The sequence below is a fragment of the Galendromus occidentalis genome, unplaced genomic scaffold (assembly GCF_000255335.2).
Source record: "Galendromus occidentalis unplaced genomic scaffold, Mocc_1.1 scf7180000077481, whole genome shotgun sequence".
Classification (NCBI taxonomy): Eukaryota; Metazoa; Arthropoda; class Arachnida; order Mesostigmata; family Phytoseiidae; genus Galendromus; species Galendromus occidentalis.
Genome location: NW_003805469.1, coordinates 160,070 through 290,326, shown reverse-complemented (window position 1 = coordinate 290,326; position 130,257 = coordinate 160,070). Strand labels below are relative to the sequence as shown.

The following is a 130,257-nucleotide window of genomic DNA, read 5'->3' as shown; positions in this document are numbered from 1 at the left end:
GCAAATGGGCTGCAAAGTAAGTGAAAATGCATTCTGCCGGCCCACAGTGCAGCATTAGCTGCATGACTGCCAGGCTTATCGTCGGACTGCAGACTCTGAGGTTATGAAGGAGAGATTCCTGCATCGATTCCCCAAGCCCCCCGTGAGGATGTCCACGAGAGACAATCGATGTCGATTCTATTGCGGAAGAGCTGTCGAGTACAGGAATATCCTCCCGCAGAAGAGGAACGGGAAGAAAAGGTGAGAAAAATCAGAGCTGGACTCGCGCGACACGTCGGTAGGGGAACGATTCCTAGGGGGCTGCGAGCACGTCATCGAGGTGAAGCGCTGAGCCGGGGTCTGCGGCTTGCGGGCTCGAATTCCTGGCCTTAGGGAATCCGAATGACCTCCTTCTATATTCAAAGAATTTCTTCCCTGTAGTCGCTCCTGACAGGCGGGAACAAGGATAAAGAACTTGTTCCGATGTCACGGCAATCCTATTACCCAGTTCCTCGTGGGTCGAACACTGCAGACGACTCCCTGCCGCGCTCCAGCAATCTCTCCTCTATCCTCAATCTGTGGCGAATGTTGCTCTGTTGCCACACGGACGTCACGTGACTACCTCCTACACAAGTGCACGAGATGCTGACCACCACAATCACCACTGGCTCCAGCGCCACCATGGCGGCCTCGTCCCAATTACCCCGATGAGAAGCTTCTTAATGACCCGTAATTCTTCGTGAATTGCTCACCTAACGATTTCTGGCCCGAATCGAGGCAGCAACTCGCTACTCTCGCTGCTCCAATCTGGGGGAACGGTCCTCATGGTGGAGATCGACGGCTGCCCACCAGACGCTGCCGTTAGCAGGTCTTTCTCGAGCATTCTCCCGCGAGACGTTTCCGCATTTCACGCAGACCGGAATTTTCGCCTTCTCACGAGCGGAATTAACAGAGTCACCGAGCTTCCCAATGGCTTCGGAGCTCGCGTGAGAAGCCTCCAGGAGTCCGTTGATAGCCTCACCATGGAACGACGGCCATACAGCACCGCCTAAGCACTACGACGATGATAGCACTCCTAAGGCTGGGCTTTGAAGGAGTGTGGTACGCGATCATCGGATCTTTCATCGGACGGAGCTTCGGTGGTGTTCCATCATACGAGCGAAGAGACTTCTTTCAAACACAAATTAGCGCTCGAACGAAGGGTACCAGCCGAACTGACTGGCTGGGCTGCTGCCGCCGACGCGGCAGCGGATACTTGATCCGTCCGCGGGGCGGAAGCATCACGCGGAGGGGATCAGCGACTAGTCCAGTCGACGATGACGACGCCGAGGATAAGCGTGATGAGGATCCAGATCATGATGATGTTCATCCATGAAGGACAGTCAAATGAGGAAAGATCCCCCCGGCGCAACTGATCAATCATTTAACAGGAGGGCAACTCCTCCCGGCCCTGCTCTCGACTCCTCTATCCATTCATGCTTTTGTGCTCTCCGAGGTAGACGGGGGAGTCGGAAAAGAAACGTCGGCTCGAGATACGCCGCAATCTATCTTTCTCATCTCCTCGCTTCCATCCTTTTCCGTACAAAAGACTCACTGTCCTCACAGCCCCGCTGTCCTCCCACACTTGCTAGTGAAACAAATCCGTGGTCACTCATCCGTGGTCAGTGGTCCCTAACCTCTCCACTCCGCGCAATAGATCGGGATCAGAAGTCCGAACTCGGTCGGTATCGAGGCATATTACCTCACGGGGAGGGATTTTCGTGCGTGCAACACAGACTCCTCCCGGTCACGAAATTCGCTAATAGAGGCCAATCGGATACAGAGCTCCACGAGACATCGATAAGGTCGACTTTGGAAAACAGTAATGCGCGCATGTTCATGGAGTTTTCCGGGGAATGGTACTCATCGTAATTGAGAGCGTTGTGAGGGCGTCGTCGACGGCCGAAGGCTCGACGGAGATTCCATCCCAGATCCATGAACTACATAGCTGCTAGCTGTATCTCTATATCTCATATACTTGCTCATATATTTATTCAATACTTCAGAATTGCCAGCCGGGACGAATGTCTTCCTCCTCAATAATAATTACCTAGTATTTTCTTGGATCGCATCGGCACAACCGGTCTACTAGGCGAAACTCTCAAAATTATTTCGAATATCATCCCTTCGTTCCAATCCCTTTCTCATCCAGGATTGTATTCAGCGTCCGCTGCATTGTTCCGAAGCCGGACCGGATCATTCTAAATTCCCGAAAATCCGTTTCCTACTCGCGCCGCGGTTACAAATGGAACCCCGCTTCTAGATCATTCATCGTCGACACACAGATCCACGACGTTTCACGTCTCCTGGAGAAACGGGGTTTGGGGGAGCAAGGTCTGTGGATTTGGAACGGGGCATGCCGGAGAGAGCTCGCATGATAGGAATGACACCACCATGATTCTTGTAAGTGTTTAAACAAGGTTCAAATAGAACGAAAGCAGAATAAATAAATAGATAAGCGTACGTACGAGCTGCGGGCCGATGAAAGTACTACCGAGAAAGAAGAGAATCGAAATGCTTCAAACGGGAAAGTCGGAGCGGGCAAACAAACGAGCGAACGATCGATCGAACGGAGCGACGAAGAGATTGACAAGATGCGATTGGGAAGAAGGAATTCGGATGAGTCGACGCCGAACAGAACGGAAACACAAAAGAAGGAAAAATAATCCAAGAGGCTGAAAACGAAAATTACATCCGTAGGAAAATACAATGGGGCGGGAGAAGTGGGTGACGGGCGGAGGAGGGAGCATTAGGGAGCAGTCCCCCGAATCAGGAAAAAGGGTAGATTGGTCCCAACCTGCATAGGAAAACCCTGGGAAGAATGGAGGGTCAGGAAGCTGAGCAGAGCGAGACCAATCGGAACAAGGGGAGGCGCACACCGCATGAATGAGATCTGTTCCGATCTAGACTTCTGAGAAACAACGGTGAAAAATTCATGATGTGTTGAGCTGAGGCGAAGTCACGCGAAGTTTTTCACGCCGTATCGGCCGTTGTTGCCAATTCTAGAGACGGCAATAAAAACGGATGAAGAGGCTGTAAGTCGAACCTTCCTGATCCACGACCAGAACTGAGAGATCATAATATTATTCAAACCAGGGTCCTTTGCTTAATGTCAGTGCTTCGAGACAAATAAGCTGGTTCCGTTCCGCATTCCGGGAAGGGCTGCTAAGCAAGAGGAGAATAGGCGTGTCTCACGATGACTGGAGTGAACGCATTCTTCAGCAGGTTTGTTCTGAGTCGCTGAGAATATTCTGGGACCTGTGGTCTCCTAAGAGATGGAAGGAGCGAGTCCGGGGGGGAAAAACATGCTAGCGAGGGTGATTTCATCGAAAGATCTCAAGGCTCTAGGTTCCCGAAATGAGCCCAGAGCGCAAGTTTTCTCGACGGAAATCTGAGCTTGTCTATCTCTGTGAATGAGAGAGTTATTCACAACATCCATCTAGAATGACTTCTACGCGTGTCCATAACTTGGCCAAGAAGTGAATTGAGTCGTTCCGTCGGCGAGTCGTGTTGACCGCGAGTAGGCAGAATGCAGTCGATGTCGGATGACCAAAAAAACCGCAAACGATCGTGACGTGTCGACCAGGAGCCGTGGCGCCGTCTGGTGACCGTCATTTTTTCTGTCAGAGCTCTAGACAACGATCGAGTCCGGATGCGTCAAGTCTCTAACTTATGCCGCTCACGCGCTTTGACTATCACCAGAAAATCTCTTCATCAGCTCTCAGCTGCCCCAAGACTCAGAATCCACAGACCGCTCGTGAAATATTTACGAGCATAGTCGTCGATTACGATACGCACTCCTCCGATAGTTTGCTAGGCCGATATCTCGGAGTTCTCTTCGGAGAGAAGACGATAGCGAGGATCCACAGAGAAGCGTGATGCTTGCTGGAAAATCGAATTCGCTTCTAGCCTCAGAAGTCAATTGGGATTTCCTGTAGCCACGATTTTCGTTTCTATCCGTGCGGAGACCTCAATTCAGTACGCTGGGAGCTAGCGGAGAGATGGAAGGCACTTGCGAGTCGCTATCTTTGCGCGGACCTCTTCAGCAGCTTTCGCGTCCTGTTTTCCATCTGATTTTCTGTCAGGTTTTTGTTAGCTCAGGAGCTCGGGAGCTTGAACTCGAGCAAGCGCTAGAACTCATCTGTGCCTGCTTCGATTCGCCCCACCTCGGTTGGGAGCCAGGAACGTTGAGCCTCGATTCCGAAAAAAAAAACGTGTTCTCCATGTGAGATGTAAGTACCTACTTCGAGAGAGTGGGGTGATCGAGGGCGAGAAAAACGACACCCCGGAATGATGAGTGCCACCGATAAATGAACGATTGAGGACATGACAACAGTTGAGATGTCCGGCTTTCTCTGTCAAAGTGCTAGGTGACGTCGCGGGCCGGCGCAGTTACATAGCTTCTCTGGGGACTTCCGAATGAAGATATCGTTGACAGGCTCAAAGAGGAAATGCTTTCAAGAGATTTTTTTCAGAGGCCCGTCCGCTAGCCAGGTTCTTCAGTAAGTGACACGCACACACATACACTGACATGGGCGAACGACGATCATTCGCCCACAGGATAGGGCAGGCTGGATACCCACGGGACAGGCGGGTGGCGGCGGTCGGGTGGTCTGAGTGGCGGGCAGGGGGGCAAGCGCACAAGCATTCAACTCGCCTTCCTGCTTGTGATCTCGCCGGTCCTGTAGGGCGACACAGACAGGATGAGACGACAGGACGACACCGGTCCTTTTTTCGTCTCGATTCAGATCTCTTTTTCGTTCGCGGGTGAAGGACCACAGAAGCCGTCGGCGCAACAAACACTGGCTCGCATTGGCAAATCGTAATTAAAAGATTTCCGCAAGCGAGAATAGTACACGACTGGTTCGCCAGGGGTAGGGCCGAGTAGAAACGGGTACGGCTTGACGGGAATATGGACCGCGGACCGTTGGGAAAAAATCGCAGGGAACGGGAAACCGGGGTGGGGGGGTCGGGGTGGAGAGAGGAAACGGGCGGGAGATGAAGACCGGGAGGCGGTTCAAGTAGCAGAAGAACGGAATTCGAGCCCACATGATACTCGGTGGCGCAAGAAGGAGTGCTGAGAGAAGCCTGACGAACGAAATATAATTGTGCCTCTCAGTGACGGACCCCCTTCTCCGCTCGCTATCGGCCCGCTTCCCCAAAGTTTCTCCCTCTCTCGCCCGGTCGTCCCGAAATATCTCTCTTGCACTGTGGTGACTTCTCTGCGACGAGCGCTCGCTCCCTAGAAAAAGAGCTCTATTTTTAATTAAGAAACGATTTTTAATTCATCCGCCTTGTCGTTCTGCACAGCCGACGGCAAGTGACTGACTCGATGGCCCTCATTCCTCGCATCCCGTCTCCGCTTTTTCCCTCGCTACATCTTTTGAGTAATCGCTAATTAAGTTCGAGTTGACTCCGGAGTCAGAACCCCTGCTGGAACAGCTACGCTTCCGCTCGTCCCGACTAAAAGCGGGAGTGATGCAAAAAATCATCCACATCCTCACTAACCCACTCTCCATGGGCAAGTGATAGCTGAAAATCTTCACTCTTTCGACATCTCGGAATTTCGTCTATCAGCTTCAGTGGGCTTGATCAGTTCCACGCTTTTCTCCATGGGTGGGAAAACCGTGCGCGAGTGAGGATCGCTTCTTCTTTCGATCGGAATAGACAAACTCGATCGGGTAGGGTTCAATGTCAGACGTTCGATGAGCGCTGCTGTCGCGAGCCGCTCCAGAGGCGGCGTGGGCAGGCTCCTCGGAGGAAGGGCAGGGGACGCGGGGTATCCCCCCGTGACCACGTCCTCTAGAGAGCATCCTCCTCGGGGAGCTTACGATCGGGATTCGCCGTTCATAAGCTGCCTGGATGCGCAACTTGTTCGTCGGTTGGCTCACTCAAGTATCGAGGAGCGCTCGTATCGGGAACGGGGCGAGCCGTGAGAGGTGGATTTCGGGATACGAAGAACAAAGTTCATTATGAATCGACGAGTGCGAGTCTTTTGTCGAATTGTCTCTTTGTACTCGACGGCGTCTCCCTAGGCCGAAGCTCTCCATCGCATTCCGTCAGAGAAAAGCTCCGATACGAAGACTTGCCGCTCTCAGAATTTGCATTGTTCGCTCGTCCCGGCACTCCAAGGCCTAATGGCTAAGGAATCTACGGATCGGTGGTCCTCGCATCCTCAAGGAGGATTCGGCCGAATTCCGTTGTCGGAGCAGGAACGTCCACGTGATGATCCAGTCATCCCGTCTGCGCCGCTTTCTACATCAAAACCAGTCCGTCAGCGAGCTCTTTCGTAGATACGGATATTATTCCGTCCCACTGACAGACTGGCAGACGGACGGACTGACTGACGGACAGTCGGTAGAGCGGATGAACGGAGCGGCAGTACGATAGACGCCAGCAACAGTTTCGAAGCAGAATCGGAAAAGTAAGCAAGAAAGCGGGCGAATGTGTGTCCGTTTGTTTGTGTTTCTCTTGGCAAGTCTGCCCACCGGCAGACCGAGCGAGCAAGGGACCGAGCGAGCGACCGAAGGATAGATAGATAGGTTGGCGGACCGGCACACACTCGCGCAAACAGCTCTACTAGCGCGAGGATGCCACAGTCGACCATCCACGCCGGCTCGCTTGGATGCAGGCTGCTGCTATGACATGGTCGTGTTGGCTGTGGTGCGAGCGTGAGTCTGTCTGTGAATGTGTGTGCGGTGTCAAGGATTCAGTCGGTCGGTCAGTCGGCCGCTTGTCGATGGGCTCGAGAGAGGGTGTGACGGAATCGGAGGTGTTGGTCGAAGGAGAAAAGGGTGTAGCGAAACTATGCCCACGTGCGGTTTCCAAAAGCCTGTCGCATGTCCCGGAGCGGCGGAGCGGGATAGCTCGGCGTATCGCTCGTCTTGGTCGTATTGGGAACGCATAAGTCCGAAAAATTAAGATAATGGGGCTGGGCTGTTTTTCATTTCTTTTCGGTCCCGGGGGAAGTGCCTCCGCTTTCCCGCGACTGGAACTAATATCGCAATTCTAGCCAGTCTTCGTAAACATTGAGGAGTCTCCAAGATCGTGATTTTCTATCACAGCGTACTTATGAAACGCTGCGCAGGCAGAAATGTACTCGTATCGATTGAACAAATATTCCCTTTGTCCGATTGTTCTCTCTCTGCCTGCAGGTCGGTGGCGAGAATACACGCTCACTCGCTCGTCTACTTACTCAGTCAGTCGGTCGGCCGGACAGCGTGTTCTTCGTCGATTGAAATAAACCACGAGCGAGTGCGAGCCGCCGGCCCGCTCGCCCGCCGCGTTCGACATCAATCTCAAATCGATTTTCCTCTCCCCCACTCTCCGGTCCCTCATTTTGCTCTTTTTTCGTTGCTCTCTCAGTTTTTGCGGATGGATCGATTCAAAATTTCGACGCTCCTCTCCTGTTGAAGTGAGCGTGTTCCGCTCGAACGAAACACTTGAATCGGTGCTCAATTCCTGCTTTAAAAGAAGAGCAGGATCGGCAAATGATACATTGAGTCATTTTATTCCGTGAATGATCCCCTCGATGCCATGCGCTGCTCTCATCGCGGTTAGGTTCCGCCCCCGCAGCCGTGAAATGTCGAGCCGAGAAAATTCCGGAAGGAGCAACGCAGGTCGTCTCATGTTCGAGAGCAAGATGAAGTCGGGGATGCATCTGGAGTTAATGCTCTTCCGAGAGCAAAGATAACGGTAACCGTTAGCGCTGCGCGTGCACCCACGTGCCTAAAATTCTCGTCTTCTTCAGAGCCCGCTCCGTACTGGTGACTATGGTTCTATCCCTTTCCTGCATATGCAACTCATCTGCTCTCTCCTCCAATTACTTTTTCGCACCCCCCCCCCCTTCGCAAATGCACCGCGGCTTCATGACGGCAAAATGATATTCGGAGACCGAAAGAGCAAACGTAGTGGTCCGAAAGGATCTCCTCCCCGAAGCGGATGAGAGAGCTTCACCAATATTCATTCCTCCTGCTTTGTTCTCCGAAAGCGTCTCCGGCCCTCGGTCTCCAACTGCTTCCGGTCATATATGATTCTTCGTCTTTATTCCTCTCTTTTGTCTGCGTTATTCTTTCTCGGAGCTCGTCTATTTACATAATCCACTTTCGTCAGCCTGTACCCCGGCCGATTATTATCCGCCTGTTGGTCCGACTGCCTGCGCCGCGCTGATCCGGGTTTACATTTCGGTGAATTCTTTCCAGATCCCTAATTTCCTCCTCACGAGGGTTCAATGGAACGGAACCTTGAAATTCCGCAATCGGAGATGGAAATAGTGTGGGACTTCCCACTTCCGATTCCCAGTCTTCAGCCTGAGAAAGCGGTGATGCAATGAGCTCCCGAAAGTTCAACACCTTTGACAACTCTTCTTCCAGTCCGTCTGATCTTCTGTTGTTTACATAACTAGCGTCCCCTTCCCCTATCCATGTCGCGGCCAGGAAGTTGACAAATGCTCGAATCCATCGAGTGGAGCATCATCGTGGTGCTCCACTCGAGGAGTAGATGGCCACTCGGTGGACATTGTCGCCCTGTACATTATATCCTCTCAAGTCTCCTCTCGCCTATAGTCCCGTCTCTCTTATTTTCTCATCCCCCCTCCCCGCGGACGCATATATTTCCATGTTCCTAATACCACTAGTGCCTCCATTGGCACCGCCAAGACGCCGGCGACAGGGCTCGCTGCGATGGCCGTCGGTGCGGAGCTTCCTCCGTGTTTCCCCTGCCCTCCCCCCCCCCCCCGGCCCCCATTGTCCCTTTACCACCCATCCGACTCCCAAGTTTGAGAGTCAGCGAGGGGGACTGGCCGTCGCTGATAGCGGAGCAAGTCGGAATACAAATTAGAATTAGAGGAGGGGACCACCGGACTAAGGGAGGACATCACCGCCACCGCGGGTGACCGAGGCAAAGATGGACATCAAAGCTAAGTGATTTATGTCATACGGCCATCGTCGAATAAACGGCTGGAATTCCCGACACAGCGGCACCAACGGGAGACTCTTTCCAGAAACGAACGGAATGAGCGAGCCACGAATGATTCAAGAATTCGTACCCGCGGAAGGGAGCGGCGACGGATTAGGTAGTATCGGACAGGGGAAGGGGAGCAATCGTCCCCTCTTCAGGAACTCAATCTACCTATGTGGGAGCGAGTGTCAGGTATCTATAATACCCGCCCCCCACTCTTCCAAACATTGACCCCCTCCGAACATTCCTGGATCCGCGACTCACTTCGAAAGTATTCAGAGTTCGAATTAAGAAATATCTGCTCCCAGGACGGGAATTCTCCTGTATGCGACTAATCCTTTACATTCTGTATCCTCGTTGATAGTTCACAGCGACTCTGATTAGAGCTCATCAAAAAACGATCTGTCTCTATTGAGGCGATGCAGAGATTCCGACCAGAATTGTCCGTCCGGCTGATGAATGCCAACGAGAGACGACAGAGCGGTCATAACGACACGGAACCGATATATGGATAAACAAGATCGCTAAACAGCTGCGGTGGCCGTTCCGGGGACTTACGATGCCACCTCGGTGCTCTCGGGCCAAGCAGGGGGAAGCAAACCCGAACCTCGCTCGTTTCGACGGCTGTCCGAGTCGTCGGTTAGCCATCCTAATGCTCGATCTTAAGGGGCCGGAACGCTACGCCATGCCACGCCACCCAAACATAAATCATCATACGCGGAGAGAAACGAGTGTCCTTCATCAACGGCCTCTTTGCTAACCCTCAATTATCTCGTTCGATCCGATTCGATACGACAAGCTCTTATAAGAGAGTTCCCGGTCCCGGAGCGGGTGGCTTGGCCGGCGGCCGGCAACGAGACGAAATGATTTCCTCGTCGTTACCGAAAACGAAAAAGGAAGAGGAACAATCGAAATCCATTCCATCTTCGATAAACGAAGCGACTTCCTTGTAGTAACCGATTAGGAGCGGACTCTGCCCCGTCATCGAATTAAAATGCCGAATCCTCGATTGACGGTCTTGAGCGGAGCTCCTGGTCAGTCACAATTGTTCGGAAGATCTTCGACAGCTGCGACCGACGTAATCAGTGTTTGGCTTTTCCATCTTTTCCCCTCTTCGCTCCACTCGTTCATCTTCTATTCTTCTGGACATTCAGAAGTCTCTGAAGAGCGTCCATCCATCCGTCTGTCTGTCTGGCTGCCTCACTTTCATCCGAAGTCGGCGTGACTCTGTCAAGGACAGAAAAGTTTTTGTCAAAAACTCTTCGACGCTGTGGATGCCGCTGCCCTGGCTCTACGAACAGCGGCGAGTCCCATCGTCTGTCTGTCCAGCTGTCAGAAATTGCTTCAGTTTTCTGCTGTTCAGAACACGCCCGTCTGAAGTCGCGGAACGAAGCTCCACCGTTCCCTCGCTTTGTTCCACGGTTCCAATTTCCTCGGGCGCACGACACGGACTCCGGACGGAAGAATTCCCATCGACATGTTGCGACATGAGAGCCGAACCGCGATCACCGCACGCGATATGCTGATGCCACGGTCTTTGCCGGTCTTGCTGCAAAGTGAACCCCGAAAATCCCCGGCAGGTAACAATCGAAACCCCACCCCTTTCGGCTAGACTGATCTGAGGAGATGTGAATAAAATTTCCTCTTTCATTGTCGGTAGATGCTCTCCCGTCTTCGTTCGTAGGTCGAATATCTCCGAGCAATATGTGGTACTGCCGATGCGACCGTGGCCGCCGCGGCCACGACATTTAAAATTGGCACAGAGCCAAACAAGATAAACACACGAGCTCCGCAGGGCGTCCGTCTCTCTGTTCATGCTTTCGTTCGTCAGCGAAAGGCCGTAGACAAACAAGCGACCGACGGACAGACGGGCCGAACAACCAGCCAACTCAAAAGCATCGAGTTGTTGTGAATGAACATCCAGCCAGCCAGCTAGGCAGCCAGCCTGCCAAAGAGAGACAGGAAAATGAACGGGTGGACAGGCAGGCAAGCAAGCATCGCGAGCGCACGCGCATGGGGGAGTCGAATCCATTGTGAAATGAACAACCGACCAACCAACCACAAAGAATGCGATGCCGCCGCAGCCGTCGCCCAGCTTCCTGGTGACCCGCTCCTTCTCGTTGCGTCGAGAGAAAAAAACCAAGCATAGAAAATGAGATCGTCGGGCTACACGTCGGGCAGCAGCGACCCAACACGTGGGTATCGCCAGGAGATGCGAATGAGAGTCTCCGGAAGAGGTCCGCACATCGACTTCGAAAGTCGAGCTTCGCCCCATGTCTCTCCGCTCGAGCCGAGGGCGGTCTCTCGCCAGCCACCGCTCTGAGGATCCGTCCACGAGTTTCTAGATTATGTATCTGTCGTCGTATCGGGTGATCTCGATGACTCCATCAGCGTCGAGGTCGTTTGCCTACATTCCCGAGATAAGCGCGGAGTCAGCGCAGCGGGTCCGCGATTTTCCGCTCGAGAGGCCACAGGCATGGACGACGACCCCCGCGCTCATTAGAATGCGATATTTTCCCGTATTCCCTGAGCTCGCCCCGATCGGGTTCCTGACTCCGGGGCATTCAGTGGGAACTCGGTGCTCCGTCTCAAAGTGAGCTTCGTTGCGTCGATGCTCGAGGCGTTGAGTATCAGAAACGAAATCAATCGGAATTAATCTTATAGATAGGTGGGGGGAAATAGCCAATGTTGAGCATCTACATGAATGGTTTCTAGACTCGTTGCTGAATTCATGGCCGTCCGCGCATTCGGAGTGTCGATCCGCTCCACGAGAATCAACGTCGAATTATATAAATGATGATGAGGAGAGCTCCGATGCATCTGTCGCGGAGCGTTTGCCCCATCTGCCGGGCGTGAGCGACAAACAGCAGTTCAGCCAGCCAGTAGGGGAAGCCGTAAGCTTTTCGAACGAGCGAGCGATCTGCCAAGCAGTCAGTCAGTCAATCCGACAGTCAGTCAGTCATTCATTCAGGCCATCAGTAAGACAGTCAGCTAGGTAGCAAGGAAGCTATCCAACAGAGCGGAACGGCCACCAGGACACCACGTTTCGGAATTCCATCCGTTTCGCCACCTGAAACTCTCGTTCGGATGACGTCGGACCGAAAGCCTCCAGGCCCGGGGGACCGCATCATGAAGAAATTCCAGCCCATGGCGAAAATCCAAGCGGAGTTTAGGCCACTGAGAAACACTAATCGAATGAGATCCCATCCATCGCAATTCCGAAAGAACTCCAGTGCTCGACAGAAACTCCCCTCGCCGAGAATAAACGAATCAGCCGAAGTGTTTCCGGAAATCAGAGTCTCGATCGTTTGGATCGCGTCAATGAATTCTCGCTCCCATTCACCCACCCATTAGGCGAAGTTCGAGCTGATAGTTAAGCGCTTTCGATGTGACGCTCCAGTGAAATGAAAACCCCAACAACGAGATCGCACCAGCTGCCATCCTTGAGGCCACACGGGGTTCGGCCCCTGATCGCGATCTCAAGGTTCTCGAGGCGCACTTGATTATGAAGTTTGAAGGAGGTCGCCGAACAGTGACGGAGCCTCCCAAGGTTTCGTCACCGGTCGCGGGTGAGAACTCGCAAACAGCTCGAAAAGATTCCTCGGCAGCGGCGGTGGCGACAGGTACTTTTTCTCTCATTTGCGCGAGGCAAGCGGATCTCACGTATCCCCGTCAGGAAACGTTTCTTCTGTCTGTCTCCACCTACAAGGCAAATCAACTCATTCGTCTTTCCGCGCTCGCTGCTTGAATATCACTGGAGAGACTCGTCAGGAACGTTTGAGCGTAACGTATCATTTCCGGCGGTTGCGTTTCTGGAAGAGTGTCAAAAAGTGTGACGCGCCTCTTCGCAGATCGTACCGGCCGCTGTCAACTTGTCAGCCTGCGCCGTATGTCAGTCAGGATCATCAGTCGCGGAGCAACTCTTCGAAGACGGTACACACATCAATCAAGCGGCGCATCACTCCATCAATCACGACGTGTAACTCCCGGGTACACGATGAGCCTTCAATCATCAACAGTTCCATCGACGGGCTCAGTAGCGCTGAAGCGGCACTTAGGGGGGTTCGAGCCTGAGTTGGATGAAAAATGCGCGGCCCGTATATTCCTTCCGCGCTCATCGCAATCCCTTCGATTTCTAGCGATGGAGTTCCTCCCTCACGCATGCTTCAACGCATCGGTCATCAATCAGTCACCGCGACGGCGTTCGGCGGAATCATCCCTCCTCGAAACGATCGGCCGGGGCGATAACACGCGTTCGATGCCGATTCGCTCCCGAAAATGGTCGCTTCACGCCCCCTCAGCTAATCATATGCGGATCGATCTCCATCCAATACGATCCGACACATTACACGCATACGTACGCGGGAGCGACATGTGTCGCGGCGATCATTCCCTCGCGAGAGGACGCGTCCGATCCTAATCGAGTGTTAAAAGATTTTACCTCGCATTCATAGAATGCGCCGATAGTCTGCATTCCGAACGATCGACGTTGTTCCGCCATATCGTGTTCCTAACGAAATCTTCGATCCGACTTGCCGCGATTTCGCTTCGAGCGAACACAATCGAGTTTGAGCTCTCGTCGACGGGAAAAGAATCGTTTGTCAGGCTTGCGCTCGACCAGGACGGTCGAGTTTCCGGGCTCCGTCACGCAACATGGTCGTCGCCGCGGTCGTTCACGTTGTATCCTCGCTCACCGATATCGATTCTCTTTGAGCAGGATCAACGCTAGAGGCAAACTCGGTAAGGGTTCGCGCGATCGGGATTCCGGATTTTCCGGAAACTTCGGCGGATCGCAGCGGCCGCCGAATCGTTTCTCGGTGCTCTTCCCTCGAGACTCTACAGCGTCCGGTCGAGCTCTTCATCGGCGTATCGCGCGTTTGGCGTGAAGCGGGGAGATGCGCCCTGAGTCCTCACGTCGGCGTCGGTCGACGGATTTTCACTCCGTCGATCCTTCGGGGAAACTTTCCTTTCCTTTAGAGGCTTCCGACGTCCTGACCCGACGCCGGGACGGGTCGTTGTCCTGCAAGCAGCTCCTTATCCAGCTCAGCGATCGCCGTTCCACGCAGAGCTCCTGTACAGCGGAGCCGTGTCCGATCGGTTTGTCGCTAGGACAAGGTTCCCGCTCCCTCGCTAGAGCCTAAAACGTGCAGCGATCATCGATAATTATTGTCGATGGCAGATATCGCGATACGAAGGTTACGGTGCAGCTCACAACAAGGCCGCCCTGTCCGGAACGCCAACTGAGGTCCGCTTCGCGTGGTGCGAGGAAGGAGGTTCCCGATTCGTTGAGCGTCCGCTCGAGAAATTGTTCCGTTCACAGCCTAGAAGACTAGGAACACCGAGGACGATTCCACGGCTAGTCATTGCGTCGCGCCGCGCGCCCTGCTGCTGGTTGACACGCGTTCCGCGACTGGGCGCGCGCGCGCATTCTTACCTGGAGCTATTCAGGTCCTTACGCGATCGGGTCCGTAGTTCCCGGAGGAAGCGCGATGGTAAGGCTACCGTATGAATGTCCCGCTTCGGAAGGAACACTGGCCGCTCGTGAGTTCCGGTGATTTTAGGAGCGGTGTCCGTCGTCACGGCAATTGCCACGGCCCGGAGCGATCCAGAGAGCCGGTGGAGCAATTTCTTCACTCCGCGCGATCGGTGTCGTTGACTCCTCTACTCGATTTCATGTTCTGTGGTAGAGCTCACCGATAGAGGATTATGGCTTTCGATTTCAGAATACCAGATAATGGTTGGTTTTTGATGTCGATGTCCCCACTGTCGTTTTTGCGGGGACTCAGTAATCGGTAGAACTCAAGGAATAAACGAAGTTTTCCCTCTGATGGTCCGGGCGCCGCACCATCGTGCGAGAGCATCCACTGTATGTTGCGGATTATGCCGATTATAAATTCCTCGCAAAAAGTTGTTTGTTATTCAGCAACAATTCATTGTGAGGTTGATGAGCGCTATTATGAGGCCCCACCTTTGGGCGGACCAGGCGACTCCGGCGACCGGAGCGCCATCTAATGTGGCCGGCCGCTCGATCGACGACTGCTTCTAACAGCGAGAACGGAGCAAAGTCAAGCTTCGTCCCAGTGTCGACGGAACCATCCTGACGGTTTGAGCTATGTCTTGTGTCGGAAAGTAGCAGGATTTCCGCGATCTCGCCGCTCGGAAGACTTCGTTCGACGTCGGTGATCGTTCCGAGTGCAGTTCGAGAGTGTTGTGTTTGAAAATGCTTCGCAAAACTGTCTAACCTGGATACGTCGATTAGGGCTGAGCCCTGAAAGTGCTCGGGCCCGTAGTTACGATACGTAGAAGTTATTGAACTCTATCCGTATCGATCCCTGGAGCTCCTATGGCCCTCCACAAGGTACGTCGGGGCTGAAATCGCTCAAATTCATTGGAAATCAAGCTGCAATACGACCCAGATGCAGATGTGCTTCGAAAGGGGTGCAGAGGTGAAAATCCAAGATGTCGGCCGTTGCGTCTGCTTCTACGAGCTCCGAGTGACGTTTAGCGTTCGAAACTTGTGAACTTTGTCGATTTCGGTCTTCGGACGCAGGCACGGAACGCTCCAGCTAGCGCTCGAGCTCGAGCCGAGTCGAGTGATCGGGTTCAGCATTCCCAAAGCTTCCGAACTGTCCATAGAATATCGTGAGGGTTCGTTTGCTCGCCACCCTCTCTGAAAATTTTGTCTTGTCGGCTCTTCGACCGCTTCGCCGCTGCTGCCTAGCAGCTAGCTGCCGAGCCGCCTGGTAGACTCTGTCTGTCGGTGGTAGTTCCATGGGGATGATGATGATCCGGAGCGAGAGCCTGTTCGAGGGTTTCACACCGGGTCGCTACTCCAATAATTCATTGCGAACCATTCGACGAACCATAAAACTGGTTTCAGAGAGTGCGAGACTCGATTCTGCTGTAGCCACCGCGAGCATCCCACCGAGCTCATGGACGGGATATCTTTGCTGAGGCTGATCAGCTGATCCACGCTTCGACTGCAAGCGTTGCCCGAACGCTCCGTCCGACCGCACTCGGTCGGAGGGAGCTCTGCGGCGAATGCTATGTTCCTGTGGCGACGGCTCAGTCAGCTGAGCTGTCTCCTCCAGAGCTTTGATCGGGAACGATGAATATTCCGGAGTCCGGACGATTTACTCTGATCGGGAACGATGAATATTCCGGAGTCTGGATAATTCACTCGATATTGAGTGTATTCCTCCTCCGGGAGCGGAGCATCTTCCTTCGGCTTTTGGGCTCGTCGTTTGAGCCCAAGTCGAAGGTGAGGATGACGTGAGCCGCAATTTCGGTAGGAGCGATCTTACGCAAAGCAAAAGGATTTTCCTGGAAGTATTGCTTTGCTTCTCGCGGGTTTCTCTGTCCCTCTTTTCTGGAATTTAAGGAATATCCGACTATGGGAAGCCGCGGAAATCTCTTGCCGGCTGCGCGGTTTGCTCGGGAATATTCGAATCCCCTACAGTGACGTCGCCAGTTACGATCTACCATGGATCTGAGAGTTTGCGTCCCTAGCCCTATATTGGATTTTCCTCTTTTTCCCCGTCCGTTTGAAGTGTTGGCAACCGATGATCCGATTCACTAACGAGGTTATTTTTTCTTCCTTTCAGACGACCGAAGAACGTATCTCTTCGATAAAATAGACGAGGTCGCCGAAGGCTTTGCCACGAGATGGCAGGTCGACCGAAACTCGTTTCGGTAAATTCGGCCATCACTTGTTCGCTATGCAAAGGCTACCTCATCAACGCTATGACACTATGTCGGTGTATGCATACCTTCTGCCGAAGCTGTATACACCGATACCTGGACACGAGTAGCACATGTCCAACGTGTCAGCAGAGGGTTTTCCGGAGCCGGATGGACACACACATGGTACGTGATTTGATCGAGATATTTTCATGATTGTATCGCTATCCCGTAGCGAGAGTTCATTTTCCGGGACATCTCCAACATTCAGAACCCTCGTCATTTGGTCCTGTGGTGTGTACGTGCGCATCGGTCTCCCAAAAGTCGCCGGTCGGAACGAGCGTCGCTCATGAGTTTGTTTCCCGTTGCAGTTGCCCGATCACACGCTGCAGTCGATTGTGTACAGGGTTGTCCCCGGCTTGTACGAGGATGAGATGCGCCGGAGACGACAATTCTACGAGAACACTGATGAAAGAAGTGACGAACGTACTGAGGAGAGGGGCTTCCCGGAACGCGTGATTCTCTCGGACAAGGACAAGGTCTCCGTGGTTCTGGCCTATCGTGAGAACGAAGAATATCCCAAACTGTGAGGAACTTCGAATTTTTTGTTCTCGATCTCCTAAAAATTCAAAAATGATATGTAAACGGTATTTAATCTGACATTCGTCCCGCATACCATATGGACTAACTCCCTGATGTTCTCTTGCAGATATCTCGAATTGGCGGCAGCTATGCCGGTGTCGGTTTTACTGAATTTTCTACGTGACAAATGCAAACCTCTCCCGACGCTTGTTGTTCATCTGATTCTGGAGCAGGGAGGCGTCGGGACGAGGGACGCTCCAGACCGTTTACTGCTGGACCCTGATTTCACAATTTTCGACGTGTGCTATATAGCTAAATACAATCTTCAGGGACCTCTGAAGTTATCATTTACTTTCGTGCAATTCGACCCTGAAAGCTTTAAAGACAGAAGACTCCTCGAATCTTCAACTATGTCGGAGTCGTCGATCCTGAAGAAATCCCTCAACCATCGCTACCGAGACGAGAAGATCAACGGAGACTCCAGAGTCGCGAACAAGGCGGTGAAGAACGTGCAATACACGAAAGTAAAGGTGAGCCTTCAACCCTAGTGGAGGATCCGAGGTATTCCCTGGGCCAGGAATCCGACAATGTCTAGCGGAGTCGAGCGGTTTGGACTCCGAGACTAAAGAGCATCTTCTCTCTTTATCATTCGCAGGCGGATACCAAAAGCATCGTGCTTTCCAAGAATTCTATCCTGGAATCTGCGGTGAACTCGATGAAAACCTACTCCAGGAATGCCGGGAGCAACGGAGGCAACGGAAACCTCTGTCAGTTGGCCGACGGTGTCGTGACCGGGGCGAACGCAAGCGAAGGCGACTCTACCGAGGAAGAGGTCGATAGCTGGGATTCAAACGTGTCTACAACCATCGACAGCCTTACGAACAGTCAGCATAGCTCCCAACAGACGCCCAATAACAGCGCCGGCAGCAGCAGCAACAGCATCGGTGAGTGCTGTCGTCAAGCTTCGGATGTTTACATATACTCTTTCTCTATGGTTCCATCTTTAACCACGAGCACTCGCTCGCTGCTCTTTCAGTCGGAAAGCTCAACAAGACTGCTGCCCTGGTAGCCGCTGCCATCAACAGCAGCGGCTCTCCTTCGGCTTCTAAAACGTCCAAACATTCCAAAAATTCGTCCGGCGTATCGTCAATTCATGCCAACAACAATCCATCTCTGATCGTGGCCCGGCCCCAGAGTCTCCGAATCGACGCCATGCGGGAGAAGTCGGACAAGCCGGCAGGCAAGCAGGCCATCTCTCCTGTCGTTCAACAGAGCGCTCCCGTCGGACATCATAAGCGAGTCAGCCAGGACAAGAAATCCCATCACCACCATCATCACCACCACCACAAAAACCACAATTTTTCTTCACCGTCTACGGCTTCCGCCTCCACGGTAGCGGGCAAGCCTCCGACCGTGCTCAAAATCAAGCTGAACACGAGTCCAACGACGAGCGAAACTCTCACCATCACTTCGCCTCCGATCAGAGAGACTCGGCTGAAGGCGCTGGAGTACCCTGCCGTGACGTCGATCAAAATCAAACCGATCGTTGCTTCACCTTCAACCCCATCTCCACCTTCGAGTTCGAGGGAAACCCGAGCTAGTTCTGTGGAGAGCGGCGGTCGCAAGAAACGTCGGAGCGAAGACAGAGATCGGACGATCAAGGAAAAATCGCCGTCATTCGAAGATGAGCCCGTCGCGCCAAAGAAGAGCAAGAAAGCGAAAACTAAAAAGACTACGAATCAGAATACGCAAGCGGTTATCAATGACACCGCCTACGTGTCTGGTGAGTATTTCGCTCATCTATCGTTATGGAATCGATTCGTAAGCATGGGCTTACCCCATTTTACATTGGATGACGGCTTTCCGTCACCGATCGAGGCCGATAGTATGTATGCCTTCTGAGCCATGGGAGGGGACCTCGAATCACGCATGGGGCTCCTCCAGACTCTCGCAAACCCTTTCGCAACCGTGCTGATAACGAATGTATCATAAAATTTAATTTCTTTCTTCGCTTGCAGATCAACCGAAAGACCTCCTTAGCACCTCGAACTTCGGTTGGGGTGACTCCTCATTATGGGAATCTCAGTTGCGCATCCCAAGTCCATTGACAGTGCCTCTGACAGTGTCGGTAGCCAGGAGAAAAGCTAATCAGGCGAAGAATCGAACCGCGTCCCTTCCCGCACCGCCGGCGACTCCCTCGTCTTTCCTCGAGGAGAACTTCTCTTTGAAAAAGAACCAGGTTGTCGTCAAGCCGGCCAACAATCGCATCTGGCGGAAGCGGCGTCATGTGTCTCCACCTCCGGTTCCTGTAAAATTACCTCCCCCGGATTTCAAGATGTCTTCAACGCTCTCTGCAGTTTTGGAAGCAGTCAAAAACGACAAAGTCTACGAGGTACTGTCATCCCCCCAGCACACGGTCAGCTGTTCTCCTAGTTCTTCGCCTCTTAGAGATTGCTATTTCTCCAAGCCCGCGGACCACAACGACTTTCCGAGTCGTAGGCAGTCCGAAACGGACCACTTTTTAGACTCCGGCGTTAGACCAGGCAGCAGCTCGAGTGGTGATATAAACGCCGACGTATTCCGAATGGAATTCCCCGTGGCCGCAATAAACCCCCTGACACCAGCAGTTTCACCAAAAATGGACCGATCTCAAAGCTACGCGTCCCCCACGGCAGAGTCTCTACGATCGGAGTTCTGCCTAGAGAGCACACGTCGAAAATCTTTCTCGTCGACCACCTCTCCCTCGTCCTGTTCTCCATCATCGTCGTCGATGTCGTGTACCGAAGTCAAGTTCAGCATCCACAACATTCTCTCGAACGAGTCCTCGCCTCCTCAGATCAAGGTCAAGCAACAGGAGGACAACGAATCCAAAGAGCTGAACATCCACGAGTCGATCGAGATGTTCATAACGAATATAAGCAAGTTCTTCTGGGCTCTCGAAGCGAGCAAGGGTCGGGTCAGCAATCGCATGTGGAAAACTTTCTTGGCGAAGAAAGTCGCTCTGGAAAGAATCCTCACGCTGCTGCGAAAACTCACAATCGTCGTTGCACCGAATCAGATCGAGCGCGTGCTGCAACTCGAGAGCGCAATACAGAAGTACTTCAACACAGATCCTTTCATCAGCTTGGCGTCTTCCGCAATCAGTCCCCCCAAAACAAGAACTCCGCTGGAAAGTCTCAAACCAGATACGCTCAAGATGCTTGAACAAAACGACGTGAGAGTGACCCCGATTTATGTGAAAACGACGGCAGCTAAGTCATCGAGTGATACTTTCCATCCAGACCACGGAAACGAGTGTGAACCATCTTTGTCGATCGTTCGCCTGACGCCTCCGTCACACGTCGCCTCAGAGTCGTCGATAGACCTCTCTGGTATCCCTGCGACGCTCATCGCGACCGAGTTCAGTCTTCAGCCTGAGGAAAAGTCCGTTATTCCTTCGAAGATCGATGATGACGGATCCATCCCCCCTCCGTTGGACCCTTGCGGGGAACCGAACCACGAAGTCCGATTGTCGATGCCATCAGATCCCGAGGCTGAGACCTTCAATGGCGAAAATTCCTCGGAGTTCAACAGCACCGCCTGTCCAGAAACGAAGGCACCGGTGATGAATGGAGTCCTGTCGATCGACGAGTCTGATGCAGCTTCCGAGGAGCAAGAAATAACGAGCTCGGAACCGTGTGAAGACGTTAGGTCAGCGCTTGTAGCGGTCCTCGAAGCCGTGGAAAGATCATCAGAAGTGGATCCTCAGAACCCGGAGGTTCCTGTCGCCCCCGGTAATCGGAGATCCGAGAAGGAGACCTCGGAGGTCGAAGGGCCATCTTGTGTTCAAAGCGAGGATCGAGCTCAGGTTCCTGGACAGCTGGAAAACGGGGCAGAATCATCAACTCCGATTGGAGAATCAATGGATGCCGTTGATACCGAGGAGCGTCAAGTCGTTACGACCGATTGCGGTGTACTGCAGATTGGCCAGAACGAATCGATCGATTCCCAAATCGACCACAACGGGTCGGACGACTCCCAAGTCGAAGAAGTCTCTGTTGAGGATTCCGAACCCGAACTCGCTCCGACTCGAGCTTCGTGCGCTGTCGATGAGAGCCATGCCGAAGCTGTAAAAGCTCAGTCGGAAGATGTGATCTCGCCCGCGGAACTTCCGATGGATTCGGTAGACGAATCTGAGTCCACGGAGTCCTCGATGCGAATAGATTCGACAGAGAAGAGTTCGATTTACGCATCGAATATGACGATCGGAGACTTCACGAGTCTCGAGACGGGTACTCAGCCCCAAATCCAAGTAAATGGAATCGACAGCGAGCTCGATGACACTATCGGAGCTGACGACCTTGACCAGAATGAGACTTCCGTCCCTTCCATCGAACTTCTGAAAGGCGATAGCGAAGCTCCATTACTCGATATCGACGAAGATGGGAGCGATGATCTGATGGACGTGATAGGGACTTCGCTTGAGCCGATCGGACTCCCAAGCGAAGTCATCGAATTCGACGCCGCCGACGGAATGGTCGTCGACTGTGCCTTGGATGCGGCGGAAACGAGTGAGCTCAGAGTCGATTCGATCGAGCCTGAGGAGCCTGACGTCGACGGGGTAGTTGGATCACATGTGAACCATCAAGCAGATTTCGAAAATGTCCCCACGGAAAGCGATCCCAAGAAACAAAGCAAGACATTCGCCGTGTCTAGAGGAGCGGCTTACAACGGGAGCTTCGGAGCCCAAAATCAATGCAAGACATTGGTGCCTTACGTGCCTCTGAGACGCGATGATTCGTTCAAGTGGTGAGTTACCTTCTACGTTATTCAACTTGAAGATGCTCCTATCTTTCAGTGAACGTTTGCGGGTGAGGCGAATCAACATGGATCAATAGAGTGATGTGTATCAGCGAGTGAATCCTTCCTCTTTCCAGGGCCTCCGATACTCTCCGATCCGATCTCGGTGAGAGTGCAATCCACGATCTGTTCCGACTACGTATCCCTAGGATTTCCTTCTTCGGAAACGAAGTTTCAACTTGTGATCTTGCTCCGAAAACTCATAAAACGGGTCTGGAACTCGTTCCATACGTTGCCCGTTCGGAAAATCCATTGGAGAATCTCTTCCGCTTGACCGGCCTCATCCCTGAGAGGTGAGGTACCAGATTACAAGATTCCTCGGCTCGTGCAGTACTCTGCTCATCGGTCACCCTATCAACGCGATTCTGAATTCAAAACTCAAGAGATCCTTTCCTCTTTGCAGGGTCCCGATCCCGTCACCAGTCCACGACTACATTATGAAAGGGAGCTCGACAGGAATTCCAAACAGCGAAAAGCAAACCAAAACGCACTCATTGCTGGATTTTCTCAAACTGCAGCAGAAATCACATGTGGTTCAACAGAATACTTCGCCGAATTTCGGCGACATAGATATGGATGTTCATCGCTGGGAGGAAGTCGATGAGCTGGGAGGCGTAGCACCTCCGTCCGGCGTTGCCAACGTTCCCGGGAGCCTTAACGTCCACTGACGTCGATTGTCATCACACGACACGAGGACCATCTCGCTAGAAAAGAAATTTTAGTTTCAAATGAAGAACTTCACTTACATAGCTCGCTGGAGCTAAACCTCTAGTCCACTTGATTCCTAACATTATCGCGTTATCCACGCGTCAAGAACGTTCAAACAAACAGCTGTTTTCAACACAGAGGGGTCGAAGGAAGCACTGATCAAGGAAAGGCGATGAAACGAATCTGAGAAATTTTAGACTTCATCAATGGAACATCGATTTGCAGACCCAGAATAGACTTCACGTCAACCTTTCGGACGATGGAATAATTTATTTAACGACGTATCGCGCACCCATATGCAGTTCTGACCGTGATTCCCCTTTGGGATGCCGGGCCTCTCGACACTAAATTGCTTTCAAGTTTTCAGGTTGTATTCGACGAACTTCGGTGACTCGGAGAATTTATTTATTTTAACGGATTTGTCGTAATATATTCTTAGAAACCTCTAGACTCGACAGCTAGATGATTCCATCACGGTGTCGAGGTAATGGATCAAAGAAGCATGGTGTGGATAAGCATAGAGTAAGATACCAGCTGATATTGTCAAAAAATATTGGGTCGATCTGTGTGGAAATCGCGAGACGAGTGTTTCTGAAAATATGATCGTATAGCTCTGTATCATAGTTGCTGACTGAGTGTAATGGATAGTTAGTTTTGAACACTCTTCCTATTGTGTAAACATTGTAAATAAAACTATTAGTGATTGAAGGCAGGAGAAGAACACGATGAAAGAATAAACAATCATTCTCAAAATGATTTCTAAACTTCGATTCTTCACTCCCGACATCTGGAGCACGCAATCAATTCGAGAGGCACTCTATATTGACGGGCTCCCAGGAATATCTCTCGAGTCCCGGAAAACTCTCCGAGGGCTCCGCACAACCGAAACACCGGTTGGCTACGGGATGCGGACATCCCGCTCGGTACGCGTTGGTAAAGCGAAGCCTCTCTTGAAGCTTCTATCGGAGCGGTGTGGCAGCCCATTACCATCGCTGCTACCGGTGCTCTCTCCTTGCTCGTGTCAGACAGCAGACAGCTAGTGGTCCAGCCCGAGCCGAACGACCGACTGCCGGTGAGTCATTCGTTTTAGGACTTCTCGATCTCTAAGAGTAGGAGAGTACGCTTGATTTCTACCAGACAGTCTCAGCGAAACCCTTTGCCATCGATGGGTACCGTCGAAAGCTGAAACCTCCGTGAACAGCACTTCGGACGGTGAGCGCACGCAGGCTTGACACCTCGGAACAGCTGTGCCGCCACTGAGGGGAAACGCCTAGCTGCGGCCCCTGAATGCCTGCGAGGAGATTCCAGCTACTCGGCATTATTCAAAATAAGCATGGTGTTCCGTGGGTCCCTCGATCCCAAACTGGAAAATTTACGAGAAGATTCGGAGATGAAGAGCGACTGTCGGTCGTGCAGTTCCCGCACGTCACAGAGAGCTGAGCAAGCGCCGGGTAGCGGACTGGCGATACGATTTTTTTCAATTTTCCTCTCGTTGCGACTCTCGAACTGCGAGTAACGGGGAGACATGGAAAACTTTCATCGAGAATCCTGCATCACAGTCCAGAATGTGTCAACACATGGAAATTGAGTAACATGGAAATCGCTGTCGCAATTGGTCAAGTCCATATGTGCCCAGTCCTGCGCTCTCCTTTGTCTCATTTCCCGGTCCGGCCATATCAGTCGAGCGGGAAACAACTCTCCATGCGCCGATTTGCTTCGCTTTCAGTGAAAATGCCGTCCCATTACCCCACGTCCTGTGACACGTTTGTCGTTCTGGCGCCCGCAGCCGCCAAAGACCGAGTTGTTTTTGGCAAGAACTCCGACAGGCCCCAAGGCGAAGTTCAAGAGGTAATTTTCTACAGCCAGAATAGGCTCGAAATGGCAGCCCCTTTTTGCGGAGCGAACATGACAGGAGAATGTTCAACATTTGTCTTTCTCCCTGAAGGTCCAGTATTTTCCTGGTGCGACCCATGAAGCTGGCTCAAAAGTGAAATGTACCTACATCGAAATCGATCAGGCGGAGTCGACGTACGCGGTCGTATTATCGAAGCCCGTCTGGATGTGGGGTGCCGAGATGGGCTCCAACGAGAACGGTGTTGTGATCGGCAACGAGGCTGTCTTCACTAAAGTCAACCCCGGTGGATTGAAGGAGAAGAAGCTCATCGGGATGGATCTGGGTGAGTGTGATCGAGACAGTCCGAGGCAATAATATCGTACCACGAGAGCGAAGGACAAAGTCATCGAAGGACCACGGCAGCGTGCATGACCGAGTGCTCGACTTCCAGTTCGCCTGGGTCTCGAGCGCGGCAAATCAGCCAGGGAGGCCGTAGATGTGATTACGACTTTATTGGAGAAATACGGACAAGGTGGTCCATGCAGCCAGGCAGGAGACTTGTTTTACCACAACAGTTTTATCATCTGTGACAATCAGGTCAGCGTCCGCGATACCTCCCTTCTCAGTTCTTTGACGATTCTCGACTGATCAATGAACTTTTCCACCGAACCCGGAATCCTGAGGTCGGACAGCCCACTTCTAATCGATAATTATTGCGATTGACAGGAAGCGTTCGTGCTCGAAACGGCCGACGCATTTTGGGCAGCTCAGAAAATATCTTCCGGCTACCGGAACATCTCGAATGCACTCACTATAGAGACCAATTTTGATTTGAGCTCCGAAGATCTGAAGGCTAAGGCTCAAGCTGCGGGTTTCTGGGACGGTACTGGAGATTTCAGCTTCGCGTCGGCCTTCAGCGACGGTGACGCTTGTCCCCGGTATGCGGCTGGTAAAAAGCTTCTCGAGGCTAACGCCAGCGGCGAAGGTGAGTTCTCCTGTATTTTCCGATTCCGAATGCTGCACCTCTGTTTTGCATCACCCGCATTCATGTTGTTTTTCCTCTCTGGGAAGACTCCCTTCTCTTTCTTCTCTCCGTTCGCTTGAGGAAGAGCTCGAGCGGGGATTACCTCGGATTGATTCTGAGCGGATAGCCCGGTCTGGGATCAGATCACCTGCTGACTCGTTGAGAAACACTCTGCACCATTTTGCACCTTCCGGCGTGCCCGTTACAGAATTATTCGACTGCGCTACCATGATGTCGATCCTGCGCTCACCTGCGATCTGCATGCCTTGCGGAGGATGTTTCGTCACGCAGGGAGCTCAGGTCGGGTTTCGGCTCCTCAAGGAAGCTGTCTTTCGATTAATTTACGTCTGTTTCTGTTCCGCACCGCCGCACTGCTTTGTCACCCCGACACATAGACATTCAGTTGATCGTATCTCGGAAAAATTATGAGGTCAAGTACCCGAAATTATTGGATCATCTTACTTAGGCAACTTCGGTGTGAACGACATGGTCAGCATCCTCCGAGACAAGGAGAGCGAGATATGCCGCGGTGTCGACGCCAAACACCCCACCCAAGGCTCACAGGTACTTCATGCATCCACGAGGGGCTGACTTCATACAAGTCTCGATGATGTGACGAAGCAGCTGCGGCGGCTCTGCGAACTTCTGTGTTGACCGACGCCTCCTCTCTCCAGGTCTCAGTTCTCAGCAAAAACGGTCATAGCTGTCATTGGTTCACTGGAACACCAGATCCATCGATGTCCGTTTTCAAGCCCTTCATCTTTACCGAGGGCGTGCAGAACTCGAAGCATATCGTGGCGGCAGACGGATCGACTACTCTCTATAATTTCCATCAGAAAGCCAATCATTCTGCTGAACTGAATTCTTTGCTCAGAGACCTGGAACAGCGATGCATTTCGGTAAATTGAGTGGAGAAACGAGCCGTTACTGTCAGAAAAAAATGAGTAGCGAAGGTGGGGATTGAGCTTTTTTTTCCCTTTCTCAGGAGATCGACCAGATCTTGGACTGCGGCGCCAAGCCCGAGGAACTCCGGGAGCTTTTCAAGGACGCCTGCGAGACCGAGTACAAATTCTACAAATAAATGGATCCCATCGGGTGATCACTTTCAGTACCGTTCCAGACCGACGAGAATTCGCACCTGTGCACGTAGGATCAATCAAGGCCTATTTGAGGAAAATCCAGGAAAACTACACTTTGTATCGATCGCTCGATGTTTCTCGGACGAATCGATGGGTCACGAGCACTTCCTCAAAGACTCAAATTCTTGAATGGATTTATGAGGATTTCCATCAGATTTTCCAGGAGCGAACGCCTCCGTTCCTTCTTCTACTCACTTATTTAGCTTAATGGGAAAATCGCGCTGGCCCAAGTAAACAATGCGATGGGGCAATCGAGGCAACGACGGCGAATCATCGATCGTCAATTATTTGCATGAAATGAATTGCTTCAGACCGACTTATTTTGTGATACGGGTGCTGAGGAAACATAAGTTCGCACTTGCCTAGCGGGACGCTCGTTTTCCAGCCGAAGTACCTTTGAGTTGACGGCCGACCGCATACATCACATTTCTCCCGTATCGGCGTCTCGATGGAATAGGATTGGAATCAAGCTTTACTCTGTCTTTATAAGCGATAGCTATAGCCCCGTTGTCGGAAGTCAGAAAGTATCTTTCGCGATGAAAGTCTACTCAATCTGCGAGCGAAACCTCAATAAAATAACTTGCTACCTCGAGGAGCTACCGTTTCTTTTTTCATCCAATCTCATTCTGATGTTCCCCTTCGAGCCGTCTAAGCGGGCGAGCTCGAATACGATATATTGCATGCGAACATTTATTGCTTCAGATGAATATGTACAGTCATGGAGCGCTCTAACCCTAAATGCTTCTCTCGACACAAGACATTTCAACGGGAGCCGAGATTCAACTTGATTTTTCTGTCGAATTGCTCGAGGCAACTTCTGATACGACCGACTCGGATTGCTTCAAACGCTGGAGATCTCCTCGATTCATTTTCAGATCTGCAACTTCGGAGACGTTCTTCAACCTCCGGGGTCCAGCCTCTTTTCCCCTCGAGTCGTCTCGGGTTGTCTCACCCCGAGGAAGATCGGGTCGCTTCCCTCTCCTGTGAAAATTCCTGTAAACGTCAGTTCTCAGTCGGACAGAACTCCGATTCGAAATTTCGCTCGTCTCCGACCCGGAGTTGAATTACCGTTCCACTTCGTTCATGACTTTCTCAATTTGAGAGCGTAGATCATCGGTAGCCTGCGGGGGTGGCGCTGTGCGCGTCTGGTCGATGGCTCCCAGGTACGCAGGATTAGATTCTTTGCGGACCGCTCTATAAGGTTTCGGGTACATCCACGACTCGAAAGCTGCAATGAGGGGCAATAGTCGTCAGCTGAATGTACAGGAAATAGTCGCCGCGACTCTGAAACCCGACTATTCACGTACCCGGATGAGTTTCGACGTTCACATTGGACATTCGGCCGTACGGAAGATACGGATTGAATCTCTGGGCGCCGATGGAGTTCATTCCAATCGGAGCATTCCAGCCCGTCGGGTTCCTCCGTTGACCGCCGAAGCCGAATGAGCTCATCGCTGAGCGGAGAGCTTGCGGCATTCTGCTCATCAAACTTTGCTGCGACGGTGTTTGTGAGATAGAAAATCTCGCGGGCGGTACCGGCATCGGATAGAGTGGCAGCATCGCCGGGCTCGTCTTCGGCTTCGACACGATTGGACTTTCTGTCGCTGCGAAATTAATTCAAACAACATTCTTCAAATTCTCCTCAGAGGACTTCTCGATCCGGCTTCGGAGAAGTCTACCGGAAAACGATCGTCCGCTCCATTACCCTTTATTTCCGAATTGTTGTATGGCCTGCGAGCCTCGGTAAACCTGTCGATGGGCTTCATGATGTTCGAATGGTTCATGTCGTCTTCCTTCGCTCCGTCGGATGAGCCAGCGGCTCCCTTCGGAGCTTCATCCGTTGACCCGGAAGATATCATGAGTTTCATTTGCTCGTCACTGATCTCGTCGATGTCCCCATTGATTTGTTTCATTTTCGCGACTAAGGATTCGAGCTCATCTTCACTCAGAAGCTTCTTCTCCGTTGAGCCTACGGAGTCTCGTTGACTCGAGTCGGACGACATTGTCATCGGTGGAAAGGCGGCAGGGGTCTCGCTCATTGTGCCCATCGAACTTGATTTTCCAACATCTTTCATCATCATCATTGCGGTGGAAGCAGGCGTTTTCATCATGATTGCGGCCAGCTCTTCCTGGGCTAGAAGGGCAAATTTGATCCATGAGGTTCAAACGATTGTTCCCGATCATTTTATATTCATGAGGGACCACTGTACGGATTCTTCACAGGCGGAGTCGGGAATAAGATGTTTCCTGGCACACGCTACATGACAGGGTATTTTCGAAAATTGCGAAAGGATGAAAGTCAGATTCGTATACGGCAGGGCTCTCAAGAGATGCTCTATGCCGTGGGAAGTTCTCAACGGCTTTGACGATGAGATAAGAATACGGCAGAGACTGGGGATCGGGAAAAAGGGAAAAAGGGAGTTCCGTCTGAAGATAGGGCTCGGGTACCGCCGATAGTTCTGATTGCTCACATGGGAAATCGAAATGAGAGTCGTGGTGATGACCATCCACCGGATGGTCATTGAAGTGTCCTGGTCCGTAGAGATGCTCCTGATGCGCGTTGTCTGACTCCATGGATGGGAACATCCTCATTCTCAACGGTAGAACCATTTGAGCGAAATTGTATTCACTTTCGACAAAAAAATGCGATTGATAAAACTCGAGACCATGTTCGACATGCGGTCAGGACTTCTGCAGTCAACTATTATACATCCCGGTATCCGGGCTCTGGTATCCTTCACTAGCTCCTTCAGAAGTCAACAAGTGTTGGACTCACGGTTTCGGAAGCATCGGGTGAGCTGTAATCATAGACATATCAGGATTCTGAGCATTGTTGAGCATCTGAGCCAGCAATCTGGCCTCCAAATACTTCTTCACGAACGCCGCATCAATTGAGGATGAGAGAACGAGCAACGACACCGTGAAATACTTGACGACACTCATGTCTAGCTTCATCGCCGATGCGTGAACTGAGCTAGAATTTATACGTTCACTTGGGTGGACCTCGTTTGGAAATGGAAAATGCACGAGGGAATTCTTGCATGTAGGGTATCTGGTAATGGGGTCGGTGGAAAGATGTCGCACGGCTACGGCGACACGCATCTTCTTCTTTCTGAGAACGGAAGAATCCCTCGCGGGAATCGGACCTCCGGTATGCCACCCGGAGGCGTCTCTCTTGTTTGCCCGGATGATTGGGAGTCCCGAACGAGAAAAACATGGACCTCAGTCTGGGGAATTCCCTGGCCGGAGGGATTCTTGAAGAGCGGGACTCTGTCGTCTCAGAGCGGCGGGTCTCCACGTGCTCCTCGGCTATCTGAGTTCGCCATCGTCCTCTTCGTGGAGCGGCGTAATCCGGCGGAACAATAGCTGAAGTTATTAGCTGTCCTCTCGGAGCAGAGCGAGCTTCCGTTCTTTCCGGGTGTTCGAGGATTACGCCGGAATTCCTATCCCTTCGTGTGTTCCTCTCCCCCTCGGATTTTGAAGTTTCCGTCGGAAGCTCTATCTGGATGTGAGACAGACGCCGACTTGGAATATCAAGAAGCGAGAATTTTCGGTTTTAGTAAACGGTGTCTTCTACGCATATCTGGCTCGCAGACGGAAGTTGTTCCTTTGAGCTCGCCTCCCATCGACGAGCACGTGGTAAGACATTGCGCCGCTTGCCTGTATTTCCGCCAGTCTGTCATCCGACCCAGTTTACCTGGGCAACGATGCGCTGACTTGATTGAGAGCATTGAAAGAAAAAAACATGGAAAGCGAATAACCCATGTCCTTCTCGCTCTCACAGATATTCCTTCCGTCACGTGATCTAGATGTGAATCTGCACGTTCGTTCGAGCTTGAAACAGCAAGTTTCGAAGCCGTTGCTTTCCGAAGTTGTGTCACACAGGCGTGATAAGTCTTGACCACTGCATCGCCAAGAATTTTGGTGAGTATTCCCATGATTTTTCTGAGATCGCTGACAGTCGGGTAAGGATCTGATAATCGACAATCAGATATCCGATCCGGAGGCGAAGTCTCGGAATCACTCTTCGCTCTCGCAATCTGAGGATCTTGAGCCCTCCCAATCATTTGGGAACCCTTCGACTCCGGTTCAGGAAAAAATCAGAGAGAGGGTCGAGCGATGTCCGAGCGGGGAGAGTGGGCGGATGGGAGCTTGGAGGAAATATTTGAGGTCCTTTGAAGACTTTGTTCAGAATAATCGTACGACGAGTTCTAACTCGGAGAGCCATTGCCCGACCGATCTTGAACGCTTTGGGCGGACAGAGTCCAGCGAGTTGTATCGTTGCATCCATCGCCGAAAAACCTTACGCCGACATGCGTTCCTTTATTTGGGAAGGCAAGTCGCACGCGTTTCTGACTGTGCCGATTCCTGGCGATACGGAGATTCTCCGCTTCCTGTGGATGCCGTTCGTTTTCGAATACGGTTCCATCATAGCTGTCGCGTTCTCGCTTTCTCGGTTCATCTTATCTCATGAACAGTGTTCTCTTTCTCCTTGGCGCTGTCGATGCCCATACATACTCATATTGGGCGTGTGTCGAGAGAAGCAGATCTAGTTTGATCGTCGACCTGTTCATTGAGACACACGTCGTGATTTTCGGTGAGTACTTCGTCGAGAAAGGGACGAAATGTAATTTTCAATATCTTGACCTTCCCCATTTCGAGAATGCTTGAAACGTGTCATTCAGACGGTTCACGGAGAGATCTACGTGGATGATTTCACCGAGACGGAACTCGCCGCCAATCTTCTTGCCACCCGATTGGTGCTGGCCGGGAATCTCTACCCGAGAAATGTGCCGAGCTTCGGACTCACAGCTGAGAGACGCTGCAAGAATCTGTTTTCGCAGCCGGCAGCGAGTCGCAAGTTTCCGCCATCATTCGATTCCTACCTCGCATCCTTGTTTCCAATATTAGAGGTCGGAGTTTCGCCAAGGAACGTCCCAAAGCTCCTCTGTCATGCCTTCGAGCTTTCAACCCCGCGATTTCCGGGAGTTACGCAGTTCCGGGAGAAACCCATGCGTAATCTGGATCTATTCCTGCCGCTTAATCGGGATGCATGTATATATAGATATCTATTATATAGAATGTCCCGAGATCCACTCTGTGACTTGTTGGAGGCGTTTACGAGCGCTGCGATCTCTTCCGTAGCTTTCATCCGAATATAATCAAGCGTTTGTGACGATGAATCTTCCAAGGATCCTGTCCAGACAGGCACGAGGCCGTTCAGCCTCTACGCGGTCGGAAAAATAGCCCAATGGGAGCTCTTTTGGTATTTTTTCCTCATTTCCCACATAATGTTGCTCACGGAGATTATGGCGAATACGGGAAACCTCAGTCCTCACCAACAATGAACACCATACCATGGGTTCATTCAGCCTCTGGCGATCTCGCTCGCAAGGATCGGTAGGGTCATTCTCATCATCATCTCCGAGATGAATTCCTCTGTGAGACACCGAGCTGCCGAGCGGATTGTGCTTGCTTTCTCCAAGCACAATCCTTCATTACCTTCCGCCAGCTGTTTCACTTTCCGTCGGCGAAGTTTTCCTCTGAGCAAACACCGGCCGGAACTTTCAGAGTAGGCTGAAACGACTTCGTTTGATATGGCTGGTGCTAAAAACGGTTCGTCTTTGGGAGCCATGGCGCGGAAGACTTTCGATTCCGGCCCGGTTGAGAAGTAAGTGATCAGTGATCAGGTTCTCATCCGAGACGCATTCGCAGTGGCCAGTTTCTCGTTCCGGGAGAATTTACGGCGCACAAAATATGCATCGTCGTATCCTCTTCATCTGACAGCTCGAAGAAACGGAAGCGTTCGGATCCACGGTTTTCTGGGGATTTTCGGCGCTGCAAAGTCGATGAGCAGATTTCATCGGGTGTCGATACTAGCTGTAGCTCCTCAAATATCAAAGATCAGAGGATCACCTCCTGTCGATTTCCTATGTACTCTTCCATGGATTCCGAGGGGGAAAAATCGCAGAATCTACTGGACGTCTCGTGCACTATGGTCGACTGGCGGCATCTTGAGCTGATTCGCTATTTTTGGGACATTACGTTCGTGATTGCGGTAGATAGCGCGTAATCGCAAGCGAATTTACGGCAATATCCGCGTATCATACCGATGAACAGGAATCGTCCGTTAGACTTTGGAGATTGGACTCGTACCGAACAGATTCCAGAGAGCCAGGTGTCTCGAACTTTCTATTGAAGGAATCATTCCCAAATGTCATTGCGCTTCTCGGCATCTATCGAGGACGTAGGCAGGAAACGGCATAAGACAATTGTTGCGAACTGGAAGCTCCACGGTGTCCAACAAGTATCCTGGTCGTTACGGTATTTTCCTTTCTTCTGAACCTTCGCGGACCCTACTCGGGTCAGGCCTCATTTCCCTCCTTCGGATCAAGGGCGGGAGGTCCGAGGGAAACGAGTCGAGCTTGAAGGACATTGCCTCATTCTTTTTTTCGATGACTGTGCGTTGTTGAACCGATCGCAGAAACGTTCAATGAGTCATCCATCCCAAGTCCACGAGTCAATCGCGATGGTTCTCCTCTCCCCTCTCGGTTTAGCTTCTTAAAGCGGCGCGCCATTGTTTCGTGCCATTGAAACACGGAACAGGGAAAACTGTAGGTTTTTTTTCGATTACGTTAATGCTCCTCTGGACTGTACTTCATTGACGTCGATCGAGTGTTCCTCCTAGCGCCATCCGTCAGAGCGCACAGTCGCTGAGATGCAGGTGGAATCGCTCTGCGGAGGTTGCATTCATGGCAACTCCGTTTTCAGAGCGAGAGCTACTATATGTCAGTCCGGCGAGCTTTCTCCAAGTGCTCGTCGTCCATCATGTTTTCCTTTTGCTGTACTACCTCCAAGCCGCGTTCTTACTCAAAGCGTTTTTCTGTTATGTTTCCAGTGGCGGAAAAGTCAACATGGTGGCTGAAAATCAACAAGTTCAGAGTCACTTCGTGACGAGAGTCTCGTCTCTGCCCACGGTAGAGGCCGCTCTCGAGATCGCGATGAGCTCCTACAACAAGCTGAAGAACGCTTCGCCGGCGTCGATTAAGGCAGTGATGGAAGCCGGGGAGAAGACAACCAATATGGCGCTGTCCACTTCGCAACCCATCCTCAATAAGCTGCAAGGTCCGATCCAATTTGTGGACACCTACGCCTGCCAGGGTCTCGACCGCGTCGAGCAGACCGTTCCCGCAGTCAAGGAAACCCCGGACAAAATCTACGCTGACGTGAAGCAGTACGGAGCTGAGAAAGTCAACGCTGTCGTCGGATACGGCAATCAGAAGCTCCAACAGATCGGACTAGGGGCCATGGCTCCCGGGAAGCTCGCGGGCTACGCTTCTACCGCACTGACGGTTGCCGAAGGTGCTCTCGACTCTCATCTCGCTTCGGCTGGAGCCCAAGTCCCGGTTATGGAGAATGCCGACGGTGACATTCGAACTAGGGTCGGGCACGTGACGACGAAAGCTCGACTCTGCGTTTCCCATCACGCCAGCGCTCGTTTTGCGGTTGCCATGAATTACGCCTCCGACGGAGTGGGTCGAGTTCTTGAAGCGTTGCAGGTGATCAGGGCTTTGAAGAGCAACGTTCAAGAAGGAAAATCTGTTCAGGAAATCGCACAGGAGCTCAAGTTCGAGTGGCTTTCGAAACTCCTCGAAGAAGCCAAAGATAAGCCCGCGACCCAACAAGCTCTCTTCGTTGCTCAGGCAGCCGCTCGTGAAGCCCAGGACGCCCTGAACAAGGCCTCGAACGATATGAAGTCGAAGGTGAACGACGCTTTCACCGCCGTGCTCAGCCGTGCCGGAGAACTCAATACTACGCTACATAGTGTTTCGGTGAGCCAGCTGAGCACCTCAGTTTTAACGACGATCCACGATCAAGCGCAACACCTCCAGAACCTGATTCGGCAACTAACGGGTCGGAGCGAGCAGAGTGAATAGGGCAGAGACTGAATTTGATTTCGAAGTGAATGGGATCAAATAATGTCATGAGGACTTAGGTAATACTGTCATTCAGCCGCAAAAACAGCGCTGAGGATTCTGTGAATTTTATCGGCACGAACTCTCTGAGTCTCCCTCACTCAATCGCTCGAATTGTCAAAGTCTCTGCCGCGGGGCGAGTCGTTTTTCGTGGACGAAGATGGATGTCACATGACGCAGGGTTTCGGAGAGTCACCAAATAAATGCTCATTCTTCTGCGATCCGCGTTTTCTTCCTGCCATAATCCATACTGAGGGTCGCCGATGGATCACCGGCTCATTGTTGAAGCCGAGAATTCTACAAACGTCTTTTCCTGTAATTCTCAAGCCGGTAGTCGACGGAATCCCCTCCGTCGGCTACCTCGAAGAATGGATTAGAGATTAGAGCAAAAACTTTGGCTCAAGCACGACCATTTATTCGTCCTCGCCTCGCGCGCTTTCGGCACAGAGTCTCAATGTGCGCCTGGAATATATCGTAGAGTACAAAACAAATCTAGGGAACGTCTCATGACGTTCGGCAGCTTCTAATCAGTCGTTTTGATCACATGTGAAGAAATCTCAGACATTATTGGCATCGGGTCAGCTCAATATCCAAAAACTGCGCCGAGCGCTCAACCATGACTTTTGATTGGTCGCCCTAAAACTCTAGAAAATAATCTACTCCTGCCACAGTTTGAGCAAATTCCTTCGCAAAAATAAAACTCCGAAGAGGGCCCTTTACTGGAGGACCCTATCCGTCAATCGGGAAGGGCCCCTAGCTGTACAAACCGTGTGTTTCCGTCGCAGCGTTAAATATGAATGATGTTTGGTTAATTGATTGCTGCTTCCAATCTTAGCTGATGCCGATCGTTTCAACAGCATAATGATGGCAAACATAACATCCACTGATCCGAGGATAGATCACTCTGTTCGTGCTGATGTTTCCGATGATTCGGTGAATCGTCTTCCAATCACTTATTCAGCATTCGAACCAAATACACATAATGTACCTAATGCAGTTTACCTAACTGACGCTCGTGAGTTCCGCAGATAAGTTGATAGTCTCAGGTCACAATCATCCACTTTTCGTCCGACATGACTCTGACGATTACTGTGTCTTGAAGAGTGCGGTTTCACTCGGAGCCGTATACATTCTAAAACGGGGTAACTTCCAGGACGGCTCCACGCAGGGAACCTTTGAGGAAGACGATTAGGGCATTTGCATTTTTCTGGATTCTTCCAATTACTGACCCCTACATGAAGTACCTGCTTGACCAAGAATTTTTTCTCCCTATACGCCCCGTTCCACGGACGAAATCATTGATGAAATGAATCATCTCTCATGCATTAAGTGACAGTCCAAATTGTCTGTTCCGTAGCGAACCCTCTGAGCACGGATTACCTCAGGTGAGTAGTTCTGGAAACATTCCGAGCAGTTCATTCCTATGTCTCAGTTCTCGTCGCGCGGCACGAGTCCATTTTTGCCATCCGTCTTCCGCTCATTCAATCCGCTAAAGTCGCGATTGAGCGGTGCTCCTCAGGTATCACAAGCGTTCCCGCTAAATTTGCCGACGTTTCGAAGCAGTCTTGAGTGCACTCAGTAATGAGTCGAAGTCGTCGTGTTTTTCAACGAGGTCTTTCGAACCTGTGCTATGGTAAGCGCGTTCCGGATCATTATCGAGGTCAGACCACTTGCGTCCACAAAACTGACGTCTACCGCCGAAACAGAGTTTGAAATCGGGCAATGAGGCGGCGTTCTCCAACGCGAAGTATGCATCCTTCGGTTGATGGAACGTCACGAAAGCGTAGTTTTCCCCCGTTTCTCTGAAGTGGAGAGAAACTTCTGCGATCGGACCGAAGCGGTCGAATTTCTCCCTGATCTGATTGCGTGTCGTGCCTTCCTGGATTTGACCTGTGCGTGGAAGAAAAGGGAATAACGATCTTAGAAGGATGAAGTGATTCCCAACGAAGAGACAAAAAGATGTCGAAGTCCGAGACCCCTAGTTATGTGACGGGGGAAGCGGCATCCATCTCGCTCCGTCGTGATCCTCGGAGACTGTCGACCGCTGTCCAGATTCTTCCATTCGCTCGATCTCCTGCTTATTTCAGAAGGGATATTCACTCACCGACATAGAGAACTTGACGATCGCCACCTCGCTCGATCGTTTCCAATGCTGACTGCATGATCGTTTTCTGACCAGACTTGTTCAGGGGTGGCATGCGCGGATACATTTTCGGCTCTTCTGTCGAAGCCCAGATGTTTTTCCGCTCGCGACGAACGCCTCTATCTCTGTTCCAACTCGTTTCATACGGAGATCTTCTCTCAACGCGTGATCGGTCGTATCGACGGTCTTCAGAACCTTAGGGGAAGCTCATCTCAGTATACAGAATTGATCAGACTCAAAGTACAGACCGAGGGAATGAGGAGGAGGATGCCGAAAGGAATAACGAGGGCCATACCGAAAGGAATAATGAGGAATAAACCGAAAGGAATCACTTGGGTATACTAGAAGGAATAACGAGTGGTGTACCGAAAAGAATAAAGAGGGTATAGCAGAAGGAATAACGAGGGGTATACCGAAAGGAATAACGGGAAGTGTACCGGAAGGAATACCGAGGGGGATATCGAGAAGATACCACGGTCGTGAACTCTGTTCACTTACCGCTGTTGGAGTCAGGGGACGAATCTCGGGAATAAGCTCTCCGTCTCGAGGAGCTGTACGTTCTCCGGAGGCTTGGACTCCGGCTCCGAGAGCCCCTCCGACGGGAAGAACTTTTTCCGCGATTCCTTCGACTTGTACTTCTCCTGCTCCGGACGCTCATGATACTGCTGCAGTCGGATGAGGAGGGCGAAGACCGCCTGGATTTCCGCGACTTGCCATCGGTCCATCCCTTCCGTAAGCTGCCTTCGAAGTCGTCCTCCTCGGTGCGTATGAAACTGTCGATCCCAGAGTCCGACGAAGCGCTCCCCGTTTCGATGGAGGTCACCACTTCTTCGTTGACCACGTTGGCGCACAGTTCGAGTTCTTGTTGCTCTCTGTCGACTTCCACTGGATGATTAACCGAAGTTTGAACTCCGCTGACTTTGACATCGGGGTCGTGCGCAAGTGGTGCCCGATCGACTGGAAGCTCTCTCGCCGCCAAGCTCAAGTCGGGCAGCACTTCAATGCGCGCGACGGCTCTCTCGTCTTCTGGCTCCAGTTCCATCGGCTGCACCTCGAGATCATCTTTCTCACCCTTCGTCATGTCAACACAATAATCGTGATCTAGGGACACGAAGTACCGTTTGGCGGGCTGCTGCGTGACAGGAGTCGAGATCAGGATTGATTGACGTGCCGCCTTCTTTGAGGCAGCTTTCAGTTTGTCCAGCAGCGCCTGAGAAACTATCTTCTGCTTCTTCGAGCTCGCATTACCCCGATTGTGCGAAGAAACTAGCACTCCCTCCAGCCGAACTTTATCGCTCTTTTCCGTCGGACTATCGCTGGTTTTAGGTTTGCTCTTTCCGGGCGATTTGAGACTCGGCCCGGGCTGCTGGTGAGCTCCCATCCACTTTCTCGGTGAGGGAGTCGAGGCTTTCTTCGGCGAAATAATTTTATTGCAACGGCTCACAGGCAGTGAAGGTGACGCGAACGCATTCTGACCGGAATGCACGGGATCAGGAAAAACTAAAGCAGAGACCATCTTTAGAATCCAGCCTAGGCTGCTAAGCGACCCCCTTCGAGGATCTTCATATACCGGGCTCACGGCCCACGATGGGGAGCATCTTGTCTCTCCGCAGATTTCTCGGGGGGGGGGGGTTATCTCGAGAGAAATTAGTTGGGGCCGATAATACCAGGAGAGCATATTCACCATTTTCGCTAACTCTACGACTCGTCTCTTTCGTTCTCCGTTGACGCTGTGTTCCGATTTCAGGAACTCTCACTGAAGTGGTATCATGGGGGACTGAGCTTTGGGAAAGTTGCTCCGCTTCCACCGTCTCGATGTCGACTGGTTCGACAGCATCGAACTCGGAGAAGGCACATTCCGGAATGAAATGCGAGAGCTGCAAAAGTTTCAATGGATCCCATCGTACACTTGGCTCTATCGATACACTTCTGAAGTTTCTACGGTCGAGATATTCGGATGATGTTCGGACGGGATCTACTATCGGACAGCTTTCACCCAAGGAGAGAACACACAATGACAAACGTCGTTTTACCGTCGATGATACGAATGAGATTCAAGCCTGGTATGAACTCTGGAACTCATTCGGAGTCCTGAGATTCATCCAGAGCGATCGGACATTCTCATTCCGCTTCCGGAGATACCCAAGCGCAAAAAGCGCCGGAATTTCTCTCCGACAATCATTCTCAGAAAATCTTTTGCGCACACCGCGCACATCGGGTCAAAGGTCAGCGTTGCACCGGGCTTGAGAACTCGATCCTTCAACACTGCCTCGCCGATTTCCAACCCACCGCTGATTGGAGATCATCATCGTCTGCGAAAGGCGCGAGCAGATTCACTCCGCCGCTCCTCAGGTCTAGCAGATCGTCGGTGTCCAGCCCGTCGGCGTTGAGGTAGTCGTCGATCCAGACCGAGCTCTCCGAATGGCTCCGTTCGTGGTTCGACCGCCGGAAATCTGTGCTCGCCGTCATGCTCGCCATAGTCGTATGCTCACAGGTTCAAACTCCGTGGTAGATGGTTCTATTTGAACAGCCGCCTGTCTTCCTTGAACGCTCGAAGGTTTTTCACAGGTACGAGGTGTTCGACACGATGGAGAGACTCTGCAAGGTGAGAAGTATGGGACCTTCTGAGAAGATGAGGCTGAATCTACATACGGGTAATATGATGGCGAGCGCGATAATAGACAGGATGGTATCCTCGATCTCCGAGCGAGCGAATAGCCCTCTAAAAAATTTCATCGAAATCGGGGGGCTCTCGAATCTTTTCTCCCTGAATCTGGGTGCATTTCCAGGAGCGAGTGATCGCGCGCTATCCTTCGATCTTCAAGGCAAACCTAGGCTGGTTAGACAAGTCTGGACGAGCGCTGTCCCCAAGGGAACATGAGTACGGCACAATAAATTTGCGACGGCTAACTCGGTATCACCTGCGCAAGACTCGCAAGTTCCCCGATTCGAAGACGCGATACCATGGCGAGCGCTCAAGCTCAAGTCCCTCGGTAAATGTCCCGCATCTCCGGCGTGTTTTTCGAGTCAGCCGAATTCGCATCGTTGATGCCTGAACTTCCTCCCCGTCCAGCATGAGCACCGCGGGCTGTTATCACTTCTTATTACAAACACATGCCCAACCCAAGTCAGCATCTGAAACATCGAACGCTGGAAGCCGGTTTGTGGATCGCTTCTAAATCCATCATGTTACGACGAGCGACAATAGAAACACGCGCCTTCCTATTTCAGGGCTACGGTACAATCGTCGCGAGAATTGTTCGATCAGAGATTGAAGAGAAAGAAGCATCAAGTTTCTCAGATCGAGACTGTCACGCCTAGACCCGGCACGTCGTCGCCTGCTGTAACTTACGTGCTTGCAGCAGGGGAGTACGGTCAAATACTTATTTTCTTTCCAATCACTCAAAGCGCCGCCGAGTCTCTGCAGGGTGGGACTCGAACCCCGCTACATATCACCGCGCAGCATGAGTCTCCGAGTCCGCGATACAGCAAATGATGGCCCCGCTGGCTGACGGCACCGCAGCAAGGTCGTTGGTTTCTGGGAATTTCTCGAGGCTTCTCCGGATGACTTTCGCTCTCGAAGCGAACCCCATGCCCTGAGCTAACACCGAGACTTGGCGTGTGCGGCTTGCGTTCTCCGTCATCATTGAACCTGGTGTGATTGCGCTTCCATGGTCGATGAACACATGATCCGGTCTTAAGGCGAGTGGGCTTGCCCTGAGGGATCTTGCATCGCTCCGCGTCAACCCTCGCTAAGCGCGACCTCTGATGGTCCACGGAACCTGAACTTCAGGAAAAGCACCACGAGGGTTTCCTCATCGAATGGCAGAAACTTTCATGTTCTGGAAGTTGTCGGAATTCAAATCCGCGAGAGATAGTGGAGCGTGGGGCATCGCGCACTGTTTGAATTCTCTCTCCAGCATCGTGTATCTCCGGACTCGATCCCCCCGCTTCCTGAGCGAGCATATCGGCGCCGCGTGCATCTCGACGAGAGGCGCGCCGCGAACGAAAGGTGGCCGGATTCCGCCCCTCAAGACGATACAGTCTCTCAGTCGCTAATCTCGACACACTTGGAAACTGACGAACGGAAAAAATTGTCGCGGGCTGCGAACTTTCTCAAGACGCGCGGCGAGCGAAAACACTCGTGTCCGGAGAGAAACATTTCGAATCGATAAAAATCCCTCATTCGTGAGATTCGGCCCCGCCGGAGAAACGGGTACGCCGTACGAGGTTCATCCGTCGGTTCATCATCCAGCACAGGAGTAGTTTGGACGACATTCGATCGAACCGAAGCCGCAATATGTTTCAACCGGTTTTGAAACCTGTTGGCGTGCCGGGTGCCGGAGGCGTCAGGTCGTCCGGAATTCCCGAAGATTTCATACACGGAGCCGAATACTTAGACGATAGCTTGAGTTCCATGCAAACATACGCGGCGACCGAGCGCGTGTTCCATACTCTGGAGCACGTGTCGTCTTTCGAATCCGCCGGGCTTTAGGCGGCATTTAAGGCACGAGCGTATTTTCCAACATTTACAGCCGGAATGCCTACTTAATGAGAGGGCCTCGGTCACTTACGCCGATTGCAGCGGTTACAGGTTGTATCTCTTTCAAACAGATGGCGACATTGGATACTATCGAAGGCAAGTAACAGATTGATCTGCAGCACACACATCACCAAACAGACTCTCCACGTGTGAGAACACGATATACCCTGCTAGTAGGCGCCAACCCGGGACGCTTCAACCAGCCACCTACAACACGCCATCGGCGACTTATTCGTACGAGGGAGAAGAGGGCGGTACACGCGAGCGCCGGCATCCCCATGAGAAACGGATCGGGAGAAAAGCGTGGCCCTCGTCGCCGGAGTGATCACGGATCCCTAGCTCAGGGGCGGGGAGTTCATCCTGTTCCGTAGATTCTGGGGCAAAGCGATCTTCCTCGATGAGTTGTATCCTTAGCCAGTCCCCATCGCGCATCCAAGTTTGGCGCGGATACGGGACACCCTCTCCCTCTAGTTTCGGTCGTCGACGACCGGTTCTCCGTCGGATAAAGTATACGACCCGTCGCTTAAGCGGGAGCAAAATAAAAGCAGATGAAGGATGTTGTCGGCTAGCGTGCGCGGTGCGAGTTTATCGCAACTTGTATGCAAATTCGGCAAAGTTCAAATAGGAGATGGATCCAGGAATGCTGCTACCATGTTCGGAGGTGCTATGAATAATCGGCACCGGGACCCGAAATGGAAAAAACATCGTGCCAACAAAGTTTTCAAAGTCAAACTGCCGGACTTCGAAAAATTTCGCGATGTGGCCGATGGGAAAATCGCTCGCAATGAGGTGAATATCGACAGAGAGGTTCGAAGGGGTTCTTAGCGGGAGGCAGCAGCTGTTTATATCTCGCCCTAAATTACAGGTGCGAAGGGAAATGAAGAAGAGAGGTATAGCTCCGTGCAGAAAATGGGACGAAAAACCCATTTTCTTCTCCACCTTGACCGGCGTCATCGAACCCTACGTGCCACCCGAAGGTCTGACTCCTAATCAAGTCGTCACAGCGGAATTTGAACGCTCTCTCTCTCTCTGAACCTGCATTCAGAACTTTGCAGTTTAGATCATAACCTCGGATGACAGATTCCATCGAAAGCCGTCGCTCTCGCGGCTGTCTCTCGGTCGTCTAATGAGCGGATCAATCTTGCAGGTGACGGCAAAGCTTCACTGCTAAGCAAGAGCGGAGCGTTGCAGAAGATGGAACAGCTACAGAAGAAATCAGTTTTCACCTGGCACCTCCGGAAACTGAAGCAGTTTGAAACTGATTTCAGCATCGCGGATTTCGCGAGTGAGGCAAACGACCTCTACATCAAAGCCCACGAGGCTCTTGCCGAGCAGGACCAGGATAAACTTTTCAGTCTAGTGAGTTTCCGCATCGAACGATGGAGTCTTGCCAGCTCTTGCTCAGGTTTTCAGCTCTGAATCTTACCGGAGTCTCCGGTAGTTCTGTTCTCGGTCAAAATCGAATTACAATCTGAATCGATCTGGCTCTAGCTACGACAGAATGCGATCGATCCACAGGTCACGGAGGCCGCGTATCCCGAGATGATGGCGAACGTTGAGCACAAGACCCTACGGTGGCAGATGCTCGGGAGCCTCGAGCCTGCCCGGGTCGTTCATATACGAACCCAGAGTTTGTTGACGAACGATAATACTTTTGCCCAGGTGGGTCGATTCGGTTCCCGCGCTCATGGGAAACCCGAATTAGGCAAATTCTCCCGGAGTCCCAGCCTCTACTCGGGGAAACAACGTGCCCGTTCCGAGCGTTTTCCAATTTCAGGTGACGGTTCGATTGCACACCCAGCAAACCCTGGCCGTATACGATCGCTTCGGGCGGTTATTGCACGGCTCAGAGGTTCTGGTGAAAGACGTGCTGGAATACGTCGTTTTTGAAAAACACATCGCTAATCTATACGGACAATGGAGACTTCATGCGAAGATCATTCCCGATTGGAAGGCTTCTAAGGAGCCCTCGAAGCGAACATTTGTTGAGCCTGAGGTTGAAGCGCCGGAAGAAACTTCCGAATCGACCGAGACTACAACGCCGGGCGCGGAAGAACCAAAAGCTGCTCAGGGAGAAGCGCGAACATGATCGCTTCCATAGTGTTCCATTGATTCGACAGGTGCCGCGACGAATAAAATAACATAGTTGTGCCCAATTCGAGAGCCCTCTCTTTCTGTAATTGCGGTTCGAGGGACCGCCATAGCGGCATTACCATCAGTAGTTCAGTTGTGAGGGGCGTGCGAGCTGCCGTCAGTTGTTCATGAGCAAGGCGTCGCTCCGAAGTTCAATCATGGAACGACAGGCCGAAGACTGTTCGATCAGTACGGGAATATTCCAATCCGAATGGGGAATGTTACATCATATGATTGAGAGAGACCCTAATTAATAGGATGGATTTTTTTCTGACCGGGCTCGTCGAAAGAAAGTCACGATTCTTTCCTGCTCGCAAGGGAACACCTGATAGATATATCTCCATACCTTCCTTGCGGGTATGAAATCGAGTCTCGTAGCACGAAAATCGATACATCAAACGGAATCTTCATCCGCTAATCCCTTGGACGGATTGAGGGAACTTGAAGGAACAATGATGAAGTCCCCGGTGAGGTGATTGAGAACACTCTAGATCAGCGGTTCTCAAACTTTCCTCCCCCACGTCTCCCCTAAGCCTTATACGGGGCACTCGCGTCTCCCAAGGAGATCACCGTTCATCTGAGAATGCAAAGTTTCGACCTGAACATGTCACAGTGCCTGTTTCTCCATGGGATATGGCTTCTTCGACCAATCTTACAAGGATTAATGACTTATTGCAGACTAGCCATGAGCTGGGTGACCTCTTTGAGTGAGACGAGAAATCAGTCGGTTTGGAATTCCAGAGATCCTCCGCGTCTCCCCTGAATTTCTCCCGCTTCCCCCCTGGTGGAAGAAACGCTGCTGTAGATTGCTGATCCTCGCGCTAGAGCCCCCACCCCTCTCCCCACTAACGAATTGTTATCCCCTAATTAGTTGTTCGATCCAGAGCCGGTGAGGAAAACTCATGGGAAACGGCCATGATCTCGATGAAGATATCAGTCTCTGCTGCATTCGGAAGCAGCAACACGTCTCGATGCCAGGCTCTGCTCCAAAACCCCGAGAAGCAACGCCGAGAATTCAGGGTAGGTCCGAGGTCTCGGCCCGACTCGCAACGAGCGCTCTCTCAGGGGTACTCAATTATTTCGGCATCCGCCTTTAGCGGGCGATTGGAAAATTGTAGGTATTGTCAACATTCGGGTTGGCATCCGAATACGTCCGGAAGCGACGCTATCGTCAGTGAGCAAGTATAAAGCCTTCAGATGCAGATGGCATTTACGGGCCGAGCCAGTGACCGTACCTCCATCGAGAGCCGAACCGACTTCACCAGGCTCCCGGCTCTGAAAGAATGGCTACTGACTACGGCTCCTGATTACTTGCAGACCAACTTCGTCGAGTTTCTCCTCCGGGAAATCGTTAGCGATGTTACAAGCATAGTGACCGGTGCGAAGAATAAATCCATCGGGATTCTCCAAACGAGTCAGGCATGACTCGTGACCTCCGGCTGAAACATCGTAGTCGACGCCGCATTCGAACAATAAGTAGCAGCTTCTCGTTCGCATCGATTCCAGCTGTCAAAGAACAATGGGTTTTCCTGAATCTCGGAAGTCTCGGGTGCGCTGAGAGGAGCAGTCAGCTCTATTCCGGCTCGCATCATTTCCTGAGCGATGGCTTCGGTTCCTATGAATGGAGCGACATCAAGGCATGGGATGAACACATCGAGTCCATTCAGTGGCAGCAATAAAGAACGAGGCGACAAGAAGCTGCGACTCTTCTTCCTTTGAGGAGATTTTCATGGTTGCCTCAGTCAGTCGAGGATCGTGGTCTCCGACCTGAAGGCGCGTGTCGCGCCAAGCATTCGGCTCCTGATTCCCGATCTCAACCAATGAGATGCCGCTGTGGTGAGGGAGAGGGCTACGTCAGCTGATCTCTCCCAGATGATGAAACCTTGGCTCCTCGCGAAGCAATGAGTCGCACCGCCAGAACAACAATCACTGTCCCATAATGGAGGAGGATACGGCCCAAGGTGCGTTACTGGACTAAGTTTCTTCAATTATTAGTGATCTCCGTGGTGCTTTCTTCCCCGTGGCGTTCCCTGGAGTACCTGCCTTCGTCGCGTGAAAAACCTGCGGGACAAATCTCTCTAGATGTTCCACGACGACCTCTCCGAGTACTTCCCCAGGAAGGGTGCATACACGAAAGATGCGCTCTTCTGCGATTAGATTTCACTAAGCGAGTCCTCCACTTCGATTTTTCGCTCTTCGGGCTAGGGAGACGAACAGCAACAGCCTCAGTGAGACCCGTGCCGATCGAACAGCTCGCAAAGGATCGAATCGGGGCGGGGTTCATGGGGTTTATCCGAAAGGTCTTCAGATGATCACCTGTTCAGGCTAAGTCGCTCCCGGGGCAACGTCGAACGGACTAGTATCATGTGCTCGGGACTCTCCGAGAAGCTTTCGGTGTCCCATCGGAATCGATGCGCAATCAGAGCGATAAACAGATTGTCGCAGCTATCGCTTTCTCCTCGTTACCGAGCAAGCTGTCACAGAGGAAATGATTCTTTAATTGTCAGATAGACTCTTGATATGATCCGGCGGAGTGGATAAGGAAGCTCCGAGGTTGATCCGGAAGATTCTCATCAGAATTTCTCTCTTCTGTTCCTTCCGGAATTCACCCCGGAAAAGTCACCTCACAGCCAGGGAAACGAGAGGGAGATTCTGGATTCGGGAATTTCTCGAGCCGCTGGGGAGGGAGTGATTCATGAATTGTTAGGCCGAGATTCAATTCACTTGAAGAGCGTGAGGCGACGTGAAATATTTCCCTTGCAGACATCTGTCGGGTGTGCCGCACCGAGGCGGCCGCCGACCGGCCACTCTACTACCCCTGCATCTGCACAGGCTCCATAAAATTTATCCACCAGGATTGTCTGCTACAATGGCTTCGCTACTCGAAAAAGGAATACTGCGAACTATGCAATCACAAGTTCTCGTTCATGCCGATATACTCCCCAGACATGCCGAAACGGCTGCCCACGAAAGATATCGTACACGGTCTGCTCGGAAGTGTGGGAACGGCGCTTAGATGCTGGCTGCATTACACTCTCGTAAATATCGGATTTCCGCCGCTGATGATTGATATGTAGTAGACGATGAGAATTACGACGTCGATGATGACGGCTCCGGCTTCTACATTGCGAATCTCATTCCCGACTCTAAAATTACCCTTTTGTGCAGGTGTGGATCGCTTGGCTCCTGGTAGTTCCTCTGATAGCGGCTCGGATCTACAAGTGCATTTTTGCGTTGTCGTTCTCTTCTTTGTTGACTCTGCCGCTCGACATCCTGTCGACGGAAAACGTTCTCGAGGACGGACTCAACGGTTCCGTCATTGTTATATCATCGCTGTGTTTCTTTATCGCGATTGTCTGGCTCCGAGAGCAGATAATACATGGGGGTGCACCGGAATGGCTCGAGCCGGCACCCCGCGGCCAAGAGGAGCGCGAAGCCGCCGAAGCGAGAGACGAAGGTCTCATGATCGAAGTTAACGGGAACGACATCCCGCCTCTGCCGGGAAACGAAAACGAGATCGATGCCAACGGGCAGCACCCCCCTCACGTGGAGGTACGCAGACCCTCCATTTGTGTCTCATGCCGAGATATTTTTAAATATGTTCGATAATAATGATCCTCCCGGTTTCGAATGTCCTCCTGATTGACCTTTTCGATTCTGACCCACCTCCAGGCGGAACAGCAGCAGGCAGCGCTGCATCAGCCACAGAACGTCCCGCCGGGAGCCGCAGCCGCAGAGCCGCAACACAGGGCGTGGGACGAACCGTTTTTTATCAACGTAAATGTGAGAGGGCTTGAAGTCCAAGCTGTCGCCCGTCCTGTGGCGTTCGCCAATAATGCTGAAGTCGATGATCAAGTGGGTTGATGTTTATCAAGCTCTCGGATGGGATTGAGAGTCGTAATGGACTCATTGCGGTTGGAAATTTGTTCCAGATGTTATGATCTAATCGAGATTGTTTTCAGGGCAACTGGAATCAAGATTGGGAACGGGGTGAAGACATCACTTGGCAACGTCTACTGGGACTAGATGGGTCGCTAGTATTTTTGGAGCACATGTTTTGGGTATTGTCTCTGAACACACTCTTCATGGTGGCGTTCGCCCTCATTCCGTACTCGATCGGCGAGAGTTTCGAAAGTTTGCTCGGTCTCACGAAATCACTGGAGAATTTTGTTTTCCGCGGTTTTCTCCTCGCAATCATCGGGTGAGTCGGAGAGCACTGGTGGTCGTAGAGCGAGAGAGTGATCCCTCTCGTCCGAGCCCCTCGTCGCGGACATTCGCGCAGAAGACGTCCACCTTCGGCTCTAATGTGAATTCTCTTCCCCGCCTCCGAAATTCCAGATACGTCGTTTTCGCCTTCTTCCTGATGTTGGTGTACATGCTCTTCCAAGGAACTCGGTTCCGAAAAGCGCGACGCATAATCGGTCTTTGCTACCTCATCATCAAGGTGTCTCTGCTCACAATCGCTGAAGTCGGCTTTTTTCCGGTCATGTGTGGAGCATGGCTGAACATCTGCTCCATGGAACTGTTCGGGAACTCCCTTCCATCGATGCAGAGTCAAATCAGAGCCACTCCTTTCGCCAACGTGTTCTTGCATTGGTTGATCGGCATGATCTTCATTTATTACTTCGCGTTCTTCGGCTTTATGTTGCGTGAAGTTGTGCGGCCGGGTGTTCTGTGGTTCCACCAAAATATCAATGATCCCGATTTCCACCCGATCCAGGTAAGAGCGTCGACTCCGGGTTCATATTGTTCTTTTCCCGGATTGTCTCTCCCCAGTGCGAATGAGTTCTGATTAGATTCATCCGAGTCGACCTCGAGCCACGAGGACTCATCTTGTGTTTGTTTACGCAGGAAATGATCCAGATGACTGTCTTGGTTCACGCGAGAAGATCGCTCATTTCGCTGGTTGTCTTCGGTACCGCGATTCTTCTCATGGTCTGGGTACCGCTGCGTATCATGAAGCGGATGGTCCCTTCGCTGATCCCGTACAACATCTCAATGCAGACCGCCGACATGCCGACGACCGAGATTTCAATGGAGCTGATGATTCTCCAAGTTGTTCTCCCAGCGCTCCTCGAGCAGGGACACACAAAACAATTCGTCAAATGGTACGTAGAGCTCATGCCTAAAGAAGAGAAAGTTACTCTATTTTTCCCGGCTCGCCCCGGAACGTAACGTCTCGTCCTAAGTCGACCCCCATTCCAGGTGCGTGAAGCATTGGTGTCGAGCCGTGGCCTCGGTCCTCGGCATTCGGAGCTATCTGCTCGGGGATAAGCCCGACGACGAAGAATACGTCGAGCCCCAGGAGCAGCCGCGTGAGTTGGCGGCGGCGCATCAGGCAATGGCACACGCCCAGGTCATTCCCCCTCATCAGCCGTATGTGAGGACTTCGTATTTCCCCTTGAGAATCGCGGCACTGCTCGTGTGCGTCTGCATCACGCTGACGCTCGTGAGCCTCATCGTTCTCACGGTTCCGGTGTCAATCGGGAAGTGGGTCTTGAAAATCGTCATACCGAAGGCCAAGCTCCACGAGTTCTACACAGTCGGAGTCGGACTTTATGTTTGTTGGCTCTGCATCCGAGGAATCTCACTCGCAAGGAGCTGGCTCCCGAAAGGGTGGAATACGATTTACCAATCGCTCTACGATTCGCTCGTCATCGGACTCAAGGCGGTTGTAGTGTGTACCATGCTACTCGGAGTCGTCCCTCTGCTCATCGGTAAGCCTCGAGCGCCCCGGTTCCTCCGGGAAGCCCTCTCGAAAACGAAGGGCAGTAGAAACCCTCCCGGACACGAAACATTAATATCCCACTGAGAACGAGCCATTCGATGGATATGACGTGGGACGGGCCGAGCTCGCTGCTGCTAATTGAGATTCGAATTCCAGGTATCCATTTCGATTTGATTGTCATGATTCCGCTTCGTGTACCCGTGGATGCGAATCCCGTTATGTATCTATCACAGGATTGGGTCTTAGGGGTTTTCCATACGAAGATCATTGGCGCTCTAACCTTGATGGGACCCAACTGGTGGCTCAAAAATTCCCTGGAACAGGTCAGTTCCCCACCGCAGCTCAGGAGAACTTTCCGATTAAGAGAGGAATCTTCAATCAATATTCGTCCATTCCCGTTTCATCTGTTCCGATTCACTCCGCCCCCGAGCATCGCATCGAATTCAGGTCTTTCGTCTTATTTCAGGTTTACCAGGAGGGATTCAGGAACATGAGCCTGGTACGGATCTTCCGTGACATTGTCCTACCGTGCGTGGCCGTTCTGGGGCTTTCGCTCTGTGTACCGTATATCTTCGTACATTCGGTTCTGGCGCGCTTCGTCACGGTTGAGACGGTCCATCTGGCTCAACGCAGAATCTATCCGTCTCTTCTGATCGTGAGCTTCTTCAGCTTCTACGCTGTATTCCAGTGGAGGCAGTTCCGAAGACTCTACGAGCATATTCGCAACGACAAGTACCTCGTCGGGAGACGTCTCGTCAATTACGAGAGACAGCAGAGAGAGCAACAACGGCATACAGAACAGCGACAGATGCAGATGGCCCAATAGTGAATTCGAGGCGATCGTCGCGTCCGTCTCGCCGACGGATGAAATTCGCCGTGTGATATGGAAGGATGGGACCTTAGCACGAGAGGGTGGCCGATTGTATGGTGGATTGATTTTTCATATTCCCGGAAACGCTGCGTGAACAAACGCTCTCCCGATGCTCGAATTCTTCTTCCTCCGTACGAGGGAAAAATCCCACTGCTACTCTCGGTCCGCATTTTTTTTCTCCCGGAACGCTCCCTCAACGGGGAATCATATGATTCATCTCGTCTAGTCGGTGGTGGCCTTGCATCGGGATTGCCCGAGTGAGAGCCTCGCAATTAGAATCCGCTGAAATTTCCTGAGGTTCACAAAACGATTCGAATCGGAACAATCCCTCGTTTCGGACCCCATCCCCCGGTTCCTTTATTTGCGCTCAAAGCTGTCTACTCGAAAACCCGGATCTGTGCCGTTTCGCCACCTACGCCCCACGGGTAGAATTTTCAAGATGTGAAGTCAATCCTTCCTATTTGACGTTGCCGATGCCAATGGAAGCCTTCTGGTCTCGCGGGAGACATTGTTTTTTTTTGAATGGCAGACCAAGTATCCGGCGTCTTCTCTGCCGATCGGGACTGATCACGCAGAGTATAATCAACACGGGGGAGAAACTTCCGCAGTGAATAACTCAAACCGGCGAATTGGTTCTTCCCGGAAAACATATGTACATATATTGAGAACGATGTTCCCTTCCAGCCATTTCCCCACCTCATGTGGGAGGAGAGTTTGTCTGAATAAATGAGCGCGTCGTGAGATGAGAAAAAAATTCCCGAAGGCTTTCTTCTGTCTCGAGGAGCATTTCGGTGGCGCGAAACCTTCCGAATCCCGTGAGACAGACACCGAGTATACAAAGATGACTCCCATAGATATATCGCATTCTCAGCGCAGACCATCGATGCAATATTTGACTTCTCCCCCTCGCTCGAGGTTCAAGTCGCCGGAGAGCTTCTGGCCGAGCTCTCCCGACAGCCCGCCAGCAAGCTCCGCGACTCGGGCGGCTCGCTCGTCGAGGGGTCAAGAACATGGTCGGAATGTTCGCAGTCGGAGGAAGCAACGAAAAATTTTCAACAATGACACTCGCTCGTTCCATTCTCGGAGGCGACTCAATTGAGCGACTTTATTTTTCATAATTTGCCTAACTCCTGAAAGGTCGAGCATCCTCATCCGCAGAGCCTCAGCAGGCCATTCACTCGACCGGCTTGTCCATGAAAGCTAGAGCGATCACAGCTTTCGTGTGACCGGTGTATTCCCTGACAACCTCGCCAGACTTCAGATTCCAGAGACGGACCATGTTATCCGAGGAAGCCGTGAAAAGGTTTTCCGAGTCCATCGTGAAGGCGAGGTCCCATACCCACCGCTGCACGTTTTCACGTTTCAGTACCTGGATCAAAGAGGTCATGTCAATAAGCGAAGCTCCGAGAAGGGGAAGAAACAATCGGTTCCGCAGAACACCTAGCACCAACCATCTTTGGTTCCATGGAGGCTTCCTTGAACTCCATCTCGTCGACATTAAGGCTGCATTGCTCATCGAGCCGCCGCTCCAGTTCGAGCACATCCCAGACCTGAATAGGGAGATCAGAAAATCAGCAACAGACCGGATAACACGCAGATATCCGAAACGGACTGAAAGATCCGCGAGCAAGCCCCCTGCTCCTAGAAATTCGGTATTGGGCGTATTGAGGGCAACGTCGTCAGCAAATCTTACCTTGGCAGTCGTGTCGGCCGATGTCGTGACGACACTCTGTCCGTCGGGGCTGAATTTACATTTGAGTCCGTACTTTGAGTGAGCGGCTATCTTCAAAGAGGTTCGGAACTCGTTGAAAAATGGAGACTTTTCGCCAACCGGCTCATCCAGTCGCATGAAGTACATGAACCCCTGGAGCAAACGTATGGAGCGCTTAAATATCTAATAATTCCCTCCGTATGGGGCTACGCAAATAATTGCACATCAGAAACTGTCATACCTTGTTATCGACGGCACAGGCGTATCTAGCCTGGGCGTCGATGTCCACGCATTGTATAGAGCTTTCTTTATTCAGAACTATGGTGTCGTTATAATTATTTCTCAGGTCCCACATATATATAGAGCCTTGCTGATCACTGACGAACAGGCACGTTTGATTTGGGTGCAATACACCGAAGTTCAAAGGAGCTTTCGCTTCGAACATTCGATGGCATTGACTTCCCCCTGAGGATCGTAAGTAGTTCAAGTTAAATACTCGTGTCGTAGAACCCACGAGATGAGCACGAGACTCCTGGACCACCCATGTCTCAAATTCCCGCGGTACTATTCGATGAGATGTGCCCCGAACCTACCTCTTGAATCTTTAGGATCCCATATTCTGGCGGAGCCGTCTTCCCCGGTTGTGAACATGAATGAGAAGTCTTCATGGCTCCCCAAAGATGTGACGTTCTTCAGGATTCCGTCGTACGTGACGGTGGGATTATTGTTCTTTGAGTTTATATCGTATAACCTAACGCATTGGTATCCTCCGGCGACGAAATAGGATCTGCAATCATTTCGCAGTGAGGGAATCAATGAGACGCTGTCGAGTGCACCCCTGAGTGGATCGCCCTGGATATGCTACAATCATTCTAATTCGGGTCTAGCGCGTTTCCTCACCTGTCAGGTGTGATGTGTAAACAGTTCACCTGGCTTTCTGTGTGCGAGAGAGATCTCTGGTGGCAGGTGCCGGAGTAAGCGCTCCAAACTTTTATAACATTGTCGTAGCCTCCGGAGCAGAGCAGCACTCCTTCGTCCAGTACCTCGGACGGCCGAGGACCCGACCTCACTGAATCCGCGTGCATTTCAGTCTTGAGTTAAACTAATGAATTTTTCAGACTACACCGGAAGATAGCGCCGATGAATTCCGGGAAGCGATTGAGCGATGAGCGAGCGTTCGAATCCGCAGCAGTGAGGAACATTGATCGAAATTCAGAAGTTTTCCGCGGCTACCGACTCCATCACGGGCCCAGGCTGAGCATCACGGGATCTCAGGAACGGCACTCGAACATTTTCCACTCATCAATCAAAACATAACAGTTCCCGTTGTTCTCACACCGAACTCGCTTTCAGATGTTCGAAGCGTGAGCGGACTTCCGTCGCTTAGCCTAGCGGACGGGACTCTTTCCGAACCGGTGTCTAGATGAAGATATCGTTAGATTGTTATCGTATGAACGCGGAAAAAAATTGGCAATCCACTCTCGATGAACATTCGAGCGGCTTGGCGAAGATCAGAGTTCAGCGCTCCCGTCTATGATGACGATTTCCCGGCCTCCCGCATTTTCGGAGCTTGTAAACACGAACAGCTGAAAGCAGACGCGAATCTTTTTGAATCACAAGTCGATCTTTGGCGGTTTTCACGCGTAGAATTCGCGGAAGAAACCGAGCAAATTCTCCTCGCGGATTTCCGTTCCGATTTTCGAGGGACCTCGTGCCGGAGGGGAGCTCCATCTTACACTCGAGACGAATGCATTGGTGGTAACTGTTTCTGGGGAGGCCAAGATTTCTCAAATTGTGAGTCCCTCTTTTCACACCCGGCAGTCGGAAATTGTTCCAAGTTTCTACCCGCTGTCGAAAGCTCGTCACCGATCAGAGATTCTCACCCGGACTCCATTCATAGAGTCTCCTGGAGCTTATATGACGAAGACTCCGCGTTCGGCGTTTTTGATAGCGAAGAGACTTCTCACTGCAGACGTTCCTTATTGAGTACTCTTCTGCTCCCAGGAGATGGGAGACCCGAAGCGGGACGTGCAATTCTCGCATACACTCCAAGATGCGGCGGCGATCGCTGCGGAGTCCTGGTCGATAACAGAGCTGCTACAAAAAGTTAGGAATTTCGAAGCTCAAGTGAACGATCAGCTGAACCGTGCGAAGGCTTTCAATGACAGAGCCCGGCAGATGAAGGAATGTTTACGCCGAGAGATCCCGAAAATTCTCGAGCTCTGCCGCGAGGATCCCTTCGAGGATTTGTTGCCTAAGGCAAAGAGTCGAGTCGACACGGAAGCGGGTCTCTGGACGCCGTCGAAGGGAACGCCGCAACTTCGTCGCCGAGGTGTCAGCATCACTGCCGGAAGGGGCATCGCAACTCCGAGACGGCATACCCCGGTTTCGATGGCGAAAGTCTTGCTCAAGAATAAATTCATAGCTCATTGTAGCCCCGTTGTAATCTCGAAGATTAGTGCCAGGAAGCTTCCTGCAGGAAGACCGCTCGCGTCTCCAAAATGCACGCCTCAGATGCCAAAAAGGATTGTGAAGTTCAGGGAGGCTGTTTCTCAGGCGGTCTCGATTCCTCCTCGAATTCCTCCTCCTGTCCGAACAGAGGAGAAGTCCCAGACCATCCGATTACCTGTACCGCAAATGAGAACCCGGGACACGACGCCCGAAATGAAGGAACGAGTCTCGTTCTTTATGAACCCAAACGCCGGGAACATCCACAAGCGCTACGTCGCTATCCAGGATCAAGACGCGGATGAATCAACATGCCTGCTGAGCACGAAAGTCATCTCAAAACCGAGCACAACGCCGGAACTGCCAATGTCATGCCAGAAAAAGCCTCGTTTCAAGACGCCGTCCCGTGAAAAAGGTGTGACTCCCCCACTCCCTTTTTCTAGCTCGAAAAAAGCCAACGACGCTCTACGCCGACACTGACCTCGGTCAATTCGGAGAAAAAATCCGCTCGAACACCTCCTCCACCGGGGGTCACGGCGCACAAGAGTCGCTTATGTCTTGAAACAAGAATCAACGATATGCAGTCAGAGAGTCGAGGGACCCAAGGGAAAAAACCAGAGTCTCATCCGATCGCGCCCGATAGAACACCAGAGCTCGTACGGAAATTCGAAGCGCGAGCGAAGACCCTCCCTCTGTCCGAGATGAATGTCCAAGCGAGTCGAACGGAACCTCTGAAGCTGCCCGGAGGCGTCCCGAAAACTCCTGCTGCCCGAACTCCTGGTCCGCATAAAACTCCCGTCGGCGATTCGAGTAAGGGTCCAATGTCGAGAGCTTTCCAGAGCTCCGCCGTCAAGGAGAACTTGAACTCCATAAGAAAAAAGCGCCTACTTTCGGCCATCGCGGAAACACCGAAAGCGCAGCCTTCGGGGAAGGTCAAAGCGACCCCGAAACTGAAGTTCCCCATGCCGCGCGCTTTGACGATGCCGACTAATACTGAGAACACTACTTTGCCTTTGAGACCATCGAAAATGTTGCGCAATAGAACAGCGGTGTTATGATAGGAGTTCTGGTAGCTCTTTCAGTGTAAATATAGTCTCTTATGCGGCCGCCACCGGGTGATTGTGAAGGGGCTGTTTCCACTTCTCTAATCGTCCACGGAAAAACGTCAATCCGCCTCATAGAAAAATAAAATTCTATCCCATTTGTTTTCTGTACATTGTCCATCCCTCCTGATTAGGGCTCTCGATACGTCAGGATTAGGGGTTCCATTGGTGGTATTCTCTCGTATTACCACCGGCGAGCGTCGAGGGGAACTCAATCCGGACGGAATTCTGATGGGATCGACGCGCGTCGTATTGAAAACAATCAAGAATTCTCAAGATCCTCGGAAATTCGCCTCTCTCCATTATATTCCGTAACGATAAAATGATATGAAGCTTTGGGTTCACTAAAAAGTCGCATGAGACAGGTCAGGCTAGGAGATCCCCGATCTGCACGAGCCCAACGAGAAAGTCCACTCCGTAATTCATTTTCCTTGGACAGAATTTAAAGTAGATATTAGGGGTAGAATCATTCTTCGTTGCTATCTTGTCCCGAGAAAAGTCCCTCCAGTAGTCCAGCCGTTTTGAAGAGAGTCGAAGCCCTGAAGAACTTTTCGCTCGAGAATTTCTTCACCGTGGTTTTCAGATTGTTATTCTTGTCGGCCTTAACTGCCGTCTCGGCGAGCTTCAGAGCAACATCTTTCAAATCTCCGATCCCGTATCTACTGTAAAACCGCATGGTCTTGTCCCACGTCATTTGCTGAGTAACCCTGCCTGCGACGTATAGCGCCGCTGCGGCGATCAGCGAGGGGAGACAGTCCACGAGGTCGTACCGATACAGCGATAATTCAATCAGGTACTTGGCCACCGTGTGCAGTTTGAAGTCTCCGCCGGCGGCTTTCGAGAACCGTCGAAGAAAGTGGCAGCTCAGCGGTTTCGAAAATTCGAAGTCCAGCGCCGTGAGGACACGGACCTCCATGATCTGAACGTCCCGACGGTCGTAGGCGCCTGCGCACATGTACACGAAGTCGTTCACTGACGGCATGTACATCTCCTCGTACTTTGAGGCCGTCCATAGACACGTCACGCCTGGAATTCAGACGTAGAGCTCAGAGAGACACATCTTCACATCCGTTCGTAATATCTCTCGAGATCGGGGGCGTCGAACCAACATCGAGGCTGATCCGTTCGACTCACCCAACAGTTGGAAATTTGAGCGGTTGACCCTTATCTTCGACGTCGAGAGCACTCGATCCAGGATGGAAACACAGAGTAGGAGTGTGTCCTGCAGGAGTTTGAAGCGATTTGTGAGCGACACGAGCCATTCTATAAGTATCATCCTCATATTCGGCCGCAACTCTGGGTGTTCTTTGAGGAAGTCGGCTTTCACCGGATGCTTGAGCTCGTGATCGAACAGATAATCATAGATTCGTTTCACGTAGTCAGGACAGAATTCCGGGTAGTCATCATCGCCTGCATCGATGTCCTCAATATCGATGGGTCGAGATGCGAACTCGCTTTTGTTCTTTGGCCGCGTCGTCTCAACCGCTTGTTTGAGGGCTTTCTCCGAGCACGATTCGACTTTCTCGGACGTTTCTCGGATCGCGGGATTCCCAGCATTTTCATTAGAGATAACTGCCGGTCTGCCCAGAACGGCGTTCTTCAGCGGTGCCGCTGCACGGTTCTCCTTCGTTGTCCGACGATCGAGCACAGCGTTCTCGTTCTGTAACTGTTTGAGTCCCATCTTGAGAACGGAGATAACTCCTTAGAGAGCGAGAACACCCGAATCGACACGAACGATTCCGAATCAGAGGGGGAGCGACTCCACTTCTTCAGACGATTCCAAACATTCGCGACCTGTCAGATGTCGTCGTACGCGCAAGTGAAACGCGCATGGACGACACTCGGGCACTCATGTCGAGCCGAGCCTCGCGGAGCGAAATACGAATTTCGCATGATGAAGTCCTCACTTAACAAGACTGGAGCCTCCTGAGCGTTCTCTGAGCTCCATGAATGGAGCGACGAGGAATCTCACGCCCGACGAGCTCATCGTCTCTGGTCACCATAGAATGGAGCCTCTGCACAAGATCCGGGGACCCCAAGGACCCCACCTGTTGAACTGCACGAAGGCCCGAACATCGCCTCTTAAGGGTCCACTCAGACCGCATGAGAATCCCTGCCGTAGAGGAGCAAGATCGAAAGGTGAGTCGAAAAGGATTGCCGTCGTGTAATTGAGCATTTCTCAAACTAGAGGGACGCGTCTACCAGGGCAGACGCGAGAGGAATTTAGGGAAGACGCGGAGGATTCCTGGAGTTTCCGACTGCCCGGTTTGTATGTCTCAGGAAGGATACCACCAGAAAACGGCCCTGTGCCGTGCTCTGGTCGATACTCTACATTCTCAGATATTCGATGATCTTGTGTTCAGACGCGAGCGCTCCCTGGCGGAGAGCCGTGGGAGAGAGGATCGATGAGCGCCGGTATAACTTATTCTCAGCATCCTGGTGGTCCCCCATACCGACGATTGATTCTGTGTCGAACATCCAAGGTTCAGGGAGAGCGGTACCGCTCGTGGAATTCCGTATCGCATTCCGAAATGCATCATTGTTGATGAATGGATCAGCGTGCTATCCAATCATCCGTGTCGGTTTTCGCGACATGTCAAAGCTGCTGTCATCACTAATCGCAGTACGCGCAGCAGTGATTCCATTGATGATCCAACAGCCACCGTAATTACCCGAAACATCATCTCTGCCTCATGTCCCTTCCGATCGGAAGCTCAACTCGGTGCGTGTGGCTCGGAAACCGGAGTAGCCTCGGGCTCCCGATGGTGGGAATCCACAATATTATCATGTTAGCCCATCTGACAGAATTCGGTGGAATGGCATGAATGCATCCCTGAAGACATCCAGATCCAGACCAGGTCTCCGAACTCGGCGAATGATGTTGCTCACCAATCAAGGCAGGTGATGATGCGCTCTCGGATTGAAGGAATATTCAGGAACTTCAATAAAAGCTCTCGAATCGACTTATTCAAGTCCGAACTCTCATAGTAATATTTATTGTACACTGAGATATAAATAGCGTCGATTGCATTTCACAATAGCCGTCACTTAAGGTCGAAATAACGTCACGTGGAAGCATAAAGTTCTCATAGAAATTTGAACAGTTTAAAACAGAGTGGTCGATTCTCCTCGAACTCTCCCGACCACTGACTCACGCCTCACGCTACACATGACGGCGTTCACAGTGTACCGATGTCGGCTCCTGCGCGAAACTTTCCTCCACGGGAAATTCCGCTCCCGAAAAACCTTAGGAACTATTCTAGCGGCTGCGCGGCGGAATGTTTGAATTGAAGGCTATCTGTACCTTCTTGAGTTCTCACTGCCGGGCGAGTTTGAGCTCGATTATCATATCGTCGCCAAACGAAGTCCACGTCTTCTTCTTGTGCGGGTTATCCAGCACGTCCCTGTGCAAGGATAATGAGTCTCCATCGATGAACGATGTGTGGAACCAGAAGAAGAAAGCACAGTTCTCGTATCCCTTCGGTACAGATAGACTGTTGGAATAGAAACGGAATTTGACATCTCCCTTGACTACGGGGAAATTGACTGCGGAAACCGTCAAACTGTTGGCTTCCGGATCGTGGATCACGCGGCAGTTCCTGCACTCTCCGAAGTTCATGTCGAAGACCTGGGAATCGAATACACCGTCTCATGTGAATTGCTTCAGAATGGAGCGATTCCGTACACTCGCGTGCACTTCTCTGGACCAAAGATTTAAGGGCAGCAAATGAATACAACAAATGCAGGATGAATAAATAGGTAAGTATGCAAGAGCGGGCATGAGACGTTGAACGTACCTGTGACCGTCCTTCGAAAACTTCGCATCTCAGATCGGAGCCGTTGCCTTTGCCAAGTCCGCCGATTCCCCAAATTTTTATGTGGGTCACCTTCATTGTCACCGGTGCAGGCATTTGCATTGAGAAGTTATTCTTGATCTGCTCGAAGTATTCAACATATCTGTTCTGAGATGGCGTCTCAACGCCCTGGAACTTCGTTCCCACAGTGAGATCGGTACGCACTTCGCCGAAGTACTGAAGAGATTCCTAGAAGCGAATTCGGAAATGTCTGAGATTCGGTGGACTCCGTTCTTCACTCACCCGCCCCTTCCATGTACTTCTCAGCGACGGCAGAAGATCCGGAAATATGGATAAGGCAAGATAGAAACTCACTTTCGCTGATTCGAATACGTTGTTGTTTATAAGGAGCATACAGATGAGAGTTCCAGTACGGCCTTTGCCTCCCTTGCAGTGGATGGCGATAACGTTGTCTGGATCTTCGTCAAGGAAGGCTTGCGCTTTGTTGATGAAGCTCAGAGCCTCCCTGTGAATTCGGTAAAAAAAAAATACGATTCCTGCTCAGTTCTAGTTCTCAACGTGCCGTCAATTAGACCCGTTCGCGAATCCACGATTCGATGCCCACCAATGGGTTCCACCTCCTGGGGAGGGGATTCTTGAGAGCGATCAACTTACGCGAGCAGCGGGACGTTGTGGTCGTCGATGGATAACCTGAGGATTCTTCCCTCGAAGTGAGAATCGTCGTAGGTACGTTCGCTACACATATTGCATACCATATAATGCTTCGGGTGCTTCGTCCGGAAGAATCGCTCAACATCCTGAATCGAGAAACATCCGTCAAACCTCCTTAATGTACCAATAAGCTACTAAAGAGAAGTAAACAAATTCCTGTCCCGGGACAGAGAGCTCGAATCGATCCGAAAGAGCTTCTTTGATGGAGTAGGAACAATAGGAGAGGGAGAGGAACTCTCGGAAAACTCTCCGCTCTGAGAAAATTCTGGAACGGTTTACCTGAATCGGGTTGCGGTACCACGACATCTTCCCGGAGCTCGGGTAACTCATCGCGACGATCCGTGATGTCACGTAGACAAGATCCAGATCAAAGCCGTCTTGTTGGAAGCGTCGTTTATTCTCAGAAATAACGTGTCGAGCCCCTTTGGTTAGATTTTTTTTCTCGGTGTAGAACCGCATGAAACGAACAAAGCCAACAATGCGGACGAGTCGACCCAAAACAACGGCTCTGCAAAAGAAGATTTTGCTTCCCGTAACTTCAGATCCCCGGCTGAACTCGATTAATGGAATCTTGTTCGTGGAAAACTCTTCGCGGCACCAGAGCGGTGAGGATGATCTTGGTGAATCTCCTCTGATTCCGAGGAGTAAAGCTCCAATCTCCGAGGTATGCAAGCGATTCATCCGCTGCATACCGGTGAGTACGTCGGCTGTCTGAGTGAAGGCGCGGACCTTATCGGAGCATTCGATGCGACCATGTCTGACCACTTTACTCACTTTTGGAAACGATGGATTGGCTTTAAGTCCGTAATCAGGAGCACCGAGACCGAACCCACGAACGTGAGTGCGATGATGCAGAAATCCACTTTATTGTACCATTTTGAGAAAAAATCCGATGTGCTGAAAGACGAGCGAAATAATATTTAGAGGTTGGGACAAGTTTCTTTGAGCGCCCTTGTCCCAACCGCATCTAGAGCGCCCCGCGAAAGCTGTCTCCCGACGAATCCAATGCAGTGAGCCAGCCTGAACTCAGAATTCCGTGGAAGGCGCCTCAAGCGCCAATTACTCTTTTGGCTCTGGAACTGTCATCGGACTTTTTTTCGCGCTGCTCCACTTCGCAATAGATTCAAGAGAAACTGACAATAAACAGCAAAAGCACACTTCCTCCTCCAGAAAAGGTCACTGTCCTGTCGACCTCCGCTAGCCGGTAGGGGTGTTTCTCCCCGTGATTGAGAGAAGCACTTCTCTTCTAGAAACTTAGTCTTCCGCCTAGTTGTGTGCTTTCAGATGGGCAGCGTGTCTGAGCACCTTGCAGAGCGCTATCAAGGGTTTCCTGAATAATTACGGCCCTCCTCCGTCATCGTCTCCGCAGAGAATGACAGGAGCGTCGGGTACCCCATACAGGCCTCATTCCCGGATCGAGGGAGCGCCGGAGCCGTAAGAATTCCAATGGGGGTTCCGATTCGCTCCTCCCGCGAAAATCACGGTGGGCGGCCCGATGGAGTCTCGCTCGCACCAATTTCGTCATGACACCGTAAGGACCCATTTTCTCGTGTTTTCTCCCGGTCGGTGACCAAAGTAAGCACGATTCGATCGTGAACTAGGGCTTCGAAAAATCTATAATTCGATTCAAAAGCTCACCCTTGCGTATAAACCCGGAGACAGAGCTCCGCGATGAAAACGACGGAGAACGCCATCGCAATGTAGTTGTAGGTCCGTTGCACATCTCCTTCAGGATTTTCCCTGAGGGATGCAATCAGGATCGCGATGTCGATGAGTATGAGAATTAATGATAAGAGTCTGAAAGCGAGGTGATGAACTATCCGTCGCAATATATGGTGTTCTAGCGGCGTTTGGTTGAGGGCGTCTGTGTTGAGTTTATGACCTCCATCGTCGGCGGTTTTGTCGTAGTCACCAACACCCATGCTCAGGCGAGTTTCGGCGACCGACGAAATATTGTTATTGAGTTTATCCTTTCCACCATCGCTGCCGGCCGTGTGGTCATCGCTGTCATCGTTACCAGCTCTGTTTCTTTTGTTGTTTATGTCGTTGTTGCTGCTGACATTGTTACTATCATTGTTGAAACGGTCGTACGACGGCATGGTTTCGGATCCGGTCACTGGAAGAGTAGAGGAGGAGGAATTACGCAACATTCAAACGCGGGAGCGAAGTTCGTAACTTTCCTTCATTCTGGAAGCCCAGAAGCTTCTCTGATTTCGCCAGAAGTGTTGACTACTGAGCGGGCCTGACCAGAATCTGGCACTCGCTCTTGGCTCCTCACGCGTTTGAGGGGAGAGTACCCGAGAATTCTTTCATCAGACTCGGAGACATCATAATTCACAATTTGAATTTTCACGGAATTTTCGACAGGAACGTTTCTTCCCGGATTCGTGCTCATCTCCAGTAGTGGAGTCTTGGTCCGATTTCTCAGCGAAATCCATCGTCTTTCCGAAAGCTTATCACATCAAATTGATCGATTTCGAAAAACTCCTCCTGCATCGATCCGTGCAATCCTGGAGCGTTGAAGGAGCTCAAGGATGAAGGACTTGAGACCCCATCTCTCGAGGATTGATCTTATTTTTCGCTTCAAAGTCAGAGGCTAAGCGTTTTTTTCTCCGATATACTCAGGTAGACAGCTCGCGGGTCGATACGACTCTTGGATTCTCGGTCTAGACACAGCTGTGCCTCCTCCTCTAACCATCGAACGCCCATTCAAAGGAATCAGTCCTGTACGGCTTGAGTCGAAAAGTGAATCCACGCGAATTTCTTTCAGTGACGTTCGTGAAAAGAATATTCGAGTCTTTCGGTTGATGTTCCAGCCAGTGATGCACATCGGGAATCCCCATCAGGACGTCAGATCTGACGTCTGCTCACTGTCATGTCAGCTTTCCCAAGAGGGAGAAGCTTCCTGGACCCTGGTGCCCCTTAGCTTTCACGGGGAGAGAAAAATCCGAGCTCCAGTCATGACAGTTTTTCGATTGGCCAAAGTTGGAGCGAGACCGTGATAAAACCGATATAGTCTGTCAGGTTCCGACCACACCGTTACAGAGCCATGTTCCCCGTAAAGTCATTTCATAGTGGGTGTGACACTCCACGAACGGGCAGAAGGGTGGATAGGTGAACAGAGTGAGCTTCGTCCGTCAGGGAAATCCGGATGCTCAACGCCGATCGCATGAATGAATCGCACCGCAGAGAATTTCATTTCAAAACTTCAGAAAGCCTTTCGTAGACGCGGCGAGTAATGACGGGACCAGCCCGTTGACATCGGAGAAGAATGAGACGTGCTGCAGGGGACCATCACCGCCATCCGCACATTATCATCGAAAATCTCCATTACTATGCGGAACAATCGCAGTGATCTGATCGACGACGAAAACACCGATACTTGACTCCAAGCTCCGAGAGAGCGCGATGGAGCTCTCTGAGATACATCTATCAACGAACAAGTCTCAAATTTATTCCCTCTCGCAAATAATTCGCGAGAGTTGAAATTCTTCGTCTTTCGGAGAGCTCCCGCCGTCACTTCCGGATCCCCAAATTGGACCGAAAGAAAAATGACGTGATCTCCGCTTCCCGCAGGCAACATCGAACGAGCGATTCGAAAATCGGCCAAACAGTCATCAACTCTCGCATGACTATCGAGAGCAATTTTCGATCGAGCGGAGGGAACGACGACGCACCCTGTGGATTAGAGGTCCGTGAAAAGTAGAGGATGTCAACGGGCCAGTCGTGGTGGGACGAGTGCGAGAGCGATTCGATTCAGCGAGATTCCGCTCGCGGGTACATTCAAACGCACTCACCTTACGCTCAAGAGAGCACATGGAACGATTTCTCCTCAGCACCGCCTCCACTGGTACCTTCACCAGCAGCTGTAGCTTCCGTTGGTCGCTTCCCTAGCGACAAGTTCCACTTCTCACTACCGCTAGCGGACTGACTGACGGCAGATTGTCTTCCACAGAACGCACGGCATCGACGCTTCTGCCCGTCGACGTCAGAGGGCGCTGTTCCGCTTCTTGAATCAACAAGTTTTCACCGCTACGCTTGGCGATGAATCTCCTCATCGAATGCATTCCATCGATTGTGCATGTCCGATATTCATCACATTCGGATCGGAGTGGAATTCGCGCTCGAAAGGAGCTCGTTTCGTAACTTCTCCCCTCGGGGATCCCGAGTCTTCCAGGAATAATAAGGGGAGCTCCTCGCACTTCCTGGGGCGTTGTAGGGTCTTCACGTTTTTTCCCGGGCACTCAGCTCAACTACGAATACTTCCGTGGGGATCGAGAGCATTTCTGGCATCGATCGTGAGGGCTAGGGGTCCTTGTCTCGGGCGAGTCGCTGAATTATCCGTCACATCATGTCCGAGCTCGTGAACCGAGGTCGTGTACGGAGCTTCAATCCACGTGGAAAGGGTTCCCTGAAGGGGAAACTATGATCTTTCGAGAAATGAGCGAATCAAATCCATCTCGACTAGTTTCAGCCATCGTGACCGGTGCTGGTCGCCTGTGAGACATTGGAGCCCCTGTTCCTGATACTGGAAGCCGGTTTGGGCTCCGGTCTCGCCGATAACTGGACCCGACTCGCGTGGAGAAACAGTGAAGAATCGGCAGGACGGTGCTGGCAAAGACACTGTCGAAAAAAGTTTCTGGCCGGCAGGTTCGGCGCTTTCTTCGCCGTCCCGCACAAACTAGAAAACCGTTACTTTCGGGAACTCCTCGGAAAGTACTCATTTGCGAGACGGGCATAGCATTCGCGTGCGGGCGAAGGGTAATATATCGATTGTGAAGACACGAAGGTTTTTCCCGTTCTCCAGGACGGGCTCGTATCGATACGATAATTTCGGCTTATGCCAGATACTTCTCGTCCCCACCGCGTCCACTCAGTCGTCGGGAAAACTTCCGTGAAACACCGCGGAGAAAAGTTGATGGATGGAAAGCTGATGGCTCGGGTCAAGGTCCATCTCATCGATTGAGAGCTCGTCGAGCGCATTGATTCAGGGAAACGCGGAGCTCACCCGCTAGGATGCAGTAGATCTCATCGGGGGAACGTGAATCACGTCAATCCGCGGGACGCAGATCCCATCTTTGACATTCTGGGTCCCACCTGAAGAGAGAAGGCAGCCGCAATAGAGTCAGTAGCTTAGGGAATCCGCAGAGTCCATCGAGGCGGAGAATACGTACCCCGTCGGCCTAGGAAAGGACGAGGCTCTCAATCAGGAGAACGCAAACCTTGTCATGAGGGGGGGAACAGCTCATCAATCAGAGAATTCCGGCTCAGACCAATCAGGCGGACGCAGATTCTCTCGATCAGATCTCTTCTATTGGGAGCAATAGGACTTCTTCAACGAGGAGAGCGCGGAATTCCCACAATCCTGAGCGTTCAGATTTAATCCAGCAAGGGGCGGTGGTGTGCATCAATCAGGATTACAGAAGGTCCGACAATGGGAGCCCGCAGATTCATCCGATCGGCAGACCGCAAAGCCTCATCGGGTCCTATCCATGATGGATCGCGCACGTCCAACTAGTCGTGAGACCAGGAACTCCAGGAAAGGAGGCGGGAGGGTGAAAGGGGTCTTGGTTCGCCCAGGATCACACAGGACCGGAGTGCTGTCCAAAACCGGCAGCCAGAAATTGTTGGAGCGCACGAAATCGAGCCTGGGTCTGCTTGAAATCTTTTGCGAGGGCTCCGCGAGCAGGGGAGGTCGAAAAGCCCGTGCTCAACGGTATAGGGCAGCGCCCCCTGCGAAACGATTCGATTCCGCATGATTGGGGCCTGGCTTCGGCAGGGGTTCTCCCCGAGTTTAGGCAAGAGGAAAGCCCTTGATCTCTGAGGCAGTCACGACCGACTTCTCCGAGTTTTGAGCTCCCGGAGCCTCAGAGCAGTCACGCATCCCGAGAGCACTGGAAACTTCTAAACATGGCAGACAGCCTTCGCGCTTATCGATTCTTATCATGATCCATCGAGACTATCGGATCTTCTGGAGTCAGTGCGTCGGGATATCTGTCAGAAATCGACGAACTTTCGATGCTGCGCGAGCTTCTCGTGCACCGACTGCTGATAAGCGTCCGAATGGCAGAACGACGAGCAATGCTGTCATGCCACAGAATTTGAGGCGAGGGGCCACAGCGGTTCGCAGTTTGCCTCACGTTCCGCCAGATGGGGCGCTGTTTCTCCAATCCGGCGTGGTAAGAAAACACAGTTGTTCTCTCCCATCCGAAACGACAGCGCACACACCGACACTGCTATGCGGAAAATCGAGGGACTTCGGTTTGCGCAAGTGTAGCAAAATGATGTGTTCTATCGAAAAGATCAGCCTGATCTGATGTGCGCCTATCTGAGGAGTTGAGTGGAGCACCGTTGCTGTGTGCGCTCGGTAACATGTTATCCCTGTTTGGACTGATCCAAGCAGGAGTTTTGGAACCTGTTATCGAGAACTTATCGACTCGATCATTTGTGGAAGTTGCGACAGACTGGGCTCAACAAGCCTCCGAATACCTACAGAAAGAAGAAGGAGCCCCGCTGGCTGAGTTCTGTGAGTGATTCCCGCTTGTATCCTACTTCAGCCGACTGGGACTACGTCATCGGCGAGACGACAGCAGCCGGACCTTTGACTTTCAGCTAGACTCCGTTTTGGCAAATCTCCCAAAAGCGCGACTATACCGCTCTGCACGAGCCCCTGATGCTGATCAGGTGTCAGCGCTCGGAACCTCCGATGGAGAGCGCGAGGAGCGAATCCAGGGCCAAGGCTCCAACGATCTTGACATCTCAGTCGCCGAGCGACTCCCAAAAATCACGATTCGTCAAGACGTCGGCGAATGGAAAACTTTCTATTGGTTCCCGATCGGGAGCTAAGTGACCGAAAGTTCGGATGACCAAGGAACCAGCGGGCAAAAACTTGAAATGCCGACCGTCAATATCGGCGCTTCCGCTTGCTTTGTGTGGGTTGCGTAACCGTGTCTCGTAGCTGAACCGTTCGCGAACGTCGGCCGCAACATTGGTCGGGTGGATTTGCCCCACTCGGCTTTCGATAGCGTTTTATTTTTATCTTCTATGCTGTTGCTTCTATTCTTCGCGTTCCCTTCGTGTTTCGCACTTTTTTCATCCTCAAAAACCGGGCAGACCTCTTGGCGTTTCGTCAATTGTCGGCTCTAAGGCGTACGATTCGACTGAGCCATGCTGTGAGTCCCGATGCTCTTCCATCCAATCCTTGTTGTGAAAAGGAAACTGCTAGAGATGCGCTTACCGTTTACGAAAAATCGAAATTCAAGGAACGGAGAATCGAAAATTGGAATCCAAACTCAATTACTCGCAAACTTTCTCGTGCTGCGGTCCACTGGCTGCCTCGGTCGCCCTGAGAACAAGGAAAACTGTCCGGTCGGACTCCGATTTTTTCACCGCGCGACACACCTTCACATCGTAGAAAAACGAGTATTTCTCTTGCAGTGCTTGTTGTTGTCTGTTCTTTGATCGCCTCAACTCTAGCCTTAACCCACAAGCGAATCTCCCAAAGTCGGTCTGTCGACACAGATGATTGCTACGTCGAGTTCTTATGGACGGACTTCGATTCTGTTCCTCGAGTCGGCGAACAATATGGATACATCATTCACGTAAGATCGAATTTCGACTCTCTTCATCCGCCGGTTTGGGAATGGCCTCACTGTGGAAGGCGTATTGCTTCATGAATGATGATTGCGCGGCTTCCAATGAGTTCTTCCCGAATCATCGGAGTGATGAGGAATCGCTCCCGCTCCAACGAAGAAATATCCCACGCTCACATCGATGACGATCCTAAAACGACTCATGTTCCCTCAGTACCCACCATCGAAAGCAGAGCGAGGTCCGCCAGAAATAAGCATATCCATGCACAATGGGGACATAGCGATCCCGTTCACCGTCGACCACGACCCTCTCAACGGGCAAGCAACGGTCAGTTCACAGAGCTTTCGCCTTGCTGTCGACTCCCAGTCTGTTTTGACGGTTCCATTAAAGTTCAGTGTGCCACTTCGGAATAATTAAGGGACTCTGAAGGGAGTCACGAATTTTGACTTGAGACAATGACACCTTCAGGTACAATTCACTCCACGAGTTTCGGGCTACTACAACTTCAGATTGGCAATCGAACAAGTTCCGGTCGCGGGTAGTCCCTTCCTCAAACGATTCGATCCCGGTAAGTTAAGAGTTTCGAGGAGCATTTTTCGACAACCAGGGGAAGAATGCCGAGCTCCTCTACGAGGATCCCGAGCTTCCAATGGTCTGACTTTTCCGGGTCTGTTTGGATCGAAAGACTCCCAAAGTAGGATATGCGATGGTGGGGGAGGGAAGAAGTGAAAACATAAATTCAGAAGCCGTCGTTTAATGTGTGTTACCGCGCAGGTCGCTTCACTTACTCAGATACATGACGCTTTCACCCAATTCTGATAGCCAACGTCTGTTACAGGGGAGCCTACAGCATCGCATATCAGCGTGTCAAACGCTCAAGCGGTCATGGTCACTGGCGATCAGACGCCGCTACAGCTGAAGCTTCGGCTGAAAGACCGATACGGAAACGAAACCTTCATTGATGAACCGAACGCTAGACGTTTGGAGCAGATGTTCAGGCTCTCCGTGTATAGGGTAATTATGATTCTTCCCCATCTATATGCCACCGCTCTCTTATGACATCGAAAACTCTTGTGCAACGATGTCGTCAATGCCCCGCGACGTCTTTTCTCATATTTCTTCACGAAACTCTCAGCTTCGGATGCTGAATGAATTCCAGCGGAATCACCAGCCTCGTTGCATCGTCCGAGAGATCACTGACCTCAGTGCCTCATCTCGGAGCAGAAGGCCGGCATTTGTTACGCAATTGAGGCTTCGATTATCCGCAGCGGAATACATGATGGGAAGGATGAGCGGTGGAAACAGAAGGCAGACCCAGAAAAGTGTATTCAGCGCGAGCTTATCTCACGTTGGAAATAAGACCGACATGAAACGCATGCCGCACGTACATTTGTCGATAATTTAGAAAAATTCGCTTTCAGTACGACGGACAAGAATGCTCGGTGAAGTATTCCGTCTGGCGGGATGAAGTTCTCAACTTCGCGACGGTGTCCATTCAGTTCCCTATATCCGGAATTTATAAACTACAGCTCTTCTACGACGAGAGCCCCATCAAGAAATCGCAAATCGATGTTGTCGTCATCTGCGGTGAGTTTGCCATTGGTCCTTACGTTAGCTCGTTTGTATACCAGACGCCTGAAGTTGCCGCTCTTTGGGAAGTCCGTTAGGAAACTTCCAGCTTCGTTCGCGAAGCGAACTGGCGAAAACAGTAGCGTGGGAAGAAACTTTAGGCTCCCCGATGAAAATTCGAAGCTTCGGGGAAGAAATTCCCGATAATCGTCTTTCGATCGTCTCATCGGCTCCAAACGGGGTTCTTCTCTTTCTCGATTGTTTTGTTCGGATTCGAGTGAAAATGTATTCTTTCCGTTTATGTATGTTTGCTTCTGTCTTATTTTTTCACTCGGTCGATCCGTTCCGACGCAATCGTCCGCATAAACGATGTCAAGGGCTTACATCACAGCGGATAGATCGGCACGAAGGGTACTGCTGCTTATCTGTTGGCTACGTGGTTTTTCATGACCGAGCGCCGAGAGAAAATGGCAAGATCTTCTCGGAGGCTAAAAATAGTTTCCGTCCTTACTTTGTGGAACCCTGTCTCAACTTCCCGGTGTAACTCATCGTGTCCCATCATCTCGGAGATTCTACGAGAACGAACGAGCTGGACACGGAGCAATAGACTTCCGGCTCGCTATGGTCGCGAAACAGGGATGTTTTTATCTCGCTCTGGAGTCGTGGCAGAAATTCTGCAGAGAACCGAGGAAACAGTCTTCTGTGGCTCGAATGCGAAAATGAGCGGGACATGAGGCCGGTGCGTACGGCGAGCGTCCACGTCGAAGCTGATCTGGCGAGTTGCGTAACCGCTATGTGAGATTAACCCCGGAGACGCATGATCAGACGGCATCCCGAACGCTCCTTCCAGAGACGTCACGAGCTCGTTCCAGACGCTTTTGGGCACGCATCAATAACCGATGACTGAGAGATGACCCATTTTCGGACAACACGGATGGAGGTTGGATCGACGATGTCTCGAAAGGAGTAGAATTTGGCTACAATTTGGAGACGATCTTCGGCTAGCTGCGGGAGGTCGATTGGCCGATCTGATCTTCTGGAAGTAAATTGCGGCTTCCATCGATGGAGGAACTCGGTCTCTCCTCGGCCAATGTCATAGAGCGCAATATTTTACCGAAGGAAAGAGGAATGCCGAGTCAACGATCTTCCAGGCCCCGCAGAATATGTCTAGCCCCACGGATCCCGCGAAAATTTCCTCCGATACGCGACAGGCGGGAAGAATGAGCAGCGATCGGAGCTGGCCACTGAATCTTTGATTTATTCAATCGAGTCTCTGTCGGGTTGAGATCACGGAATTCCGTACGCTCGCTCGGGGAGCAACCCGAGAGGCTCAAGACAGAGAAGAGTGGGAAGAGGCTACAACCTGACGATACACCTCTCCTTCCAGACTCACGTTTCCATACTTTGTTGAACTTCAACTCTGAAGATACTTCAGCCCGACTCAGTTTAGGGGAATCGGCGATTCTCAAGAACGACCACGAAGAAATACGGTGCGACTTCCATCACGATTCAATTCAATACGATGCTACATACAAATGGAGGTCTTCTCCATAACATCGTCAATGGGACGGTGGGGAAAATACCGATGCCTGTGAGAAGAGTGCTCGAGATGATAAGGGAACGATTTCTTCAGGTGCTCGATATGGGTACAGCCGGGACATTCCCCTAATTCGAGTCGACTACATTTTTCCGCCAAAGACGACACTGAGACTAGTCTTGCCATCACCAACGGGTTGAAGGTCAGCTGCCGGAAACAGATTATCGTACATGGTGCTAGGGAGATGAGATCCCTCACACCTCGAGCATCCCACATGTGATATTTCAGGTGACATTGAAGGATAAAACAGTACTGCTAGAGGACGAGCTGGGATTCCTGAAGCTGTCCATTTCGTCAGCTTCATACTTGTTCATATACGCCAGTCTTCTGCACTTAACGAAGTTCAGCGGTGATCGCGGCAAGGCCTTCGAAGAGCGACGGGAGCTCTTGGTCAGACGGGTGAGTCTCTCGTCAGATGAACGATTATCATGGGAGGCTCATGCATCTGAGAAGATACCACGAGAATCTAATCAGCATGCGTGTTGATCGGAAGTCGAAATTAGAAGGAGGCCAAGCCGTTCGGTTCGTGAAGTCCCCGCTGCGTTCCCAAAGCATCGGCACACCAGAAGACCAAACTCAGAAATCCGTTTTTGTCGTGGGGAGTCACCCAAACTCAATGCTTTTGTCCATTCATCCAAAGGTGCGCGGTCAGAACGGTGAAGTCACTTCGCTCCAGAGGGACCTCGAGGGACCGGGCAGGCTGATCGTGTGCAGATCTGATCCCGTAGGCACGGTGAGTTCTCTTCTCCATCAGGGAGCTTTTTGAGAATTCGACACAGCGGAAGTTTCCGAAAAAGATGTCCGAACACAATTTTCCAGACGATGAAAGCCACAGAATGTTTCGACAAAGAGGATTGGCAAAGGAAATTCCAAATCAATATCAAGTACGAGATCGCGGCCGACATGGGGGGACTCAGTCGGGAATGGTTCGAAATTCTCTGCATCAAACTGTTTGATCCGAAAGAAGGTGAGCTTCCGTGGTGTGAGAATACGAGATCTGTGAGAAGTACCGGTGGAAGGGCGAACATCTCGAGACGGTGCACTGTGATTACAATTTCGATTATTCCGGAAGGTCTCTTCTTCTCTTACGGTGGACCCCAGGGCCTCGTTCTACCTAATTCGTCAAAACCAGCAGTAGGTTCAACTTTGAAGAAGCTCGAGTTCGCTGGTAGCGTCGTCGCCAAATGTGTCTACGAATCAGCCCTTGGCAACCAGCATCGCTTGACAGTGAAAGCCAACTTTGCCCGGTAATTTCTAGTCTCGTTCTTCACGGATTCGGTATGAGATTTCTTTTTCGAGCGAGAATTTTCCTGTAATTTGTTCTGTTCCATCCTCAGGTCGTTTTTGGCCCAGATGCTTGGTCGACCAGTCACGTATCGCCACTTCAAAACGGACGATCCAGAATTATATCACGGGAAAATCAGGTTGGCAGTGTTTGAGTCATGTTCATACTGGGTTATTCCCCTACCAGCCCTAGCTGAACACTGAGGGTTGCCTTCATCGGGATGTCCACAGATATGTCCTTGAGAATGACGTTGGAGAGCTCGACTTGAAGTTCGTCGATGAAGAATACTCCGAAGATGGAAAACTGATTCAGGTATGTCTGAATTTCGCTAGAGGTCGATGAGCTCCGCGGAAGCAGTGTCGATCAAGGCTTCACATCTGACCGCCAGAGATGACGTCAATGCGCCTTCACTTCGCGTGAAAGAGAAGAGCGACTTTTTCCATGATAAATCATCGCTGATGTCATTCCCCGTTTCATCCCAAAGGAAATCGAACTTGTCCCCAATGGAGCGTCGAGAGCCGTGACAGAAGTAAATAAATTCCAGTACTTGAACGCTCTGGCAGAGTTTCGACTCGCTCGAAAAGTTCGCAAACAAGTAAAAAGTTTCATGAGGGTGAGTAGATCCAGTCGAGAAATTCCGTGATAGTTTTGTCGTATGATCTCGGTCCCGTACTTGAAAGCTCGAAAATCACGCATAGTGTTGTGTCTCATGAATTCGTGTGGCCTCGAAAATCCGGTACTTCGCTGAGTTCGGGGCAAGACAAGTTCCTCGAGCCCTACGACGAGTATGAGAGTCGTCGAGGGGGCGATTCGTCATTCTTGAGGCCTCGACTTGGCTCTCCAATGAACAAAACGCCCAGTTGAGCGGTGCAGCCTCGTTCCGAAGCATAGCAATGAACAATAATTAATCATCAAGAGGATATGGGATCCATTACAGGGTTTCAATACTGTCTCGAACATAAACTTGCTGCGCGATTTCGACGAAGAAGAGCTCGAGTTGGTCCTGTGCGGAAGTCCCTCATATTCGGTGGACGACCTCCGGAACAATCATCACGCGCTCGGCTGGACAGACACTAACAAGCATGTTCTCCAATGGTTTTGGAAGGTGAGTTTCTAATCACCCTAAGCCGTCGACAGCTATTCGAGCAGAATCCCCTGGTCGCGGGACTCCGATTCCGGCTATCCATTCATTCCAGATCGTTGGCTTGTTCTCCGAAGAAGAGCTTTCGCAGCTAGTGCAATTCATCACAGGTCAGTCCTCCGGTTTATGAAAATCAGAAAGAGACTCCCATTCGACTCCTGTCCTCATGGGCGCGTTATACTTACGCACGCCCACTTCAGGGAAACTCCAGATTCCAGTCATTTCGAAAATCGCTCTGGCGTATTACAGGCAGTAGCCGCTTGCCGCTTGGAGGTTTTGCTCAACTCGATCCATGGGTACACCTGGTCTATGTAGAGGCTCTGAATACGTTGCCTTCGGCTCACACTTGGTGAGAAGACCCGCATTGCTGAAGAACGAGCTCATCGCCGATCTGTACCCTTGCGACCGCTCATCGATAATTTTTTTCCAGCTTCAACTATCTGTGTCTGCCATCCTACGAATCCTGCGAGCGGATGGAGCGTCAACTCCGGACGGCTCTTCAGGAGGGAAGCCAGGGCTTCGGCTTCGTTTGACAATTGATGATCAATGGATCCATAAGGAAACATTAAATCAGTATTTGAGCGAACGATATAAGATATTATCGGTAGTACGGATAGAGTTCGCTCAGAGCGTTCTAGCCTCAGTGTCGGGACTGTGATAAGAGGAGATCGACTCAACGGGTCAGGGATTTCAGACCGCGGCGGATTTCCTGAGCCGCCTCCCTACTCATGTACAGTTAACTCCAGAAATGCTATTTCCGTTTGAGATGGAATGACGAAGAGTAGACCTAAGCGGATATATCTCACCGTGCCATTGGTATAGGACTCCTCTGTAGAAAATATGCGAAATAAAAGTGAAATACATACAATGGTGCCTGACAGCCGTCTGATTAATCAGATACTGTGGAAGCTTCTTAAAATGAGACCAGTCATGAGGGACCCTCGATTACAAGCGACGGATTGCTCGGTTCCGGACAAGCCCATGGGATCTCCAATGATGAGTGACGCGCCTATGGCAGACCTCCTCGAAAAACTGACTGGTTCCATCTCCCTAATGAAATCGGTCAGAGATGCCATATGAGCGGTCGGATCCTTGTCCGGTTTTCTGCTGCAACGGGAAGAAAAACGGCTTTCACGAGCTTCCTCCAAACGGTTTTCCGGTTTCAGGGAATCATCATGTGAGGGGAGTAGAATCCATCGAGCGAGGGAGTTCAGACCGAGCTCTCAAGGCGAAGCAGCGACCGACGCCATACACCAGAGGAGCTCGAAGCTTTTCTTGAACCCGACCCCAGTCTCGGTTGTTATTGCAAGATAGCGTTTTTGGAGTCCTTGTGCGCCAGTAATGAGCTCATCAGGCACATCAAGGAGGCTGAACACCGAAGAGAGGATATAAAACCAGGGTGAACGTGTCCGGCTCCGAAGTCCGTTTCTCGCAATATTGTCCGAACACTGTTCGGTTTTGGCAAAGAAATGTCCGGTCCTATAGCATTCCAAGTCATAACCGAACCAACCAGGATTTCGGAAGCGATAGTTTATTGGATGATTCGCCGGGTTCCTCGCAACTATGCACGTCGTGAGGTTGGCTGCAGCGGTGTCTCCGATAATTTCTACTTTCCAATCCGATTTAGAACCCACCTTCGGATTAAACGGACTTCGGATATTGCGTTTCGGCTTGTCCCTCCAAGCTCAATATGCGGGGGTTCCACGGTGTATAGAACCCAAGCGAGCACAAGGTGCTGTGCAGGCTGCGAAATCTTCGGGAATGGAAAACACTGAATCGTGGTGTAATTGAATGGTCTCCTTCTTTTTATTTCCCCTCTGATACTCTCATCATCGTTATCACCTTTCCCTCGATGAACATCATCACCATCATCATCATTTTAGATAACTATCGATAAAACTGACTTGAGAGTAAATGCGCATCATTGAATAGGTATATATAATTGTAGTTGTTGTTGTTGTACAATATGGTATGTATATATATTATGTATATAGTCGACCGACACGCAGTCGAGCCATCGATTGGGTTTTTTTGAGGATGAGAGAGCATCCGCCACATAATTATCAACCGTTGAATTGATCAAGAAATAATAAACAACGTAATAAACATCGACAAATATTACCTAAGTATTGGGAAAATCGATCCTACTCCGAAAGCCACGGCTCAACATCCCGATTTACTCTTTCTGAATTCTTGTCGATTGATGGACGCACAGATCGCGATCTCACAAGGAACCTAAGGAGCGACCAATCTTCAGATCACCCTACTGGAAGATCAATCTGATGATCGGAGGATTCGCTTGCTCGAAGCAACACCGATCTGTTGCTCGGACATCTGAATAACTGCCTATCCATGATAGTCTAGAGCCGGCCAATCGGCATATATCTATATCGATCCCTATATAAATTTATCGTACGTTCCCATAGGTATTCCGGAATGATGTGAACGGACTCAAATTATACGAGAAGCCCCCGACCCGATTCAATTTCGTCTTCTTGCATCTAACGCTTGTCGACAGTGTGGATTGTCTCGGGACAAGGGTCACTACGCTTACTCAGGCGAGCTCTCGCGCCACCCTCCGTTCCCTACTATTCTGCTAGTTGAACATGAACATTTAGAAATTGAGTTCAAGTACCCAGATGCTTGATTCGGAAAGAAAATCCAGAGATTTCGACTCGTTCACACTGACACTCGATTGTGTTCATATTCTTCCAAGAACCGAAGGGCTCGCTGGCAGTGAAAACGGCGGCCCTTCCGACTGAGAGAATGAGTGAAATATTGAGTTAGTGCGAAAGGCTAGAAAAATACCAAAGACAGTTTGAAACAATAGTGGTCGAGAGGACTGTTTTCGTCTGACGAGACATACGAGACGATACGTATACGCGAGGTAGACCACATGTTGTTGAAAGCCTTGAAGACATACGTCAAAGTCCGAGTCTTCCGACAGGAAGCTTCATAATTAGTGAAAATATTGAGCATTGGAAGAGACGTGAGGACGAAATGCGCCAGTCGTCCTCCACCAAAATGCGGGACCGACACTGGCGCTCTAAGGGGTTTGCATTGCTCGAACTCGGATGGTTCACCGCGCTGCATGGAACTGCCGGTTCCTCGGGGGAGCCTCGAACTACTCGGAGTTGATTGCACGATTGCACAGACATCGCGCGTGAGCACCAGGGCTCTCGGAGATCTGGCTCGCTCCGCTCGACGAACAAGAAGAGTACAAGTAGAAAAATAACACACTAACTTAGCACTCCACGGAATCTCATCCATTGATTCCCCCGAATCATTCAGCTATTTGAGAAATTTCGATACTTTTGAGCTCTAATCGTCATATAGATATTCGTCTCCGTCCGTGACGATCCATTGCGCCCCGAAATAACCGCACCTCAAAGTAATCGGATATCACTTCCACGTGCTTTGGAGCTCGCATGGATCAGCCGGGCGAGTCAAAAGTTCTGATTTCGGCTTTTGATTTTGGTCCAGCACCTGTATGGGGAACTCTTCCGTCCGCGGTAGCTGTGCATCCCGTGACGACAAGCTATTTCCCTGCAGTGAGTGTGGATACACTGACATCTTTCTTAGCACTGATTCGAAAGGAGCCGAGAGTTTCTCTCGACCATAGAAAACTTCCCTCGACGGTGAAATACAGAGCTCATTGGAAGGAACTCTGCATTTTTGATTGCACGGCAACTCTCCGACTCCACTACTGTTTCACTTAATATCATCATCGAATAGCGGGATAGATTCAGTGAGGATTCGGTTTCGGCAAAACGATATGTCGAAGTCAGCCAGCTTTCTCGAGACTTCCGAACATGTCCAGCTGGACTACCGGGCTATTCACAGATTTATGTACAGAAAGACCTCGAGCGTCGAGGTCAATGATACACTCCAAGAGTGCCATTCTTGGTCCGCTAAATCAACTTGGGAAAAAGACACGACCTCCGCAGCCAATGTGTCCACGGGTGGATTCCGGCCGAACCTCTCGAGAGCGAGATCCACCCCTCTATCTTTGGTTATCGTCGAACCAGGATAACGTACCCCTTCGAAACAACGGACGGTTTCCGCTCTCGGATTTCGAGACGCGCCGATCTTGGGATTGATTCGGGATTCCGCGGGGATTCTCCGCCTTCTACTCTGGACTCCACAACCAGTATCTGATCCTCAGGAGGGAGTTTCATGGACGGCTCCGGCGCTTCCACCTTCTACTCAGGTGCGTCCGAGTCATTAGTACCGAGAAGTCGAATTCGTCATGCTCAATAACGGAATCGCTGGTCGATGCACAACCTCAAATGTCAAGACCAACAATGATTTTTGGTTTCTCAATCACAGGGCGGATAGACTAGGTTTGTGGAACTGATAGATTTGAAGCATTTGAAGTCATGGAACTAGTTCTGTGGTCGTCGACGAAGCGACCGTCGATTTCACCGTAGCCAGGTCGTTCGTCTCCTGAGAGAACGGTATAGGCCGACAGGCCGGCTGGTCAGTGGAAATGTCCTGCGGTCGGCTCGCGAGCGTACTAACATTATTTCACCGCGACCGCAACGCTATTTCAGCTTGACGCTTCCTCTCTGAGGTACGTCGTCGTGAAGTCAGCCGTTGACCCGAGTTGCTCGGGCGACGCGCGGAGCAATATAGAAAGGACTAGAATCGATCAGATTTTCGCAGGAATCCGCTCATTCCACTACCATCTCCTCGGGAACTTCTGCGATTTTCAGAGCGGGTGATGAGCCGGCGTCCGAATCGTCGTTTCCTAATTCTTCGGATTTCTCTCGCATGCCACACTTGATCAGCTGTTCCAGAACGCTGACACCATGCTTCCCGTTGTCTTCGTCGGTGCCGAGCGGGCTCTGGAAGAGATGTCGAGCATTATTCGAGGAGCGCGCACAGGGAAAGCAGAGGAATAACCGAATCCTGGGAGTTTGCGTAAGGATGATGAGCTTGCGATATTTACTATTGCACCCACCTTTCTCTCGGCGCAACAGTCCGAGTCGTCATCTTTGTCAGTTATGTCTTTTATCACATGCGGAGTGAAGAAAGGTCCCGACGGGACTCTATTGTCTCCCAGAGCTGTTCCCAGAGGCGACACAGCGATTGCCGGAGCCCACGGATAGGGTCGAGCGTCCATAGTTGAGACTGTCAATGAAGGCGGAACGGGACTCGGTGAAGTCGGTACGGACGACGTCTGAGGTTTCTGAGCTCGCTTCTTGGGACGGAGAAGATGTCGTTCTTTGACCTGCAGTAGGCAGCGGCAGAATTGAGAAAGAGATGCTTGATTCCGGTCCGCAGCTGTTCGCGTTTCTTGAGCATTTTCCCGCCGGGAGCTGCGCACTGAACGAAAGGCTCGAGACTCACTTTATACTCAAGAGTGGAGTGCGGCACTCCGTAAAAAGTTCCTGCGCGATGAACGCTCATCTCTCCACGTTGAACAGCGTGAACAGCCTGCAGCAAATTATCGCGGTTGTAATTCCGGTAGCGGCCCCGCTTAGGTCGCACAACCTTACCATCGGCGGACACTGCAAAAGTCAAATCACGATTGAAACCGCACTCTCCGATCTGGCATATCGTTGAGTCTTCTCTGAATGCAAAACAATTATCATTCCTCATCTACGAGCCTCGTTCATTTGAGGAGAATCTTCAGCGAGAAGGCGATCGCCGGTACTCACTCTGCGGTGCTTTCTTCTGGTTGTTCACTGCGTCCAGGTGCTTGTCGGATTTGACAACATTCTTCGAATTGAGCTGCTCACCAACTCCTGGCTGAACGCTACTGTGGAGTTTACTTTCTAAACCCTCCATTCCGAGACCGAGCCCGACTCCCAGACCTCGGAGGCCACCTAAGACGCCTCCAATCGCCATCAAGTTTGAGTTTTTCGCGGACAGATTCGCTGGATCCTCCAGAACTCGCTCGTGACCTCCAGGAGAAAGTGGAAATTAATCGGGAGGATCTAGGAGCTCCGTCGAAGAAAAATGTCCGTGCAACCCCAGACGAGGCGAGGAATTTCCTGTCTGCTGCGGAAGGCTTGTGCTGGGAGCTTCTTCGAGATTCTTACCGGGAAACTGCTTGAAGAGCTCGGGCATCATGTTCTCCGACGGCAACATCCCACTCATGGCCATGTGTTGAATCGAAGTCAGAAAATGCTGAAGCATCTGCACGGTATCTTGCGCGGGCACCGGGGGAGCGACTCCGAGCAGTGATCCGAGACCCAGAGGGGGCGAACAAGATTCGCCGCTCGAGCTGGGTGCGGGCGACGGTAACGTCCCCTTCTGCGCGATCGTCGACTTCAGGAGCTGTCGAAGACTCTCAGATGCAGCACCGTTGTTGGTTTTGACGGCCTGTGGCAAGAACCAGAAACGTGCGTGATGTTGTGCAGCAAGGCGACAATGTGTCCGGGCCGCCAGGCCCTCTATATTTTCATGCCAAAATGCGATAACCATTACTGGCTGACCGGCTGGCGATCGTCCGCTACCCTGATCGTTGGATCGATGTTCAGATTCGAAATCGAGCGCCAAGAACGCGATCGCATTTCGCCACCGCAGGTTTTTTCGCATCAACTTCTTCTTCTGTCTCTAGCCGCAGGAGAAGGCCAAACAACCTTGATTCGTCCGTGAAATCAATCAAATCGGAGCAGATCTTCATCGAATCGACTCTGGCCTCACTATATTTTCTTCACTTCTCCACATTCTCTCATTTACCTCTGGCTCTGGGACTACATTCAGGAGATAGGTATAGAACCTGAGATCGTCGGCTCAGGGTTCTTCGTTGACAACGCCGGGTTCCGGGGTCTGAGCCGGGTCGCTTATGGACAAGAGACATCTGAAACCTACTGACGAAGTCAGAGGCCGGGATGTCGTCACGGAAACACCGGACCGGCACAAGAAGTCGAAGTCCGAACACATTAAGGATTCTTCAGCTAGAGACGAAGTGCTCCAGAAGTCCATTCGCGATGATTCCAGCGAGGCAATTCTACGCTTCGAGGTTGATTAGGCCGACTGGTCGACCATGAGCGTTGCGAAGACTCATCTCAAATCGATAGCGAATTCGATATCGCGGCAAGATGCTTCCGATGCTGCGCTAAGTGTCAAACTTCGACGACGGATTGCTTATCACGCTAATTCACAATCCAATCAATTGGCGAACAGGGCCGTGTATGAATCACGTCGTCAGCGCAGCAGCGATTGGATTTCATGATTCCTGAACGTTTTTTCTAAAATAACCCACTAATCGATGATTATCGTCCCCAATAGCCTGGTGCCGTACTGGATTTATTCTGCCCAAGTGGGATCATTGCAGAAGCTGTCTCCTGTATAGCCGACTTTCGATCGGCGGCAGCCGTAGTTGATCTACCGATTTTCCGTCAGGGACAGGAGACGAGAGGGGCTTTGTCCTGGATGCACAGGGGCCACCCGGGCCGGGTTTCAGATAGTTTTTACGGCCCATATATTCGTCGCAAGGCTTTGTGACAGGGGTTCACAGTCTGATGGTAGCACGTAGTCGAGGTATTCTGCCATTCGCCGGGAGACTCTGCCTCGTCATCCGCGGAGAGGTTTTCGGCATGACACTGCTTTCTTGTGGCAAGAATTTGATTTGGGGTCGGATTCTCCGGCTCCTGGGGCGAATACCCCAATTGTCTCGTTACCAGCGGGCGATTTCTTGCAGGCTTCGGGAATTGTACCTATCGACTGCATACCGGAAAAAAACTTTCCGAATTTCTCTCTTCTGCAGTCCGGCGCACTCACCTCTGGCGTAGGATCGAAGTCGTTCTGTGAAGCTCTGAGTCGACTTTCGGCCTGCTCGATCTTGCGTTTATCGTTGGCCAGTTTGTATACCTTGTTCCTCAAAGTGGATCTCGGAATCCCGTAGATTACCGCTGCTCTCCGCGTGCCCAACTTCCCGGCCTGGATGTCCCGTAGAGCGGCCTGGAGTTCCTCTTCCGTGTAGGTTCGCTTCTGGGGAACACCGGTCAAGAGGGTGGGCAACGCATGCAGCTGACTTTGAACAGGAACTGTCGGCACGGGGGTGGCAGGAGGCGTGGTCGTCCTTAGCGGCGAAGACACCCCCGACGTAGTCGACGTAACGCTATCCGAAGATTTTCTCTTAATCCTGCAAGCGATCACATCATTCCATCGAGTGCACTCAAGATCGAATCACGAACAATCGTCGGGACCGGGGCCGTGGGACAACTCCCGATTCGGTCCAGAGAATAATATGTTGAACTCACGAAATCGAGCCCCCGCTAGTTGTAGAATGTCCACTGCTATCGGGGGATGATCGGTTCAAGCTCAAATCCAAAGGCTGGTCCTCGCTCCCGCTGTCGGTTCCGTCGAAATTGCTAATATCGGTATTGGGCCAGTTTGATCCTACAACTGAGAAAGATCGTGGTTGAATCCGAGCTCGAGACAGGTGCGGTACGAGATACTCTTATGCACGCAGACAATCAGCGTACCCATCGCGATCTGAGGGACGATTCCGTCGACGTCCATCTTGTCGTCTTTCGAACTGGTCTGACTACTTTTACAGGTGGCTACCGGCGTGCGGAGATGCAGTTGTTGAATATAGCTATCAAGAGAGAAAGGCGATCGCGTCAAGCTTGCCTCGTTCACTCCAGCCTCTCCTAACTGGGAGCTCTCGGACGGACTCCAGTCTTCGAGAGATTCGCGCCGATCTAGAGCTGAAAATTGGAGGGAAGAAGAGGATCAATTAATCAATCAATTCGCCTCTCATCCCCATATTCATCATGGTATCAGCATCTGCGCGCAGTGATTTCACTCTAGATAGGAAAAAACATTCAGACATCAGAAAACGATGGAGAGGGTGTCTCTATGTGTCATAAGACGCTTGTGCTGTTAATTTTTTGAAAACGAATGTTCTCAAATTTCAAAGGCCACGTCCGGCGCTTAGATTCCCTCCCTCATGAGGAACCAGTCCCTCTTAATGGAATCTCCCGCTGGGAGTCGCTCGCGACCGAGACACACGGTCAAGGAGTCGCGGGAGAAAATGTATTTTGTAAATATTTCCCTCGACTTTTCTAGTTTATCTGTTCGAAAAAATCTAATTGATCACATCTCTTTCCTTCCGCACAAGGCTTCCCGAATCATGCTGCTTGATCAATGTTCGTGCCGTTCAGCAAAACCGCCCTTTTCACGAAATTCGGCGGTGGTCAAGCACAAGCGGTAACCCGACACGAGCGCTGATATAATATACATCAATACGCGCTATTCGCGGAAATAATCTCCCAAATCTCTGAAGTCTCACTTCGTATACCGAATGCATGCATCGCCGTCGAGTTCTCGGAACGAGCGCCGCGTTGCTCGGCAGCGACACTTCCTCGCAGGCGATAAGACGGCACTCGTCGGGAAGTATTTGGACCGGAATCTTCAGGGGAACGCTTAACTATTCTCAAGCGGGGCCACAAGGTCGCTCGAGACATTTTTCATCAATAAGGGGAATCTTGAATAAGCGTTGTCTTGTCGTACATATTGTTTCCGAAGGCGACGTGAAAGGTGTTGTTCTCGGACGCGGCCGATCGTGAACAACCGTTCTTTGAAACTCCAGTCAAGACAGCAATAACAACAGGAACAACAAACAATGCAGATCCGCCCCTATTTCCAAGACGAAAGTCGAGAACCGAGGAACTGATAAGCCGATGTAAGAATTCGTGTCGAGTCCGATCCCAAGCAGGAGCGCTGGTCGCAGATTCACGGGGATATACTCTGGGGGCGACCAGGTGCGTACCCGGGGAGCTCGAGACATTCATTCGAATCTGCTCTAACGGCAGAGCGGAGGAAGCGCCCTCGTTTTCCAACTATTCAGTCTATATTATCAGATTGCCTACGGAAGCGGGCGGGTAGACTCAGATGGAGAAATTTTAGAGGAGAGACTGCCAGAAACCGTAACGCCCAAACAGTCGATCCGCAAAAGTCGTCCTTAAATGTGGGGATAGTAGGAAAGTGCTCATGATTCCTATTCGCGGAAAAAAATTATTAATGTTGCGTAACCCTAGAATGGATTCGATCCTGAACGGTCTCTCCTTGAAAGAAAAAGCGCCGGGCCATTGAATGCCAAGAATGTACCTCGGCCGTACAGTGCTGTCGTCGTCCGACGAAACACGCGTTGCAACGCAGATTCAGAGCTTGAAACAACCAACAAACTATCCAAACTATTCCAGAAGCAGTCAGCCAGAAAAAAACCAGCCGACAGTCCTTTGCTCCAGGAAGTGGTTTGCTGGTCTTGGTGGCGGCAGCAACAGCAGCAGCCAGGTCAGAATATCTGTTGCGTCGATCCAGAGCAAGCCCAGTCAATGCATAGAGAGAAAACAAAAGACGTTATCAGAGTCCCCGCATTGTCTCCGTTAATGTTCGCTTAGACTTCGAAAAATGTATTCCTTCGGATCCTCACATGAATGACTCGCATGAGAGCAGCTTCCATCAAAGTTTAGCACTCTCGTTCGGACAGAAGATTTTCAATGTTTCGATCGCGACGGCATCAGGCGATCCGCTGATCGATTTGTTTGCGCATGCATGTGATTTTGTACGACAATCGAAGAAGCGAGGTGGACGCAGAAGGCCAGAAAAAAAAGCCTTAGCGAGTGCTTCCGATATCGCGTCCAGGAAGGCCTAGGACGCGGTCGAATCTATAAAACACAATAATAATGTCAATGTTTTTCGATATCGATTCATTGTGTTATGCGAACTTTCTGGCGCCAATGTCAAGACGGTTCGAATGTCACCATCCGAGAAGGCTTTGAATGAGATTGATATATTCATGCCTGGAATCTGATGGCCAGCGCCGTGCCCGATCTCAGAATACCAGGAAGCGATACTCATGCTCGAAGAATGAAAATCCGGAATGTCTTCTCGAGCTTCGATTCCCCATCCGATTGATTCGCTCAGGTACAGTGATCCGGACGGGAGAACTTGCTATGATATTCCGGGCACATGGATTCGTGATTCTAAAATAACGCTCGTGGTTTTCCGCACGATCATTCTCGGTCAAAAAATCAAATGGGGAAACAGCGTTAACGTCGAGGAGAGCTCGTGCCCCAAATGCTGTCTGGAGTCACGTGTTTGGCGACACCATCGCCGCTTGGTCGGTCAGTGTTCGAAAAAATGCAATTAGATGAACGATAGAAGAATTAGGTGAATCAGACGAAACAGCAATGATCCGGAGGTGAACGGCAGGGCGTGCGCTGAACCAGCGGTTTCGATGGGAAAGTGGTGATGATCATCGACTCGCTGCAATGTTTTGTTTTAGGGCCAAGGATGAACCGGGAGGCGTGGGTTCTCGCGTTGGTTAACTTTGGTTAGAACGACGTTTGCCGAACGGAGGAATAGCTAACGCCATCGCGAAGGCTGCTCGCGGCTCGTTAGGAACGGCCGCGCCGTCGTCGCTTGACTTGAATTGGTCGGAAACAAACCGACTCGCCGCGTACGTTAAGCAAGGTGAAACAAATTTGCTTAATCGACGCACGATGTACGGCCGGTGTACATTTCAATTTGGCGAGGACACCGCTCTTCTGTGACACCCGGAAAGGATCTTCTTCTTTTTTGTTGTGACAACCGTCTAAGACACTACTTTTTGCTTCTTTATGTACATCGAGATACATCTCCATTTGCGAAAAATGTCGATTTATCAGCGATCGGGCCTGATCGAGAGCAAAGATCTGTGTGAGACTAGCTCGATCCTGCTTCGATTAGTGGCAGCAGTGCAAGCTTTCGAGTTGTCGACCGATGCGGAAAAGGACGCTCCTCTATCATGGTCGCCATAAATCTTCTTTCGTCCGTGAACATCTGGTCGAGTGCGATCCCTTAATTGAAGAAATTTCCATCTCTTTCCCACACGAATTTGTGAAGCATTCATGTGGTACCATGACTTGGAAAAGTATGCAAATTTATATGCAAGGACAGATATCCGCTATAGGCGACCTCAACAGAGATAATTGCTAAGAAATCGGTTCCAAATAGAGTAATTTGCTGCCTCCCACAAGTGCTCTCATGTTTACCGTTAACTATGCATATATTGTACAACAAGCGAAGAGCGTGTGTGCGAGTGTTAACCAATATGGATACTCCTGTCCGAATTTCCGTCCGACTCGCATACTCGCCATTTGTGTGGGAAGGACACCTCAAATGGGGAGGTGGGGCATGAAATCTCAAAATGTGATGATGAAGGCGGGGCGCTTCAAGCGACCAAAATATGACTTCTCCTGCGGACCAGTTTCCTCATTCCGTGGAAGCCCATCGAATCACCGGGGATCCATTGATGGATCGCATATTCCAGAAACGGATCAAGTTTTTCTAGTCTATGTTCGAGACAAAAGGTGACGCCCCCCACGATGTCTAGTCTCAGCCGGCGCGCCCGACGCGCCTGAAGACCACGAACTCCGGGTTCGAGCTCTCCGAACTAGGGGAAGGGTCCAAGATTTTGAAATCTCTAGCGATGTAACCGGAAGTGATCGCAATCCGGAAGGAGTTGCTCCGGCTGAGCGAAGGTTGTACCACCGAGGAAATTTTTGGTCGACTACGTCCAGAGGAAAGTCGGACAGAGCGAACGAGGCAGCGACAAGGCTCAGTTGGGCAGCGGAAAAACCAGCGAAACATTATTGACACGCTGGCTCAACATTCCATTTCATAATCGATTCTGTGTTTACAGACACAACTCTATACGTTTTTTTCCTGTACCCATGATAGTTTGTGGATCGTTAGCGTTCTTGTGGATGATCGTTTCGATTTCGTTAAGGGAAGATCGGGATTCATTCGAAGTTCACCGATTCTTCATCTCGGTGGATCGTCTTGTCGGCAATACATACTGGTATGACTGTAATTATGGGCGAGATCCTCGGATCTCCTCACACACCCGAAATCGCCGGAGCCGTGGCGACCTTCTCGGAAAGTCCGCTTGAGCTTATCTTCCTTGGGGGTGCAATCAACTATTCTGAGCACTCGCTGTGCAGCGGACGAAGATCGAGAGAAATCCGAAACGCAGTGGTAGAAACATGAAACTGGGCAGTAATGACAGCGAAACAAGAAATAAACGACTGCGATTCGCACTCTGCTCAATAGTCCCTCAGGCACTCTTCCGAGTCGACATGTCAGACAATGAGTTTCAGGATATTTTGGGTTCGGGAAACTCAAATCCGAACATTCTGGAATTCTTCAGCTTGCGAGGAGCTATCGCTGACTCTCGAATCTATTCGACGGGAACGCGAGCTATGCGAGTTAGGTATTTATTTTTCTTCCTACGGCCATGAGAATTCATCGAAGTCTACGAACGAATCTCAGTGCCACCTGTAAGTCTGGCAAATTCACGACGTCCTGCTCGGATCGGAGAATCGTGATCCAGGAGCAGGGGCCGCATCATTTACGATGGAACACTTTTCCACCCTGGCGAACGTGCGAAGACGAATGATCATGGCAGTCGAGCGGCTTCATTTCGAGTGTTCGGTACTTTCGCATTGAGGCTGTCGCGCTAAGCTCTCAGAGCTCCCGTCGAAAACCTCGACCGAATTTCCGTGAGAATGATCCGGTCCCGGCTCCCGGATTAGTAAGCACATTCTGGCCCGGATGACTCACTCTCGGGAAGCTCCCGCCGGACATATGGCTCTCCGACGACACTCTGGACGTCACCGCTCGGCTGACAGGCTCAGATCACAATGAGAATCGCCATGCGGTATGCGAAATGTATATTCGACCGAACGTCCAAGCCTAGCGATATGCAACCTCAGCGCGCAACTCGTCACGAGCTCGGCGATTTCCCGAGCAGAAGAGACACCGCCAGAGATAGGAGTCCTCTGTCAATGCAGCGGCTCCATTCGATTGGCTTGTTTATTGTGGGGTTTTCCTGAATCCAATCGTATGAGTTTCTGTATCCGACCAGATTCTCACACGCTTTTTCTAATTATGATTCGTCTTCCATCACCTTTGTCACTTCTAGCGGCTCACAGGCTGAATCACGGACCAACAGAACCTCGTCGGAGTTTGAGGTTCGAATTACCCGAGGCGAGAATAAAGCCACGTTTTGACAACGAGCTTCTCTGGATCAACAACAAGGCTGCTTCTGTGCGACCCGCTCAATTCGCGTTTTGAGCAATATCAGAATGTCCATTCGATCGTGTTTAGCTTTTGAGCAATGGTTCGAAACATTGCCATGTACCGCGTTTTTGTTTCCGAAACACATTGAACAAACGAGTCGATTAAAAGTTTCCTCCAGCTTTTTCATAGCCTCCTGTATCGGGTTCCTCGTTAGTGAACTCGCACCGACCAGAAGGGACGCTCGTATAAAGGCTCCTAATCTGAGCCTCTCGAATTTCAGGCTAATCATCGAGTACCAATCATTTCCTGAATCGGTCCACAGCATCTGAATAGCGACTTAGTCCTTTCTTTGGCGAAGGGAGGACGGCAGAAGTTACAGCCAATGACACGACTTACACAAGTTACAGTCCCAGCCATTTCAGCGCTGTCCGGATTCGTATTCGCAGCGACGTCGATCACTTTGGGAAGCTCGAGACCCCTCCTCTGGTCGAGCTGATTAAAAGCATCTCACTCAATCTTGGACTTTCGATACGGTCTCGGATGCGACACACTCGGAGAGACACCTAAGCCGTATGAATCGGTCGGATATTACAAGGGTTGGATGCAAACACGGACCCTTTAGATTCGCCCTCGCATCCTCGGATCGGTTAGCATTAAGGAATGGAATGTCTTGAAGAGCACGCTCCCAAATTCGAGCATTGCTCTGAGCTCCTATTACCCAAGTGAGCTCCTAAAAGAATTCCCCATGTGACCTTTAGATTACAGCGAAATATCTACCATCGTTGGTTTGTTGGATGAGCCGCCCGCTCGCTACGGCATGCTCCGTCGCTCGACGCTTCTTCCATTGTTTTTTATTTCCGCTTCTCGGATCCCCGCTACGGGGGAGCGGATAGAAACAATGTAGCTGAACTTGAGCGCTCTCGCTCCCGAGCCCGTCGTCGGATCTGAGCAGTGAGCCGCATATTTTATGATTCCACTTTCAGTGGATTGGAGATATTTCTGGAGAGGGGAGGGCAGAACACATTCCGTTTTCCCCGGAGATACGCATTCCCCTATCTTTCTGCATTTCATCCACGGTCCGGAGGACGGAAGACCTACACAAACCGGAATGCTGTCCCGAGTGAGCCTTGGCTGTTCGAAAGTGTGTCAATCTTTCTCTCTCTCTGTCAAGCTCCCAATCTTACCTCGATCGATTAGCAGCACGGCACAGCACGTCATTCTGTGATTGTGAAGCGAAATCACTTTCGAGATGCGAAGCGACCTAGAGCGCCAACGGCTCTATTTACGGAGAAGATGAATTCCCAGGTCGAGAACACAGACCCGACAATAATTGAGTCCGCTACTCTGAGCTCCGAGATGAGTGCATTTACGAGTTTTGTGGGAAGTAGTTAAGTGGAATCGGTTTTCTTTTCCCCGGCGAGGCTGTTAGTTCTCTCGGTGACAGTCAAGGCCTCTCGACGGCCTTCACCTTGTATGATAAAGCGTCGGCGCGCTATCTCAACAACAGTCCTCTCCGGATTACACAGCGGCGGGTCGCAACCAAATAACGCCAGGAAGGCATTGCAGCGGAGAGCGCCTCTATTCACCAGCCAGGGTCGCCGGCATCACCGAAAAACACGTGGCGGAAAAATTTCCCGCTCGAGTGCATCGAGATCAACAGATCTAAATCTTTGCCTGTCGGTGGATGCGATTCGTCGGGGAGGTGTCTCAATTTGGGAAGATTTCATTCAAACGGCCGCCCTTGATCCCCTTTGTCACTCGTCCCCCCTAATACGAATCCATTGTACGCTTGAAAGAGAGGAAATCCGCGTGAAGCAGGGGCACGCTTGTCCGAAGCTCCGTGCGAGGTATTCGAGTTCTTCATCGTAGCGCTCCATTCGACTGAGTTCCACCTGCCTGCTTTGAATTCCAATACCCCGACTATCTCAATGGGGAAAACAGCGTTCGGGACCGATTTCGACAACTTCATGTAAAATGCGAAGGACGTTTGCACTCCGTATAGAGTGAAGAAGAACAATCGGAGTGCGGTGTCGTGAGTCGCCATGAGTTGATTTCTCTCAAAATATACCTGGTTGACTGCCTTTTTTCATGAACTAGCTGTTGGTGGTACCTCGGAAGGATTCGGGCCATGAGATTCGTAGAGCGGTCGGTCACCCATACGTAAGTACGGAAGGGGTTCCCTCCCCGGTTCGCCGTCCTAGCGACGGCGAAGATACGGCGCTCTTCGGACCCTCCCGCCAGTTCGCTGTTGTTATCAAGTTAGATGATGTTTATTCAAGGTCGACGAATATCGAGCGTTTTCCATGGTTTGCTTGATTAACTGTTCGGTCGGCTCCTTGGTAAGCCGCTCATGTCGAGCGAAAGATGCGAACAGACGAACGCTCCTAATTCACGGTACGATAGCACGATGGCTCAAGGTAATATGGACAACGGTGTCGGATCGCGTCGTCGTCTTCCAGTATTCGGCCCGCCAGTAAACAGGCTCCACATTGTGCCGTTTGAGCCTTGATAGATAGATGGATAGTCAGATAGTCAGATAGTTATAGAAGTGCTTTGTTGCTTGACTAGTCAGCTCGTGATCTTCGAGTGATCGCCGGAATGCTCTCGCCAGACGATTGCCGGGATCGCTGGCAGAAAAAGCCAAGGATTGAGCGTCCCACTGGAAGAGTGACATTCTCACTCTGCTGGTAAGGCGCCTTCCACGACTCGTCCAGTCTTCCGGGGCGTTCCCAGCCCAATCCTCGAGGAACGCCTAATCCACAATTCTACATAGATAGGTCCTAAGAAGGTAGAACCACCGAGATCGAACGAGCACAATCGAACCTCGACGGTTCTGATTCACAAGCTCTATGCCGCCAGATTCCGCATGGATTAGTTCCCGTTAGTTGGCGTTGACAGTCAGAAAGTAGTAGTGACTCATGAAATTATCCCGTACGATTCGATCGCGTCACGATTCACTCTAGAAGAAGACAGCGATTCGCGCGAGTGACGCATATGCTGATCTTTATTCAATTCATGACGGGAGCATCGATTGCCGCCGGAACGGCCCCCTTCCCGTTCCCGGGCTCGCTCGCCGTAATAACGCCACGTGTTATTATTGATGCAACAGATAGGACGATTATTTTGGTTATGTTCCCAGAGAGTCAATTCATGAGAGCGGTCATCATGCTCACAGAATACTCGCTGCGCCGAGGTGTCCTTTGATAAGAGCACGCAAGGATGCTCCGTCGAGTGCCTTCCGGAATATTGTGAGGTGAAACATCGCGTAGATGAATTCGACTCTCCTTGAAGAGTCGACGGAGCCGCGATGGATTGCCTGGTCGCGACAAGTTCAGCAGGTTTGTCGAACGACAGACCGAAAGTCCATTTTCAGCAAAACCGTCTCACCGTTCGCACAGTTCGGAAGGCGAGCGAACCAGAAGCGTGCAGCGGCTGCTTTGAACCGGAGTAACTATTCTTGAAACGACTCAAGGTCGCTTCACCGTTGGTTATCAAGCGGCGGCGGCGATAGGCGAAAGCTGTAAGGCCCGATATCGACGGGCACAGGGACCGAGCGACACACAGACGGACGGTCAACCGGCCGGCCAGTTTGGAAACCAGATTTCGGATTCTCGTTGGAAACACGAGAAAAAATCACCGAATACCGGCCGCCTCAGCGAACAATACGCTGCACTCAGATCGAGCCGTGGCTTTTATCTGTTATTCAATCTTTCTCTGTACACATCCTTCTCTCCGCGCGGATGTGCGTTCAGGACTGCTAGGAATTTCCGGATCGTATTCGACTACCAGGATAACGACGACCGTTAGCGAGCCGATTTGTCAGAGCGATCTGCACATCACACGCAGATTCGCATGGGACTCGGCGAGAACATTGTATCGAACGTGAGGCCGGTGTTCGGCCGGCCAGAAATCCTCCTCCATCGTGTAGATAACACGGACCCTCCAGTTATGGCCGAGTGAACTCTATTGCCGCGCCCCCGAGCCAGAAGCCCGACGGGACGTCTTTTCTGGGAAAAAGTGTCAAAAGCGGAAAAACCTTTAACCCTCACGCGTAGCTTCCTCGAACTTTCATGCCGAAGCCGTACTGGATTCCACCCCACAATAATCAGGGAATCGAGCGAACTCCCTCCCAGAGTTTTTATCATCAAAAACAATTTCGCAAAATAATCGAGCATCATTCACAGAACGCCAATCTTCGGTAATACTTTCCGAAATATTGTCAGCTGTTGTCTATTTTCGAAGAACAATAGCACGAATTCTGTCTCTCATTCCGACAGGGAACTTCCGTGTTACGCTCCGGAGTGATATTCGAGCTCTCGAATCTTCTTCTCTCAAATACCGCTCAGCGACGGGCTGGGGGCTGTCGGCAAGGGCCGGCAGACGGGGAGCGTGATCGACATCGCCGAAGTGAAAGCTTGCTTTCAACAAAAGACGGAATTGTCCCGGGTCTCATGTAATCAATCTCAACGCGCGCCCTCTAAGCAATAGCGGCGGACAAGCAATACTCAGAGAGTGCATTAAGTCTCACGAGTCGTGTGACAATTACTGTAATAGCCGGCCGGGAGTTCAAGAAGCAACACGATCGCTGCCACCGTTGTTCGCCCGCTTCTCACTCGAAAAAATCGATCAGTCGATCCGTGAATTCGTTTATTTCGCTCGAGTCGAATGCGTGCGCGACGATACCGACTTCTATAGAGAGCGAATAACTCTAGATAGTATGACCTGAAAGGCGCTTCAAACCGCAACGGAAAGTCAAAAGAAGTGGATCGTAGCGTTGAGTGGGGTTTGAGCTCCAGCCTAGCGACAAGGAATCGAGGCGATAGGGCGGAGACGAACGATTGTGAGGAGAGCAAAGCCAGGAGAGCAGGAGATCGGCTGGCGCAGACGCGGGAACATAAAAAGACTCAGTGAATTTATTTTATTGAGTCGCATTTCTACCCACGCACTGAGCTGAACTTGTTCTTGAGAGCCGACACAAGCACCATTAGAGATCGAACAGAGACCTGTGCATTCTCCAGGCTGTGCAACCGTATGCGGAAATCGGAGAGTGAATAATTGGGTGTAATATTAATGATAATGAATCCTCTAGGTCCGACCGAGTTCGGCCCCTTCAAGAGAACGTCGATTTTTCGAATCCGCTGGTAAAGAAGAAAGATTAGTCAGTCATCTGAATGATTCGGATTCCAGAGACTCCGCTCCATCCGAATGATTTTCCGACTGCGGCTTCGTATTTTCGTTTTTACTTGACCGCAGGCATGCTCCACCTAATACCGATACTTTCCCGCTCCCCGATTATTCTGTCAGCGTCTGTCGAGTCCTGATGACAACAGAATTCCTTCTCGAGGTCTTTCCCGTCTACCCCTAGAGATCCCTGATCCTCGGAGGGCTCAGCTTCATACTAAGGACCTTTGGCTACGAAAATGAAGTACGATATCAATTCTGGATTCCGTCCCCCGATTTCTGTGCTTAATTCAACGCGAATTCTGCGGTGCTCGTTTGTAGTTTAGCTATCGCACGAACGCGGTGCGAGAAAACAGAACAAGTGGGAAGACGACGAATCTGATCAATTTGTAGACATTGCCCCGATTTTTTCTCTTCGCAATGCTATACCGTCGGGGTGCCCGACGATTCCGCGTGCCAGTCGGTCCGGTTGCTTGGACTGCGAGATGACTGCTACATTCGGGTAATTAAGGGCACGCAAAACCAAGTTAACCAGTGCGAAGGTTCGCTCCAGTACAAGGTAAACTACAAACCAAACTGGACGTCGTCGGCACACACATCTTCGCCGGCGAGCTGTAGGGGCAAGGCTGTCCGCACGAACCGGCGATCGGACTAGCGAAACATTCGGCGGTCACATGCAATAGCCCCGTCTCGCTTAATGAACAATGATGGCTGATCGACCGTTCTGAGCTCCCGGCTGATCGAGAGGAGCAGGCTACACCACAGAACTCGTACGAGCATTCGGAAAATCTATCAACGCTTCGTCACGTGTCCAGAGGACGGACCACGAGATGACGAGGCGTAGGTCTGACGATGAATGGATCTCATTTCGTTCCCAGGGAATAATGCCGTCACCTCTCCAAGATCCACAACGGGAAAGATTCTGATTCCGAAGTCCTTCCTCGTAATCAAATCAGGAACCATCGCTCCTCGAAATATCCTCTTCACCACGAGTCATTGCCATCGTGGCTGCCGAATCGCTTCGTCCACCTAACACCTAATGACTAGTCCGGATATTGACCCTATTTCGCCTATGATGGACTTTCTGTTATTGACGGCTCACGGCTTAAGGTCTTCCGTTCGTCGTCCTAATATTGTTTCTGTAGCTGCCCCTTTTGATCTAAATCGATGTCCATTGGTCACATCTCCGTGAATCGTCGCCAACGTCTTTTATCGACTCGGAGCATTTCGCCTGAACGTCGCATTTTGGGTCTCGACGATGCTCGCTTTCCATCTTCTTCTGACGGACGTCGGATGGTGCGAGCGCAACAATGTTTTTCCGAGCCCTCCGCCAAGAAGTATGGATTTCGTCAACGAAATTCAACAATTCCTCTGATAGAATCATAGCGTGATGCGCCAGTTAACCTTGGTTTCCCCAAAGTAGGAACTTTTGAAAGTTTTTCTCTCTTATTCGCTCCACGATGGCCTCAGAAAATAAATTCAGAAATTCTTCCTCGGTGCTGTTACATAAGTGCCCAATGGGTACCACGAAAAAAAAATCTTCTAGCGCTCCGAGAAACTTTCGATGCATCATGAACTTCAAATGACTTTCCCTCGAAGTAACACCGTCCGTAGGTGTGTAGGGCGTTTTCCCATCTTCGAGTCTCCCGATAGACTTCTTTCTCATGACTTCTCCCCCATCCGCTCAGCCCGCCTCGAAAAGCTGATGTTCCCCGTCAGATGTCACCCCGAGAGTTCGCATGGGTCTCGAACGAGCTTTTCCGTAAATATCTCGGAACAGCAGTGCGATTGATCGATCAATGAATGGATTGATTATTCGCTAACCCTGTCTCTCTATTCCCCATCACCCAATCAATCGATCGATCAATCAATGAGCTGACTCATCGCCATTCCGAGGATTTTGGACCTCTAATCACGCCGCGAGATTGGGCTCCCCTCAAAGGCCTCCCGAACGGATAATGAATGATGTGAGGAGCCGCTTATTCATCTAGTAGGGAGCCACCATCTTCTCGGGAACGAATGCTGGTCAAAGGCCGTAGGAAGCCCAGCCTCTCTCCAATCCTGACGATATTGGTCAAAACGTACAGAGATAACGGCGGCTGCACCTTCACTAGCGGCTCTTGTTTCCAAAAAGCGTTCCCCTAAGCCCCCGACTCGATTTCTAATGAAAGTCGAATCGAGATCCGCAAACGGTCTCGAGGAGCTGCATTGAATCATTGCGCGGTTTGGGAGCTTCGCGGGTCGTCAGTCGAATTTCTTGAGCGAATCTGATGTCTCGGAACGAACCTCCAAGGTACCCGGCTTGCCGGGAGGGAAAAACAGAGAACGTCGTCTCGGTGAGACCCAGCCGAGATCGATCGCGCGAAGAGATGAAAACAGAAGCGCTTAATTCATCCAAAGGTCGCGGATTTCTCGGCGGGCCGAATTTTCAATTTGCGGTTCCCGTTATCGCTACTAATCCAGCTTTCCCTGTCGCCGAATTTGATTCAATGGGATCGCTAATCGAAGACGCCACGATCAATTAGGCTCAACTAATCCACCATAGACGACAATAGTTTAAGGTCGGATCGAACTATCGAGAGGGGACCAAGGACGACGGGAAGAACGAGACATTTGAAAACACTTACTATGATTTAGCGGATTGGAGAAGAGCGCCCAATGCTTGGGCCCCATGAGTTCTTCAGCCAGACGCTCCAGACCTGGAACAGAATACCTGTGTGAAAATAGGAGCTTCATTCCAGTGGAAACCGACCCGAGCTAGAGTCCGGCCTTCTATTCGCTCGACATCCCCGAGCTCGGATCCTCAGGTATAACGGATGGAATTCCGGGAGTACATCGTCGGGCATTCCGCTACGATCGAGAACTTGCGGTCATTTCTCCGGGATCGGTCGCGTGAGCTCTTCGATTCCTTCTGCCTTCGGAACGATGCTCCTTTCCGCGCTCAAAAATCGGCAATACGGGACCGTACTCACTGAACCAAAAGATGAAACAATTCGATGAGACGGGACGTATTTTCGACGCGAACTTTGGCTTCTCGAGTTCCGGTCCGCTCTTCCCGACCTGAACACCACTGAAAAGCATCGCAGTGGACGATACGAGTTTCGGTCGGATCTCCCCCCGAGGTCGTCCGCGCAGTAACCAACTGACCAGACCTCGCTCCGCTGGAATTCCGGCCGGAGTTTCCGCTGCACATGTGAAACTAGAGTGTTTTCAAGAGCACATACATAGTTGTTCTATTAGGACGTTCGGTCGATCGAGTGAAGTTTTGACGTTCCATTCAAGTTCGGAGGCGTTGCGCACCACCTCGAGCAAACCGGCTCAACTGACGTGCTCAGGAGTCCGTGCTCGGTTTGTTGGTTGCTTGTCTGCCTACCGGCCGGCCGGCCCGACGGAAAGGGCAGCAAGCATGCATTCTATCCTGTGTTTTGTTGTGACTGTCCTAATGCTAACCGCATCGCCCTGCCGGACTAGCGTCGTCCTCTGGAAGAGTGACACGACTAATCTCTCGGCGCTTCCCCGAAAATTCAAAGCGCTTGAGAGATAGCAAGGGCGATGCGGCGATTCCCGGGCGAAATTCAGACGAGCTTCTCCCGCATAATTCGTAGAGCAGAACGCGAACCCCAGGGGCGCGTCGGTGATATCCGATGACCGGAGGCCGAATCGAGCCGTAGAAACCGGTTCATTCGGGTTTGCGCGTCACTCTCTAAAGGGTTTTGCATTCCGAGAGTGTGCTCAAACGCTCTCCGGCGGCGTGGACAGCCAAACAGAAACAACGGAGACGGCCGCGCCAGCGACGGCGGCGGCGGAACGTTAGACATTGGATACAGCGGCTCAGAAGCCGCCGCTGTCGTCGTCGTATATAGAAATTTGAGACAGCGACTACAATTTTGATTCTGGAGGGCTCGCTGGAAAGGGTACTCGGTCACTCCGAATATTTCCAAATGCTTCCGAGTTGCGAGGCGTTGTCCGTACGGAGTCTTTCGGACTCCCCCCTATTCGCCGACTTGAGCCGCTCCGACGCTCAAAGGGCAACGCTCAATTGCGGATGTTCGGAGAGACTTCAATCGAGCAGCACAGTGTTCTGATAGGTATGTAGGCCACCGCTCGAAGTTTTTCCCCCTCGGTCCATCTCGCAAAGGAGTTCCGATGTCCGCTGAATGTCATGATTTTCTATCTATGTATTGATCAACTGATCATAACCAAACTGATCATAACGTCCGATGCTTTGAGTCGAGGTTCAGAATTCTGAATCTCGGCTCGAAACCGGCCGGTACAAAAAATACCTGGGTAATACCGGCTTCCCTACGTGGTCCGGAATTCACCACCTTACCATCGGAAGTGAAAATGGATTCCTACTCCTCTCCAACGGAAATTCTCTCTGCTCTGACCGTCTTAATGACTGTCCTTAGAATATTTCCTGCAGCCGCGACAGGGTAGAAAAGCATTTGTGAATGTCTCGATCTCGTCTACTTTCGTCAGCTTTCCAATGCATTGCAGAGAAAGCCATTGACAACTGCCCATAGGAAACTCATCTGAGCTCAGAAAATGCTATGGGGGAAATCGCGGAACAGTGTGAATGCGGTTCGAATTCTCGATGCATCGATCAGCACTCCGCTGTTTTCGGCGGACGAACCGAGAATAAGATAGACTTCGAATTTTCGCCATTTTCTGTAGGACTCAAGCATGTGTAGTCCAAATGGATTTTCTAGCTACAGAAGTTTTCAAGAATGAGACATGCAGCGATAGAAGAGGGAGGAGGACCGAGCACCAAAACGACTGCACCGGTGACAGAGAACAATCGACCGGCAAAAGTTGTTTTTTCTGTCCTAAGGTTGAAGGGTTATTCCGCCGATTCGGAATCATTCTGCGATGAGGAACACGAGCCGATGACGGCGACGAATTCAGCGGCAACGACAGGAGCAGGAGCGAATCAGAAAAAGCTCAGAAGGCGAAATTGATAATCGAACGACATGAAGAACGGGACACAAGGAAGCTAAGCCGTATGTTGAAACAATGACTCGACTGGACTTACGAGCAAGGACCCTGACTATGATATTCCTTCGCTTTCGATTGAACGCGGACATACATAGATAAACCCACAATGGGCGAACAAATTGCTGAGATGGACCTTCGTGTCGAGACCTTCGAGTTGTCTCCATTCATGAGCATGCATGTGTACTGACTACCGCGTGGAGTTGCCGCTATCGAAGGAGTTTCGAATAGCGACCACATGGTGTCATGAATCATGCCGTTTACTTGCCGCGAAGATCCCCAAGAGAAGGTCGAATCGTCTATGAAAAAATCGACTTCCATCGCCTTCGCTCAGAGTATGGAAAAACTTGAATTTATTTCCCTTCGGCTCCGCGTCGAATACGGGAAACACCACACCTGAACGAGGACCGAATTCTCGAATCGAGAGAGACATGAGCCAAGGCTGCTCAGATAGACGGAATCGGTACATGAAACCATTAATCGGGGATTATCTCGGAACAACTTCGGCTCCGACCAGATGTTTCAGTCGGTCAATTTGTATTTTTTTCACGTAACGAACAGAGAATTATCATTCCAGCAACATAGTAACTCGAAGACCCGACGTTTCGGAGATCCCGCTCGCTCCACTTATCTCGTGCTCAGACACGCGAAGTACGCGAGACGCGAGATCCTTCTCCACAGCGCTCCGCCCGCTTCCGGGTATAGGGGACGAGGGGTAGGGCTCTTCCGGTAAACCGCGGGGGTCCACGAGTTTCTCCTTCGAAAATGCGTGGCTGATACATCTCCGCGGATTCATCATTGATTAGTATTTTTAAGTATCGCACCGAAGCCGCGGGAGCGTCCGTCATCTCGACCGGACCACCGGAAACCCACGTGCCGATGCCTGATGAACCCTCCGCCGTCGATGGGCCTACCAACAGTCGAGGAACCGGTCTCCCTAGACATTCCGAGCGCTCATATTTCAACGAACTCCGCCTACACATGCCCCCATGCCGGCCAAAAAAATTCGATGATGACAACCGAACGAGTCCTCGAGCTCCTCACGGAGACTCCGACGGACAAGGACACGGGACCCTCATCGTCAGCATTTTTTTCGGATATTCTTGCAACCAGAGGAGGTAAAATTCCGGAATTCCGAATAGGTACATCCTGAAGGCGAGGCCCGGACCCTGATTGAGGCTCAGCTAATCTACATGAAACGGAAGCGCGCACTCACTTGCAGAGGACTCGGGCTCCGACTCACAGTACTCCAGTACCGAGTGCACGATGAGAGACTTGACGATTGTCCCTGTCGTGTCGCGGGACTTCACAGAGTCTCCATGGGATTCCGATTTCAGGCGCGCGGATCCGAGCCCAGGCTCAGGCCAAGTGCTGAACGGTTGTGCGGAATCGTGCACTAGCAGCCGCTTCAGCGATGGCGAGGCTGGTTGAAGTAGTTGGCGGAGTCGAAGGAACTCGAGTAGGAGTCGCACGCTCAAAAGATCGAAGCAGCTCCGCTATTGCGGGCGAGAGAAAGGCGCATTCATAGTGCGCGGTCGATTTAATCTGCGACTTTCTAAACACAATGCACTAAGGTGCGCGTCGGAGGAACGCTCGCTCGCTCGGTGGCACGACGAGACAGATGGACGGTCGGGCCACGGGTTGGTCGTCGTCACAGGGGGAACCAATCACGGGCTGTAATCAGCTGATCGACCTCGGCTTCGATTTGTCCCTTAGGAGGACACCTTAAGGCCACCGAGATGAGGCCAACATTGTCGACGGCGAGACCATTGACGCAGCCGCCGCGGCCTCTTTCATAAGAAACATTGGCACCGGACGAGCGAGCGTCGACAACTGTCCACGCACGACGGGCGTGGCAGGAGTCCTGATGAAGATATTCAGTTCACTTATTGTCAGGCAATCGATGTCAAGACGCATCTTCGAGAAACATAACACCCCAGATGACGGCTCACACCAATCTCGTCGGACGAGACAATACCCCGGCGACCGGCACGTTGGCTGGCGTGCCGCTTGATGAACGAGTCGATTGTCTGAAGTCGAAAAGGACTCTTTTGTGAACTCACCTTTTTTTCTCGTTCGTGTCCGTCTCTTTCTGTCCCCGCGACGTAGTATGTACGTACGCTCACAATTGCCGACATACGCTCCGCGCACGGGCAAGACTTGCTGTCAACAGGTGCTGAACTTTGTGGACCTCGCGATAGACTGCCGATTGGAGATTGTGGCGTTCCCTTTCTTAGGCGGCCGCCCCCCCTCCAGATCGAAAGCAATCCTTCTACGTGCTCGAGTTCTTCGCGGACCGCTTCAACCTCGACAACGACCATCCAAGATCGCGCCGATACCTCAGCGATGCTCATCTCACGGATCGGCGGAAAACGTCGAAGGGGACACGTCCCTCAACGGTGGGCTCAGACGACCGGGTCCGGTCGGCGGGAGTCCCCGCCAAGAACGGAGCCGCTCGACCACCTGTCCTGCCTCAACAGAAACTTCTCAAAAATTCACAGCCCTCGGGGTTTTGAGGGAACTCGAAACGCCCCTCGGAGTCGAATGGTCTCTTGGCGTGCGAACAGAGAAGAGAACTCGGCCGAGCCATTGATCTGATTGAGGTAACCGAACAATTTGTTGATCTCGGACCGGGGCGCGACGTGATGGAGTGCCGCGTGAATGCATTGCCGAGTCTCTGCTTCCCTGACGCGGATCGAACATGACGAGGGCTCGCCCGTAAGGAGCGCGTGCTCCTCTTCACGTCGATGACTCCGCGGGCGCACTTTCGGTATAGCGTACGGCTCCGGTGAGGCGACCACGACGTCAACCTTCTACCTAACTAGGTGAGCAAGCTTCCGCTAGGCCCGCACCTGCGGTCGAATATGTGCGGCGGATATTCCTCGCTCGTGAAGGCCTTGACGCAAAGGACAATCTAGTGCACAGGTGCTACGATGGTTGCGCGTAGTAATAATAATGTCAGCTCGAGATTCTATCGGACACACGACTTGTGGAATCGCAACGGTGCTAATAAGACTGGCGCACCGCTTTGATATGAATGAGGGGACAGTGGCGTGGATCATCTTTGCTCTCCTTCTTTTGAATTTCAACCCAATTTATCGCGACGCCGGTGTTCACTATGATGCCGGTAGTGACGTAATTAGCTCGGTAACTTGCTCGACGACGGTGCTTCCTCAACTTCACTGGCTAGCGGGAAATTTAATAAGCAGTCCCGTTATGCAACGGGGAACGAACCAGACCGAGAGGGGCAAGACTCAACGAAACGTTAATTTCAAGTTTTTTCAGAATTCTCGAGCAGTGTTTCCGAGCCCCTTCGCGAGACAGCTTGACGAAAGTCGAGAAGCAAAAAGATTCTGTCAATGAACTCTTCCATGAACCGGAGCACGGAAACAGCCGAGAAAGAGCCGTCGCGGTCGTCTCTCGAGCGAGCGAATGTACTCGGATGAACGAGAGAAAGTGTCGAGAAGCTCCGACCTCTTCACGGTAGGGCCTCGCCAGAAAGTCAGAACCGAGGGACGAAGATCGAGGTGCTCCCAGGCCCGCCATTCGAAATTCCAGCTCAGAATACTTGCGGCTCCAATCGGGGAATAACTTACGTGCGACGCCGACCATCTCTCGCACTCTGGGTGAAACACCAAAATAACACTCGAGGCTATCGTACAAGAAAGAAAAACTTATTCCGGACGGTATGAAGAGCCTCAATTCAGGTCGCTGACATTGTCGCAACGACTGAATGCAGCGTCAGTGATGGCCACAGGGTCTAAAAGTCGGCAGCGACTGCTGGGCACACACAGAACTCCATCAGTCGGGTGCTCTCGGAGCGTTCCGAGCATCGGTCTCTTATGATAGATTGGGGATGCGATCCCGTATTGACTAATTTCCTAACGGAGCACAGATAGTCGACCCAAACTTTTTCTCTCTTTTTTCGACTGCGTGCTCGCTCGGTCATTCACACGCTAGTTTCGATCAGCCCGCTCATTCGCGACAAAATTTGTTTCAACAGGTCCGCTCGATGATCCGGACGTTTGCAATATGTAGCGACTTTCTCCGTTATCCCGTTGCCACAGCCAAGGAGTGTGCCGCAAAGGTCATCCGGAGATGACAAGCGAATCGGGAAATTAGTCGAATTCAAGTCTGATAGGGGGCACAGACCTAATTGATTCCAAATCGAATCGATAGGATTCGGCGGAATTCCTTCTCCTTAATCCACATGAACTCGATTCTTGAAAACAGAGAGGAGTTCCGAGGTCGTCCCAATAGCAGGAAGTGCGCTCCAATCGCCGAATTATCCGACGACATCAACGAAAGTGTTTTTCTCGGGTCTCGGAAGCTATCGGCAGAGTAGGCGGGAATCGGGGAAGTCGAAACTCGTTCCTGATGAGCTCGGCGGATTACCTCAGGTCGATAGAAAGTGTTTCAGTAGTCACATCGAAACTATGCCGACATGGCAGAAGTCGTTCCGACCAAAAGTAAAGGTCTCTGATTCGGAAACGCGCATAAATATTTGAGAGACCTGCTCAGCACTAATATTCAGCCTGAAACGCAACAAATTACGTGTTCCGTACACGAATCGCGGCTGGTAGGTACTTCTGAATTACAAACCAAAAATTCGCTCAAAACTATTGCCCCCGTTCCTCTCGAGCCTCATCAATCTATCTCATTGAGCAGCATCCTTCATCTCGAGGTATGACCATCGAGACCCAATGAGGGTAAAGCTCAAATGACTCGGTTCAGGGACTGTTATCCCACGGATAGATTGGTTAGAGCAGTGGTTCCCAACCTTTTTCTTTCGCGGAACCCGTAGGGGTTCCGCAGGGGTTCCGTAGCGGTTCCGCAGGTAGACTTTGGGGTTCCGCGCAATCCGCCACGGAACCCAAGGGCTCCGTGGAGCCCCGGTTGGGAACCTCTGGATTAGAGGGCACCCTCGGAAAAAAAATCAAGTGCAAGGCTACGTATCTGGGCATCATTCGGGAATCCTGCCAAACTCACACTGATGTCCCCGAGGGACGGAGCTCCAAATGAGAATCAGCTGATTGACTGACTGACTGACTAACGTATTGATTGATCGATCAAGAGATGAAGAAGCTGAGGGATAGATGGACACCGGCCACGAACGGGTTATGCTACTCATTGAGCAGTCGTTGTTTGACCACAGTGTATCCACGGTCTGCACTTCTGTCGAGTCGCGAACCTAATTGGCTTATTCGGGGAAGTTCTGCAAAGAGACGTTGCAGGCTCTCTGCGTCCTCCACCAGATAGAAAAGGGAGAAACCGAACAATGTCTATCTCGGAAGCTCCAGCGAAGCAAAGACACCCGGGAAGTATCCGTGGATCCGATTACGGGCAAGGTCGCTCTTCCTCCGGAGCAACTGTTCGCACAGAACGCTTCTTGAGTGATTTGGACTTGTCATGTGCGTCCGCGATGGCGCGCGCGTTTCAAGGGATTCCTCGACATCGAGTCATGTGATGCAAAGAATGACTTGTCCTTAATTGTGAGAGTGGCAAGACATGTAGATTCTGCGCATGAATTCCCTACGCGGCAGGACTCGATCGCTTCCAGCCTCCACTGCGGTGAACGGGGAAGCATAACACCACTCTCTGATGAGATAACGATCGCTGAATATGCGATCGGAAGATCGAAGTTCGCGCGGAAGATCGATGATGCGAATGGAAGAAAGCAAAAAAGGGAGGAGAGATGCAATTCTTCCGGGCTTTTCCGGGAGGAACTGAGCTTTTGGTCTGCCGTATAAAAACGAACTAACAGTCCTTATGTTTAGCGATTGTTGTATCGTAGTGCAAAGAGGAGGAAATTTCGCCCGCAACTAGCACTGTTTGTATTCGTTAGACTATTCCAGAAAACGGGAGCCTTCGCTAGTCGGTGGGATTTCACGTTCCTGAGGGGTAGGTCCTTTGGCGTGGCTATCGCATTTTGGCTTGGTGTCGAGAACTTCCATTCTTTCGGCGCACTTATTTTTATACGATTCCCCCACCCGACATATAGCAAGCAGCGAACCTACGCAGCCGCAGCTCGCGAGGGGTTTCTTCGCGAAGCAATACTCGGGTCATGCATTTATCAATTCACGAGGACGCTATCACGAACAAGGATGGTACCAGTTTTTGAATATCGATTTGAAATATTGTTGATACGGCTACCGCGTGTCGACCTTCACCGCTGACAAACATTATCGAAGAAGACGGTGGAGAAAAAACCCGCGAGTAATAGAAGATGGAAAAGGACCGGCGGCACCGAGAAAAATAATAACTAATTCTAATAATCAACGCCTTCGGTATCTCATCGCGTTAAAATAATGATTGCACCAGCCGCCGTGCGGCCGGCTGAGTCGATAGGGTTCAAAGTTCCAGGCGCGTGGTTAATTTCAGAAATTTCTGCCGCGCTAGATCACCACTTGCTTCTAGGCCGTCGCGAATAGTGAGCAGCGGTTCTCGATCAGTCGGGAAGTCCGCGCTGAAATATTTTCCTATAGAATGAAATTTCGGAGGTACGTATGCTCATATGTGTTATTGAGACACGATCTGTCGCTGCTACCGTGGTCGTCGATGATCATAGTCTTGGAGGAGTTTCCATACCCGTATTCCATCGGGCTAGTCTTGTTGATAGCTGGCTGCTAGAAAAGCTTTCACCACCACCGCTGGGTCAATCGGGTGTCAAGGATGAATAGTCCGCCTTTCGAGTATTGGTACCACGAGTCGGGCTTAGCGTAGGGCTTATCGAGAGCGAGGAGAGGATCCAATAAAATTAAAAACTCCGAGAGAATCGAATGCCGACGTTGAACCGACCGACGGGCCCGGAATGAAAATCGGAGCATCGAGTCCGCAGTGAAAGACAGCTCCCCGTTGTTTCCGCGCCGCCGTTGCGAAAACAATCTACGCCCCAGTGGAGCTCGAACGAGGCTCTCTCAAAACATTGGAGTTAAGGAACGAATCGAGAGAAGAGCAGCCCGATATCGGTACAAAGTGGTTCGTCTTCCTCGTTTGTTGCTCCATGTTCGTGTATCTTTTTCTGAGCTTTCTGTTTCGCCTCTTTGTTGCCATCGCTAAGTTTCGGATGAAAGTTCCCGACGGTCTGACGAAGCGGCGTATCGATTCGTTTGCGAAATAAGTTTCCACTCACTTAAAACGAGGTTATGAGCATCCAGAATTACCGTTCCTATTTCTTTCAGTCTTCTGGGACGACCGACATCGACGTTAAGTGGAAGATCCGAGCCGCACGACGACGACGGAAATCGAGATCGAAGCGAAGTCCATCTCATTCGAGCCATCGACTTCTTTTCTCGAGGATGGGAATTCGTTTTATTGCTAGACCTGGCCAGAATGAGAGCTCGAGCTCAGAGAGCCTCCAGGCTGAATTACTGCTCGATACCGAGTCGCCTGGACACAGGGGGCGATTCGTGTCCCGTCACGTACGCAATAACCGGTCCTAACTCTTCTCTGCCGAAGGTGTCGGTGCCGCATATCAAGTCATACCGGATATCATCATAAGCAATGCGAGCCCACCAATATTGTTTACACCAATATTGTTCAAGCCCATCGAAGACGGTGTCATATTGCCTAATCTTCATCGATATTGACTCGAATACAGTCGCAACCCGACAAATTCCCCGGGTGGACGTCCGAGCGTCGACGGGGAATCCAGACACTCCGCGTGAATTCAATGTATCTGACTTAATTAAAGAAATTCCAATACGAGGGGGACTCGATCGAAGAGTCTCGTCCGTTAGGTCTCTGTACTCACAGGTCAACAGGCAGGCCAGCGTCGAGTTGTAGCCTGCTTTTGGAATGCGGATAGCAACAATGTAGACCGCTGCGCTACCAACGATTGCGATTGGCTGGTGAGACGAAAAAAAAAGAGGAACGCTTCAAAACCGCAGTCTGGCGTGTCCGTCGAATTTGGTCGAATTTTTTCGGATCGCACCTTCACGCAAAGTGGTACCACTTCATCGAACGCCGATCGATTCGAGGGAGTCCGTTCGAGGCGACGACGGCGAAAAAAAACTTAAAAGCTCCACTCGAAATCTCCCGATAGACGATAGACTCCTCTTTCGAAGAGGGCTTTTGTGAAGCACGCGAAGTTTCGACACGGAACCAGCTCGGCAACAGCCTCTGCCTCTGGCTACGGGGCGCAGACAATACTCCGAAGCGGAGCTCTAGCCCTCTGACGCGCGAAATTCGCAGCCCGAAGATATCCATCGAATATCAGTCCGGATTTCGAAAGAAGTAATATACAATCAGTCAGATGAGGAGGGAGAAACGTCTTGGATCCTTCATCGATTTGTCTCTGATTCGAAATTCCTGAGATGAGAATCGGCTCTCTAAGGCGGAAGCAACGACTTCGACCGAGTAATTCAACCGAAGAGAAGGAACTCATGGGTTTCTATTCATTCAAAACACTCCTCAACTGCCGAGATGAAAGCGGAGGAAATCAAAGCTCGCGTCGTGGTTTCTCCTCTCTGAAGTCTACTTCGAAACGCGATCAATTCGAGTATATACGCGGAGTGTGCTCAGTATCGATAATGGGCCCGGTCCGCGGAGTTCGAGAGCTCCATGTATTCCTGGCCTATAGAATTCACAGCCTAGAGGCTTCGCTTTCCTTCAGAAGATTCTGATCCCCGTCCTCGGACACGAAGGGCCTCCGGACCCAAGTCGGAGACCGAATGTAAATGCATCGAAGTGTCCGCCGTGTTGTCACGCGACATACAATATGGGAGATGAAAAACTGCGCGACGAGCAAGTCTGGAATGTATTCGTAACATTCTGACATCATGACAAACACCGTAATAGCCAGCTATCCTGTCATCTATCCCGACGGCTGTTCTTGTCTCTCTTGCCCGGGACTTACGTAAAACAAGTGAAAACTTGATCATGATCTAGCGGAGCAAGCAGGTCGACTTCGCAGACCGGTAGACTATACCTAAGGCGACGACCTAAGCAGGCGGTCGGGGAGACTGGCAGGTGGACCGGCAGTCGGAGGATCCTCCGACGAAAGCCGACGACGACGACGGCGGCAGCAGCAGGATACACTGCTCCGCCAGGCTGACAGCCACGCACGATGTCGGAACGAAGACAATCCGTGCCTTGAGGCGATCGTACATAATTCGCTAAGCAGGTCGAAACGAATTCCGTTCCGTGGTTGACTGCTGCAGTCGAACACAGAGTTTCTGACGCTGTCGTTCCTCTTATGATTGAGCGAGATTCGAGGGAACGTCAGAGAAACATCGGAACGATCTTTGCGAGATAGGATCGAATAGCGAACGCATGATAGCGTCAATTTGAACGAAGTAGCCGGGGCCCGATCCCCTACATTCATTGTGGGCGAACAAAGCTTTTTCACGATAGACGACAAAAATCGCTGGTCGACGACAAGAGGAATTCGTGGAAATGCCGGAGTCCGTTCCAGAAAGATTCCTATTCCCGAATGATCCTATGCAGGGACGAGCGAGGGAGCGACCTCCGAAGGGGCTCTTCCGATTGAAATTTACTCTCAGTCAGTGACGTTGTCTTCTAGTCAGAGGGTCGACTTACGTACATCACTTGTCATGGAGACGAATTCAAACGAACGTCTTTAGACATTCTAGTTGGGTATCCGGGACTGCACTATTTTGATGAAGAACTCCTCCAGTTACACTGTACACACACGGCGTTCAAAAATTCAGAGCGGCCGTCGGCGGGAACGCGAGCGACTGGGTCGCTTTCCTGAAGTACGGCGTCCCGTTTCGGGTCGTTTGTCTCTTGGAAACTACAATCAACACTGAACAACAAAAACCAACCACAACCAGTACTTCAAGGAAGTGTGATCTACAGAAATCGTGTAGCGACTGAACTACATGCACGGGATAAGCGGCGTTTGACAGACGTTCTTTGACGGACGACGGCACTGACTGTTTGCTGCCGGTTCGCGCGCATGTGCTCGCTCCGTCTGCCCCATCCAAACAACGGCACGGATAGACTTTCGGTCGGTCGCTCCGACAGACGCACGAACGAACGGACAAACGGGCGGGCGGGCAGGCGAACGGGTGCGCTGCTTGCGAGCTGACGGACGGTCGCGCGCACTTGCCCCGCCGCCGTTGTCGTCGTTGTTACCGCCACCGTAAGATCCGCCGTCCCTCGCACACTGTGTACTACTCACCCACTGCCATCAGCGCTGCGCGATTCCACTTCTGAAGCTCCTTGCGGAGGGCCCGACGTTCGACATCGGCGACGACGACGACCGTTGAAGTCAGAGCGGGCACCGAGTTCGTCGGTGAGTGATTGGCGTTTTTGACTGCGGTTGCACCAGCTGCGCTAGCAGCAGTACCTCCACCGGTAGCATCTACAGCAGCGGCAGCAGCTACGGCGATACTAGTGGGCATCATTTGCGACAATCGGGGCTCATATCGCCGGACATTTCTGGTTAGCGACAAAAGACGTCGTCGTATCACGTCGGGACGAATTTTCGTATGGGGGGGACCTTCGAGGGGATCGACTCAATATCGGGAGTGAGTTCGACGAGTGAAGGCGACGTCGAACAGACTCAGAATCCTAAAATCAGGCGATTCCAGAGACTCGGGTCAGAGCTTTTGGACCAACGAGTCGATTTTTCTAGACTGAGAGGCAACCCCCAGCTCGGAACCAGCGAGTTTGAGGCTCGCGACGGGAATTATCCTGCTTCTGAGTTTTCGGTTCGGGAGAACCTCGATCCGTATAGATTATCTCCGAGGAGGAATTCGGAGCTTGCAGGTGGCCCCGGCTGCGATTCGTTGGAGTACGAACAGATTCGACAGCCCGAGATCAACGAAAAATCACGACGCTCAAACGGCTGGATGAAGTAGACGGGTCCACGAAAAACCCTCCATGGATATTCGACCGATCTCTCGGGGGTGCTGAGAATGATCTCGCCGCTAGTGCTGTTGATGTTTCTACCGGAGACGGAGGAATAAACTGCGAGACTGTCTGTCGCGGCTAACCTGCTTCTGCTGCTGCTACCAATGTGGATGATACGGGTCCTCGTTGCGGTCGTATTCGCAGGAAGTTCGGAACCGACGGCGTCGTCGTCGTCGTCGACGACGACCTAGCGAAGGAAACTGAAGTCTCACTCGTAGTGGTCGTAAGCGGCAGGAGAGAGAGGTCCTGCAGAGGAGCGAAGCCTTTCACAGTGCTAGCAAAGCACATGGCCATCGTCGGCCACCTGTAGAGTCCTGCGGAGTTCGGTCGACGTCGGAAAGAGGAACGGGAGAGTAAGGGAGGCATCCAACCGGCCGGCTGGCTGGCTGGCGGGCGGGCTGACAGCGGGTCGGCAAGCTCTCTACTTGTGGCCTCTCCGTCCGTCTGCTCGCCTTAACTGGCGTGGTGGCAGGCTAGTGGGTAACTTGGTAGGCTTGTCGCCGCCACCGCTGCCGACGCCGCCAACGTACGAACGTATCATACGGAGCAAGTAGGAGCAGCAAAGCTAAGTTGTGCGTCTCCCTCTCGCCCTCCTGGCGTGCCATTCTGCTGAGCGCGCTTTGATCGAGGAGAACCCCGAGGAAGAGAGTATCTGCGAGTGTGTGTCTCCAGGTGTGCGTCCATAAGACGAGAAGGCTGAGAGTGGGGGCCATAAGAAGCTCACGAAACCGGAAAGGAGAGTCAGGACAAGCGGTTGGGAAGATACGATCGATAGAAGGAAGGGAGCTGGAAGCAGGGGTGGGCCAAGGAAGAGGGGGGAGGGGGAGGGGGGTGCGCTCCAGAGGAATACGGCGCGGCGCAAGGGAACGGGAGGGGAGACGGGGAGGCGTATTAGCCGGAGTCGAGCGGGCCGATCGGGCGCGCCACCGAACCGAGAGCTACTTCCGTGTGTCCTCAAGAAGAGAGGGTTGCCTCCTTCCTGCAGGAGAGCAGACAGGACGGCAGAAGCCACTGACGGTGTTCCTGCGACCAAAGGAAAACTTGGGAAAGAGACATAAGCAAGCCAAACTGGCGGGCGGAACAGTCACACAGCCGAGCGACCCACAAAGCGATCAACCTACGATTCCCGGCTGACAAGAAAGGGAGAACAAGCTGAGATCCTCACAGAGGGGGGCGCGATCGAGCGCACTTGTTGCTTTTGTGAAGCTTCCCGTCTCGAGCTCTCTCTTCGCATTCGTTCGCTCCGCCAGCCCCCCTGAATTCCCGGCTGCTCGGCCATCGATTCCGCGGAACTTATCCGCCTTCAAACTGAGCTCGGACCCTCTCCCCCTCCCCAACCCCCGAGCGATACTTCCCATCTGACTCCTGTCCTTTGTCTCCCATTCCGTCTGCCGCCCAAGGCCTCGCGAGAGGGTGGACCCGAGTTCTCCGAGTCAAAAACAAAACCGGGACTCGATCCCGAAAACTCCATCCCAAATCCTATTTCCTGTTCCGGGGTCCAAGGAGCGAGTCGGCAGTCAAAGACCATGCTATGGACATCTGTGGGAAATTTCTCAGCTGACCGAGCCACGGAGGGTCGGAAGTACCGACCTATCGGCAGACAGCCAGACAGTCAGTCAGTCAGTCCATTCGACCGAGCTCCCGTCGCGAGCACGACAACGAATCTCGAGGAAAAAGGATGTTGGACACGAGAGGATCGCAAATCCGACTCCGACTCTTCAACCTTCGAATCGCAGCGCCCCAACAACACCGAATTGACCGACACGACGATCGACTGAAATCCGTAGAGGATTCGACGATAGAATTCGATTCAATCAGAGGGATCCTGGCGCCGTCATCGTCACCGTTGCTTCTTTTCCATGGCGGTCGTCGGCGGACGACGTTTCGAAAAGAAGCCAGGCCTAGCGAGTCCTGCCGAGGAGCCACAGAAGAACGCTCCGGGCGTCAGCGCACACACAAGAGGGTTTCGTCAATTCCTAGAGATCCTTTTATCTGGTGGCCCCGAGGCGAGTGCACACACCTTCCACCAGACGTGGAGACAGCTCACACTATACACTAGAAAGCGGAACGTTTCGCAGCAATGGACACAACCAATAAGTGTGGGCAAATGGACACACAGACTGACAGGTGGACGAAGCCGTCGGATGACCAAAAAGCAAACCCGAGTAACAAACAAACCCGCTACAGTGGTATAGCCTCGAGACCTCAAAATGTCAGGCGGCGAGCAAAAAAGAAACATCTCATGTTGACTCGACAATTCAGTCCGATCCGAGGCCCAGGGCGCACACTTGGCTCTGACGTCGAGCTGCTCCTATCGAGTCTCGGATATAGCTTTGGAAAGCATGCGGGGAATATACATCTCGAGGTGCGTTGTCAGACCTACGCTATCGGTGACGCATTCGTTTCGGGGATCTCCCTTTGTTTCGACCGTCGCGTCGTCCGATCTGCTCCGGATTAATATTCTCCTCTATCTGCCTTGACAGCGTCCGGAAGACTGGGAAAACGTAGGGGGAACGTGATTGACTCCGGAGGACGCTCGTGACCCTCGACGTTGAATACTTTTGTATAAATTTCGCAGTCGCGACCACCCCTTGAGTGGATGACGTGGTCTTTCGACCAGGAGGCCGAATGTGATTTCCCCGTTCTCAGACCCGAGGAGCTGACCGAAGAAGTTGAACACTATTTCCATGCGTGTCAAAAGGACCGATCGAAGTCCTATGAAATCCGAGGAGCTCCTCGGCAATCCACGAGTCGCTCTCATTCGGATTGTCAAATCAGAGTGCCCGGTGCATTTTTTGTACTCGCCGTGATGCGTTCCGGACCTCTGAGAACCGTTAAGAGAAGTCGTCCCAGACTCGATTCGGCGGCGAGATAGGCCGCCTGCTCGCGAGAAGTATGTTTCTATCGATCGGAGAGCGCTTTGAGACGACACAAAACTGTTCCAATTCCGACGATAGCTTCGGTCGCCGGCGGATTTCCTTCTTTTCGTCACTTTGTTGATTTCGCGAATCGAAAAGAGAATGGCTGCTCGAAAATTCATTTTCTTTCTGCATATGAGATTCATAGTCGCCGCTCATTCCAACACTCGCAATTTGAAATAATAAGATCTATTTCCTGGAGACGGATAGAGATCTCGCGAGCTCGCTGATGAGACAGCCCGACGCGTCTTTTCGGGAACGCTCTTATGTCCTTGTGCTATCTAAATTAGATCGCTGCTTCCATATAGAACGAGAAGCGCGGAGTCCCCCCTTGTTTGGCGCTTGATTTCAAAGCGATTCCGAGTCTCTCACGGATCGTCAAGGGTGTTATTTTCCTCGCAGAATGGGATCGATTTCGAGGAGGGGAGGGCTCTGCACCCGCGCGTGTGAGGTCGTCCCTGTTTACGCTGCACAGAGTCTCCGTAAATCTCGAAGAAGGCTGCCCGAGTAGGTCAGGTACTTTTAGTCTAATTTCTTCTTTCATCTCAGCGTTTCCGCTGAGCTTTGCATTCAGGAAACTTATCGATTGATTACGTGGAAAGCGAATGATTCCGCTCTCGAGTATGGGCCGACGTCGCTGCAGCTTTGGATACGTCCCGATCACGGGAATCAGAAGAATGTCGTAGCAAAAAGATGCGACGGTCCCGTTTCGAGAAGCCTGAACTCGAAGATATCGGTGACGAAGATGACACCAGGGCCTCCGGTCGTCAGCATCGGCGTCGGGCAGATTCGACAGCTCACGTAGGACGGAATTCATAAGCCTGGAAGACGCTGTACGGAGCAAGGACGGGGTCCAGCCATCGTCTTTTGTCAGATGCTCGGAGGAACGAACTCACAAGCTGTCGGGGAGCTTTGCAGATCAAAAAGAGAATAGATAAGTAGAATATACATGTAATTATTCGACCAGTTCTGCTGCGAACTCCCATCAACGGCGTTTTTGATTCCGTGACGAAAGAATTGGAGCGCTTTCTGGGTCGAAGACTCATTCGGAAGCGGGAGCACGTCGCTCACATGCAGATGCCCTGTCGATTTCGATGGAGACGGCTCAAGCTCGAGCCCACTAAGATTTCATGGCAAGGCCCCTCGGGGTCTCGGATGAGAACGGAAATTTCAGGAGTCTTCATGGAGAATTCGACCACAGGTCTTGTTGAGATTGTGTCGTACAACGGAGATGCAACAAGAGAAAATCTTGTTGAGAATGTGTCGTTCTTTTCAAATACACGGTAATCGACCCTCACGACAGATTTCAGAAGGCGAATATCATTTATACATCTCCTCGCTATCATGACCGATTCCCAGAAATAGTTACTACCGATAAACAACGGCAATTTCGGATTCTGTGTTGGCGGATACCATTGTCGTCAGAGCCGTAGCTCGATGAGCAAAGCTCGTTTGCATCATGGCAAACTCGGCATGACACTTCGAATCAGCTCTGTCACGGGTCCCAAAAGACCGAACACTAGAAGTTCTCCGGCAGCGATCGAGAATACCATGCATACGGTATCTGGAAAGCCGAGAAGAGGCGATGAAATGCAAGGAATGACTTTTGTGGACCATGAATGGAATCCGAATAAAGGGAGTCACAGAAATCGATGAAGTTCCGCAAGTTTATTGGTTTCGGAAGCCGCTTCTTCCGAAGCTCGGGCATGCATTTGGATTCTGTTCGGCCGACACTGTACAGAATCACAATGGATTCCTACCGAATGGCTTTTGTCTTTTTCCTCGGTTCGTTGCTTCTTTTGCTCCGACTTGACGTCGATGACATCGACATAAGTGACGAGAGGGACGAGAATCACGAGTCGGAATGACACTTTTGGCCTTCAAATCAGATCGTTCATAGAAAACCCGGATGGTAACAACTTTCCCGAAGTGAGCCCTTTTCGGAATTGTTCACTTCTTGATCTCTTTCCTTCGCTTCTGCTTGGACGACTTATTCCGGTCCAAGCACGTGCGTTCGTGAAAAATAAAATTTACGCAGATCACGTCCCGAGTAGTAGAGTGGGAGCTGAGACCGCGGGTCCTACACAATCTATGGTGTGGTTTACGGGCCATGTCTCTTTTGGCAAGGCCGAAGATGTTCCTCGGTCACGTTCCGCAGAGGTGCGGCTACAAAGGTGTGCATGCGCAGGGGATATTTGAGACTCTGAGGTTGGTCTTCTCCTTTTGACGCATTAGCTTCACTCGGTCCACACTCGACGAATGCCTGTCAGAGGGTCAGAAGCGAATGCCATGAGCTCCTCCGACCGGAATTCTTCGAGTTTAAAAGGAACAAGAGCACCAGGTAGAAACTCACGCTTTCGGATCAACTGAGGACTCCAGCTCATACATCCTCTCGACCGAAGGCATTCATGATTAGCATCGTATGATTAGCACCCGGTCGACCTTGAGATCCGCATCATGAGGAATCATTCACAGGATGACCGAGAAAGTTTCGGGAGAAACGCACTCTTCTCCAAGGGCGTCACCTTTCGAGATCAAATATCGAATTGAGACTTACCTTGAAGTGTTCCTCACATCCAAAGCTTGAACTATCCCTGAGCGATTCCCTGTGACATTGGTCAGCAGTGGAACATGATGATGGTCCTGATGATGGTTCTACGTGACGCGCACTCTTTGCCGAATGGTCGAAAGGCCAGTTTGACGGCTGACGAATTCACCGGCCGCAGCAGCAGCAGCAGCAGAAAACCACTTGTCGATGATGTTGAGCTAGACACGCGATCACATTCGGTCATATGACTCCGAAAAGAAATTCAACTCAGCCACGAAGCTCTGGTCCGCTCGGCCCAGCTCGATCGCTGGTGGCAGAGGCGACGCAAGAGTCGACAATTCAAAGGAAGACTAACTCGATGTCGTGGGCAGCGTGCTTTTTCCCGGTAAAGTTCCTGCCGTCAGGTAGGCGGAGAATGGAGACGATTATACAATATTTGGATGCATCTTCATTGGCCCAAGTGCGCGGAGGACCTCAAGCGAGGAACATAGCAATGCGGTGGAGCGGCTTCCGCAAGTTTCCGTGACCAAGCACCGACAAACCGCTGGCCGGTTGGCCAGCCGGCAAGTCCTTCGAGCTGGCTAGCTCGCTAGCGAGCGACTAAGTTCATCTTCGTAACAACTGTCGTCGTCGTGGTGGTGGTGGTGGTCGTCGTCGTCGTCGTCGTCGAGACCGGCAAACAGCGATTTAATAACTCTGACATCATCAGAATGTTCGGCAGGAGCGGGCTGGAGAAGGAGCGTCGTCATTGTCACATAAGAAGGAATGTTCGCATAACATGTCAAAATTGAGTTTTGATAAGAGTCTCATCGTTACGTAATCTGCTGCGCCCTCTCGGACGCGGACGGGGAACTATCCTTGAGAGAACAACAAATTCAATGAAGCCTGAAACTCCACTACTGGGCTGGGCTGGGCTTGGCTTGGCTTCAGAGTTCGGCACGGCACGAAACGCACAAACACACACCGCGCCACTCATCCAGTGGAAGCTTTGCACGTCTTCATCTAAGGGCGATGCTCAGCTTTCTTGTTCTTCCCTTTTCGTCTCAGAACAGAAAATCGATGGGAAGAAAATCAAAGACTGTTGCCACGTCTGAAGTTCTCTCGGCTCTCGAAACTTCCATGAATTCTTCCACCTGGAGCGATGCGCTCCGCGGGTATAGAAAAACTCCCGCTGGCGGCGAAGCTGTACTGTTCTCTTCTCGGTGCAGCGGTAGGGTGGGTCCTGGCACTGGTCCTGCCGGAGTCTGCCGAGATCGATGAATCCTTTTCAAGCTTATTGGCGAGAGGATCTCTGACCTTGATCTGGGCATATCCTTTTCGAGTTTTCACCGCCAGTGGCGCAGAGGAGATGATACATGAACTTCGAGTCTGTTTCACACGAGAGGTGCCTCCGGATTCTCGATGATCACTGCAATGAAAAGTCGTTTGCACAGATTCGAACACTCGACCATAGGCCCTCTCGAACTCAAGAAGTCGACGCCCTCCATAGCGCCACCCCCCCCCCTTCCCATCAGCCTCAAATATTTGCCCGCGTTTGTGACGAGCTTGAGCCCTCAAGCGTCGGAAGGGGCCCATAGGGGACTGAGACCCTCGCTGCTATATCGATATGACCTGCGATCTAGCGGATGATGCGCCTGTCGAAATCGGAGCCATTCTTTCGCGTCATGAAATTCTGTCTCCCATCAAATCCGCGGGCGCTGTAGATGCAGTAGCGGGAATCCATGTTTTCTCGATGTCCCGAACATAATCCGTCCACGAAATCGGCTGTCGATTGAGGGAAGAACTCCAGAACCTTCCAAGGCAGCGACATTGCCCTGACACTGACCAATCCGCCGCATGAAGTCGTCTAAACCAAAGCGAAGGCATCGGTTCTTGACTATCGAACTAAAAATAGAAAAGCCATCGGGGGATGCAGGGCGAAGGGACAGATGGACGAATGAACGAACGAAAGGAGGAACGCTCTGTCAGCTTCAGGAGGGTTACTAACTACACTGGGGTCAACCGATTAAAATCTGTTTTGCTCCATCCTTTCGGAAACATCATTAAGACTTCATGATGCACATGACGCCCTGTATAGAATCAAGGCAACGAAAGGCATCTGAAGCGCTCGTGCGCGAGAAATGAAGTCATGTGCTTTTTCTCCACTGTCATGTTTTTCTGAACTTCCACAATTCATGTAGTTTTCTGACGGATGGGCTCAGGAGGGTTTCTCGAAATCTCTGAAACCGCCTATTGCAACCTAGGAAGCTTTGGAGCGACCTTGAAATTCTCTCGTAGATGCGAAAACCAAGCAGGAGCCTTCGGGCTGTTCCCGAGATCGTCGGTGTTTTCGCCCGCTTCGGGACACTTGTGTGCACGAGATGATGTGGAGCTAGAGTTTTTGTGAATCATACGCGTCGTGGACATAGTTCTGTGGACACTCTCGACTGGACTATCCAACGCAAGAAGACACAACGTTACCATTCGGGAATATTTGTTTTTCTCTTGACTTATCGTCAACATCTTCATACGGACGATGATGATTCGCGACGATTCAGCCCGCCACTCAGAATCCCGTATCCCCTTCGTTAGCTGGCGTGCAGCGAGTCGCTAGACTCCGACGGTCCGCATCTCCCCTCGCCGTACGCTCTGAGCGACCTTGATCACGTTTAATCGGATAATAATTGTTCTCAGTGGTCTACATAGGGGGCCTTTTCTACATGTGTCGATTGCGTTCCATCTCGGCGACGGTGCCATAATAGTTATCTCTCTGTACACCGATTCAACGAAATTCATGGAAGTTCCGCTCCCCACGAGCAAGGATTGGACATGGACGAGTCGAAGAACGAGGCGATCAGGTGCGTTCGCTCGGAGCAGCTCGCAAAAACTTCTTCGAAAAATATCGCACGCTTGAGACTTTCGAGGTATTTTAGAAGAATTTTCGATGGCCGAAAAGTTGTCGCCGACGCCGCCGACGCTGGTGATGGTGGTAAGTGACAACGCGCTTCAACTTGTTGTTTGTTGATCGCGGTCGAGTGCTATTTCAGAGGTGAGAAAAAGTTTCATTTCGGGCTCCGTGTGCGTGTGATCCGCAGACTGTCGAGGGGCAGCGTGGAACGCTTTTTAGCGGAGGCTACGATAGCTCCTATCCAGCACCGCCGCCACCAACGCCGGAGCCGCCGTCGCCACCGAAAAAGCAACAACGAGCAGCACGAGCAAAACAACAATCACTCAATGCAAACAGTAGTCGCGATGGTAACACGCTGTTAGTGGATTTGGTTTGAGAATTTCTGCTCCGTTTTGAATCCAGCAAAGCGATCGGAATTTGTGGGATTTCATGGTGTTGCTATTGTTCGGTACTTCCAGAAGTTTCGCTGTACTTCCGGTGACAACCAGTTTTCGACGCCGAGCGCTACGATCGCGAGTCGCTCACATATGATGGCGATGGAAAGTTATCCATAGGGCAGCACAATTGAACTTGACGATGGAATCGGAGGGCCTGGACCGCTAATCAATCCGTTTCCAAAGGGAGCCGTCGGAAGACATGCTCATGCTTGTCGGTCCGCGAAAACGGCAGCGGGTCCCGGATCTTGACGCAAATTCACGGGGCTGCGGTGTCGACAACTTCCATGCATCGATTCTCCGTTTCATGCCGGGTCCTTGTTGTTCCTTGACCTTGAACTTCTGAGACAGTTGATGGTTTCCCTCAATAGCTAACCCGCTGACTGGACGGCTAGCCGCCCATGTAGCTAAGAGTGGCGCCGGGCAACGATCGCCGATCGCTCTACATTTTCTCGGTCGAATTCAATGCGCCAAAATTGCCAGACATGAAAAAACACTTTTGTTTGCATTGATATATTAGGGCGAGACAGGTTTCTGGGGGCCTCGTCGCGCGTGAAGGGAGCCTTCGTTCGAGAAGAGAATAACTTGAATGAAACCAAAACATGAATGGTAATATGATAATGACTCTCCATGTCCGTCGCCGTTGTTGTTGCTGTTGTCGTTGATGTGGTCGCCGAATGGCTCCGAAATGTTCATGAACAACACAACAATCCTATTGAACTCCCTCAAAAGACAAAGCTCGATGGAGCCGAATGGCGGCCGCGATTGTCGACGGGAGAAGTTGGAAATCCATCGACAAAACTTGACATGGCTCCACCTCCTCGGATTCGGAGAAAGAAAGTCCATGGCGACGACTTGAGGAAATCTCATTTAAATGGAACCGAAACTGGAGTTCGGATATCATCGTCCGCTCGTAGAAGGAGCTCCAACGCTTACGCACATTAATCCTCCCGCGAAATACTGATCATACGGATGAGTCTGTCATGGGAAGCCGTTCACCGTTATAACGACCGGTGAATCCTGTTAATGAGCGCTTCATGTAGCGGCGTGGCCGGCAACGGCTGTCAAGACTTCTGTGGTTGTTCTGACAAATAATACCGCGATGAAGGGGCCATCAGCGGTAGCGCGAAGTCTTCGCTTCTCTTCTTGCGGTGCCAACCGTGGTAGTACCATGTGTACAGCAGCTCGTCTCGACGCCTCCTCATCCATCAGCGGAATCACCATAACTTTCCGGGGCTTGAGTATACTATAGTATTCGCAATGCGACACAGATGTTCAACGTGATCGCTCATGGACGATCCTCTTTCGAGTTCCTTCCTATGAGCAGGACCCAATTGAAAAAATCTCCACGCGATCAGATCGGAGAACAACGGAATGATTCTCGGGAATCCTATCAATGGCGGAAAATAAAACTATTCGATTTTATCTCTCGCATCTCGCGTCGGAATAGTCATATGTGCGCGGTATGTCGACGGGGGTCCAGCGGACTATTGCAAAATAGCGTTCGCGAAAGTATCGAGTGGTTGTCGGGCTGTATTCTTGTTGGTTGAACTCGTAGACTTCAATACGGAGAGAATAGATGATCAATGTAGAAGGAGTCATTTCGGAAAATACCGATTCCGAACGCTTATGAACCTATCTCCTCTTTCTGTGAAATCCATGGCTCGCCTTGAACGATGAATTCAGCATCTTGTTGCACACATGATGCTTGAAGAGTCCGTGAGGCACGGTGCCCTTGCATGCATGGCTTCCCGGAGCTCATAATTTTACGGAAACGCAGGAGTCATCTTCGTAAAGAATTCCGGGACTCAAGAGCCTAGCTCGCGAATTTGATCGTCCGGTTGCAGCCTATCCTACACACCGACGTCTCATGATACATGATCGGAAGTTAGTAAACTTCTCTGGATCTTCCTATCCGCACTACGTTCGGCTCCCCAAATCTCTTCTCTTAATTATCCTGCTCTCACAGAGTTTCCGCGAATCCGATGCGCCGACATCGAGGTTGCTCTATAATGAATTATGTCACCATTTAGAGAGAGTGCGGCTGACAGAAAGCACCAAGCGGCGTTCTTGTTCCAGAATCCAATGTCCTTGTGCTAACATTACAGATCGTCAGCGCTAATCAGACCCAAACCCCATTGAACCGGCAGCAAATGGGATGCTGGAGCGATAAGCTAACTTTATCTAGGAGAGCAGGAACGAGATTTCGCTGTTGTGATACCTGTGTTGAATTGGACTAGACCCGAGAAATCGGATATTCTCGAATGAGAATATCCGATTGAAGGCACGCTAATTCGCAGGATTGGTTTGAGGGAGCAGAAGAAGGCGAAGTATCTACATATTCGATTTTCGAAACAGTGTGTACCGAAAGTTCAAAGAATGAATCACCGTATGCGCTGCCGACATCGGGCTTCAGATCCGAAAAAGAACAACGGATGAGAGTGAATTTGTCTTGTGCACCGGACACAAGGTGAACGCTATGTCACGACTCCAATCATGTTGTATGCCAATGCGATTGATCGACAGGACGAAAGCGAAATGCAACGGAGGGGCTAATATGGGTTTCGAAAAACAATCATCATCGACAACGATTCGACAGTGAATGCCTAATTCTATCCGCCGAATCGAGCCGCTCTATGTCCTTCCGAATTCGTGGATTAAACACGAACCGCAATCCGAAGCTGCAATCAGAGATGTTTGCTTGCTCGAGCTCTTCTCTGAACTTGGCCGATTCGGCATGTCATCCATGAATATTTAACGCCCGATACCCACAAACATGCACGAAAACGCAATGACGCCGCATGTGGGGCGCACTTAACAAACATTCAGTGTTTGTTCCCAAGGAGTTGTCCGAAGCATGGATAGCCGTCGATCTTGTTGTGGCTTGTGTTGTTATTGTTGTTGCGACGGCGGCCACTGAAGTTGTGGTGGTGGCATCGATGGTGTTGGCGGCGGCAGCGCCGTATTGAAGAGCTCGCGGCCCACAGATTTTGCAAGCGGCGTTGTACTTCTAGTCCGGGTCATCCCTGGATCATTATAGTCTTGGCTTCTCCGGCTAGCCGACCAACTAGCCGCTTGTACAAATGGAAGACAGAGGGAGAGGACTATGGTTGTGAGCCACGAATTCATCCATACAGCATAGTTCGCAACGCCCATCGTTGCGATGGCCTAACTACGAGTTGCTGATGTTGTCGACGTGTAATGAGTCTGTCGTGAGCATTTGAATATTTTAATAGACGATCCCGACTGGAACTCTGGCCCTGGCCGGGAAGCCCACGGGCTTTCGTAATGAACCCGTTAACACCCCCAATCGTAACCGCATTGTTTTCGGAGACTATCAAATATTTCACGCACGCTAGTGATCAAATGAGTCCGCAACACGTGTCGAAGTGTCGGACTTTCCACCGCTTAGCGGCTCCTGAGTTCGAGCTCTGTCTCGGCAGCCCGCACAGATTGGTGCGAGCTGTCGCAAAGCATCCACGAGTCCCGAAAGCTCAACTCGAGGACAAATTGACGGTGTGGAATCTTTTAGCTCCTGGCTTATGCAACGCATGGAAGTACTCGAAGTCGAATGTTACGCTAATCATTCGTAAGTCTTCCTTGTCTGGATCGCTCGATAACTCGCCCACTTCGTGTTCGCCTGACGATAGAGAGCGATAAGGAATCATTCTCTATTCATCCGAATTTCTCGATTAGTTCATGCGTGTCGACAGGGGGAACAAATTTATATCGCCTGATGTCGGATTCCAGTGTACTGATCTGAAGACACGCGCAGGCAGGAGATATCGCTCGAGCAATTCGTAGTTTATCAGATATCACCTGGTTATGCTCGGTAAAAGAGGTTTCGCCCAACTTTCTCGAATATATACCGTACAAATTCGCTTTACTGCTTCCCCGAGCCTTTCGTAATGATTCGGCAATATGCGCACAAACGCAATGAAATCCCCGAGCCCGCTCGGAGCATGCCAAAACTTCTGTCAGATGGACTGTAACTATCTTTGAGACGTTCGCTCCCTTCGCATTGCGAAGCGGCAAACTAACCGACTTTCTGGTTTGTTTTTCGTATCTTCGGACCGATTGAGCAAGCTACATCTGCAACCGAATATCTTCTGATCGGGCTGCATCCAGAACCTGGGAGATCCCTGATTACACATCGGGAAATCCAGGTCGCCCCTGTAAGCCAAGTCTTCAATGCCAACAGCGGGGGGATAGGCTGCAGGTGGCACATCGTGAATAGGATCTTCCGAGATCAAGATTCACTTCTGGACGCAATGACTCGCTGAATGACATCCCACCTACATTACGGTAGCAGCTCGCATTTTCGCTCCATGCGGGAAGTGCGGATGACCATCGGTGACCATTTGGAGTGTTTTTTTCTGAGCTGTCTTATGGACGTTTCCTCGTCTCTACGTATCGATAAAGCTGCAATTTTTTAATAGCTAAGCGAATGAGGAAGGTTCTCGCTTCGGATTCCCTCCATCTATCGCAACGCGCGTCGTCGATACGCTGCGAACAAATGTGAAATCGATGTAATAGTTTTTATTTCGATACGGCGGCCATGAAGAATATATTCGTCAGTGATTTCCGAAGTCGACTGATGTATTTTCGATTGTGAGAGATTCCAGCTATCGACTCGAGCGTACAATAAACGATCAACGAAAATGACCAAAGACAAGAGCGCGAAGGAACTGCATGGATGTTCGAGACTGATTGACTCGATGAGGAAGACGCTTGTACGTCGTCGCCATGTCCGTCCATGTCGCAATACTTTCGTAGGACAGCTCGGAATTGTCCAAAAGTAGTCTGTTAGAGGAAATCGTCCTCGAAACGCTTCACTCGATTGTCTGCTGCAAGTCTCGCGTCGGAAAATCCATCCGTCGCATCACACGGCTGATTCATGCCGCATGTCGTTTGAGCGACGGGTGACTCTCCAAGCAAAGACACCACTGATCGATTGCGCGCTGGGATGAATCGACCAGTTTATGAAGGAAACGATCGGATTGGGGAGTGAAAACAGGATCCGTGACAAAAAGAATCGTTACCGTTCAGGATTCATGGTCGGAGAGAAGCCATTGGACCGAATGAGGCTCCTCGAGCAGGTACGGCGAGCGGATATGTATTTTTTCAGAAACAATCCCTAGGTTCGAGCGCGTCGATCAGCTGCATTCTTTTCTTAGATTAGCTTAATTCAATCGCGAGGGAATCCTGCGGACTCTGACTCTGCTTAGATAGAAGTAGAATCGGAATGCGACTGCAGAGAGGTATGCGGGTGAGATCATCATCTGTCCGAGAACGAGGAACAATCGCGCGTGGGGAAGCCGGAGTTCCGGGGGGAATCCAATTGACTCTGCGAGGGAGAGGCGTTGCAGAAACATACATAGACGTCTAGGATTGTAGAGTGAGTCCATGAGAGCATAGCCTCTGCCCATTATATATTTCTGACACTCTCTGATGAAACGAACCGATTTGAGTCGAGTTTGACGTGATTTCCCTCGTATTCGAAAATTTCCTCCTGGGACGACAGATTTTCGCGCATCTTGATGGAGGTAATGATGACGACCACTGTGCTGATGATGATTGTTCTGGTGATGGCGGCGTCCGTCCGATTATCTGTTCGGATCTCGCGAGCGTTTCGATGATTCAATTGAACGCACACCAAGGACGAATGGAGGAGTTTCCATATCTGGTCAACTCGAGGAACGAAAGCGTTCCTTTCCGACTTCGCTCCCTCAAGGATAACGTCCGCCGATCTCGAATTGCCTCTCGGTTAATGCGTCAGCGTCTTCGCATAGGGCCTCGATGAGCACTCTCCGCCAGAATCTTCGATTACTGCGGCCTCCTGCGTTCATCTTCCGGATGCTTCTCGCTGGGAGAGAGGAATAAGGGATACGTATTGAACAGATTCCCAGCGTTCGTTTCTTTACAGGGGTCTAAGTCGACACGAGGTAGTCGAGTGTGCTAGGAGGCGGAAGCACCGCGGCTCCTCTATGGCTGTCGCTTCTCCATGGAGCTTTTCGCTATTCTCGGAGGAATTCGTAGTCCATGTCTGATGACCGTCTCGGGATCCCGACTTGCAATCGTCTCCTATCGAAAATATTCGAGGCCTCGTCTTCATTCTCATGACCACTGTGTCGGCTCGCTCTCGAGAGCTTCATCCTCTGCTTATCGATATTCATTCCCTAAGCACACAGAAATCGATCGCAGGGAGCGATTCTGCGGATAAGAAAGAAGCTTTCCCAACGGATGATCATTGAGGATTGGACATCCCTGGGGAACATTGAACGAAATCGAAATCATAGATGAACCTTTCCCCATCCGCGATGCTGCAGTCGGATAATCGAGTGCAGCAGATATGACTTCCGAAATTCGCAACTTGAGGTCCGAGGGGGAGGCGGAACTCGCGTCGTTTCCCTGACGCTGAATCATATCGTTCGGAAGTCATCCGATGTACACAACCGCAGATTCCATCCTGCTCGGGGAAATTATGTTTTGGTTTGTGTTGGGGGTCTGACCGGCATCTGGTGTCGTTTCCTGGGACTTTCCTTCATTGGACTCGACCGTAAACCGCTTCCCTCTTTGCGTTATTCAGCTCGATTGTCAACAACCGCCAGTGATCGCACACGATTGTTGTCTGACCGGGCACAATCATCGATAGACAGCCGGAAAGAAACTCTTTTCCAGTGTCCAACAACAGACCCCAACTGGATGCCGTTGACTGTATTAGCTCACAATACGAGCGACTGAATCGCTGACTGGCCGAGTGACTGACTGACCAGCCGCCCCACTCAATGATACGAGCAAGAAAAACTGGTCAACCGCCCGAGGAATCCCGAAAACAGACCGCGGGGTCTCTCGGAAGATAACAGTGAAAGTGAAGTTGCCGAGGCCGGCGAGCCCGAAGGACCGCGATTTCTGGCGACCGCCGATCATAGACCATCTCCTCCTGCAGGTTCCGAATCCCTGTTTTTGGCATTTGTTTACTTGTGCATCGTCATCCAGTCTAAACCTCGCCTCGTCACACAATCCGATCCACGGCCCATCGAGTAGCTTGCGGAACTCAAATAGATCTTTCGGTACTCCGGCAAGTTCACCATTTCCACGCGAAAACGATATTCTATAGCAGAGACCCTGCGCGGGGGAGTCACTTCGGGATCTGAATGTCTTCACGAGCCGATCGGGACCGGGCGTGGTTCGCTGCTCAGAAGTGATGCCATGCTGTTTAGATTTCCACAATATGGATGTATTTTTTTTGCCTCAAAACTCGACTGGTTACTCGATCATCACAGGATGTGCGCTCGGTTCGTCCGTTCCCATCATCCAAAATCAAGATCTGAAGCCGTCTCTCTCTGAAAGTCGGATTCGCCTGGCGAACTTCTGAAACGTTTACCCCAGACCAACCGAAGTCTGTCCGATATCTGTCTGACGTGACCGCCGGTGGCCGAGCCAAGTTCTGTAAGTTGCTGCTGGCCGGCGCTGAGCAGCAGGAATCGTTCAAATCCAATCGAAATTCTGATACTTCGTTTTTTCTCTGAATCTCTCAGTAGTGCGCTGCTACTTTTTTCTGTGGTCCATGCGGCTCTTCGGTGTCACGCGAGCCGGGGTCCCCAGGCGTGACAAGCAGCGACGCTAGTGCTTCAGTGGCTGGTCTCCGGCGACTGGACTCACTGAGTAGCAGGAACGGCCGCTGTAACGTCGTCGAGACACGTACCGATGACGACAACGAGGAAAGAAAATTTTCAGCCGAGTTGAACCGCACTGAAAATTCACAATAATTCGTTCTTTCCAGCTCGCTCAGCTTGCTCGCTTCCTTCCTGTCATCTGTGTTCGTTCGTGTATGTGTCCATTGGTGACGACTCGCTCGATTGCTGAGGCTTACGTAATCTTTTGTTTCCGACTAGAAACATGGAGAATAAACGATAGGATATGAGAACGAGGAAAACGACTGAGAATGTTCCTCTTGGATCCATCAAATAATCGTTGACGCGCATGATCTGCGCAGGCTCCTCGGGTTCCATCCGATCGAGCCGACGAGTGCAAGACATCCCATTTCAGAAAAAAATGGGACTGTCTGGCTTCATCCCGAACCCTTCGTGGTGGAAGTTGAAAACTGGGCTGGGCCTGAGCCTGGAGCAGATTTCGGAGCAAATGAATGGGACGAAGGCAGGCAGGGGTGCGGGAGAGCATCGCCGAAGTGTATGACGCGATCACGACCGAGATTCAACGCTTGCCTCCGAAAGGTCTCGCCACCGTCAAGAGCCAAAAATGTTTTACGTGTCCGGTCTAAGAGCGAAGTTCCGGATTCATGAAGGTTCTACGGTTTCAGACAAACAAAACAAACGGAGCAAGTTTGCGACCGTTGTCGAGATCAACAATATACACTTTAGCTCATATTTCGGTTCGGATCAAAGCACAAATGTTTTGCCGAATGGATCCAGGAAGCGTCCGGGTGGGTATCGACCGCTATTGAAACTGTAACTGTTCGGGAACGGCTTTTGCTCGCGTCGGAACACGAACAACGTACGGAGAAGACGGAACCCTGCGCCCATTGGTCTCAAGGGTCTTCGACGGAAGTATCGCTTCTGGAGATCTATGCGTGAAACAAAAGCCTTCTCTCTCGGGTCTTCACCCAGTGTGGCTTTCATCAATCGCTCCTCCGAATTTCGCCCGAATACTGTTCGGGAATACTGCCCGAAGAGAACCACAATCGCATTTGGCGAAGCATTGTCGATCGATGATGTTTCCGCATCTAGGAAGAAGACTCTTCTTGGCGGGAGGGACGGGGGCTCAAGCTTCTGCTTCTTCCTATCGGTCCATCGCTCGGGACGCGTCCGCGTGTTCTTCTCATTCTATGCTCGAACTACCTCATTGAATGAGCTTTTGACATTTGAACTGACGAATCATGCGTTCGTCCACGAACGAATTAACGAGCGATTCTCAGCCATTTGTATAGAAACGATGATTCTCCATTCTCGATCGTTCAATCATGCAGAATCCTCCTCGATTCTCAAATTCGAATCATAAATCAATTGTGGTTGCAGAGGCATGTCAGCGTCCGCGTTTGTTTGTTTGGCTGATCCATCGCGTCGGATGACCGTTGCTCGTCCTTGTCCTTTTCGGTCTTCTGCTGGTTCGATTAGTTAACAACAATTTACCTGCTCGAACATGGTTTAATACACGCGCATACTGACAATGATTGAGATTCGTGGCAGGGTCGGGGGATCTTTCATGATCTTCGAATATAAATAGAAATGGAGGAAATTTTTCCGGAAATCATCGGGAAGTCGGTGAAATCAGAAGGTTAATTAAGCCAAACGTTAGCGAAAACGAGCAAGACAGAAAAATCTACAGTCAGTTCATCCATTAGCATTTGGGCTCAACGTGTCACAGAAGACCGTCTTCGAAGAGGGGGTTGGTGGTGAGCTAGCCTGCAAATCATAAGCGGGGATCTGGAAAGCCCGCGATAATTTCATCAAAGGTCCTCCTTGAACGATTCTAGGACGTGATCTTGAGCGGCCCTCCGATCATACGGCGTTTTGGGAAGATGAGAGAATGTCCAGCAATACTCGCTCCTAGCTCGAGCCGATCCCCCCTGGTGTGCATGCTCGCGACCGTGCGGAGCTATCCAATGATTCTGATCCTGATGACTAGAGCTCGGAAGTTCAGGAAGTCAAAAATCTTAGAAATGGCAGGCGGAAAGGCACTGAAAACCCTCGAAAAAGGCAGCGAAACTAGGCTAAATAGGCGTTGTAGGCAGGGGAACAAGCGCATCGAAGCGTCCATCAGTGTCGTATTGTGAGAATTTCATGTGGTAACATGGATTCCCATCGGTGAGTAATCGACGCCGATCTGATTCGAGCATTTTACGAGGATGCATTTTTTTTTGCGCGCTCTGGCGGAGCATCGGAACTTGTCGAGAGCAAGATGTGCTCCTGGAAACTAGGTTCGCCGACCTCACCTCATCACCGTTCTCAATAAGAAACCCTAAGCTTTCCCGGAAATCCTCGGAATTCGGCCCCTCAGAAGCTCGAAAAGACACTCTAGGCACGAAAAAATGAAACAGGCATTTTACACCAAAAAATGCCGAAAAAAGCAGATACAGTAAAAGCTCGTTACTACGAACACGAAGGGACCGACGAAACTGGTTCGTTGTACCGAGTTTTCGTTGTAACGAATGCCGCTCAACACTATTCCTATGGCGAGCTGGCCAAAGGAGGAGAAATTCCTTGTTCGTTGTACCGAGAAATTCGTTGTAATGGGGGTCGTTATAACGAGCTTTTACTGTCGTGTGGGTCCTTGAATGACCCTCGGCGATCGCGGAAGCCGCGACTCTGGATCTCTCCAACGAATTCCCCGGTTCCCGCGTTTTTCCGGTAACTTCTCTGCGATTGTCTTCCACGCGACACGAGTCAGACGCAGCCCGGTGTCATATCGAATATCAAGGCTATGAGCTCCCATATCTTACCGGTGCATCGAATTATGGCTCCCTTTCTGCGATGAGGGGAACGAGAACTCCGGGAAATGCTGAGAGCTAAGAGAATTTTGGTGGGGCGAGTTAGAGCTCCGGGGATGCCCAATGGGCGGGGAATTCCGGGTACAGGTTCTGTATGGAGTGCCAAGCAGATTATTCCCGAGGAGAAGGCTCGATTCGAAGCCTCGCGTATTCTCGCTCCATGCAGGACATGATGATGAATGTATCGGAGACCCTTGGAAAGATCTGCTTCGATTGCCTCGGCCTCCCCACGGCGAGTGCGTCGGGGCAGGGAAGTATGTAGTCGGCTCCAAGCGCTACCTGGCTAATTCTCGGAGCAGATGGGAATGGGGTTGATGATAGAAAATTCGTGGATGCTCCTGCAGCCTCCAATCCTCTCTCGAAGGTCTCGCCCGAATCGAGCCATGCACCGAACCGATTAGAGGACCAGTCTCCGTCCCAGAATCGAGTTCGCAGGTGTATCGCGGACCACGCCGCTCTCTTCCTGAGCGCTGAACTACTACTCTCCCAACTCGAGATGATTTCCTCGCACGGAGCAATGTGGGCCGAAGTCAGAGACCCGACGTGTGGACTCCCGTATCGTTCTCTCACGAAATTCCCCTAATTTGAATTGAAAAACTCCGTGTAAATATCCCACTAGGCGGCTCCGAGCTTGTCGCTATCGATTGAAGAACTGACATGAATAGCGACCATCTAATCCATTCGATCCTTTCATTTTCGCGGCATGAGGCATTCCTTTCATTCCCCTCATTTTCATGCTCGTTCCTTTCAACAGTCCCCACCTCACAGAGGAGTGAATTATCCTGGGACCTCCATGGTTGACGGGTCTGGAGAGCGGATACTTCAAACTGTAAATTTCTTATCATTTGGAGCCACGTCGCTTTCGAGTATTCTTCCACGTGGAGGAGAGTGCCCCAGTACGAGTATTCTCGTGCCTCATGGGAAGAGTCTGAGCGATGCTCGAATCTCCGTAGCATTCGCGCTCCCTGCAGATTATCAGCTTGTGATAGCTCGAGGGGTATTCTCGGAATTTCAAGCGTATCCTGAGGGGGAAGCGGAGAAAGAACTCAGCGAACTAGAACTCTCGGAGAAGAAGGGGAGGATTATCCGGGCGCTCCCCGAGAAGAATGCTGAATTTCACACGGTATCCAAAAAAAGTATACGCGGGAGCTCTTCCGAAGACCAGTCTTCAAGTAACAAAGGAAATGGATGCCTCATATGGGGGCGCTCTACTCTGCGCTGCGATAAGATTTTTCAGCGATCTTGTCGCATCAATTCTCATCTTACCCATGTCACGACTTCCTGACCATTGGACCTTCGAGAAATTCCCTGTCTCACAGACTCCCGTTGGGTTCCGGCTCCCTGGCAGATCGTCTCCGCTACGACTCCGTATTTTCCCAACACAGACAAAATCCGACTGCGAAATCCAGACAGCTCATCAGGGAGAGGTGCACGATCGATGAAGCTCCACCGATCTTTTGATTTCGTATTGGATGGCGAGGTCGCATGTCGATGGTGAGCGAATCCCCGACCCCGCTTATCCCGAATGAGAGCACAGGCCGGAATCCGGGAGAAGAATCGGGGTAGTTGGAGGGAGCGACGGCTCGCCACACTCTCGACGGCGGCCGGCGGTTTCTACAGATTAATATCCAGAAGTTCCCGGAAGGCATCGGCCGAGTCTTGACTCCGTTGATGTATGACGTATTATGAAACGATTTCTGGAACTACCCGATGACTGACGGATCTGATGACTGAAACCCGTGGCTTCGCCCTGACTGATTCACGACACATGGCTAAGGAGAGCACACAAGAATGAGGAGATATGTGTAAGGATGTTTCCAATCGATGGCAACCATAGGGGTCCCGCTCCCGAATCCAGGGAACTTGGCGGATCTTTGGGGGTCCAGTCTCAGGAGCCGATCGTTTCGCTGCGAAGCGTTGAGTTCGGTGCTCCCCGATCTAATCGTACCCATTCTGCTCCCGGGGCGTCTCTGTGTTTCCTTGAATGAAGTCGTTTTCAGCTTCATGGAATCGCCACGTCTCCTCCCGAACCATTCACGAGAGATGCGCGAAACTCGTCCGTAGCAACCAGCCTCCGCCGCGACGTGGAGAGAGCCTATTGTACATGCTCCATCTGGGGAATGTTTTGCTCGGATCCGCTCCATCGAGGAAGAGTTCAAGATTTTCTTCGAAACAACTTTCCTCGATAAAACTTTTCAGACGGAGGTTTCACCGGTGAATGTCATACGTAGGTACTCGCGATTGCGCTCGAAAATGCGAGCTGGTCGTGATTTCTTCAGCGTTCGCGAAATTCTTGTCATCGAAGCTCTATGTTTGCGGAAAATCCGATTCAATGAAGAAACAGTGACGCTCCTTTTCCCATCTTCATCATTTTCGTTTCCACCGAGCGACTCGTCACAGAACATAAACTACCCTTTTATCTTTCATCATGCGTGTAGCTTTCTCTTTCGTGAAGGGAGAGACCTTGTAGGATATATTTAAGGACTCGGTTTCGACCGCGGATTGTTCGAAGCGTCAGTCTCGTTTTGACGATGAAATTCTCCTCAGTCTCCGTGCTCTTCGTCGTGCTACTTCTCCTATGCATCTTCGTCGGTGATTCGAGTGCCTTCAAGAAGATCTTCAAAAAGAAATTCTTCAAGAAGAAATTCGGATAGAGGACAGGAGGCCCGCGTTCGGGAAGCTCTCAGCGCCGACCGATGAGTCTGAAACTCGCATAGTTCATGTTTCTGACAGCA

General features: G+C 51.3%; 10 protein-coding genes across 13 annotated transcripts; 5 read left to right on the top strand and 5 right to left on the bottom strand.

Moving 5' to 3' along the window:
- Positions 1-23,791: 23,791 nt before the first annotated feature.
- Positions 23,792-27,371, top strand: LOC100897406 (secernin-2). 2 transcript variants are annotated; one of them, XM_003745310.1, is made up of 8 exons: positions 23,792-23,857; positions 24,512-24,633; positions 24,731-24,962; positions 25,071-25,216; positions 25,346-25,604; positions 26,110-26,207; positions 26,318-26,542; positions 26,629-27,371. In XM_003745310.1, the coding sequence occupies exons 2-8, from the start codon at positions 24,517-24,519 to the stop codon at positions 26,722-26,724; spliced, it is 1,173 nt and encodes a 390-aa protein (XP_003745358.1). In that variant the 5' UTR covers positions 23,792-23,857; positions 24,512-24,516; the 3' UTR covers positions 26,725-27,371. The 2 variants fall into 2 exon arrangements, with proteins under 2 accessions (XP_003745358.1, XP_028967871.1); XM_029112038.1 differs by lacking the exon at positions 23,792-23,857 and having other exon boundaries at positions 24,191-24,633.
- A 3,269-nt stretch (positions 27,372-30,640) lies between these two features.
- On the top strand, positions 30,641-34,976 carry LOC100897555 (Lipid storage droplet-2). 3 transcript variants are annotated; one of them, XM_003745313.1, is made up of 2 exons: positions 30,641-30,706; positions 33,681-34,976. In XM_003745313.1, exon 2 carries the CDS (start codon positions 33,697-33,699, stop codon positions 34,717-34,719), a length of 1,023 nt encoding a protein of 340 aa, XP_003745361.1. In that variant the 5' UTR covers positions 30,641-30,706; positions 33,681-33,696; the 3' UTR covers positions 34,720-34,976. The 3 variants fall into 3 exon arrangements, with proteins under 3 accessions (XP_003745361.1, XP_003745360.1, XP_003745359.1); XM_003745312.1 differs by lacking the exon at positions 30,641-30,706 and adding an exon at positions 32,352-32,453; XM_003745311.2 differs by lacking the exon at positions 30,641-30,706 and adding an exon at positions 33,367-33,396.
- An 884-nt stretch (positions 34,977-35,860) lies between these two features.
- Positions 35,861-41,595, bottom strand: LOC100897264 (PGC-1 family member spargel). The gene is made up of 6 exons (XM_018640316.1): positions 41,476-41,595; positions 39,191-39,499; positions 38,586-38,778; positions 37,400-38,401; positions 36,863-37,096; positions 35,861-36,648 (listed from the first exon to the last, which is right to left on the bottom strand). The coding sequence occupies exons 2-6, from the start codon at positions 39,377-39,379 to the stop codon at positions 36,296-36,298; spliced, it is 1,971 nt and encodes a 656-aa protein (XP_018495832.1). The 5' UTR covers positions 39,380-39,499; positions 41,476-41,595; the 3' UTR covers positions 35,861-36,295.
- A 457-nt stretch (positions 41,596-42,052) lies between these two features.
- mRpL45 (mitochondrial ribosomal protein L45) lies at positions 42,053-43,600 on the top strand. Its single transcript, XM_003745309.1, has 5 exons — positions 42,053-42,233; positions 42,310-42,421; positions 42,592-42,803; positions 42,963-43,106; positions 43,222-43,600. The coding sequence occupies exons 1-5, from the start codon at positions 42,096-42,098 to the stop codon at positions 43,531-43,533; spliced, it is 918 nt and encodes a 305-aa protein (XP_003745357.1). The 5' UTR covers positions 42,053-42,095; the 3' UTR covers positions 43,534-43,600.
- Positions 43,601-46,330: 2,730 nt separating this feature from the next.
- On the top strand, positions 46,331-50,478 carry LOC100900887 (E3 ubiquitin-protein ligase MARCH6). Its single transcript, XM_018640327.1, has 9 exons — positions 46,331-46,615; positions 46,746-47,129; positions 47,250-47,432; positions 47,540-47,778; positions 47,916-48,297; positions 48,429-48,685; positions 48,783-49,294; positions 49,462-49,628; positions 49,772-50,478. The coding sequence occupies exons 1-9, from the start codon at positions 46,505-46,507 to the stop codon at positions 50,129-50,131; spliced, it is 2,595 nt and encodes an 864-aa protein (XP_018495843.1). The 5' UTR covers positions 46,331-46,504; the 3' UTR covers positions 50,132-50,478.
- Positions 50,479-51,253: 775 nt separating this feature from the next.
- On the bottom strand, positions 51,254-53,167 carry Lst8 (MTOR associated protein, LST8). The gene is made up of 6 exons (XM_003745308.2): positions 52,788-53,167; positions 52,481-52,674; positions 52,129-52,352; positions 51,870-52,040; positions 51,628-51,726; positions 51,254-51,545 (listed from the first exon to the last, which is right to left on the bottom strand). The coding sequence occupies exons 1-6, from the start codon at positions 52,970-52,972 to the stop codon at positions 51,351-51,353; spliced, it is 1,068 nt and encodes a 355-aa protein (XP_003745356.1). The 5' UTR covers positions 52,973-53,167; the 3' UTR covers positions 51,254-51,350.
- Positions 53,168-55,717: 2,550 nt separating this feature from the next.
- On the bottom strand, positions 55,718-57,119 carry LOC100900740 (G2/mitotic-specific cyclin-B-like). Its single transcript, XM_003745333.2, has 2 exons — positions 56,573-57,119; positions 55,718-56,464 (listed from the first exon to the last, which is right to left on the bottom strand). Exons 1-2 carry the CDS (start codon positions 57,117-57,119, stop codon positions 55,905-55,907), a joined length of 1,107 nt encoding a protein of 368 aa, XP_003745381.1. The 3' UTR covers positions 55,718-55,904.
- A 1,284-nt stretch (positions 57,120-58,403) lies between these two features.
- On the bottom strand, positions 58,404-63,897 carry LOC100900600 (phosphatidylinositol 3,4,5-trisphosphate 3-phosphatase TPTE2). Its single transcript, XM_003745332.2, has 8 exons — positions 63,762-63,897; positions 61,603-62,080; positions 60,739-60,861; positions 60,244-60,472; positions 59,908-60,050; positions 59,608-59,758; positions 59,236-59,481; positions 58,404-59,066 (listed from the first exon to the last, which is right to left on the bottom strand). The coding sequence occupies exons 2-8, from the start codon at positions 62,061-62,063 to the stop codon at positions 58,755-58,757; spliced, it is 1,665 nt and encodes a 554-aa protein (XP_003745380.1). The 5' UTR covers positions 62,064-62,080; positions 63,762-63,897; the 3' UTR covers positions 58,404-58,754.
- A 2,439-nt stretch (positions 63,898-66,336) lies between these two features.
- Positions 66,337-73,805, top strand: LOC100900459 (apoptosis-resistant E3 ubiquitin protein ligase 1). The gene is made up of 19 exons (XM_003745331.2): positions 66,337-66,490; positions 67,402-67,565; positions 67,771-67,884; positions 68,026-68,125; positions 68,396-68,571; positions 68,979-69,144; positions 70,514-70,616; positions 70,760-70,865; positions 70,952-71,122; positions 71,364-71,456; positions 71,543-71,690; positions 71,796-71,970; positions 72,061-72,147; positions 72,239-72,320; positions 72,493-72,621; positions 72,946-73,113; positions 73,205-73,259; positions 73,399-73,498; positions 73,580-73,805. The coding sequence occupies exons 1-19, from the start codon at positions 66,337-66,339 to the stop codon at positions 73,680-73,682; spliced, it is 2,394 nt and encodes a 797-aa protein (XP_003745379.2). The 3' UTR covers positions 73,683-73,805.
- A 4,017-nt stretch (positions 73,806-77,822) lies between these two features.
- Positions 77,823-84,749, bottom strand: Eip93F (Ecdysone-induced protein 93F). Its single transcript, XM_003745330.1, has 9 exons — positions 84,614-84,749; positions 81,591-81,815; positions 81,366-81,504; positions 80,884-81,247; positions 79,197-79,479; positions 78,813-79,058; positions 78,502-78,662; positions 78,113-78,382; positions 77,823-77,996 (listed from the first exon to the last, which is right to left on the bottom strand). The coding sequence occupies exons 1-9, from the start codon at positions 84,747-84,749 to the stop codon at positions 77,823-77,825; spliced, it is 1,998 nt and encodes a 665-aa protein (XP_003745378.1).
- Between the last annotated feature and the right edge of the window lie 45,508 nt (positions 84,750-130,257).

What these genes read in the sequence shown, in the direction of transcription:
- Lst8 (XM_003745308.2), bottom strand. Translation starts at nt 52,972, where the DNA reads ATGCACGCGGATTCAGTGAGGTCGGGTCCTCGGCCGTCCGAGGTACTG. An exon ending in TTACACATCACACCTGACAG is followed by an intron (nt 52,675 to 52,787) that starts GTGAGGAAACGC and finishes AAATGATTGCAG; the next exon opens with ATCCTATTTCGTCGCCGGAG. An exon ending in CGGCCGACACGACTGCCAAG is followed by an intron (nt 51,727 to 51,869) that starts GTAAGATTTGCT and finishes CTCCCTATTCAG; the next exon opens with GTCTGGGATGTGCTCGAACT.
- LOC100900887 (XM_018640327.1), top strand. Translation starts at nt 46,505, where the DNA reads ATGCCGATATACTCCCCAGACATGCCGAAACGGCTGCCCACGAAAGAT. An exon ending in ATGCTGAAGTCGATGATCAA is followed by an intron (nt 47,433 to 47,539) that starts GTGGGTTGATGT and finishes GATTGTTTTCAG; the next exon opens with GGCAACTGGAATCAAGATTG. An exon ending in AGTCGTCCCTCTGCTCATCG is followed by an intron (nt 49,295 to 49,461) that starts GTAAGCCTCGAG and finishes TTCGAATTCCAG; the next exon opens with GTATCCATTTCGATTTGATT.
- LOC100900459 (XM_003745331.2), top strand. Translation starts at nt 66,337, where the DNA reads ATGTTATCCCTGTTTGGACTGATCCAAGCAGGAGTTTTGGAACCTGTT. An exon ending in AATATGGATACATCATTCAC is followed by an intron (nt 67,566 to 67,770) that starts GTAAGATCGAAT and finishes ATGTTCCCTCAG; the next exon opens with TACCCACCATCGAAAGCAGA. An exon ending in AAGATGGAAAACTGATTCAG is followed by an intron (nt 72,321 to 72,492) that starts GTATGTCTGAAT and finishes TTCATCCCAAAG; the next exon opens with GAAATCGAACTTGTCCCCAA.
- mRpL45 (XM_003745309.1), top strand. Translation starts at nt 42,096, where the DNA reads ATGTTCGGAGGTGCTATGAATAATCGGCACCGGGACCCGAAATGGAAA. An exon ending in AGGATAAACTTTTCAGTCTA is followed by an intron (nt 42,804 to 42,962) that starts GTGAGTTTCCGC and finishes ATCGATCCACAG; the next exon opens with GTCACGGAGGCCGCGTATCC. An exon ending in ACGATAATACTTTTGCCCAG is followed by an intron (nt 43,107 to 43,221) that starts GTGGGTCGATTC and finishes TTCCAATTTCAG; the next exon opens with GTGACGGTTCGATTGCACAC.
- LOC100897555 (XM_003745312.1), top strand. Translation starts at nt 32,380, where the DNA reads ATGGCTGGTGCTAAAAACGGTTCGTCTTTGGGAGCCATGGCGCGGAAG. An exon ending in GATTCCGGCCCGGTTGAGAA is followed by an intron (nt 32,454 to 33,680) that starts GTAAGTGATCAG and finishes TTATGTTTCCAG; the next exon opens with TGGCGGAAAAGTCAACATGG.
- LOC100897406 (XM_029112038.1), top strand. Translation starts at nt 24,379, where the DNA reads ATGGAAATCGCTGTCGCAATTGGTCAAGTCCATATGTGCCCAGTCCTG. An exon ending in ACCCCACCCAAGGCTCACAG is followed by an intron (nt 26,208 to 26,317) that starts GTACTTCATGCA and finishes TCCTCTCTCCAG; the next exon opens with GTCTCAGTTCTCAGCAAAAA. An exon ending in TGGAACAGCGATGCATTTCG is followed by an intron (nt 26,543 to 26,628) that starts GTAAATTGAGTG and finishes TCCCTTTCTCAG; the next exon opens with GAGATCGACCAGATCTTGGA.
- LOC100900600 (XM_003745332.2), bottom strand. Translation starts at nt 62,063, where the DNA reads ATGCCGTCGTACGACCGTTTCAACAATGATAGTAACAATGTCAGCAGC. An exon ending in CCAATCCATCGTTTCCAAAA is followed by an intron (nt 60,473 to 60,738) that starts GTGAGTAAAGTG and finishes CTTCTTTTGCAG; the next exon opens with AGCCGTTGTTTTGGGTCGAC. An exon ending in CACAACGTCCCGCTGCTCGC is followed by an intron (nt 59,759 to 59,907) that starts GTAAGTTGATCG and finishes CCGAATTCACAG; the next exon opens with GGAGGCTCTGAGCTTCATCA.
- Eip93F (XM_003745330.1), bottom strand. Translation starts at nt 84,749, where the DNA reads ATGTATCTCGATGTACATAAAGAAGCAAAAAGTAGTGTCTTAGACGGT. An exon ending in CGTCCCTCAGATCGCGATGG is followed by an intron (nt 81,505 to 81,590) that starts GTACGCTGATTG and finishes TCTCAGTTGTAG; the next exon opens with GATCAAACTGGCCCAATACC. An exon ending in ACTAGCGGGGGCTCGATTTC is followed by an intron (nt 81,248 to 81,365) that starts GTGAGTTCAACA and finishes GATCGCTTGCAG; the next exon opens with GATTAAGAGAAAATCTTCGG.
- LOC100897264 (XM_018640316.1), bottom strand. Translation starts at nt 39,379, where the DNA reads ATGGCGAGCATGACGGCGAGCACAGATTTCCGGCGGTCGAACCACGAA. An exon ending in ATGATGATCTCCAATCAGCG is followed by an intron (nt 38,779 to 39,190) that starts GTGGGTTGGAAA and finishes AAACTTTTGCAG; the next exon opens with CTCTCGCATTTCATTCCGGA. An exon ending in GTCCCCTGACTCCAACAGCG is followed by an intron (nt 37,097 to 37,399) that starts GTAAGTGAACAG and finishes GCTTCCCCTAAG; the next exon opens with GTTCTGAAGACCGTCGATAC.
- LOC100900740 (XM_003745333.2), bottom strand. Translation starts at nt 57,119, where the DNA reads ATGGGACTCAAACAGTTACAGAACGAGAACGCTGTGCTCGATCGTCGG. An exon ending in CTCAAATTTCCAACTGTTGG is followed by an intron (nt 56,465 to 56,572) that starts GTGAGTCGAACG and finishes TCTGAATTCCAG; the next exon opens with GCGTGACGTGTCTATGGACG.